Here is a 144,179-nt window from a genome sequence, read left to right as displayed (position 1 = left end):
GAATGCCCATTGGTCATGTCCTATCTTACTGGCCTATTGGTTGACTGTGTGTCATGTCTCTGGTGCTCCCTCAAGTGTCTAGCTAGGTGTAGTGTGTTCACATTAACCCCTTGTGTATTTACAGTGTCCTAGTGTATCTACATTACCCTTTGTATATTTACTAGTGATGCATATCACCACAAAACTAATTGGCCATCATGAGTTATCCCTTAACAGTGTCAGCTGTCTGCATTCTTAAAGTCAAGGATACGTGAAAACTGAGGCGGGATTCATGCCCCCCCCCGGGCCGGAGAATCGCCGGCAGTCGTTGTCAGATGGTGTCTGACGCAATCCCCGTTACGAACGCATCGCGCATGGACGAGTGGGATTAGGGCCCGCCAGAAGTCTTCAATAGACTCACCAGGGAGTTGAGAGTGGAGTGGCGAGTACGTGCCTGGCGAAGATCGTGTTCGCTTTCTGCTCATAGTTTTCTTTTAGGAGTACCATCACCTCCGCGGAACTCGGGGCATCCTGGATCAACGGGAACATGTTGGAGCTCAACCTGGAATACAGGACCTGTATCTTCTGAGCCTCCGTCGGCGTGGTGGTCGCAGCATTGATGTAAGCCTCAAAACAAGCTAGCCAGTGATTAAAGTCCTTTCTGGCATCGGGCAAGTATGGATCCAGCTGCAGGCGATCTGGTTTGATTCTGATATCCATTTCGTTGAAAATCTGACTGCAATAAATTGATGCACGATCAATTGCACAAAGACTCAGATTGGGTACAACTGTAGCTTTATTGCAGTCAGATGCGTGGCCTCCTACTGCAGCTGGCAAAATGGCAGAGCAATGGAGGACATGCATATTTATATAGCTCCTAGTGGGCGGAGCCAGCCGGCAGGGGCTACCGGCGAACCTGTAGTACAGGTCCTACCTTACATCCCCTAATACAGGTGCACACAGTGGTTCACCGCACCCCTGAAATACTCCAGTCTTAGGAAGGGGGGGGGGGGGTTCAGAAGGGCTGGTCACTCCCAGGGCCTCCTGGGTTGAAGGCTGCGGGGCTTTCTCAGCACTTCTTTATCATTCCCAGTGCTCTTGGGCCCCTAGGTTACTCCATGGGATGAATGGGTAGCTGGAGTGAGTGACAGAAGCCACCATGTCATCGGACGCTTCCAGTCCTGGAGGCCCGCCAGTGTCCACACCATGGTGTTTAACCCCTCAGGTATGGTCCTCCGGAACAGAGCCATGCTTCAAAGTTCTCCAGTCATGGCTCTGACGTCTTGCCCAATGTGAATGCCACCCTTGCAGAGTGGCCTGGGTGCCACGCAAGCCGCATCAGAGGTTGGGGACAATTGACCAGGGGCTGGTTTAGCACAGGGCTAAATCGCTGGCCTTTAAACAGACCAAGGTAGGCCAGCAGCACGGTTCAATTCCTGTACCAGCCTCCCGGACAGGCGCCGGAATGTGGCGACTAGGGGCTTTTCACAGTAACTTCATTTGTAGCCTACTTGTGACAATAAGCGATTTTCATTTAATTTCATTTCATTTTTCTGATGAGTGCTGGGGAGGAGGGGGGCGTGGTTTGAGGATGAGCTTGGGAGGTTGAGTGCTGAGAACCTGTGAGGTGGCGACATGTGGATTCAAGATGACATCTGGGGTTTGATAGATGAGTGCCAAGGGGAGACTCGGGCACTTACCCTTGCAGATCATGGTAGGTCATTCATTTTTTTCCTACACTGAACCCCATCCTCTTGGTCAGGTTGCTGGCACTAATCAGTGCTGCCACCAGCTCTCAGGCAGGATTTGTGATGTTGCTGGAGGGCCTCCTGCCAACCTGTGGGTAAATTGTTGCCCACCTCTCCTCCACGGCATCCCACAATCGAGGGAGGGCCCTCTCTGAAAATCTGGCTGCCATCCTCCTGGCTTGAATGCAGTCCATTTCTGTAGTGAAATACCTGTCCATTGCAGTGCCTTCTTGATTGAAGTGCTCAGATGACCCCCAGGGTGGAAGAAATCAAACACTTCATGCTTCAGGTGTGGCACTTTCACTATGGGGGGATAAAAGTCATATTTTGTAAGTGTCTAAAGATTGCGATCCGGATCGTACCAGCGGGTCAAGGGTTTGCACCGATTTTCATGCCAAAAATGACATTTGGCCATTTTGTTTTGGGAAAATTCCCCCCATCTTCTGGAAGTGAAGAACACTTCTTTACAATGCTTTGGAACTGATAGATGTGGTTTGAGAATGATCCTTTGAGGTGGCTTGTGGTTCAACACTCACCTCTGTCTGCTCCCAAACAGGTATTGATTAAATGCTCACAAGCAAAGACAGGCACTCTTTTTCAATCTGGACGTGGAGCTCTTCTATTTGTGTCAATGCTCTGTATTCAACGCAGCTGGTTGTCCTTGCTGCACATTCTGTATCTCTGGCATCAGACCACGGTGACCTTGTCATTGACATCACAGTGCCTCAGCAATAGATGTGTCATCACTAGCTGTTTGATGTGAGTGAAAGCTGCTTCTTATTTTGAGCCCCCACACGACTGAGCATCCTTTACACAGAGCTTGTGTAGAGATTCACACTCTGATGGTAAAGGGGTTAAGAACTTTGCTAGGTATTTCACAAATCCAAAATTGGTTGCACTGCCTTTACCATCTATTGGTTGCTGAATCTCTGCTGCAGCAAGCACATTATCAGGATCAGGACAAAGTCAGTTCACTGTCAGTACATGACCCATGTACTTGATTTCAGTCATTTCAGTTTAAATATTTTCGTGTTCAGCTTCAACTGGCCAGGCCTCTCTGGCAATCCCTCTACTAGAGGGATACATAGAACATACAGTGCAGAAGGAGGCCATTCGGCCCATCGAGTCTGCACCGACCCACTTAAGCCCTCACTTCCAGCCTATCCCCATAACCCATAACCCCTCCTAACCTTTTTGGTCATTCAGGGCAATTTATCATGGCCTAATCCACCTAACCTGTACATCTTTGGAGCTGGATACCCCAGCAACATTTTTGGAATGCACCCCCTCCCTCCCACCAGTCTAATACTGGTGCCATACTGGAGGTTATGATCCTTGTCTCAAGTGGGCTTGCACAAAGGCTTATTTCCCAAGGTCACCTCAGCAATCACAAGACTTTGGAAAGCCCAGTATACAAAGGCATTCTCTCCAAAAAGATTGGGAGAATGAAAAATGCAAAAATTATCCACAAAACTAATTAGTGCACAGGAAAATGTAATTTAAATAAATCCTCTAGCTTGCAAGCAAATAAGTCTATTGTCTACCTTAAAGAAGTCCACTTCTCAGTGAGCATGATCCTTTGACATCCAGGCACGTATTTTACCTGAATTCCAGGTGAAGCCTTACCCGACGTTACAAGATTTTGCAAGGGACTCGTTTCATGTATTAAATATTTTAATGTTACCCTTGCATTCCTGCAATGTTGTTTTTGTTATTCTAAATTGACCATCACAAAATGCAGTACACTACAAATCGGGCACAATATTTCCTGACCCCACTTGCCACAAACAAGGCCCTGCAAAACGTGGTATGGCCTCACAAAATTGGCAGTGACATGATTTCTGAAATCATCCATGAGGTCATTCATCAATTGAGGGATGCATGGAATGAAGCGCAGTTCCAGAGGAATCTGTGTGCCTGCGCGGCAATGCAGAACTAAATATACCAAACTGAAGCATCTGACATGTCACTTCTAAATGACATTAGGCTGTCAGTGGTTATGAGATGAAATGAGCTACCTTCCTGAAACTTATCAGCAAAACAAGGGGAATCAGTTGCCACTTGTTACTGTTAATAATAATGGATAAACGATCAGCAATTCATCAAGCGAGCAAAATGATAAAAGGTAAATTTTCCAGTTGCTATGGCCAGTTGCACAGGAACAGAATAGGCAATGAGGAAGCAGAAAATCTGGCTTAGTTATGTATGTAGCTGGATTATTGCACCCCAGCGATGCACACAGGTCTTTCAGATCTGCTTAAAGTGGTTATGAATGAAAAGGAAAACGGAAGGTGCTAGAAAAATTCAGCATTTGGCAGCATCTCAGGATAGAGAAACAAAGGTAATGTTTTGATTGTAATAATACTCTTTTTCTGAAGAAAAGTAATGGTAGAATGGGAAACCTAACTCTATTAAAGTTATTTAGGGCAGGAACAAGCAGTGACCACATGTGCAGAAGGAATAGAAGAAAAGAAGTGAAATGTTGTGAAAGTGCAGGTCGAGTAACCTGAACCAATGTGCGATTTGAGAGAAGGTGTCCCAGGGAGCAAGACAGGGAGAAGGTCCCAAACCAAGAGTAAGGTCTGAAACCAGGGATGGGGACAGAAAGAGGTCTCAGGAGAAATTCCCAGTTAAGGGACAAGGACAGAGATCAGAAACAGATACCTTTAAGTAAATTTGAGAGAAAGGAGCAGAGAAATAGACTCTGAATTTAACAGAGAGTTGCAGGGAACAGATTTGAAGCAATGTGTGCTCAAGAGAAGCCCAAAAGATCTGAGGGCAGCAAAAGGTTGGTGACTCTGTGCAGTTGGTAGTAGGGGCAAGGATTCTCCTCTAGAGCAATGATATTCTTCTTGGTATGGCCAAAGATCTGAAAGTGTGCTTGGAAGGTGAATCTTCAGTGAACATCGAGATCCAGGAGAAAGGAATCTAAGACGGCAAGGTTGAAACCCTGGAGGTGGATCATTGTTTTAGCACTCCAAGTGGGAACAGCGTGTGGAAAGAATTCTAAAACTAGATTGCTGAATGTGGAGATTGGAATCCCTCGCGAGAAAGACAGAGTATCAGTGAGACTGGATGGCTTGGCAATGTGACAAGCATCTGGGTGGGTTGCTGAGAAACCCATGGAATCTGTTTTGGTCTCATATGTCATTTACTTTGGATTGTGGCCTGTCTGACCACTGTTTCCAGTTGGTTCACATGAACTGCATACTTGCCTTGAATTTTAGAGTATAAAATAGAAATTGGTATTTCGTTTTTTTTTTCAAATTTGTATGTGTCTGTAAAGATAAAGGAATAGTGAATATTTTAATAAGTTTTTGTGCTTGTATTTAGATATTTCCAACCTTTGTGTCTGGTGTAATATTGTTCATTTTTAATTTTTAATACATGTTTAATTCCTTGTGTTACAAGGTCATCAACAGACTCCTGTGAATATGTTCAGTAACTTTCCTCCACAGCTTCAAAGAAAATTAGGATCTATCAATCCATGTTCCCATGTAGGACCTGACTTGTCTAGTAGTAATATCAACTGGAATTGTAACAGTTTCACTTAAATGTTATAATCCATTTAAAAAAAGAAAGCAAAAAATAACCTTTCAGCAACTTCGGCTATGACTTCACTCCACTTCACTCAAAAGATTGGGCCAACTGTGGGCAGTGCAGCTTTCAGGCCTTTTACCTTTCTTTTACCTTCAGAATGTTTTTTAAGTAATTGTTGCCATGTTTTATAAAAAAGGACATTAACCTTTGTTGTTTAAATTTATTTTTAGATATTTTTCCCAGCAGTACCTAATATTTATGAAGAATCTAAAATAACTAAACTGCCTGTTCCTTCCCAAATTTTCTGAGTGAATTCACAATATTTCCTACATTACAGAAGTGGCTACATTTTCAAATGTAGCAAATTGACTGTAAAGCATTTTGGGATGACCTGAGGTTCTAAAAGATTTTTATATAAATGCAAGGTTTTCTTTTTCAAAATTATTTTTTGAAAGCTACTTATTACTTTTATTGAATCTGTCTTTCACAGAACACAGTATGTTTTCCTTTCATTTTCACGATATTACTAATATTATGTAATTAATTCAACCAAGTTGGATATTGTCTTCTTCATTTAAAAATAACCTGCATCTCACTATCACTTCAACACTTTAATAACCATATTTTACTAATTCCCATTTATTTGAATTACATTATGTACACGTCTAGGCTGTAACAATTTTACTCTAGTCTAATAAATGCTCATTATAATGAGAGGTTTATTCAATTTCTTTATCGGTGTACAGTACAGTGAACTTGATTGGTCTAAAAAAGCCAATTCAAAAGACTTAATATTATGATCTCAATAATAGGATAATTGAAATTGCAGCACAAAAAGGGGCCAGCTAGCACTAACTGTTTGTCCCAGAATTGAGCAGCCTAAACTGCAGTCCTTAAAGACACTTATGAAGGAGTTTCAGAAACTAGGCTTCTTTCTGACTTTTATTTCTGTGGGACGAGGAAGAGCATAAATACTCATCTTGGGAATCCAAAAATTTCTGATCTGCAGCTGACCCAGGTGAATACCTGTTCCTCCTCCCCTCCCTGCCACCCGCGCAACATACTTAGCCCTCTACTATACTCCCTGTACACACACGACTGCGTGGCAAAATTTGGCTCCAGCTCCATCTACAAGTTTGCTGTCGACCCGATCGTATGGGACGGATCTTGAACACCAATCAATCAGTATGCATGAGGGAGATAGAGTGGAGTGATGTAATGACATCAATCTCTCCCTTAATGTCAGCAAAACTAAAGAGCTGATAATTTACTTCAGGAAGCAAAGTATTGTACGCAACCCTGTCTGCATCAACGGTGCCGAGGTGGAGATGATTGACAATTTCAAATTCCCAGGTGTCCACATCACCAACAATCTGGGGCTGGTTTAGCTCACTTGGCTAAATCACTGGCTTTTACAGCAGACCAAGCAGGCCAGCAGCACGGTTCGATTCCCGTACCAGCCTCCCCGGACAGGCGCCGGAATGTGGCGACTAGGGGCTTTTCACAGTAACTTCATTGAAGCCTACTCGTGACAATAAGCGATTTTCATTTCATTTCATTTCATTTCATTCATCTGCCCTGGTCCACCCATGTCGATGCTATGACTAAGGACATTCTGCAGATCCACATTGACTCTTACTAACTTCTACAGGTGCATGCTAAAAGCATGCTATCTGGCTGCATCACATCCTGGTACGGCAACTGCTCGGCCCAACACTAAGAAACTACAGAGAGCTGTGAACAATGCCCAGTCCAACACACGAACGCGCCTCCCATCTATTGACTCTGTCTACACCTCCCACTGCCTTGGGAAAGCGGGCAGCATAATCAAAGACTCCTCCCAACCGGCTTGCTCAGTCTTCCAACTTCTTTCATCGGGCAGAAGATGCAAAAGTCTGAGGACACGCACAAACAGATTCAAAAACAGCTTCTTCCTCACTGTTACCAGACTCCTAAATTACCCTCTTTTGGACTTCCCTGATCTCTTCACACATCTCTAGCATGTGCTAGTACACTCCTCTATGCTTCACCCGATGTCTGTGCCTTTGTATTTACATTGAATATTTCATGTTTGCCCTATTATCATAGAATCATAAAATCATAGAATTTACAGTGCAGAAGGAGGCCATTCGACCTATTGAGTCTGCACCGGTGCTTGGAAAGAGTACCCTACCTAAGCCCACACCTCCACCCTATCCCAGTCACCCAGTAACCCCACCTAAACGTTTCTGGACTCTAAGGGCAATTTAGCGTAGCCAATCCACCTAACCTGCACATCTTTGGACTGTGGAAGGAAACCGGAGCGCCCGGAGGAAACCTACGCAGACATGTTATGTATTTTCTTTTCATGTACGGAATGATCTGTCTGAGCTGCAGGTAGAACAATACTTTTCACTGTACCTCGGTACAGGTAACGATAAACAAATCTAATCCAATCCAACATCCTGGTTCTCATTGTTGGTTTCCACAAAGGATATAGCTGCATTTTTGTTCTCTTAAATGTGAACTGCTTAGGAATGCCGATTTGTAAGTAGGCTTCATTGCAGTGAATGGTGATCACTAATTTTCTGGATTTACGCCTATATTTGTGACACAGCCACTTAGACTGGAAAACTGTGGTTTGAGTGACCTGATCCTCCCTGAATTGCAACCCGGGAGGCCATAAAAGGGACAATTAAAACTGCAGGGCTTCAGTCCAGCAGTCTGGAAATTGCTCTCCAAGACTTATTTTTTTAAATCTCTCAGTTTTGGCAATCTTGTGTTGTTGGTTTTGCTGCTCAGGATTCTGTTAGTATCTGAAGGCAATTCATTTTCTACATATAAAGAAGGTGAGAGCATTATCGTATGAGGAACGGTTGATGACTCTGGGTCTGTACTCGTTGGAGTTCAGAAGGATAAGGGGGGATCTTATTGAAACTTGTAGGATACTGCAAGGCCTGGATAGAGTGGACATGGAGACGATGTTTTTACGAGTAGGAAAAACTAGAACCAAAAGGCATAATCTCAGACTAAAGGAACGATCCTTTAAAAAAGAAATGAGGAGGAATTTCTTCAGCCAGAGGGTGGTGAATCTGTGGAACTTTTTGCCGCAGAAGGCTGTGGAGGTCAAATCACTGAGTGTTTTAAGACAGACATAGATAAGTTCTTGATCATAGATTTCATAGAATTTACAGTGCAGAAGGAGACCATTCGGCCCATCGTGTCTGCACCGGCTCTTGGAAAGAGCACCCTACCCAAGCCCACACCTCCACCCTATCCCCATAACCCAGTAACCCCACCTAACACAAAGGGCAATTTTGGACACTAAGGGCAATTTAGCATGGTCAATCCACCTAACCTGCACATCTAGGACTGTGGGAGGAAACCGGAGCACCGGAGGAAACCCACGCACACACGGGGAGAACATGCAGACTCTGCACAGACAGTGACCCAAGCCGGGAATCGAACCTGGGATCTGGAGCTGTGAAGCAATTGTGCTAACCACTATGCTACCCTCAATAAGGGGACCAGGGGTTAAGGGGAGAAGGCAGGAGAATGGGGATGAAAAAAGTATTAGCCATGATTGAATGGCGGAGCAGACTCGATGGGCCAAGTGGCCTAATTCTGCTCCTATGTCTTATGGTATATTCATTGACCATTCTCCTGAACATGATTGCAATGGGTGACCTGGAGGAGGAGAGGTTGTGTCATGTGAGTGAGGGCCCATGGTTTGAAACTGAATTGAACTTGCGACTCTCTTCACTCCACCCTGTGAGTGTACAAGGAACATTTGGGGCACTTTTGGAGAAGCTGTGCATGCTTGGACTGTGCTTCACCAAAGAGCCAAATGGTCACCTCTATGATATTCTCCATAAAAACCTGAAACTGTGGCCTACCTCCAACAAGACTTTGTAAATATAAGTAATGACAGCCGTCAATTTTGATGATTCCAGTTCCTTTTATTCAGATGCTGAAGCTTTCTGTACCATCAACCAAGAGACTGTGAAGGCCTGCATGCTATAGGTGCTACATCCCCTCCTCTGAACAGAATCCTAGTTCATAAAATATGATTCATCGCCTCTGCAACAAAGTGATAGTTTTATCACTTTTGGGATGATCAATGGAACCTGTGAGCTGCTGGAGGCTGTACTTCAGGAACCTGCACTTTCAACAGCAAGGAGGGTTATCACTCATTAAATGTGCTAATTGACTGCAATGAGCAACTCGGATCCAGAATATTAACATCACCATTCTGCAACATCTTTGTCCCACCGCCATCCCCCATTTCCCCACATCCCTTCAATTTTTTTCCCCCTCAAGTATTTACCCAATTCACTTTTGAAATCTATCCAACGTGCCAACTTGTTATTTCTGATCCTGATGTCAATCATCAATTGAAATGTTACTGGACTGGGAGCCAGTGTAAATCAGTGAGTACAAGTAACTTAATGGCAACTATATATAGTAGAGTAAACATAATTGAGAAATGTATGTGCAGATAGTAGAGCTAATCAAATATGTTGCAGTTGATTATGCAGGATGACCCTTTGGAATTAACATGACCTTTGGCAATACCTTTTTAAAAGACAGCTGTAGTTTTTGGAAAAAATAGACATACCGTTGGAACTTTTTGTCTTGCACTCGTTAGGTCAGATGCAAGAACGCCAAATTTGAAACAATTTATACTACTTGCAGGAACAGTGGCCCAGTGGTTAGCACTGTTGCCTCAAAGTGCCAAGAAACCGGGTTCAATTCCAGTCTTGGTGACTGGCTGTGTGGAGTTTGTTTAATCTCCCCGTGTCCGTGTGGGTTTCCTCCGGATACTCCAGTTTCCTCCAATAGTTCAAAGATGTACAGGTTAGTTCGGTTGACAATGCTAAATTGCCCCTTAGTGTTCAAAAGGTTAGGTGGGGTTACGGGGATAGGGTGAGGCATAGACCTAGGTAGGGTGCTCTTTGGAGGGCCAGTTCAGACTCGATGGGCTGAATGGCCTCCTTCTGCACTGTAGGGAATCTGTGATTCTATGTTGTTTGATATGACCTGCCAGATGCTGGCACATATGGCCTCAGTCTCGGCCATCCCACCAACACTGAAAGTTATATACCACATTACTCATTTGTAGAGAGTGTTATTTCGGCTTGATGGCAGCATCCAAAATACCAACCATGTTGCTACTGTATAGTGGCAGCATTAAATAGTATTCTTCAGTTGCTGCTCAAATTTTTAAGATACTTTACATTTCCAGATTAATTTGAGGTAGACTGGGTACTTTTCAGGTCCGAAAATGGTGACCTTAGACCCATTCATGAGTATGTTTGATACAGAGTGAGTAATTACCCTGGGAGGGTAAAATACCTGAAAAATGTGTTTGGATAAAACAGCCCACCAATTCAGTTGTTCAGAGCAGGCAAAACACTGACTGTACTCAACTAATCAATGCCTCCAAAACTCGAAACATATTATTTAACATTAGATGTAATTCTGTGGACTTCCGGTTGCGGCTATGCCTGGGTAGGTCGCACGGTCGGCAGCTCCCGCCGATAGCAGACTTTCGGGTCCTTTTAAGGAGCTCCAGCGGCATTTGGACGACGATTCCCGATGTGGGAAGGAAGCAGTAAGGGTCCCCCAGCGCTGTATGGAGTGGACCAGGGAGCAGAGCGGTCAAAAAAGTGGCTTTAGAGAAGAGAGGAGAATGGGCGTGAAAAAACAAGATGGCGGCAGGTGGTGATCAGGCAGCGTGGGCCCAGTGGTCTCGGGAGCAGCAGGAGTTTTTAAGAAGCTGCTTTGCTGACTTGAAGGCGGAGATGTTGGCCCCTATGAAGGCGCGATTGAAAGGTTGGTGGAGACCCAGAAGATGCAGGGGACGGCGATCAAGGAGGTGCAGCAGAAGGCCTCTGACAATGAGGACGAGATTCTAGGCCTGGCGGTCAGAGTGGAAGCGCACGAGTCGCTGCACAAAAAATGGCAGGAGAAGCTGGAGGACCTGGAGAATAAGTTGAGGAGGCAGAACCTGCAGGATCTGGGTTCCTGCTGTGCTGACTGAGGGGGAGTTGATGGTAAGAGGGAGAGTCGGGGTGGGGAGCCTCAGTCTGGGGGGCTGGAGAGTGCGGGAGGTGCGGGCACGTGGCTGGCCTAAAAAAGGAGATGGCTAGTCGGGGGGGGGGGAGAGTTGGGGGGGATGGAAGGGGGGATGGAAGGGGGGGGGGAGGGTAGCCCCCGATCCGGCTGATCACTTGGAACGCGAGAGGCTTGAATAGGCCTATCAAGAGGGCCCGGGTGTTTTCGCACTTAAAGGGGCTGAAGGCAGATGTAGCCATGCTACAGGAAACACACCTGAGGATCGCGGATCAAACCAAGCTGAGGAAGGGATGGGTGGGACCGGTTTTTCACTCAGGGCTGGATGCGGGTCGCAATCCTGGTGAGTAAGCGGGTGGCATTTGAGGCAGTGAGTATTGTGGCGGATAGGGGGGTCGATATGTTATGGTGAGTGGCAGGTTGCAAGGGGCCCGGGTGGTGCTGGTGAATGTGAATGCCCCAAACTGGGATGATGCAGGGTTCATGAAGCGGATGTTGAGTCGGATCTGGGATCTGGAGGCAGGTAGTTTGATAATGGGGGGGGGGAAACTTCAATACGGTTCTGGACCCGGCACTGGATCGGCCTAGATTGAGGTCGGGTAAGAGGCCGGCAGCGGCTAAGGTCCTGAGGGGGTTCATGGACCAGATGGGGGGAGTGGATCCGTGGAGATTTGCCAGGCCAAAGGCGAGGGAGTTTTCCTTCTTCTCCCATGTGCACAAGGCATACTCGCGGATTGATTTTTTCGTGGTAAGCAGGGTGCTAATCCCGAGAGTGGAGGGGGCAGAGTATTCGGCCATTGCGATCTCGGACCAGGCCCCGCACTGGGTGGAGCTGGAGATGGAGGAGGAGCGAATGGACGTGGGACTACTGGCGGACGAGGAGGTTGGTGAGCAGGTCCGGGGGTGCATCTAAAGATATGTGGAGGCCAATGATAATGGGGAGGTGTCGGTGAGTGTGGTCTGGGAGGCGCTGAAGGCAGTGATCAGGGGGGAGTTAATCTCAATCAGGGCCCACAGGGAGAACAGGGAGAAGAGGGAGAGGATGGAGAGAAAGAGATTGGTGGGGGAGATTCTGCGGGTGGATAGGAGATATGCGGAATTCCCTGAGGAGGGTTGCTGAAGGAGCGCTGGAGCCTACAAACGGAGTTTGACATGCTAACCACAGGGAAGGCTGAGGCCCAGTTGAGGAAGGTACAGGGGGCAGTGTATGAGTATGGGGAGAAGGCAAGTCGGATGTTGGCGCAGCAGCTGCGGAAGAGGGAGGCGGCTAGGGAGATTGGGGGAATTAGGGATGGGGGGGGAACACGGTGCGGAGTCCAGCTAAAATAAATGAGGTCTTTAAGGATTTTTATGGTAAGTTGCACGAGTCAGAACTCCCGGGGGGGGGGGGGGGGGGGATGCGACAGTTCCTAGACTAACTGAGGTTTTCAAAAGTGGAGGAAGGGCGATTAGAGGGATTGGGGACCCCGATTGAGATTGAGATGGAGGAGCTAGTTAAGGGGTTGGGGAGTATGCAGGCAGGCAAGGCCCCGGGGCCAGACGGGTACCCCGTTGAGTTCTATAGGAAGTTCTCGGAGCTGTTGGGCCCGCTGTTTCTGAGAACCTTTAACGAGGCTAAGGAAAAGAGAATCCTTCCCCTGACGATGTCGCAGGCTTTGATCTCGCTTATCCTCAAGCGTGATAAGGACCCGTTGCAATGCGGCTCCTATAGGCCGATTCTGCTTCTCAATGTGGATGCCAAGCTGTTGACCAAGATCTTGGCCACTAGGATTGAGGATTGTGTTCCGGGAGTGATGCATGAGGATCAGACGGAGTTTGTGAAGGGCAGGCAGCTGAATACGAATGTGCAGAGGCTCCTGAATGTGATCATGATGCCCTCGGAGGGGGGGGGGGGGGGGCGCAGAAGTGGCAGCGGCAATGGACGCGGAGAAGGCCTTTGATCGAATGGAGTGGGAGTACCTGTGAGGGGTGTTAGGCAGATTTGGGTTCGGGAAGGAATTCATAGGGTGGGTCAAATTGTTGTACCAGGCCCCGGTAGCGAGTGTTTCGACAAACCGGCTGCGGCCAGAGTATTTTAAGTTATATCGTGGAACGAGGCAGGGGTTCCCTTTGTCCACCCTGCTGTTTGCCCTGGCGATTGAGCTGCTGGCCATAGCGTTGAGGGAGCCCGGAAACTGGAGGGGATTGGTTCGGGCCGGGGGGGGGGGGGGGGGGGGGGGGATGAGCATCGTGTCTCACTATATCTGGATGACCTGCTTCTGTACATTGCGGATCTAGTGGAGGGGATGGAGGACGTCATGCAGATTCTTAGGGGTTTTGGAGACTTCTCAGGATACAAGGTAAATGTGGGGAAAAGCGAGCTTTTTGTGGTGCATGCGAGGGGCCAGGAAAAGAGGTTTGGGGAGCATCCGCTCAAGATGGTGGAGAGGAGCTTTCGGTATTTGGGTATCCAGGAGGCCAAGAGTTGGGGAGGGGGGGGTCTTGCACAAGCTCAATTTAGCGCGGCTGGTGGATCAGATGGAGGAGGACTTTAGGAGGTGGGACATGTTGCCACTCTCCCTGGCGGGCGGGTGCAGTCCGTAAAGATGACAGTCCTCCCTAGGTTCCTGTTCGTCTTCCAGTGCCTGCCCATTCTCATCCCCAGGTCCTTCTTTAAGCGGATAAACATGAGTATTACGGGATTTGTGTGGGCAAATAAGACCCCGCGGGTTAAGAGACTGTTTTTGGAGCGCAATCGGGGGGTGTGGGGGGGGTTGGGGTGGGGGGGGGGGGGGGGGGGGGGGGTTGGGTGGGGGGGGGTTAGCGCTGCCAAATTTGTGCAGCTATTACTGGGCAGCGAATGTGTCTATGATTCGGAAATGGGTAATGGAGGGAGAGGGGGCGGCATGGAAACGAATGGAAGCAGCGTCCTGCATAGATACTAGCCTGGGGGCACTGTTGACGGCACTGTTGCCACTTCTGCCGGCACGGTATACTACGAGCCCGGTGGTCGCACACAACACTGAGGATTTGGAGGCAGTGGAGAAGGCATGGGGGGAGGTAGGGGTCTCAGTCTGGACCCCGATATGGAATATCCAGAGGTTCCTAAGCTGTCATAGGGCGGGAATCAAAAGTATGGGGGACTTGTTTATCTATCGGTCCTTTGTCAGTCTGAGGGCGCTGGAGGAGAAATTTGGGTTCCCCGGGGTACCTTTAGGTACATGCAGGTTCGGACGTTCGTGAAAAAGCAGGTGGGGGAATTCCCACTGCTGTCTGCCTGGAGGATACAGGACAGGGTGGTCTCGGGCGTGTGGGTTGGGGATCGCAAGATATCAGAAATATACCAGGAGCTGCAGGAGGTGGAGAAGGCCTTGGTGGAAGAGCTGAAGGGCAAATGGGAGGAGGAGCTGGGCGAGGAGCTGAATGAGGGCCTGTGGGCTGACCCCCTGGGCTGGGTCAATTCCTCCTCATCTTGCGCCAGGCTAAGCCTGATTCAGTTTAAAGTGGTGCGCCGGGCGCATATGACAGGGACGAGAATGAGTACGTTTTTTGGAGTAGAGGACATGTGTGAGAGCTGTTCAGGGAGCCCAGCAAACCATGCCTATATATTCTGGACATGCCCAGCACTTAGGGAATTTTGGAAGGGCTTTGCAAAGGCTATGTCCAAGGTCTTGGATACTCGGGTAAAACCGAGCTGGGGGATAGCGATATTTGGGGTATCGGATGATCCGGGAGTGCAGGAGTCGAAAGAGGCCGAAGATCTAGCCTTTGCCTCCTTGGTGGCCCAGAGAAGGCTCTTGTTAATGTGGAGGGATGCGAATCTTCCAAGCGTGGAGGCTTGGGTCAGTGACAGGGTGGGATTTCTCAGGTTGGAGAAGATAAAGTTTGCCTTGCGAGGGTCTCTGCAGGGGTTCTCCAGGCGGTGGCAACCGTTCCTTGACTTTCTCGCAGAATGTTAGGTGGAGGTCAGCAGCAGTGGCAACCCGGGGGGGGTGGGGTTTCATGTTATTTGTCAGGGGCGGATGCCCCATTTTTGCTTTGTTTTGTTTGTTAAATTTTTAGTTGGTTAGAGGGTTAAGTTGTTTTTGTTGGCATATTACTTTGTTTTCATTGCATTATTTTCTCTTTTGTAATGTTTTGTAAAAATTATTGAAAAATCTGAAATAAAAATATTTTTTAAAAAAGATGTAATTCTGTGATGGGCAGAATTTGCTAAAAGATCCGGAGACCAACAATCACCTTAAGGTTATTGGTGGGGCTCGCAATGTAGCTCACTTATGCTTGCTAGAGCTCTGTATATAGTGACTATACATAGTGACTATACATAGTCCACTGCAGGCAAAAGGAAAATATCCAGACATTGCACTTTTTTTTGAATTAAGGCTGGGGGACAATAACTCCCTGGGGCATTCACCATGGCTATGTCTTGGGCAATCAGAGCTGACTTTCTAACTAATCAGCAACCCTTTTCTCTTGCAGCATAAATTGTGCTTTCCTTTGAAATTTGGCATTCTTGCATTTGTTCTGATAAGTGCAAGATGAAAAGCTTCAACAGCATATCTCTTTTTTCAGCAATATTCAAGTTCTGTGCTACCAAGTGATGGTTGTAGTTGTTTTAGTTTAATGATTCATTTACTCTATTAGTGAGCACAGGATTTACAATGAGTTGGCAATACGTCTCTAGGTATCTGCTGGCTGCTTCCTGATTGCCTTTTCTAATTGGATGCTTCCAGTGCTTTGCAGATCTTCAATCATCCCGCTCTCTTTCATCACTTATACTTTTAACATTTAACTTTGGGTAAAAATAATTAATTTAATACAACTTGGTATTTTAGCTAGAGTTTACAGCACCTTAGCTTTTTCTCTATTAGTGCTCAGAGATCTATACATTGATCCACATTGATCCACCGATGCCACTTTGGAATCACCTCTGGCTTCATGGCGGCCCATTCTAATGACTTTGAACTGCAAGTTGTGGTGTAAGTTCAGCACTGGGGTGCATAATGGCCTCACCTATGACTATTATGGCAAATTTACTGACTGTCCCATTAAATTTCGAGCCAATGACAATAAATTAGATTTTACAAAGCCTTTAACATAAAGAATTTCCCATGGCATTTTGCATATATATTTGCGGAAAATAGATAATCTAGCCAGGAAAGATTTCGAAGAAATGCTAACATTTTGTTCAAAGGGAAAGATGGTGGCACAGTAGCAAACGGTAGTACGACTGGTAGCTAAAGGTTTTGATAACGGGAAATTAAGCAATGTAAAAAGTCAGAGTTTGAAGGAAGGGGTTCAGATGGACATATGGGGGAGGGTGGTGGTTGAAAATTACAGACTCTCGTTATGTGGATCTTTAGGACCAAGAAGATTGAGGTATAAAACTAGGCACCAATAAATTAAGGGTCATGGCCCATCACGTAGTTTAGCTATATTTCCCCAGCTATTTGTGCCATCTTAGTTGAATTCCATGACACCTAGGTAGGTCCATTGAACATTGACTTTCAGTCTTTGTCAGAACAGATACAAAGTCAGAAGGCATTTCAGGAAAAGAAACGCTGAAATTAGTTTTGGACATTTTTATCCACAATAAAAGCACGGTAGTATAATGGTAGCACAGTGGTTAGCACAGTTGCTTCACAGCTCCAGGGTCCCAGGTTTGATTCCCAGCTTGGGTCACTGTCTATGCGGAGTCTGCACGTTCTCCCCGTGTCTGCATGGGTTTCCTCCGGATGCTCCGGTTTCCTCCCACAGTCCAAAGATGTGCAGGTTAGGTGGATTAGCCATGATAAATTGCCCTGAGTGTCCAAAAAGTTTAGGTGGGGTTATTGGGTTACGGGCATAGGGTGGAGGCACGGACTTAAGTACGGTGCTCTTTCCAAGAGCTTGCGCAGACTCGATGGTCCGAATGCCTTCCTTCGGCACTGTAAATTATATGATTCTAAATAGTTAGACTTGAAGGTGACAAAGGTGGAAAGTTGATTTTGAAAGGAAAGGAAGAATTACAGGAATATATAGATCTCTCGAAAGAAACAATAGTTCAACTCTAAGAGAAAAAAGCACGAAGGAGAAAATAATTCCAGCGTCAAGTTTTAGTACTGGCCTTTATACAATAACAACATGAAATGTTGCCACAATTAGAAGGCAACTGCAAGGATCACTCAAGTTCGCACAATAATATTTTTTCCTTGCCGAGGGATGTTAAGGATGGACATGTCAAGTCCTGTGGCTGCAGTCATTCTAGCTGGGGGATTCCAGGCTCTTCATTCTCATTACACTTCAGACTCACCTGAAGACAGGCGTTGCGAATTCCGTAAGGACAAATCATACCAATCCGCCCTGCACAATACGGGCCAGGGTTGCAAACAGCCCCCTGATTCGAAAACTTGCTCTGAAATTCGAATAAATACTTTAGATTTGGCAATCGTGTGCTGAATGTAAGGTCGGATATCAAGGCGCAATTGCCACTACAAAAAGGTGGATAGTATGGAAAAGCTACATTGAATTGCAGCTAAATCGTGTAATGTTTAAAAAAATACTTTCCTTCAGATGTGTGATTAACTCACACGGAATCTCAAGCAATTCTAATAGTTTAATATAGACAATATATTGGCAGGAATACCGGGGGGTTATTCTACCAGTGGCACTGCATAACGACCCAGAGAACTAAACAGCGGGAATCTCCCGCTCCCCGTTTGTTGTGGATATTTCAGCTCTTACTTGTAAGAGTTGAATCACTGCGCATTTTATGTATGCAATACCCACCAGTAAATGGGAAGCAAAATGGATTATTTCAATATTTTAGACATTAGAATTGGACCAGGTAGATCTCCTTCTGTTCTGAGACATGGCCTTGAGCAGGGAGCTGGGATAAATCCCTTATTTCCTCCGTACATTACATGGTGGTTGATTATTAATATTTTAATGATACCTGATATGCTTTCAAATACACTGTGCGATAATTGCAACCGCCGCCCCCCCCCACCCCCGTCAGAGGGTCAACCCTTGAAATCGCTAAAGTAGTTAATGAATAACTTTTTAAAAACCCAACCTCTACAAACGGCACGGAAATGTTAATTGGACTGAATTTCAATTAGTAATAGTGGCAATGAAGTGCCGTGTTATAGCTGGATGTCACCGAAAGTGTGTTTGACAAGGAACTGAGCCTTCGGTGAAATCGGTGCTCCCCTCCCGCCCCCCGCTCCCCGTTTGTTGTGGATATTTCAGCTCTTACTTGTAAGAGTTGGTTTATCTGAATGGATGCAAATGATGCAGTTACTGATGCATGCAGAACTACACCTGACACAGACAGTGATTTTAGTATTAGCCCAGGGCACTGTGCAGGACCGCAACAATCCGAGCAGCTGAGATCGTTCGGCACATGGAAGGAAGGCACTCACGCACAATGACCCAAATGTGCATGAACATAATTAGCAGTTCATGACTGTATGCTAATTAGCGTGGTAGATATGTGGTTTTATGCTAAAATAAAAACCTGGCGCTCTCCAGTGTCTTCCCGTTTCGGCAATGCCATTTCAAAATTGCACGCATTATTACTTTTTTATTCCTATGCTCGACAATTGAAAAGGTTTATACTGTATAGTGCGTTAAATTAATCGTTGGATGTTTAAATATTTCATATTGCAGAAACGGTTTGCCGTCATTTGAATTTGAAACAATCGGTTGCAACGTTCAATAGAAATTTTCTTGAAATGAAGCTCGAACGAACGAATGCCAATCCACTCGTTGCATCATTTTACAGAGGAATCCGCAAGTGCGAGGGTAACATCCAGCTGTGTACAATGGGCTTTGTGCGATCAATGCAGCGAGCAAGCAAAACATTGCAGACTGGGTTTCAATGTCCCCTGTGTTGCCAATTCCTCCACCAGCACCAGCAAACATTCTGAATTTGTCACGTCCGCTTCAAATACTCTTCTAACAAATATTTCGATGCTGCGCTAATCGTAGAAAGTTAATCTTGAAGTCGCAGAGGAACACAAAGAATAGAATAATTCTAAACTTCATCGTTGAGCTCCGTATAGACCCCCCCCCCCCCCCCCCCCCACCACCACCATACACATAATGGCATGAAGCGAGAAAAATTAACGCGATGTGGTCTACAACTTTATAAACTCCATGATTTCTGATACGCCTCACATCTACAACTGGCAAATATACAAGCGCACGCGGGTATATTGTCATATGCACACACGTACGGGTGTATATGGCTGCATACATCAGGTATATGTAAATTTCGGTCCACTTTGTGTATTAGCTATATCCTTTCATGTAAAATATAATGCAGCATAAAACATATTACTTGGTGCACAATACCTACTGCAGATTTTCTTACAGTGCACGCGAGACCCAGATTACCTGAACCTCCATTCACCATCTCGATTTTTTTTTGTGCATTAAAATCTTTGTCCACAATGTTTTACACTGAAATATTTAGCGTAGATTCTACATATGTAAATTCCTTCTAAACGTCCGCACTGCAAACGAAGCAACAACAACAAAAAAAAAAATCGCCACTGCAGAACAGAAAATCTAACGAGATTTTAATGGAATGGAATGCCCTGTGTAGTAAATTATTTGTTAGCTGGCGATGCAATCAGCATGCTGATTAAGGTTGCTTGGTTTTGCTAACATTAAGTGAATCCAGGCGGTTAGTCCTTGTTTAATGCACTGGGATTTCTGTACAGCAAAGTGGACTTTTAGAACAGAAAGGTTATCAAACAGAGGTGAGTACACCCAGGTGTCAGTGTCCGCAGATTTAATGTATCATAAGCATATTACAGAGTTTTTAAATGCTCAGTGGAACGTTCGTCTATGCCAGGCGCATATTTTTCATTTTGGAAGACATCTTTTTTTTAAAGACTGTCTTCAAAAGTTTCCTTTTAAACAAAATACTTTCCAAAAAAAAAATATTTTTAATAGCATATCCTGTGAACATTAGGCCTGTGAAGAGCTTTAGTCAGTGGAGTAACAGGAGCCCAAGCTTACAGGAAGAAGAAAAATGTAACCCTGCAGATCTCTGCAAAATGTGGTAGAAGTAATTAATGTGTTTTACAGTATGTCAAAACTCTATAAACTGCAGGCATATTTATGCCATGCGTTTCACCAACCCGTAAAAGAAATCCAATTTTCCTCGCAATAAAATCTATTTGGGTTGATCACCCTCTCACCGAGAAAATAACCCATTTATATCGGATGTTGCAAGTGTCGAGTGGAGGCAAACAGACTAAATCAAACAGCCGACTGCAACACATTGAGTGAGCAGATATAAAATACGTAGAAATGTTATTGTTCTTTTTTAATGTAAAATGGTTCATTGCAAAGCAAATTGACAAGAAAAGAAACACAAATATTTATAAATTCAACCTGTAGTATGTTATTACAGTTAACAATGTGTCATTTATGGCTGACTGAAACGTAATACAAGTCTGCAAAGTGGAGAGAATGGTACACAAGGTAAGGGGTAGGTTTTCCCCAGTCCAGAGGTTGTGTAGATATGTGGAGAGCTTCTTCACCGTTACAAAAATGGGGAAAAAAACATCTCTGATTGCAGCTACGAGGTGATAAGAATGCAAGTTTGAGCATTCGTCTGTCTGAATAACATTTAGAATCACGCCATTCTTAAACACATAAGCATGTCCTAGTGTAAGGGTCAGCTAAAGGCAAGCATTATTACAACATTCACAATGTGTATATTATCTGCTGAGTCCATTACCTATCGATGATACACACAGACTGGTTACCAAATTAGGGTATTGGCGACGGAAAGCCAACATGTATTGTTCAAAATGTTGTATTTCAGTGGCGAAATGAAACTGCATTGATTAGATTTCTCATTTAAAGAACAATTGCCTATATCAATGCATACACATAGAAAATATTTGCTGTTCTGTGTTCAACTGTTCTCAAACTATTCAGTAAGTTTAAGGGTGGCCATTTTAGAAGGTGCTCCCTAGTCATGAACTTGCCAGTTATTGCTGTGCTAAAGTGGTCACCAGCACAAAATGGGCACAAAGTGAATACCCCCGACGTGTATTATTTAAAAAGATATCACAACTTCTGAAAAAATAATAAAGTTGCAGCGTGTTTGTCAGGTTACATTTCGCAAGCTAGGAAATTGTCTCTCTTTTTATTGAAATAATTTATGTCGCCCATCTCCAAAAGAAACACACCTATTATAGAATTACTGCGGGGGAGGAGGGAGAGAGGGGTTAACAACGTAATATTGAGCCATCGGCACACGTGTCAGGTTTCTGTAAACACTTCAAGGTAGGAATTGTGTGGGTATCTTTTCTAATTACGCGTGGCAACTTCCTTTATTGTCTTGTTTTGGTGAGTCCCTAAGTTAAGCTTGATCACACGCACAGAACACGGACCTGGTATAGATACATCACGTGTTTTGCCAACCCTTCTTCTAATGCATCAAAAAGTAAATTTGCAAAATGTGTTTCATGCAGCCAAGGGTTCTCATATCCTTCATGCAAGGAAGTTGCTTCCTTGCTCTAAAATTGAAAATGGTTATGAGAACCTTGAGATTTACAGCTGTCATCAATGCACATATTTCTACTGTCACTTTCCCCCTTCCCTGTTACAAATGATCCCACTCCACTCAATCGATAAACAAAGGAATAGTGCAGGGTTATCTTTCCGGCAAGTTTCATGGATAGTATTGAGCAAACAATCCACCGTTTCAAAAATTCTCGCTCTACTGCTCTGCACACAAGTGAATTGTGGACTGATCACACCAATTAAACATTTGTAGTGAAGGAGTTAACTTATAAGAAATTATCATTATACAGATCTGTAGTTGTCAAAAGTAGGGTATAACGGACCAGTTCTCCCCGAAATACTTCTGCCTTAATTTAATTTGACCATGCTTATTCTTGGATAAAGACGCGTTTTAATCTAATTAAACCCGAAACTCTGAAATGGAAGGGAAGACAATTTTCTAAAACACTAATGGTCCTGACAGTGGAGATATCCAATGTCAAGGTGAAATGCGCCCCTGGAGTAAGAGCCTATGCTAAAAAGCAGCTAATAGCCAGCGGTCTGAATCCTAAATACAGAGTCGCTTAATTAAACATATCGCAAACTTAAAGCAAATTATCCTGAAAAGAGTAATCTGGTTTATACGTAAAAGGAATATTATGTCAAGTAATCAATGTTAAAACTATGATAATCTGTGAAATCCCGACTCTAAATTTTATTGTACTTGTCTTGAAAATTAGTGAGATAAACAAGAGCTGTTTTTCAACAAGCACGACTGTTTATTTTCAAACTTACTTTTGACTCCCCTGACATATTTAAATAGGCAGTACATAAAAAGAAATACTGTCTGCAATATACACCGTGAGAAAATAGCACTATTCCAATATAAGACCTTTGCAATAATGAGTGGTTGACTTGTTTATAGAAGCAAAACGTTACAATTGTTTATGTTTTCAGGGAATAGTTTTCAATATAAAATAGGTAATAGCTACTAAATGATTAGGTTTTGCGCATTTGATTAAGGTTTTCCTGTGCTCTAATTGTGCGATTTGCTACTGAACTTAAACTCCCAAATAAACATAAAAAACAGCGATACAAGTTTTAAAAATAAAATTCACAATGCTAACAAAGCAAAATATGTGAAATATACTGAAAACCAACCGTGTTTTGTCCATATTTCCATTTCGATTTTTTTCCTTTTAAATATGATAAAAGTATATTTCCCCCTAACTGTAGTGTTGTTTAAGGCCAAGGCAAAATAATGTCAAATTGTTGGTGTTTCTATTTTTAGAATAAAACATAGAAAAAAATGCTGGAACTAATAGCCATGCAATAACCACGATATGAGGCATATTATATAAACTTTGGCAACCATAGCAATACTTATTTTAAAATAATTGGACATATACAATAGCTTCTGTATATGATAAACACTATAATTTAAATAATCGAATGAAAACCTCTTCAGCCGCAAATAGAATGGGCATTTTTTGGTGGGGGAGTGGGGGTGGTCACTTTTTTGCTGCCATTGCGTTAATTGATCGATTCTTATAATCAACAACAATGTTACTATTTGTGACTAACTTTCAAATCAAAAGTCCCTTGCTAGAAAACTAACTTAGTTTGAGACATATTTTACTGTTGATCGCAACATCTTCAAATCTGCTGTCTCCAAATGTTAAATGCATAATTCTCCACCCAAGGACATGGATTTGAGAATCAGACTGTATAACGTAGTCGACAGCATTGGTGGATTTTTTGTGCCGTGCGAAGTACAAACTGTAAAGAAACTATTTCTACAGTTATATGTGGGTACATGAAACAACATTCAGTCAACCGGACAAGATATTTTTCAATTCAGTCATTATTTCAGACGGGAAAATCCATAATCCAAACAGGCTGGACCAGATAGGCCACTTGCCATCAACCTGTGTGACCCCCCCCCCCCCACCCCCCGCTCAACCCCGCCAAAAAAAGGTTCTCTTGTTTTTTTTCCGTCAAGTTAAATTTATTTACTGCTCCGTCATCATCACAGGTTTTTGTGATTTCTAGACTTTTTTTTGCCCTTTTTGTTCTTGATTATCCACAAAAATTGCCCCACCGTGAAATGCACCGAGCAGTGATCTTATTAACATGCATAAAACTGCATTGTCCTGTGCGTAACTCAGAAAGTTTCCTACATGTGGCAATCTGCTACATACGGATTTCACCATGCTTGTGCAGTTTCTGCGTTATGATGGCGCTTTGTTTGAGGGGAGAGCGGTTGTATTTGAAAAGGAAATATTTAGAACAAGGTTTTTTTTCTTTAGCTTGTAAACTTTAGAGATTCCGTTACAGATGGAAACGGCCATATGCGCGCTTGTACCCCACAATGTAAATCTTGGCATTGAAGTTTTGCGTGTGACTAACATTTTGCAGTAAATCAATTGGGTGGTTCGTTATAGATGCCTCAGCACCCTGCAGTTGTTGTTAATAGTTTATGATGAGAAACCTGACACCGTCTCCAAATCATCGGCCAGCCTTTGAAAAACTTCCAACTGACCAAGACTTGGCTTTGTGTGGTGATTTGAAAAAAGAAATTCCTATTAAGCAAATCAAGACACATTTTGCCTCGGATTTAGCATCTTCTTCTTAAATAATTATTGGACTACAAAATGGCCTTTTATTAGGTCTTATAAGACACTGCATCTACAAGAGTCTGACAGAAACGAGAGGACAACACTGGTATTTGAGGACAGACTGACATGTTATTCGAAGTTCTCAAGGAATCATTTATATTTCACGGTCCACTAAGCAGCTGATTCTATATTGTCTGTTAGCATAACAAAAGAGCGAGCCTGTGAACTTCAGAAACCTTTCGACCTCTGAGCTGCTTGCATGAATAGTCCCTAGTCCTGTGTATAAAGAGCGCAAACCTCCCATGTTCGTGGCTAAATTGTTAATCAGGGTAATTTAATATAGTTTTCAATATGCCTCATCTCTCATTTGAAAGCATTCACAGCCCGTGCTTCATCCTCCACCACCCCCCCCCCCCCCCCTAAAAAAAACACATTCAATTTGAATGAGGCAGCTGCAAGTCCACCGCTCAAAACTATGCTTTTTAACAATGTCCCTGTTCCAAAAGTTATCCCACACTGGATTTAATGTTCATACAGTGTGAAACAAAGAGTTTCAAACACATAGCCCGGAGGTTAGCCTCATCCTTATGGGAAATTTATACAGTAGTCTTTCAACTAGTAGCAACAAAACATTTTAAACTTGTACTCCGAGTTTGTTTTGCGGCAATATATTTTTTAAAGTGGGGAGAACATTTGAAGCGTTTCCTACAATATACTGATAAAAAGGAGGGAAGATTGAAAACAAGGGAAATAGTCTGTGGGAAGACGCAAAGCCGCTGCTTTAGCCACCTTCACACATTCAACAGTTGCCATGTGCATCGATTTCCCACTCACAAGTTTGTCCTTTCATTTACTGACCGTTGCTGAATGTTAGGAGTAACTATGGCTAAAACTTCGTGCAAGGCACCATTGCAATGAATGCTGCACCGCCCGCAAACTCCATTTGAAAAACTATCATATGCGCGTATATTGAATCGACAAAACTGATGTGGGCGCAGTGAAAGGTTTTGACGGATTAGTGCAGGGAGAGTTTTTCAAGTCTCAGTTATTTATCAAACACGCGCAAGTTGCATACGGTTTTTTTTGCACTGGCTTCACTTAAAAATAAATAAACCTACCAACATCAAACTGACATTTAGTCTTCTTTATTTACTGCATTCTGTGTATTGCAAACCAGGCATCTGAATCTTAATTAAACAAATAAGATGGCTGTGTTGTTTCTTTAGATATCACCCGTCACGTGGTTCAAAAATTAATATGTGAAGCAATGAATGGTTTTAAATACACATAGCAACCCTCGGAAATGCATTCTGAAATGTTAATATATAATTTTACCAAATCCAGAGAAAAGAACCTTTAAGCCCGCTTTGAGTAGTTCTATTTTTTTTGTCAGTTTTTTTTGGTCAGGTTTTTACTATCAGTGATCCATTCCGATCAAGCTCCTGAATTGTTGTAGTCGGTGTTTTTGTCACCATGTGATGCCTGCATTCCGAATGGTGTTTAGCTCAGGGAATGAAGACAGACATCAGAACAATTATATTACAGTCCCTGTGGGAATGACAACAAAAAAATTGGCGAGACTGATGGGGCTTCGTCTAGACGGACCCTTTGTGGATCAGCTGTTTTTCTCTGCTTTATTGTGATCTATCAAGGTCTTTGGGTGGCTAGCACATTGACACCAGTTCTTCTATTTGATTGATCGATGTGAGTGGAAAATAAGTTAGTCCTTTTTTTCCCGACAAGATATTGAACAAGGAAAAGTTATTCCTAAATGCGCGAATCTTTCCATTTGCATGTGCTAAATCAGCGAAGACATTTGCTGTTTATTTCCAGGGGAACCCATGAGTTCAAGTCGAATTTGCGCATAGTGTAGTTTGGAATAAATATAATGAAAAGCCGATGTAGACAGAAATACAGTGTGTGGGTGAAGCCAGTTGAAGCAGTAATGAAGGCAGGCACGGGTCACAGTGTGTTTGGTTGATGTTAAATGGTTCTTGGGAAAAACTACTTAATCAAAACCAAAAGTAAATTATTAATAACCCATATCTATGTTACGTTAAGAGATCAAACGGGGAGGGCTTACAAAACAGAAAATCTTTGAAAAATATAACGAACACATCGACAGCTGCAATGAGAACGTCTGCAACTAAATTATAAAATAACTGCTTAATATAGATTGGAGAGTTTTGAAATAAATTTGATCACATTTATTTATGTTCCATTTGCTTTCGGCGGATTAAACCACTTCTGATGCAATGCATGACACATCAACAGCACCTCAGGTATCTGTTCAGTTTCTGGGCACACTCAGTGGTTTATTGAATAGCAGAAAAATCATAATTCTGGCACAGGCATTTATTTAAGGCCTAGATTCAGTATAATAAATTAGTGGGCGCTGGATTTTAATAAGGCGCCTTAACCGAAGCGTTATGCTGTTCGACGAAGACTTCATTTTAAGCTCTGATAGAACAAGATTTTTCCCTATTTCACTGGAGATATTTTGATGAAAGACTGCTCCCGCAGACCTTCCACAGCTTTTATTTTTAGACCAAAATTAGCTGTATTTCTGTTCAACGCGAATAGGGGAACAGTTACAGCTTGGCTGATTCAAATAAGTCTTATACTTTGTATCCACTTGATGGATAGACAAACATGTGTACTGTACCTACATTTTCATTTGTGCTATTCTGCAGAGAGTAATCTGTGTTTTCATCTAAGACTTTTGCACCTTTTGATGTTACTCCGTAATAAATAAGTTAAGATATGGACGAATTAATTGGTTTTATTTTAATTTGTTTTAATAAAAAAAATTAATGCGATTTGCAAAAGATTCATGAAATACACATGAAACTGAGCTCCATAGTCACGTGACAATGCGTTGTCTCAAAAAGTACGAACACTGCAGCATTAAAAAAGGTTCCACATTAATTTGGAAAAGGTTCTTTGTCAACAATATTTTCAATATAAAACATGATAAGCATAAACGCGCGTTTTCCTAACTCAAATGTCTACAGTACAGAAATTATAAAGTTGCCACATAGTTCAACCTGATTTCAAAAAGGTACAGGTGATTTTTTTTGGGGGGGGGGGGTGGGAAATTGCGTTCTACTATATACACCCTTTGTTTACTTGGGAACAGGAACAATTTACAGCAAGTTTCAATGTAGCACTGAATTTGCAGAAAGTAAGTCAGCTGGATGTTTTCTATATTTGGATGCGGTTGTGTCCAAAACGTATTTCATTAGGGTATACCGAATGGGCCTTAAAATACTGCGAAGATGTTAGTTTCTTAATGTGCTTCCGTCTTCAGCTGTCACGTTGATCGTGTTGGCCTTCATAGCGTGAGAGGCTGCAGAGTGGTTAGTACTTTACTTATGTGAGTGGGTGGTGGGATGGGACGGAGTGGATCAAACCTTTTTTTCTCAATACTGCGCCCTCAACGGAGAAAACGAGGTATATGTAATATTGCCACCTTTACAAAAAAATGGTCACATAGAGGAATCAACACCAGGCTATAGTGTTCATTAACGCTCGCACTCGCTTCGTTTTGAATTGAAATAATTTACATATTAATTCCCATGTTGCTTCCTACAGGGAACCGCAATGTTATGTGACTGCACTACTCAGAGATTGACGGGAGGAGCGTCATCTTATTACTGGCAGAATAAAACATCAGCAGGACTCTTTGATTTCAATTTCAGAATCACTGTATAAGAGAACATTGTGTAGAAAGGGCGAAACGTAAATCAAATATATAAAAATCGGATGTATTATATGTATAATATGTATAGATTATCTAGCTATATACATATATATATATACTTGCACACAAACACACACAATTGGTTACTCGTAAAAGGCGGTACGTAAATGGCAGCATCCACTTTAATTTCATACACTTGCACTTGGCAAATGCCATTTTGTCAGCAGGGAGGAAATTATGACCCTTGTGGGGAATTTATATAGACGAGAAAGAGTGATATTTCCCCATAAGATAACCGACTTCACATTCTGCCACTTCTTTTGGAAAATTATTGAAAATGATATAAATTTCTAAAAACATCCCCTACTGTCAAATAATATTTACACTTTCAACATTTGTATTCTAAATTGTACTTGGTGTTATTGAAATCGAACAACTCCTTATGGTGTGCTTCTGGCTGTGTGATTTGGAAGTTTATATAAACGTGTTTTTTCCCCTCGAGAACATTCTTAAAGCCTCTCCAAAATCCTACTTTGACGTTAACGTAAATAATAATCTAAAATGTTGGGTCTGTTTATTACGTGGCTTTGAAAAGCCGCATATACATAGCACCAGAGTTACAATTATTGCAGTGCCACCATGGGAAGAGGTCCAAAATATGTTCCTGTCTGGAACTTGGCCTTCCTGGATAATGAGGCATACAGGAGTATAGCCCTAAATTGGCCAGTGGAGAAGGATATTCAGGATTGATATTTCCTGCCTTGTGTCTGTCTCATATGTCCATCCCATCTACCAAAGTCTTATGAACCCCTTCTTTGTCACGGGGTGCATTCATATTGCAAATAAAGTCTGAAACCCTCCTTTATATGCCTCTCCCCGACCTTCAAGTACCATGGTTTAAGGGGATTGGTAACGGACTTCCATTGCATTGCTCCATAATTATGCTTGACAAAGTGCTGCACTCCTGTCTGCAGTATGGTTGGTCAGGAAACTCTTCTGCTCTTATCTGGGAATGGAATGATTTACAGGCTGATAATCAACCTGGTTACCCATGTTCTGAATGCACCTTCCACAGTCATCAAGTCCTAAAGTGACACATGAACCCAGAACCTCCAGTTCGAAGATAGGGGTGGTACCACTGCACCACAATACTTCACAGGCCCCTGCACATATGGTATTCATTCTTAGAACATTGATGGGAAGAGGATTCTAAAATAATAAATAGATAGTGCTGGAAAAACTTAGCAGGTCTGGCAGCATCTGTGGAGAGAAAAATAGAGTTAACATTTTGAGTCCAATATGAATCTTCAGAAGAACTCAATGGAGTGGTGAGCCCTGCTCATGTTCAGATAGACAAGGGCAGAGCTCTCTCCTATAAGTTAAAGCAAGCAAGGAAGAGGGAAGGCATCTCAATCTTTGAATATTAAAAGCATTCCTGAAGTGCCTTGGATACGCAATGGATTTAAACTTCAATTGGTGTCAAGCGATAATGGTGCATGGTTTGCCCCTGTAGGGAGCACTCTACATTACACAGAGGCCAGTTTGGTTCTGACTACAAATTTACACTGCCTGTTTAACATTGTTGTGGAACCAAAATTCTTTCACATCAGTGAAAAAGCTTGCATTAGAAGCCTACAGCTAGACTGAAACACACAGTTAACAGAAAGTACATCAATTAAAGTAATGGGCACATTGAATTTTTAAATTCTCAGTTGTTTCAGGTAATCACAATATTTTTATCCAATTCAGTAAGGACCAACATCAACAAAAGAAAGACTTTTAATTTTTTGATGGTAGTAGCTCCAAGAATATAAGATTCAACAGATTGAACCTCATCTAAATGTCAAATGTATCCATATTTATCTATTCAAACATTAATCCAAATAAGTCTGTGGACCATGGATACAAATGAGCACCTGCCCAACATACACATATTGCCAACAAAGATGTTTAGTACAGCTCTACCAAAGAAACCACATAATGAAATGTTGGTTGTTAGAATCTATGCTTATTTGCCGCCACTCTGACTCCTGACACATGTAGCTCAATTTCAAACATGAACAACAACAGCAACTTGTATTCATACAGCATCTTTGACATGATAGAACATCCCAAGGTGCTTCATGGGAGCATTATAAAACAAAATTTGACACTGAGCCAGATTTTAAAGAGCATTTAAAGGACGATACATGATGCAGAGAGGAGGGTGAGAAGTTTCAGGGGGGAAATTCAGAGTTTAGGGCTTCGGGTAACTGACAAAATGACCAGTAATGGCGGAACAATAAAAATTGGAGTTTTCAAGAGACCGGAATTAGAGGAGGGTTGGAGGGTTGTGGAGCTGAACAATATTACAATGATAGGAAAGTGTGAGGTGATGCAGGAACCTGGAAACACGCATGAGGATTTAAAAATTCAGAGCATTGCTTAACTGGGAGCCAATGCAGATCAGCAAGCAAAGGGGCAGTGGGTGAAAGGACCTTGGTGCGAATTAGGACAGGAGCAGCAGAGTTTTGGGTGACCTCAGGTTTATGGAGGATAGAACATGGGAGGCTGGCCAGGAGTATGTTGGAATATTCAATTCTCAAAGTAGCAAAGACATTGTTCAGAGTTTCAGCAGCAGATGTGTAGAACAGGGGTAGAGTTGGGTAATGTTACAAAGGTGGAACTTGGCTGTTTTAGTGATGGCATGGGTATTTGGTTGAAAACTCATCATCAGTATAGAATACAAGTCACAAACTGTCGTCGTTATTTGAGTCAGAAGATATTTGGAAATTTGAAGAAATGTTCTGATGCTTAGACTTCTTGGAGTGATTTTAATAAACCCACTATGTATTTTCAACACAACAGTATGCTGTACCATCTTGCAATCAACAGAGACTCAATCATTGGATTTTTGAAGAGCAATGTCAAAGGCCAGTACCAAAGAGGAAGAAGATGAAAATGCAGATAAACCACTTCTATTACTGATGCCAGGGTTGGAAGAGTAGGTAAATGATTAATTTATCAGTCTCTGATTGATGGCATATTTGATTGATATATGGGCATGGCCCTTTCAGCAGTGCACCACTCTGCAATCATCAATTCCATAGAATAGCAGTTGTTACTGGTCATTCCTATATACCTTATTATTTCTTTATTTGACTGTTTGCACATTATAACAGAAGTAATTGATTATCAGCTATTGCTAAAGATAGGTTGAATACTCAGCAAATATGTATGGGATGAATCTGAGTATTGTTCCTTGTGTTAGTTCAATACCATCTCCTTGTACTCTATTTATACGTGAAAATGGAAAGAAGAGCTGGGACTGCCTTCAGGGTTTGGTAAATAACTTCTTGCATCATTATGGCACTGGTATGTAGACTAGATCCCGGTCATTGTAATTATGTACTTATAATGTTGTTTGGTTGAAATTCTACAGGGGGACTGTGCTTTATACGAGCATAGAATGACTGCAACATTTTTGTATTGCTCCGAAGCATTTATTTGCAATCTAGTTGCAATCAAAGCAGCTAACTGTAATTTTCCACTGCAATTATGGACAAAGGTTGTGAGCAACTATGAGAGACGGTTCTTTTGCAAATTTTTTGCATGGTCTTTTGCATGTAATTTCTATTGCAGATGCCACTGATGTCATTACAATTGCTAATGATAGTATGCTCGTCAAACACAATGGGTTGGTTTCTCCGTTTCAGCGGCTAAGTGGCGGCTGAAACGGAGAATTCCCAGGCGTTTTACGACACCGAAATCGGCACCGAACCTTCACTGATTCCGGTGAAGCTCCCAGTTCCCATGCCAAAAAAGGCCAGAAAATGGCCTGGTCCGTGGCCGCGCATGCGCACGGTGATGACCTGCAGTGGTCACGTCGTACATGGCGTCGGCCATGCGCGGACCAAACCTGCCAAATAAGGCCCCACAGGCCACCCGCTGGCCACCCCCCATCAGTCCCGCAGCCCTTGCGGAAGTCCCCCCCCCCGCCCCCCCCCCCCCCCCCCCCCCCCGCCCCGCCCCCGGCCAGCAGCACAGCTCCCAGCCGACTGTGGCAGCGTTGGACACAGTCCATGGCCATTGCGCCTGGTTCCCAACCGCTCAGACCACATGTGAACCGCATGGTCGGGAACTTGAGCATCTGGGGAGGGCCTTCTAACAGCGTGCGGCGCACGGCAACGCTACTTTCGATGGGACGGAGACTCAAAAGCCGGTGTCAAACCAGCGCTGCCCCCGATTTAGGCGTCGGAAAGGATTCTCCGCCCAATCGCCAATTATGATATCAGCGTCGGGCAATGGAGAATTCTGATGATAAACTTTGATAGCACTATAATGTTAATTATGTGCCAACACCTAATGGCAGTGACATGGTAGTATTGTTGTTGGACTTGTGATCAAGAGACCCAGCGTCATACTCTGGGGACCTGGGTTCGAATCCTGCCATGGCAGATGGTGAAATTTGAATTTAATAAAAAATATGGAATTAAAGTTTAAAGATGACCATGAAACCACTGCCGATTGTCGTAAAATCCAACTGGTTCACTAATATCCTTTAGGGAAGGAAATCTGTTGTCCTTACCTGATCTGGCCTCCATGTAACTCCAGATCCACAGCAATGTGGTTGATTCTTAAATGCCCTCAGGGATTGACAATAAATACTGGCCTGGCCAGCGACGGCCCATATCCCATGAACGAATAAAAAAATACCAAGTAGACTCAGTCTTTAATTATTGGAACCTAATAGATGAAGAAGAATTAAACAGTATGTTTTACTTAGTCCTCACTCAACGTTCCCTTCTCACATTCACCGGATTATTCTCTGACCAAATCTAAAGCAGACGGAAGAGTGCCACACTGGAACAGAATGAGTCGAGGCCTATCATCTGAAATTGCCACATGAAAGGTGGCTAGTCTATAGATCAAACTGGGAGAGGGTTGGGTGCTTTATTAAATGCCAGATTATCTTGTAAAGCAGGAGAACATGTCGGCGCAATATTCCTATATGGAAGGAAGGCTCGGTTGGTCCTGGCCTGATCCCTACTGTACTAGACAAATGGGCTAGGGTTTTTGACCTAATATAATCGTGTTCTGACCACATTTAAGCTTCCATACTCAATCTTGACCAACATGCAGTAGAAATATATAGCTGCATTGAAAAGTTACAAGAGATGTGTCACAACTATTGATCCCACTCCAAAGTGTAAAGTATGAGGAGAACGCAGCTCCAAAACCTTGAAAGTGGAAATCTGTGTAATCATTAAGCGGCATTAGGAAGGTTACCCCAGGTCAATACTTCAAAGTCAAGAAGACAGGGCCAAAGGGCATGATGGGAATGAGTGAAAGGAAATTCTCAAACAGGTTTGCCAAAAATAAATTCTTCACTCAAAGTGCCCTAAATGTTTGGAGCAACAGTGAGGAAAATAAAGGTAAAAATATTGGGTAAAAGCAAATTACTGCGGATGCTGGAATCTGAAACCAAAGAGAAAATGCTGGAAAATCTCAGAGCTTTGACAAAGGATCATCTGGACTCAAAACATTAGCTCTTTTGTCTCCCTGCAGATGCTGCCTGACCTGCTGAGATTTTCCAGCATTTTCTCTTTGGTTAAAAATACTGGGGGTGCTTTAAAAATTGGGACAATTAGTGTGTTTGAGATACAAAACTTTATGGCTCAGAAACATTGTCCTTATTTTTTAAATATAATATAAAGAAATACAGAAACTAATTCCTGAACAGGGCTTCCCTCATAATTGAGTAATTCATGAGTAAACTTACCACCATTCAAAATTGCGTTCTATGTGCAACTATGATCCCTGTTGAAATTGCTACTTTTCCGTTTTCTTCAGATCATTTTTTTTTCTATTTCATTTCAGGTTCAAGAAGGGCGGGTCAGCACATTCACTGTCAGTGATCTCTTGTCATAGCTGTATTCTACACCGGGTTGCCGTGGGTTGCTTTGGCTCGCTGAAAATATTCCAAAGCTCCAAAAGCACATTGTGGATACCATCCACCAGCCTTCCACTGGGTTGCTTTTGTTGCCATCCTTCATTTCCAGTGCAAATGCAACACCCCAGGATAAAACATTCCTAAATTTCAACCGTTCAAAAATGGCCATGGGTAATAATTGAGAAAGGCATGCGATTTTCGAAAGTAACATTTGTTGCATTGAAAACCTCTTTAGAACAAACAAACGAACAAACTATACACAGCAGAGGGGTCCACACTAATTGTTTAGTTCATTTCATCCCACTGTTAATAGTATTAATTCAGCATGTTCTTCAACCCATCAGAGAAATTTCAAGTTTGTTATAAATAATGGATCAGTTTACACGGACATTTTAATGATTTTCATAATAAAGTAGAATCCTTACAATGCAGAACTTCGGTACATCTAGTCCACACTGACCCCCCAAAAGACCACCCTACTTAAGCCCATGCCTCCACCCTGTCCCTTTAATCCACTTAACATTTTGGACACTAGTGGTAATTTAGCATGGCCAATCCACCTAGCCTGCACATCTTTGGACTGTGGTAGGAAACTAGAGGACCCAGAGGAACCCACGCGGACACAAGGAGAAAGTGCAAACACCACACAGTCACCTAAGGCCGGAATTGGAACCGGGTCTTGGGCGGTGTGAGGCAGCAGTGTTAACCACTTTGCCACCCTAGTAATGGCAGGTAAACTTTATTGTGATTGCCCTTATTGCATTTCTGCTATTCCATTCGATAAATCCGTGTTTTGCAAAACATGGCAGAGGAATGGGCCCACCAGCAAGTTTCTGTTTCTTTGCGAGATGATTCAGTCATTGCAAACATTTATAGTGCCCCTTCATTATGTTTCCTTAAAGAGCTTGATAGGGGCAACAAAATCCAGCCCTGTTAAAGGTGTTAAAAGTCCTCTGATACATAGAAGATAGGAGCAGAAGGAGGCTTTTCTGCCCTTCGCGGCTGATCTGCCATTTATCACAATCATGGCTGATCATCCAACTCAATAGCCTAATCCTGCTTTCTCCCCATAACCTTTGATCTCATTCGCCTCAAGTGTTATATCTAGCTGCCTCTTGAATACATTGAATGTTTTAACATTAGCTACATTCTGTGGTGATGAATCCCACAGGCTCACCACTCTTTGGATGAAGAAACGTCTCCTTATCTCTGTCCGAAATGGTTTACCCTGAATCCTCAGACTGTGGCCCATAGTTCTAGACACACGCACCATCTGGAACATCCTCCCTGCATCTATCCTGTCTAGTCCTGTTAGAATTTTATAAGTCTCTATGAGATCCCCCCTCATTCTTCTGAATGCCAGTGAGAACAATCCTAACCGAATCAATCTCTCCTCATATGATAGTCCTGCCTTCCCTGGAATCAGTCTGGTAAATCTTCGCTGCATTTCCTTGAGAGCAAGAACATTCTTCCTCAGGATAGGAGTCCAAACCTGCACACAATATTCTAGGTGTGGCTTTACCAAGGCCCTGTATAATTGCAACAACACATCCATGCTCCTGTATCGAAACTTCTCGCAATGAAGGCCACCATACCATTAGCCTTCTTTACCGCCTGTTGCACCTGCATGCTTAACTTCGGTGATTTGTGCACAGGGACACCCAGGTCTCGGTGCACATTCCCCTCTCCCAATTCACAACTGTTCAGGTAGTAATCTGCTTTCCTGTTTTTGCTTCCAAAGTATATTTATCCAAATTATACTGCATCTGCCATTCATTTGTCTACTCGCCCAACCTGTCCAGATTATGCTGTAGGATCTCTGCATTCTCGTCACAATTCACCCTCCCACCCACTTGGTATCATCTGCAAACTTTGAGATGGTTTATTTCCTTCCCTCATCCAAGACATTAATATATATTGTGAATAGTTGGGGTCCCAGCACTGATCCCTGTGGCACCTACTTGTTACTGCCTGTCAATTTGAAAAGGACCCAATAATTCCTACTCTTTTTGTCTTTTCTGCAAACCAGTTTTCTATCCACCTCAATACACCCCCCAATCCCATGCGCTTTAATCTTGAACAATAATCTTTTATGCGGGACTTTGTGAAACACCTTAGGAAAGTAAAATATACCACATTGACTGTCTCCCCCTTGTCAACTGTGCTAGTTACATCTTCAAAGAATTCCAATAGATTTGTGAAGCATGATTTCCCCTTCATAAATCCATGATGACTCTGACTGATCCTGCCACTAGTTTCTAAATGTTCCGCCATAAAGTCCTTGATAATGGATTCAAGAAATTTTCCCACTACCGATGTTAGGCTTACTGGTCTATAATTCCCTGTTTTCTCTCTACCTCCCTTTTTGAATATTGGAGTGCCGTTAGTTATCCTCCAATCTGCAGGGATGATTCCGGAGTCTATAGAATCCTGCCAATGCGTCTATTATTTCCAGAGCCACCTCCTTAAGCACTCTGGGATGCAAATTCTCAGGCATTGATGATTTATCGCCTTCAATCCCATCAATTTTCCCCACACCATTTCTCTACTAATATTGATCTCCCTCAGTTCTTCCCCTCACTAAACTTTTCATTCTCCAACATTTCTGGTATCTGATTTCTGTTTCTTTTGTGAAGACAGAACCAAAGTATGTATTCACTTACTCAGCTATTTCTTTGTCCCTTGTTATACATTCCCCTGTTTCTGTCTATAGGGGGCCTACATTTGTCTTTACCAATTTCTTTCTCTTCACATATATATAGAAACTCTTAGTGTCAGTCTTTATGTTCCATGCAAGCTTACTTTTGTACTGTATTTTCCCTCTCTTAATTAATCCCTTGGTCCTTCTTTGCTGAATTCTAAACTGCTCCCAATCCTTAGACCTATTTTTTTTGGCCAATCTATATGCCTCTTCCTTGGATCGGATACTATTTCTAATTTCCATTGTAAGCTATGGATTGGCCCTCTTACCCATTTTGATTTTGTGCCAGACCCAGACAGGAATGAACAGTTGCTGCAGTTCCCCATGTGTTCCTTGCATGTTTGCCATTGCCTATCCATTGTTATTCCTTTAAGTAACTCTCCCCAATCTATTAAGGCCAACTCACGCCTCATATCTTCATAGTTTCTTTTATTGCGATTCAGCACCATAGTTTCTGAATCAACTACTTCACTTTCCATCTTGATAAAAAATTCTAACATGTTATGGTCGCTCATCCCCAATCACAGCCAAATTGGCAATTACTCCCTTCTCATACAGGGCAATATGCTAAATTCTAAAATATGATATCCTTGAGAAACATTTGTGAACCCAATTTCCTGTTGCAGCCTTTCAACTTCAAAGGCTATTTCCCCACTGTTGTGAGGAATGTTGTCCCATTCCCTTCTGTCTCATTATTTCTGCACCTGAGACTTACTCGCATGTGAGTAGAACAATAAAGATAGCCTTTTGATGGCAGAGAGAACAGCAGTACACCTGCTTGGTCTGGCTTCAGCTCCAACACTGAAAACGAAATTAAAACACACCCTGCAGCCTGCTCAAAAACGAAAGTAGAAAGCTGACAGACAGCCCAGCTCCACCCAATCTCTGACATCACTACAGTAGTAAATACCCATTTCTTAAAGGTACTCTAACTATGGATATTTACATACACACCCATTTATAAACACCCATTTCTGAAGGGTACTCACTACAGATATTTATATACAGACCCATTTATAAATACTCATTTCTTAAAGGTACTCTCACATGACTCCTCCCCCCCCAAGAAAAAATAAATAAACCTCAACTTCAAGATGGTTTCATTTTTCACCTTTTCACTATCCTTTAAGAAATGCACACTGTAAATATACATTTTCGTTTCAGAATACAGAATTTACAGTGCAGAAGGAGGCCATTCGGCCCATCGAGTCGGCACCGGCTCCTGGAAAGAGCACCCTACCCAAGGTTAACACCTCCACCATATCCCCATAACCCAGTAACTCCACCCAACACTAAGGGCAATTTTGGACACTAAGGGCAATTTATCATGGCCAATCCACCTAACCTGCACATCTTTTTGGACTGTGGGAGGAAACCGGAGCACCCGGAGGAAACCCACGCACACACGGGGAGGATGTGCAGACTCCGCACAGACAGTGACCCAAGCCGGAATCGAACCTGGGACCCTGGAGCTGTGAAGCAATTGTGCTATCCACAATGCTACCATGCTACCGTGCAACACACGCAAACAGATATAATAATATAGTCAATTTTATTTTTCTTCTTCCTCCAACTGGAATCCTTCTCACTTGACAGAACAAGAAGGTCTTTGCACGATCTGTCCATTTCTCTACGCCTCGGCATTTCTCTTTAAAGTCAGGTACTTTAGTTCAATCTGATCACAGAGTCCCTTATAATTCTCCAACATAGGAGCATTGATTATCACAGCTTTCAGGCAGTCAAATGCCTGTTGAAAGTCCACTGTCCATTGAAATGTTTGATGTTTCTTCAGCAGGTCCATCAGTGGAGCAATCACGCTACGAAACGTTTGCACAAAGGTTCGATCAAATCCACTAATGCCAAGAAATTGCATTATTTCCCTTCATCTTGAGGGTATCGGAAACTCCTCAATAACTGTTGGTTTCACATCCCGTGTGACCAATCGACCCTGTCCGATTGTATGGCCAAGGAAAGTGACTACGGCTTTTCCAAATTCACTTTTGGCTAAGTTTATAACCCGCCTCCTGCAGTAGATCAAATAACTCCATCAGATGTTTCAAATGTTCTGTCCATGTCTGGCTGAAAATTATCAGATCGTCGATGTATACCGCACAGTTGGGTAATCCTGAAACAACTTTGTCAGTGAACTGTTGAAATGTGGCTGGGGCGTTTTTCATGCCAAATGGCATAACTTTGCATTGGTACATACCATCTGGAGTCACAAAAGCTGAAATCTCCTCCGCCCTTTCGGATAAAGGTACCTGCCCGTAACCCCTAGGTAAATGCAGTTTGGAAATTAAAACTGATAGTCCCACTTTCCCAATGCAATCATCCAAATGTGGGATAGGATAAGAGTCCGTTCTTGTAACTGCATTAAGCTTTCTGTAGTCCAGACACAACCGTTGGATACCATCTGGTTTAGGTACCATCACTATGGGTGAGCTCCATTGGCTGCAACCCACTTCAATTGTGCCATTTTTGAGCATATACTCAATCTCTTTGTTAACCTGTGTCAATTTTAAAGGGTTAATCCTGAAATTACTTTGTTAGTTAACCGCTGAAATGTGGCTGGGATGTTTACATGCCAAATGGTATAACTTTGAATTCGTATATACCATTTGGAGTCATAAAAACTGGAATATCCTTCGCCCTTTCGGATAAAGTTACCTGACAGTAACCTTTTAAATAAATCTAGTTTGGAGATAAGAGCTGATTGTCCCACCTTCTCAATGCAGTCCTTCAACTGTGGGATAGGATAAGAGTCTGTTCTTGTAACTGCGTTAACCTTTATATCGTCTACACACAATCGTTGGGTACCGTCTGGTTTCAGTACCATCACTATGGGTGAGCTCCATTGGCTGCAACCCACTTCAATTATGCCATTTTGAAGGATACTTTCAATTTCTTTTTGAACCTGTGCCAATTTTAGAGGGTTAAGCCTATATGGATGTTGTTTGATTGGAAGAGCATTTCCCACATCTACATCATGTATAGCCATTTTAGTACTTCCCAATTTATCTCTACAAACTTGCCCACGTGATATCAATAGCTCTTTCAGGTCAGTCCGTTTTTCCTCTGGAAGGTAACTCAACAATTTATCCCAATTGTTAAGAACATCCTCGATTTCCAATTTAATTTGAGGTATGTCAAATTCACATCATCTGGATTTGGTTTGTCACTTTGAGTTAGAATCATTAAAACCTCCTCCTTTTGCTCTCCTTCCCTTTCAAAGTACCTTTTCAGCATATTCACATGACACACTCGGCGAGTCTTCATTCTAAATGTGTTTTCACCATATAATTCACCTCACTTAATTTCCTTTCAATCTGATAAGTTCCACAAAACCTTGACTTTTAAAAGCTCGCCTACCACTGGTAACAACACTAAAACTTTATCTCCACTGGCAAAACTACGAACTTTGGATTTCTTGTCCGCTACCCATTTCATCACATTTTGTGCAACTTTTAAATGTTGTCTAACCAATTGACCTGCTCTATTTAATCATTCCCTAAAATTTGACACGTAATCCAATAATGTAAGTTCTAATTTCTCATTCACCAATTTTTTCTTCATCAATTTAAGTGGTCCTCTTACCTCATGACCAAAAATTAGTTCAAAAGGACTGAATTTGGTTGATTCATTAGGTGCATCCCTAATTGCAAACAGTAGGAATGGAATTCCCTTATCCCAATCCTCTGGATAATCTTGACAATAAGCCCTCAACATTGTCTTTAATGTCTGATGTCACCTTTCTAATGCTCCCTACGATTCTGGACGGTACGCAGTCGATTTAAATTGTTTTATTCCTAAGCTATCCGTAACTTCTTTGAATAACCTCGAGGTAAAATTCGATCCTTGATCCGATTGTGTTTCTGCGGGTAGTCCATATTGAGTAAAGAATTTATGTAAATCCTCCACAATCTTTTTAGCTGTAATATTACGTACTGGAATGGCCTCTGGAAACCTAGTAGACACATCTATTATAGTCAAAAGATATTGATTATCACTTTTTGTTTTAGGAAGCAGTCCTACGCAATCAATTAGGACCCGTGTAAAAGGTTCCTCAAATGATGGATTTGGTATTAAGGGCGCTGGTTTTATCACTATTTGAGGTTTGCCTATCACTTGACATGTGTGACATGATTGACAAAATGTAACTACATCTTTATGAAGTCCAGGCCAATAAAAATATTTCTGGATTTTAGCTTGAGTTTTCCTTATTCCCAAATGACCTCCCACTGGTACCTCATACGCAACTCACAAAACCTCCTTTTTATCCCCTACCGGCAATATTACTTGATGAACTTCTGCCCACTTTTCATCCGCATGCATATGTAAAGGTCTCCATTTTCTCATCAAGACATCACTTTTATGGTAATAACACTCTGGTATACAGGCAGATTCCTCTCCTGTGTATGCTTTCTGATACATCCAGTTTATTTCTACATGTTTCTGTTGTAACTACGCCAATTTTCCTGAACTAAAAATATCCGCCTCATCCTCAACCTATTCTTTTTCTTTTTCAACAATCTGATCAAAATTTGTTTCTGATAATTGCACTTCAATGTCATCTTCACTCTTTTATTTCTCCTCTTGTCTTAACCTGTAATGTAGCAACCTTGTTACTACACAATCTGAAATAAATACCAGGATATTCCTCCTTCAACACTTCAGTTGTCTAATTTTCCACTGGCTTATCAACCACAGTAGGCATCACTCCCACCTGCGATCCAGCTATATTATTACCCAAGGTAAACTATATTCCTGGACAACACGGTTTCTCTATTACTCCTACTACCACTTCACCACTCTTCACTCGACTTTCCAACCTTACCTTATATAATGGAACACTACTCCTCTCACCCTGAATTCCACATATTACCACCTTTTCTGGCAACATTCTTCACAAACTACAGACTCCTCATCTCTTACCGTTAAATATGGAACAGCTCCCATATCTCTTAAAATTGTGACTTCTTTACCTGCTCCTCCTGATACAAATCAGTAACCTTTACCCACACAAGTAAATTCTTTAAAGAGATCTGGCACCTTCTTATCAATCACCTCTTGATCAGGCTGTAAAATCTTCTGCACCTCCTTCGCTTCACTTGGGCTTTCCTTTACCACTTCAACAAACCCTACTGTCTTATCCTTTTTCACCACATCAGCCTTCCCAGTGCTTTTCTTCAACCAACAACACTGTGACTTTGCATGGCCTAGTTTATTACAGTGAAAACATTTGAAACTTTTCATTTCTTTTTCATCCTCCTGGATTTTTTAAAAATCTGAGGTACACTCTATTGTCTCCCATCAGATCACCTTTACCTTTACCATTTGAGTATTTCTCATGTCCCCAGTTTCTATCCCTCACAGGCTGAAACTGATGTCAGAAACCAAACTTTGATTGACGAACTAATTCATAATCATCTGCCATTTCGGCTTCTAATCCCGCAGTTTTAACTCTGTTCTTCCACATGAATTCTCACTCCATCAGGAATTGAAGTTTTAAAATCCTCCAAAAGTATAATTTCTCTGAGAATTTCATACGTTTGGTCTATCTTCAAAGCCCTTATCCACCTATCAAAATTACTCTGTTTGATCCTTTCAAACTCCATGGGCGCAATTCTCCGCACTCACGACGGTGCGGAGAATAGCGGGGTTCGTAAAATTTTACGGCCACGCTAGTCTGACGCCATCCCGCTATTCTCCCCCCCCCATGCCCAACTCCCGATACGAATCGCTGCCGCCGTTTTTTTACGGCCAGCAGCGATTCTCAGCTGGCCGATGGGCCGAGTTCCAAGCCCTTTACGGCTGTTTTTACGAATGGCAAACACACCTGGTCTGGCCGTTCGTAAAAACGGCCGTAAAGTGCCGATTTTTAAAACCATGGCACCGATTGGCACGGTAGTACCACGGTCGTGCCAAGGGTGCCATGGGCCCGCGATCGGTGGGCAGCGGGTCCGATACCTGCACACTCTTTGTCCTTCCGCCGCCCCGCTGTATCACTTCGCGGGGCGGCTGAGGGGCATCCCGGCCCGCGCATGCGCGGGTTTCGCGCAAATGCGCGATGACGTCATCCGCGCATGCGCGGGTTGGAGTCTTCCAATCCGCGCATGCGCGGCTGACGTCATGTGACGCATCAGCCGTCGCAAACTCTGGCAAGCGGGCTTAACGAAATTCGTTAAGCCCGCGATGCCGGAGTTTACGGCGGCGGCATGCTAGCCCCGACCGGGGACCAGAATCGGTTCCCGGTCGGGGAGGGGGAGGCTGGCGTCAAACCCGCCCGGATTTGACGCCAGCCTTACGATTTTTCCCTCTCTGGGAGAATCGCGCCCCATGTACGTTTGACCAAATTCTTTCCTTAAATTTCTAAACCTTTGTCTGTCGGCTTCAGGCACTAGTTCATATGCACCTAAGATGGATTTTTTCACCTCCTCATATGACTCCGATACCTCCTCCGGTAGTGATGCAATACTTCACCAGCCCTACCTATCAGCTTTGTTTGAACCAGTAATACCCACATGTCCTGTGGCCATTTCATTTGTTTATCTACCTTCTCAAATGAAATGAAAAAGGCTTCCATTTCCTTCTCGTCAAACCTGGCAATGCTTGGACATATTTAAATAGATTCCCACCAAACCTTCGACTTTGACGCTCTTTCTCACTATCTTCATCACTATCATCCAACTGTATGTTTCCCTTTATGCCTGCCAACTTTAACTGACTGTCATGTTTCATAGCCATTTTCTGAAGTTCAAACTCTCTCTCTTTATCTTTTTCCCTGATCTGTCTCTCCCTTTCTCTTTCTCTTCCTTCTCTATCTCTTTTGTATTCAAGCTTCTTTAATTCTTTCTCATGTTCCATTTGTTTAATTTGCAACTGAATTTTTGCCATTTCCAATGAGTCAAACTGTATCTCAGGCAACTTTAAATGATTAACCACCGCCATAATTACCTCAACTTTTCGCTTTTTGTCAGGTAATGTTAACTGTAATGTTTTTGCCAAATCTAACAGTCTGCTTTTAGTCTCTGTCCGTAAGGTACTGTGTGTGACCATCTCCACCTCCAAAAACTACAGAGCCTCTGAAAGAGCCATTGTCCACAACACACTTCCCACTTAAACTAGAATACCACACCTGAAAAGCAATCACAATATGCTCACCCCTCACTGTCTAAGTTCACTAAGCCAATCAAATAGATAGACTTTTATCCACCTCAAGCTCCCAATTTGTTATGGGCCAGGGTTTAGAGAACCCCAAAGTGTATCATGGAGTTCACCTGACTCACAACTTTTAATAGATTGTGATATAGGGAGCACACGGCCCACTCTACAGGTGTGGTACAGCAGAAATGGAAATGTATCTTTTAAAAGCAAAACATTGTTTATTCTATGAACTCAAGTTAAGCTTTTTGAAACATACAGTGAAAATCTTAGCAACCATTAATTCAAATACAACCCCCAAAGAATACAACACTAAGTAATGATTAATAACTTCCCAAACAACATCCAGAAGACAGAAGAGACACCTTTCAACAGAAGCACATTAAGTTTACATTCACTACTGAGAAAATTTATAATTCTGAATTCACCAAATGATCAAGAGATAGTCTTTTGATGGCAGAGATAACAGCAGTACACCTGCTTGGTTGGCTTCAGCTCCAACACTGAAAACGAAACTAAAACACACCCTGCAGCCTGCTTAAAAATGAAAGTAGAAAGCTGACAGACTGCCCAGCTCCACCCACTCTCTGATATCACTGCAGTAATAAACACCCACTTCTTAAAGGTACTCTACAGATATTTATATACACACCCATTTATAAACACCCATTTCTTAAAGGTACTCTCACTACAGATATTTATATACACGCCCATTTATAAACACCCATTTATTAAAGGTACTCTCACATGACAACTGCAATTAGGAAAGTAAATTAATTTCAACCCTCAAAATGGACCAGTCATAAGTCATCCTCAGTGTCACATGGCTAAATCATGTCTGAGACTGTAATTATTTGATCTCCAGACTTACAGAAAAACAAAACTGACTGGGAGAGAAGGATTGACAGCCAGGCACTAATGGTTAAAATATTAATCAGGCAAGGGTGCCCTTCCTTCAGAATGCTAACTTGAATTATCAATTCCGAAAACAAAATAAAACAGCAACAACAGGTAAAAAAAAAATCCATTTGATTCAGTTTTTATTGATCAGATTTTTGCAGAATTTTACATTTTGATCATTTTTTTTGTTTGTTTGGGATTCTGCATTGAAGCAAATCGGCAAATACCCTGATCTTTATGGTTAGGATATCGAATGTGGTACAAAGAGCTTTATTCTGCAGCCCTCACTTTTAACTATGCGCCTTTATATATGACCACAAGGCATTTCAAAGCATCTTACAGCCGGTGAAGAATTTTTGAAGTGTAGTCCCTGTTACTGTTGGAAGTGCAGCAGCCAATTTGTGTCCAGTGCACTCTCACAAGCAGCAATGTGACAGTGACCAATTTGTATTGGGGTAGACAATTCAGCCCATCAAGCCATTCAACTCCCCTTTCCAGCAGACTTTACTTGCCCCTTGACACCCCTGCAGTTTAAAAATCTACCAAAAGCAGCCTTGAATATGACTCAGTCTCCTCCGAAGAGAAGGCTCATATCCCTTTGAGTGAAGAATTTCCTCCTTCTCGCCTTCCACAGGATCCCCACAGTGTAGAAGGAGACCATCGGATCCTAAAGTCTGCCGTGACCCTCTGAAAGAACCACTTCAGCCCACTCCCCTGCCCTATCCCTATATCCCTGTGCATTGATCATGGCCAATCTATCTAACTCGCACATCTTTGGACTGTGGGAAGAAATCGGACTACCCAGAGGAAACCCACCCAGACATGAGAAGAACTTAAAAACTCCACACAGTAACCCAAGGCCGGAATCAAACTCAGGTCCCTGGTGCTGCGAGGCAGCAGTGCCAATTATTGTGCCACCAGGCTGCTCTTAGAGCCTTCTTGGCGGATGATATATATTCCAATGTGCATAGATCTAAACTGTTCAATCGTTTGTCAAATGGAAATCCCTTTATCCCAGGAATCAACTTAGTGGACCGTCTCTGAACTGCCTCCAATGAAATTATATGCTTCATTCAATCGGAAAACCTAAGAGTATGGAGTGTTTTAGGTGAAGTCTCCCAATGTCTTGTACGGCTGTAGCAAGATAGACCTACTTTTATATTCCATTTCCATTGGACTAAAACCCAACATTCCATTTGCTTTCCTAGTTACTTTTTATAATTGCATGATCAACTTCTTGGCCGGAATTCTCCGTTTCTGAGACGTAAGTGTTAACGCCAGCACAGAATTCATGGACTCTCACAAGAACAAAACTGACGCGTACCTGGAACGATTCCCCAACTGTTAAGGGGCTAGCACCAGTGCACAAGGGACACAATCGATTCTAACATGAAATGGTGCTGGACTGACCCCCCCAAAGGCTGACAAGCTGCAGCCGCGTATAAACAGTTCTCCACCCCACACACCATCCCAGCCAATCTGATGGCAGCGAGCAGCCCCGAGATTCACAGACGTCGAGCTGGAGACTCTGTTGGACATGGTGTAGGTGAGGCGGACAACCCTGTACCCTGGCCCGCGAAGGAGGCTGTTAGCTGTTGCTTTTCGTTGTGGCTGGGCACAGGTGGCAGAGGCCATGAGCGCTGTGGGCAAAACCATGCGGGCCAACAGTGCCACAGACAACTGCACAGCCTCCTTAGGGCGGCCAGAGTGAGTAGGGCAGCCGATGTGCACCCCATGTGGGTACACATACCAGCCATCATAGCCGGGTGCCCTGGCCACTGAAGCCATCACCTACCCACACCCTGGGCTGCATGCGTTGGATTGTCTAACACTGTCGTTTTATGTGTTCTATCCCCCACTGCACCGCAGGAGAACGCAGCACACGACCGGTGGGAGTGGGAGACCTGCGGCCCCTCCCCGTGGTAGAGCAGAAGGCCCTGGAGATGGTTGGCGACCCAGACGAAAGGGTGTTCGCCGAGGTGGAGCCAGGCCGTGGGCGAGGAAGTGAGACTCTGCTAAGTTGCGGTTCCCTGTGACACGTGTGTCAACCACCAGCCCTCCCCACAACACCACTCTCACACCACCCTCACCCCCACACCATCCTCATCCCCACATCATCCTGACCCACACATCACCGTCATGCCAACCCCCCACCCCCACCCCTCACCCCCACGGAGGACGGCCGAACGCCCATCTGCACCACACGTGGGTCCCCATACCGGCCGCCGTGGATGGATGACCTGGCCACTGAGGGCATCACCTACCCACACCCTGGGCTGCATGCGTTGGATAGTCCAACACTGTTGTTTCATGTGTTCTCCCCATGCCCCCCCACAGAGGGAGGTGGCCAAGTCCCAGAGGGAGATGGCGCAATCACTGGCTGATGTGACACAAACCCAGAAGTTGGTGGCACAGTTGCAGCGTGATGTGCTGCAATCTCAGATGGCCCACACCCTGTGCCCAACGACCACGAGCATGCAGACCCTGGTTGAGACCAGGGCGGGCCTCCGGAACTGGCAGTGCAGGTGTTGGGGGAGCATCAGGGGATAGCTCCGCTCGCACCCCGTCTCATGGAGTAGCCCGGGGGCCATTGGGCACCCCGAGGAAGGAGGAGGTGATTGGGCCCTTGCCAGTGACTCCTGCAGGGGACGTGTTGGAACACCGTAGCACCTCGGACTCATGCCCTCCTGTCCCTGCTGCTGTTGCATCTGGTGGGCAGCGAGCAAAACGGTGCAACAACATGCCACCTGGGACACCCGAGCAGTAGCCAGGCCCATCCAGGCCCAGTCACCCCAGAAGAAGCATGCCAACGGGGACCCATGTTGTAGGTCTGGATATCCACCCACATGTATCATTAGGGCCCGTAAGATCAGAAGAGTAGACACCAGTTATGTTGGCACGGGTGTCTGGCACAGTTTTGTTCTAGGGGTTAGGGCACAAACCTGTATATGTTCACATTAAACACCTGTTCGCACTGTTACAACCTGTCTCGGAGCTCTGTCTGATGGGTGTGAGGTGTGGCTGGTCTGGGCTGGCCGGGGGCGAGGAATGGGTGGACGTTGGGGCGGGGGGTGGAGAATAGGCGGACCCAGTGGGTGGCCCATCCCAGGGATTCAATGGCACCGTGTGAAGGAATTGCCAGCTCGCATGCAGGGATCACCCAGGTATATGGTGGAAAGTGTCACCATAGGCATGAGTCAGATGTTGTTGTCTGATGGGAAGCATGAGAGCTCATGGCAGAGCGGGCTGTCATCATCCTCCGTCCCAAGGACCAGACCCGCTGTTACTGCCAACCCTGAGCCCCCGCTCCGTAGTGGGAGTGGGGGAGTGTGGGGTTGGGATTCAGCATCTGTGGCCCTGGCCAGTCCCCCACCTCTACCCCAGTCCTAGTCAATGAACCTGGAGGCGATCAGAGTGTCCCTTCTTTGTTGGCCCAGACGTGTGTTGGCCCAGGCCTCGTTGACTGAGGCCTGGCTTTTCTCCTCCTCCAGCACATTGCCCCTCTGCTGCGCGATGTTGTGGAGAACGTAGCAGGCCGCCACGATGCGGGAAACCCTCTCAGAATCATACTGGAGGGCCCCTCCAGAGCAGTCCCGGCACCTGAGCTGCATCGTCAGGATGTTGAAGCACTGCTTGATTACACCCTTGGCCACTGCATGAGCGTCGTTGTAGCAGGCCTCCCTGTCGGTCAGTGGCCTCGGTCAGCAGCCACGAGCTCAGTGGATAACCCCTGCCACCCAGGAGCCAACCTCTCAGCCGGGGGGGGGGGGGGGGGGGGGGGGGGGTCTCGAACATGTCAGGAATTGTCGAGTGTGCCAGGATGAAGGCGTTGTGTACACTGCCCGGATATCAGGTGCAGACGTGTATGATGCACAGCTGAGAGTCACATATCAGCTGCACATTCATCAAGTGGAACCCCTTTCGGTTGATGCAGAGCGGCCTGTCACCTGCAGGTGCTTGTAGGGGGACATGCATCCCACCGATCACCCCCTGGACCCAGGGCATCCTGTCGATGGCGGCGAACCCTGCTGCCCAGGTATCCTGGTGGGCTTGGTCCACATGAAACATAGAAGATAGGAGGAGGCCATTCGGCCCTTCGCGCATGCTCCACCATTCGTCACGATAATAGCTGATCGTCCAACTCAATAGCCTAATCCTTCTTTCTCCGCAAAACGCTTGATCCCATTCGCCTCACGTGCCATAAATAGCCACCGCTTGAATGTATTCAATATCTTAGCCTCAACTACTTCCTGTGATAATGAATTCTAAAGGCTCTCCTCATCTCTGTCCTGAATGAGCTGCCCCAAATGGTCTACTTCCTCAGGCTATGACCCCAGGTTCTGGACTCACCTATCATTGGTAACATCTTCCTTGCATCCACCTCATTCATCCGAACTCCAGCAAAAACAATCTCTCCTCATACTTCAGTCCCGCCATCCCCGGAATCAGCCTGGTAAACCTTCGCTGCATACCCTTGAGAGCAAAATCATCCTTCCTCAGAAAAGGAGACAAAGTTGAACACAATATCCGCCTGGGCATAGAGGGCCTCTGTGATGGCACGGATACACCTGTGCACCGTGATCTGTGATATTGCGGACAGGTCCCCGCTCAATGCCTGGAAGGACCCCTCACATAAATGTTCAGGGCGACCATCACCTTGACGGCCACTGGGAGCTGGTGTCCTCCCCTATACCCCTGCAGTGCCAGGTGTGCCATCATCTGGCAGATATGTCACAGAGTCTTTCTGCTCAGCTGGAGTCTTTGATGGCATCCCTGGTCCGGCAGGTCCTTGAATTTCAGGCGGCGCCAGTGCACACGAGGCCTGAAGCGCATCTTCTTGGCACCTCCTCCTCCTCGGCCTGTTGGGCAGCCAGCCCTCCAGCCCTCCAACCGGAGCGTCTGCCACCTGCCCCTCTGCTGCATGCACTGCTGCTGCAGTTTCCTCTTCCTCCTCGAGCAGCGTCTGCATAGACAACTGCAGGGCATCCCCCAGGGCTATGGTGACTAGTAGGAAGGCCACCATTGCTGGTTGTATTCCAATATCCATTGTCTGCAGGGGGTGAAAGGTCAACATGTTAGTGTGGTGGATATCCCTGTGCCCAACCAGGTTTACCAGGCTACATGGTGGCCCCAGTTAGCACTGCAGACTCTGCCCCCGCATGTCCTTTCCCCTCTCTCATCCCTGCACCCCTGGCCCCATCAGTGACCGGCATTGTGGGGCCCTCTGCCTCTGGCACCGTCCCTGATGCTAGAAGTAGCGTTGTCGGGCATTGCCCTCACCAGGGGCTACAGTGGGTGTTTCCCTGGGTGGGCCACCAGTAGGTGGCGGTCGGTTGGGGGGGGGGGCGGTTTTGGACGGCGAGGTGGAGTGCATGGATGGGCAGATGGGGGCACCCATACGGCCGGTGTCACTCTGCAGAACCAGGGGCCAAGATGGGTGGTCAGTGGGTGTGGAACAAGATGGCTGCCTTAATGGCGGTCTGTGCCTAGGCACCGCACCTGTCCCGTGGGAAGGTCATCCCAGCCACTCAGCCTGTCTCCCCACCGTTTCCCCATCCCCCCCCCTGGCCCTGGCAGTCCCACCCCCCCCCCCCCCCCCCCCATCCCCCCCCCCCCCCCCCCCCCCCCTAGCCAGCCGGGCCAGTGTCCGGCCCTGCAGCCCGCAGTCTCTCCTCTCCGGGTCCTAACTCCTAGCTCTCTCTCTTTCTCAGCAGCCACCACACCGGTTTCACGATATTTAAAAGCACAAGTGAACTGCGCTGTTGAGAACTTGACCCATTGGAGGCAGAGAATCACGGACGCTCCGGAGAATACCGGGTTGGGCCCCCTAATGACATGCAAATGGTGACCACTGTACGTGCATTCCGGTACGCCGTTGTCGAGGTGATGGAGCATTGCGATTTGCGTAAAATCGCCGCCCACCGTGTTTTTGGCATCGGAACCGATTCTCCGCCCAATTGCCTTTCCTGAGAATCCTGCCCCATGTCTTTCAGGTACCAGGACATCCAGATCCCTCTTTCCTGCAGAACCCAGTAGTCTCTCTCGATTTAAATAATATTCTGCTTTTCTGTTCTTCCCACCCATCTCACATTTTCATCCTCAAATATTTGCCGACTCACTTAACCTATCCCATGAGTGTGTGTTATAGATCACTCTTGGAGTCTAAGTTGCCATGGCAACACACACAGTTATATGAATGTTGTAGTCTGGAGTTATGGTAATGGTAGAGACTCCATCTTTCTATCACATGACTGACCAGGAATTTCTCTCAATCTTACCGCCTCCCATTGTCATGTTTTTGAAGGATTTTCGGATCAATAATTAACCGATTCCGCCATGTTCTGCACACACTTTCTCAGCCATTAAGTCCTGGGTGAGACTTGAACCCACAGCTTCTTACTCAGAGGCAGGGGTGTTACCCACAGAACCACAATACCTCCTTAATTGATGTATATCCCTTTGCTGAATCTTTGTATTCTCCCCACAACTTGTAAGAAACCTGCCTCGAACATCTCCTCTAAACTTTCCCCCGTGCACCTTAAACCTATGTCCCCTACGAATTGGCTTTCCCAGCCCGGGAAAAAGCGTCTGACTATCCACTCTGTTCATCCAACTCATAATTTTGTAAACCTCTATCAGTTCGCCCCTCATCCTCTGTTGTTTCAGTGAAAACAATCTGAAGTTATCTAACTTCTCCTCATAGCTAATACCCACCAGACCAGGCAACATCCTGGTAAACCTCTTCTGTACCCTGTCCAAAGCATCCACATCCTTCTGGTTGTGTGGCAACCAGAATACACAATATTTCAAATGTGGCCTAACTAAGGTTCTTACAGCTGCAGCGTGACTTGCCAATTTTTGTACTCAATGCTCCGGCTGATGAAGGCAAGCATGTTGTATGCCTTCTTGATACCTTATCCACCTGCCACTTTCAGTGATCTGTGGATTTGTACGCTCAGATCTCTCTGCCTGTCAATACTCCTAAGGGAGTATTAACTGTATAATTCCCACCTGTAATAGATCTTCCAAATTGCATTACCTCACATTTGTCTGGATTAACTCTATCTGCCATTTCTCCGCCGAAGTCTCCAACCGATCTATACCCTGACGTATCCTGCGATAATCCTCTTCACGATCTGCAACTCCACCAATCTTTGTGTCATTCGCAGACTCACTCATCAGACCAGCTACAATTTGCTCCAAATCATTTTTTATACGCCAAACACCAAAGGTCACAGCACTGATCCCTGCGGAACACCACGAGTCACAACCTTCCATTCAGACAAACACCCTTCGATCGCTACCTTCTGCCTTCTATGATTGAGCCAGTTCTGTATCCATCTTGCCAGCTCATCTCTGATCCTGTGTAACTTCATCTTTTTCACCTTTTGTACCAGTCTTCCATAAGGGACCTTGTCAAAGGTCATGAAATCCATGACGCGGGTGCGCTATTGGCAGGACCACAAGACCCCACAAATGTAAACTGCCAGGAAATCCCACCGATAGATAGTAAATAAATGAGGTTGCAGCACTGATTTCTGTGGCATGGCTAATCACAGTTTGCCCATGTGAAAATTTATCCTGACTCTCTATGTGTAGCATAGTGGTTAGCACAGTTGCTTCACAGTTGCAGGGATCCAGGTTCGATTCCCGGCTTGGGTCACTGTGCGGAGTCTACGCATTCTCCCCGTGTCTGCGTGGGTTTCCTTCGGGTGCTCTGCTCCAAAGATGTGCAGGTTAGATGGATTGGTCATGCTAAAGTGCCCTTAGAGTTCAGGAAGGTTAGGTGAGGTTACTGGGTTACGGGGATAGGGTGGAGGTGTGTGCTTGGGTAGGGTGCTCTTTTCAAGGGCCCGTGCAGACTCAATGGGCGGAATGGCCTCCTTCAGCACTGTAAATTCTATGATTCTATGATTCTCTGTATCCTGTTCATTAGCAAAGCCACTATCCTTTATAATATATCACCTCCAATATTATGAGCTTTTTTCCTGTCTAGTAACCTTTAATGTGGCACCTTAGCAAATGTCTTTTTGAAATCCAAATATGCTACATATACTAGTTCAGCTTTATTGACACTGCTGATTACATCCTCAAAGCTCTCTAACAAATGAGTCAAATATGATTTTTCTTTCATAAAACCATGTTGACTCTGCTTGATTGTGTTAATAATATGCTATTACTACTTCCTTAATAATGGATTCCAACATTTTCCCAATGGCAGGTGTTGCCTAACTGATCTATATTTCCTACTTTCTGTCTTCTCCATTCTTGGATGGGAGCATTACATTTGTGTTTTTACAATTAACTAGGACCGAGGAATGGGATTAGAGATATTGCATTGAGGATAGTAAACTGATTGGCAGACAGGGAACAAAAGGTTCCTCTGCCATTTCTTTGTTTCCTATTACTACTTCTCAAGCCTAATTTTCCAGTGGTCCAATGTCTATTCTTGCCTCTCTCTTACCTTTTATACATTGAAATAAACTCTTCCTATCTTCTTTTATATTATTAGATATCTTACACTTACATTTCACCTAATTCCCCTCCACCCGGCTTATTGCATTTTTAGTTGTCCTTTGCACATTTTTGAAGGCTTCCCAACCCTCTGGCTTCCCCACTAATCCTTGCCGCTTTGTATGCTTTCTTTTGCTTTTATGCTGTCCTTGATTTCCTTCTCAGCTATGGATGCCTTGTCCTCCTCTTAGCATATTTCCTCCTCCTTGGGATAAATTTCTGTTGTTCCTCCTGAATAATCCCCAAAAATCCCTGCCATTGCTGTTCCACTGTCTTCCCTGCTGGGCTCCCCTTCCAATCAACTCTGGCCAGCTCCTCCCTCATGTCTTTGTAATTATCTTTATTTAATTGTAATACCATTACATCTGATTCCAGCTTCTTCCTCTCAAACTATAGGGTAAATGCAATCATATTGTGGTCACTGCCTCCTAAGGGTTCCTTCACCTTAAGTTCATTAATCATGTCTGCCTCAATGGGCAGCACGTTAGCACAGTGGTTAGCACAGTTACTTCAAAGCTCCGGGGTTCCAGGTTTGATTCGCAGCTTGGGTCACTGTCTGTGCAAAGTCTGCACGTTCTCCCCATTTCTGCGTGGGTTTCCTCCGGGTGCTCCGGTTTTCTCCCACAGTACCAAGATGTGCAGGTTAAGTGGATTGGCCATGCTAAATTGCCCTTAGTGTCCAAAAAAAATAGGTTAGGTGGGGTTACTGGGTGTCAGGGATAGGGTGGAGACATGGGCTTGAGTGGGGTGCTCTTTCCAAGAGCCGGTGCAGACTCGATGGGCTGAATGGCCTTCTTCTGCACTGTAAATTCTATGATTACACATCACCAAATCCAGAATTGCCAGTTCCCAAGTACGCTCTGTTAAAAGCTTCTCGAAAAAAAATCTTTTAGACATTCCACAAATTTGTTTTCCTGGGATCCACTACCAACCTGATTTTCCTAGTCCACCTGCATATTGAAGTCCGCCATGATTATTGTAATATTGCCGCTCTTATGTAGCACAGTGGTTAGCACTGTTGCTTCACAGCTCCAGGGACCTGGGTTCAATTCCCGGCTTGGGTCACTGTCTGTGCGGAGTCTGAATGTTCTCCCCGTGTCTGCGTGGGTTTCCTCCGGGTGTTCTGGTTTCCTCCCACAAGTCCCAAAAGATGTGCATGTTAGGTGAATTGGACATTCTGAATTCTCACTCAGTGTACCAGAACAGGTGCCGGCGTGTGGCGACTAGGGGATTTTCACAGTAACTTCATTGCAGTGTTAATGTAAGCCTACTTGTGACACTAATAAAGATTAATATTATTATTATGCATTTTCTATCTCTTGATTTATTCTTTGCCCCACATCGTGACTACTGCTAGGTGGCCTGTACATAACTCCCATCAGAGTCTTTTTACCTTTGCAATTCCTCAACCCTACCCGCGCAGATTCTATGCCGTCTGATCCGATATCGCTCCTTGCTATCGATTTAACTTTATTCCTTACTCACAATGCAACCTCGCTCCATTTGCCCATCTGCCAGATCTTTCGATAGGACACATATCCTTGGATATTTAGATCCGAGCCCAGATCCCCTTGCAGCCACGTCTCTGTAATGCCCATAACATCGTACCGGCCAATTTTAATGTGTGCAACAAGCTCATTTACCTTGTTCTGTATACTGTGTGCATTTAGGTATAACACCCTCAGTCCTGCATTTACCACATTCCTGCACTTACCAGTCCCTTCTCACATATGTCACCTTTTTTGCTCTGACTAAAGTTAGATTCCTGCCACCTTCTATACTCTGTTCTATTACATGGTCTGGAAACTTTACTAACCTCTCCTGAGCCCTTGGCTCCTTTAACTAGTTCTACAGCCCTAGTTATGCGATTTGCCAGCATGATTCAGGTGAAGACCGTCCAATTGGAACAGGTTCCATCTTCCCCAGTACTGGTGCCATTATCGCATGAATTCAAACCTAACCCTCCCACACCAATCTTTGAGCCACACATTTACCTCCTTAATCTTGTTGACCCTAAACCAATTAGTTTGTGGCTCAAGTAGTAATACATAAATTATTACCTTTTTGGTTCTGCTTTTAAATTTAGCTCCTAGCTGTTCATACCCCCTTAGCAGAACCTCTGCCCGTGTTCTACCTATGTCGTTGGTACTTACGTGGACCATAACAATTGGATCTTTACCCTCCCACTCCAAGTTCCTCTGCAGCCCAGATGAGATATCCTGAACCCGAGCACAATGCAGGCAATACAACCTTCGGGATTCTCGATCCAAGTCACAGAGAACAGTGTCAATGCCCCTAACTATACTATCCCTGATGTGGAGATGCTGGCGTTGGACTGGGTGAGCACAGTAAGAGGTCTTACAACAGGGGTACAACAGGGGTTACTCTGGAGAACAACAGGGGTTACAACAGGGGTTACCCTGGGGTTACCCCTATCTCTGGATCTGTAAAGACTTAATTACCTGCAAATGCTCACATTCAAAGCATTGCCTTCCATGTTTGACTTTGTCCATATATATGTTTCTGGAACATACCTCTTCATTCACCTGAGGAAGGAGCAGTGCCCCAAAAGCTAGTGATTTGAAACAAACCTGTTGGACTTTAACCTGGTGTTATAAGACTTCTTACTATACTGTCCCCAATCCTGACTACATTTTGTTTCTCTCCTCCCCACTTGAATGGCTCCGTACCACGGTGCTGTGGTCAATTTGCTCATCATCCCTGCATTGCTGTGCTGCTGGATGGTCCTCAAGAAGCTTCTCATCGTCTGATGGGGCAGAATGACTTTCCTCCATGTCCACCCTCTGAAGAGCCATGTAACAGCAGAACTTTGAGAGTCAGATTGTGCACTTGATTCCTACCTGATTGTTGTCCTTGTGCTGAGTTGGCATCGGTGATGTCACTCCTGCGTCTCCATTGTGGGGCTCTGTATATGTCATCAGTGGTCTCTCTACCGGGTTCTCTTTGCCGCTTAGGAGCCATTCACAGAGGTTATGTGCTGGAATGAAGAACTGTGGCATCTGCATCTGCTGGATGACTGCATCAAGGCAGCCTCCAGGAAACTAATCCTCACTTGATGGAATCACTTGCATTGGTCATACACCATTTGCAAGTTATATATCTGGAACAAATTCCCATTGACAAAATCACCAGGCTCAGGTGATGGGTCCCTGATGGGTACAATCATATGCTGATAACATTCTACCCCTGAGACCACCTCCCTCACACTCTGGGGCCTTAGTGGCTGCATCTGTGTTGAGGACTGATGCCATCTCTTACCAAGCATCCTTTGCCTGAGTTATGCTGCTTTGAACTCTGATCTCATAGAGGTAACTATTGAACGCCTGCTGCTTAACTTAATGGCCTGCTACTGTGCAGCCACCTCATCTGCTTTTATGAGGTTCTGACAAAGCATGGTGTCCATGTACCATTGAAAACATTTCACACATATCGCAAAACACCCCTCACATGACTGCCTAATGAAGTTAATTGGTGTTTCTCCACCTCCCGGTGTATAAACATCCTCCTGGAATACTTGCATGGAAGCAACAACTAGCATACTGTGCTCCTACGCCAATTTGCTTGCATGCCCACATCCAAACCCGTCTCCGTCTCCCTGGCAACATCAAGCCAGTGACTCCCTGTTTCTATCGGAGTCCAGCCATTACAAAAAATCTGAAAGCTCTTGGGCGGGATTCACCATCCCGCCATACCCATTATCTGGTGCGGTGCAACCCTGCTGGCAGCAAGATCCTCCACCCCACCTGCCGGCCAATGGGGTTTGCCATTGTGGGTACCCCCACCCAATCGGGAAATCTGCGGGTGTGAGTGTGCTGCCAGTGAAGTGGAGGATCCCGCCAACGGAGAATCCAGTCCTTTATCATCTGGTGGTCTTCATCAATGTCCAAATTGTCATAAGTGGTGGCATTGGTCACCTAGGAGATACATTTGCGGGCAGCAGATTATGAAATCCTGCAGATATACAAACATACAAATATATTAAGAAGTCTTACAACACCAGGTTAAAGTCCAACAGGTTTGTTTCAAACACGAGCTTTCGGAGCACGGCTCCTTCTTCAGGTGAATGGAAAGGCTTGTTCCAGAAATGTTTATATAGACACAGTCAGAGATGCCCCGGAATGCGAGCACCTGCAGGCAATCAAATCATCAAAGATGCAGAGAGAGAGGTAACTCCAGGTTAAAGAGGTGTGAATTGTCCCAAGCCAGTTCAGTCGGTAGGCCTCTGCAAGTCCAGGCTTGTTGGTGGGGGCCGAATGTAATGCGACATGAATCCCAGATCCCGGTTGAGTCCGCATTCATGCGTGCGGAACTTAGCTATAAGTTTTTGCTCAGCAATTTTGCGTTGTCGCGTCTCCTGAAGGCCTCCTTGTAGAATGCTGACCCGGAGATCAGAGGCTGAATGTCCTTGACTGCTGAAGTGTTCCCCAACTGGAAGGGAACAGTCCTGCCTGTTGATAGTCGCACGATGCCCGTTTATTCATTGTCGCAGTGTCTGCATGGTCTCGCCAATGTACCACGCTTCGGGACATCCTTTCCTGCAGCGTATGAGGTAGACTACATTGGTCGAGTCGCACGAGTATGCGCCGCGTACCTGGTGGGTGGTGTTTCCACGTGTAATGGTGGTGTCCATGTCGATGATCTGGCATGTCTTGCAGAGATTACCCTGGCAGGGTTTTGTGGTGTTGTGGTTGCTGTTCTGAAGGCTGGGTAATTTGCTGCAAACAATGGTTTGTTTGAGGTTGCGCGGTTGTTTGAAGGCCAGTAGTGGGGGTGTGGGGATGACCTTGGCAAGATGTCCATCCTCGCTGATGATGTGTTGGAGGCTGCGAAGAAGATGTCGTAGTTTCTCCGCCCCAGGAAAGTACTGGACGACGAAGGGTACTCTGTCAGTGGTGTCCCGTGTTTGTCTTCTGAGGAGGTCGGTGCGGTTTTTTGCTGTGGCGCGGTGGAACTGTCGATCAATGAGTCGAGCGCCATATCCCGTTCGTACGAGGGCATCTTTCAGCATCTGTAGGTGTCTGTTGCGCTCCTCCTTGTCTGAGCAGGGCGCATACTCGTGCGACTCGACCAATGTAGTCTACCTCATACGCTGCAGGAAAGGATGTCCCGAAGCGTGGTACATTGGCGAGACCATGCAGACACTGCGACAACGAATAAACGGGCATCGTGCGACTATCAACAGGCAGGACTGTTCCCTTCCAGTTGGGGAACACTTCAGCAGTCAAGGACATTCAGCCTCTGATCTCCGGGTCAGCATTCTACAAGGAGGCCTTCAGGAGACGCGACAACGCAAAATTGCTGAGCAAAAACTTATAGCTAAGTTCCGCACGCATGAATGCGGACTCAACCGGGATCTGGGATTCATGTCGCATTACATTCGGCCCCCACCAACAAGCCTGGACTTGCAGAGGCCTACCGACTGAACTGGCTTGGGACAATTCACACCTCTTTAACCTGGAGTTACCTCTCTCTCTGCATCTTTGATGATTTGATTGCCTGCAGGTGCTCGCATTCCGGGGCATCTCTGACTGTGTCTATATAAACATTTCTGGAACAAGCCTTTCCATTCACCTGAAGAAGGAGCCGTGCTCCGAAAGCTCGTGTTTGAAACAAACCTGTTGGACTTTAACCTGGTGTTGTAAGACTTCTTACTGTGCTCACCCCAGTCCAACGCCGGCATCTCCACATCATACAAATATATGAAATAGGAGAAGAAGTAAGCTATTTGGCTTCTCTAACCTGCTCCGTAATTCAATAAGATCATGTCTGATCAGTTTGTGTTTCAAATTCCACATTCCCATCTACCCACGATAACTTGTGATTCCCTTGCCCAACAAGAATCTATCTACCTCCACATAAAAACATTCAATGGCCCCACACACGCCCACTGTCTGCTGAGGCAAAGAATTCCACATTTGCACAACTGCCTGTAAGAATGACATTTTACTCATATCTGTCCTAAAGGGGCAGCCTGTAATTTTAAAACAGTGCTCCTGGTTCTGGACTCACCTATAAGAGGAATCATCCTGTCCCTGTCCACTTTGTTGAGACTGTGCAGGATCTTATATACTTCAATCAAGTCACTCTTCACTCTTCTAAACTCCAGTGGAAACAGAGCCCAGTGTGTCCAACACTTTTCTCATAAGACAACCTGCTCATTCCAGGTGTCAATCTAGTAAACATCCTCTGAACCACCGTTGCATCCTTCCTTAAATAAGGACACCAACACTGCACATTCTCACCAATGCCCTGTATAACTGAAGAATATCATCTTTACTTTGATAAAAGCAAAAAACCACAGATGCTGGAAATCTGAAATAAAAGCAGGAAATGCTGCAAAAACTCAGCTTGTCTGGCAGCATGTGCGCACAGCGTTTTGAGTCTCTATGCCCAGCAGAGCAGCGGCACTGATTGGCTGTACGGAGAAGATTTGCATTGGGCGGTCAGAAAGTGAACCTCAGCAAGACACTCCCCGTGTGCAGTGAAGGTAAGTGTCCAGCAGAGCGGTTATGCGGATTGGCTGTTGTGGGGAAGCTACAACACAGGTCCATTTGTGTGCTAAACAGTATAAGCCACAAGTAATAGACAGAGCTAAGCGAATTCCACAATGAATGCATCAGATCTAAGCTCTGAAGTGCTGCCACATCCAGCTGTGGATGGTGGTGGACAGTTAAACAACTCACTGGGAGAGAAGGCTCCACAAATATCCCAATCCTCACTGATGGAGAAGCCCAGCATATTTGTGCAAAAGACAAGGCTGAGGCATCCGCAACAATCTTCAGCCAGAAATGCTGAGTGGATGATCCATCTCGGTTTCCTCCAGAGGTCCCCAGCATCACAGATGCCAGTCCTTAGCCAATACTATTCACTCCACATGATATCAAAGAAATGGCTGAAGGCACTGCATACTGCAAAGGCTTTGGGCCCTGACAATATCCTGGCAATAGTACTGAAGACTTGTGATCCAGAACTTGCTGCACCCCTAGCCAAGCTGTTCCAGTAGAGCTACAACACTGGCACCTACCCGGCAATGTGGAAAATTGCCCAGGTGTGTCCTGTACACAAGAAACAGGACAAATACAACCCAGCCAATTACCCCCTATCAGTCTACTCTCCGTCATCAGCAAAGTGATGGAAGCAGTGCTATCAAGCGGCACTTACTCAGCAATAACCTGCTCACGGACTCTCAGTTTGGGTTTTGCCAGCGTCATTCAGCTCCTGACCTCATTACAGCTTTGATTCAAACATGGACAAAAGAGCTGAATGCCAGAGGTGAGATGAGAGTGACTGCCCTTGATATCATGGCAGCATTTACCAAGTATGGCATCAAGGAGCATCAGCTAAACTGGAGTGAATGGGAATCAGGGGGGAAAGTCTCTGCTGGTTGGAGTTATACCTGGCACAAAGGAAGATGGTTGTGGTGGTTAGAAGTCAATCATCTCAACTTCAGGACATCAATACAGGAGTTCCTCAGGGTAGTGTCCTAGGCCCAACCATCTTCAGCTGCTTAATCAATGACCTCCCTTCCATCATAAGGTTCGAGGTGGGGATGTTTGCAGATGACTGGACAATGTTCAGCCCCATTCACGAGTCCTCAATGAAGCAGTCCATGTCCAAATGCAGGCTTGGGCTGACAAGTGGCAAGTTGGCATGCATGCCACACAAGTGCCAGGCAATGACCATCTCCTACAAGAGAGGATCTAACCTCCGCCGTTTAACATTCAATGGCATCACTATCGCTGAATCCCCCACCTTCAATATCCTGTGGGTTACCATTGATTAGAAACTGAACTAGGCTAACCACATTAATACTGTGGCTACCAGGGCATGTCAAAGGCTAGGAATCCTACAACGAGTAACTCACCTCCAAAGCCTGTCCACCATCGACAAGGCACAAGTCAGGAGTGTAATGGAATATTCTCCACTTGCCTGGATGAGTGCAGCTCCAACAACACTCAAGAAGCATCCAGTACAAAGCAGCCCGCTTTATTGCGCCCCCTTCGACAAACATTCAAACCCTCCACCACTGATGAACAGTGGCAGCCATGTATGCCGTCTAGAAGGTACACTGCAATAACTCAACAAGGTTCCTTCGACAACATCTTCCAAACCGACGACCACTGCCATCTAGAAGGACAAGAGCAGCAGATACCTGGGAACCCCACCACCTGGAGGTTCCCCTCCAACTAACTCACCACCCTGACTTAGAAATATATCCCCGTTCCTTCGCTGCCACTGGCCAAAATCCTTGAACTTTCTCCCTCACAGCATAGTGGGTGTACATACATCTCAAGACTGCAGAAGTTCAAGAAAGCAACTCACCACCACCTTCTGAAAGGCAACTAGGGATGGGAAATAAATGCTGCCCTAACCAGCTACGTCCCCATCCCGTATATGAATTTAAAAGAAGAATTTGCATCGGGCGGCCAGTGATTCCAGAAAGTGGACCTCAGCAAGACACCCTCCGTGTTCAAGTGAAGGCAAGCATCCAGCAGAGCGGCGATGCTGATTGGGTGTTGTGGGGAAGATTTGCATCGCGTGGTCAGTGCTTCAAGAAGTGGTTTGTGGAGGAGCTGTTGTCAAGGGACAGTTAAACCAAACACTACTTCAGTATTTGCCTCCTTCCCTCCTCCTCTGACCAAAAAAGCCCAGTCACTGTGAGGACCACCAGCAAGAGAAATAAAAAAAAAACAAGGGAGAGAGAGAGGGAGAGGTGGTCTATGAGCAAATTTGCAGCAGAGTGCTTCAGCGGTGAGGATGTGGCTCGAGAGGTTTCGGCGAGTGGAGACTCAGCAGAGTACATGTAATCTTGGGTAACGTCTGTCATAATATACACACAAGTATATGATGGTGCACAGACAGGCAGTGATTGACACACAGGATGACCAATGAACACACAGAACACAACAGCCAATCACCAAACAGGGCACGACCACCATAAAGCCAGAGGGCACTAGTTTTCCCGCTCTCTTCGGATCCAGCCTCTGAGACAGTCAGAGCCCGTGAGCAACAACTAGAACATACACCATGTGGTAGTAAGATAGTCTGGTCAGGTTAGCCTCAGGTCTCCAGTCAACTCAGCATAGTGTCAACCCACAGTTAAAGTATGTATGATAGTTAAGAGTTCAATAAAATCGAGTTGCATTTCTTCAAGTGTTGGAAGCCTGTCTCTCTCACTGCTGCAGTAAACGCAGTCGTCGCAGACCCAGCTTACCCAACACATCAACGTCCTCTTAACTTTCCTCTTTAGTCTTGGTGCAGTTGGGATGGCAATGAGGGCAGTGATATGCTGCTCCTCCAGGATGTGGGAGCTCAGGGAGAATTTCAGTGTCCCTGATGACTACACCTGTGGGAAGTGCACCCAACTGCAGCTTCTGGGAGTCCGAGTTAGGGAGGTGGATGCACTCAGGATCATCCAGAATGCTGAGCAATTTAGAGATAAGAGTTTTTGTGAGGCAGTCGCACCTAAGGTGCAGGCAGAGAGTAGTGGGGTGACCACCAGGAAATGCAAAGGGAGTAGGCAAAGAGTGCAAGTGTCCCCTGTGGCTATTCCCCTCATAAACAAGTCTACCGTTTTGGATATTGATGGGGGGGGGGGGACCGTTCTGGTGAAAGAAGCAGTAGCTAAATCTGCGGCACTACAGCTAGTTCTGGGGCGCAACGGGAAAGGGGAAACGTAAACAGGGCCGTAGTGATAGGAGTCTTGATAGTTAGGGGGACAAACAGGAGATTCTGTGGCTGCAAAAGGGAGTCCAGGATGGTATGTTGCCTTCTAGGTGCCAGGGTTAACGATATCTCGGAGCGGTTGCAGACATTCTCAAGGGGGAGGCAGAGCAGCCAGAAGTCATTAGTACAAATGACATGAATAGAAACAGAGGTCCTGAGGAGTGATTATAGAGAACTAGGAAAAAGGTTAACAAGCAGGACCTCGAGGATGGTGATCTCTAGATTACTTCCAGTGACAAGGGTCAGAACAGGAGAATATGGCAAATGAGTGCGTGGCTAAAGGATTGGTACAGGGCCAGAGATTCAGATTCTTAGATTGATGCCACCATCAATTCACTCAAGACACGAGTAGAAGTAAACTGTGGCTTTAATCGACTTACAACTGAGCCTGCCTGTGACCATATGAACTGAGGGCAGGCTCGCAAGACTGCAGCACTTTATACTTCCGGTTGTGGGAGGAGCCATGGGCGGAGCCATGGGCAGAGCCAAGGGAGGAGCCCTGTACATGCTCCTCATCTCCCACTGTGGGCAGAGCCGCGCAACGGCTCACAGATGGAGCCCACAGGGACACAGTGTTACACAGTGTGAATTATACATATTATACATTCACCAAAGTCACTCCCTGTTACAAAATCAAGTCTGGCGGGGGTGACGGGTCTATAAGTTGAGTCGGTCCGGTGCTCGAATCGTCCGCTGGGATTGGCGGTTTAAGCCGCTTCGGATGGCCGTGTGCTGATGTCCGGTATGAATCTGAGGGTGGACTCCGGGGGTGGTTCGTTCCGAGCTTCGTTCCTGACTGGTGTGATGGGTGAAAGGGGGTGCAGGAAACCTGTAGGCGCGGGGGCGCACGGCGTGGGGGGTCGGGTGGGGTGTGGTGTGAGGGGTACCTCGGCGGTAGTGGTGGTGGTGGATCCTGCAGGCACCAGGTCCCGGAGGGAAACGGTGTCCTGACGGCCGTCGGGGTGTTCGATAAATGTGTAGTGGGGATTTGAATGTAGTAGTAGGACCCTCTCTACCAGCGGGTCCGTTTTATGTGTCCGGACATGCTTCCGGAGGAGAACCGGGCCCGGTGTCCTCAACCAGGATGGAAGTGAGGCCCCCATGGTAGTGCCCCTAGGGAAAACAAATAATCGCTGGTGAGGAGTCTGATTAGTGGCCGTACACAGGAGGGACCTAATTGCATGGAACGCATCGGGGAGGACCTCCTGCCAGTGGGAGGTCGGGAGATTCCTGGACCGTAGGGTCAGTAGGACGGTCTTCCAGACCGTCAAGTTCTCCCTCTCCACCTGCCCGTTCCCCCTGGGGTTATAGCTGGTAGTCCTGCTTGAGGCGATGCCCTTGTCGAGCAGGTACTGATGCAGCTGGTCACTCATGAAGGACAAACCCCTGTCGCTGTGGACATAGTTGTGGAAACCGAACAGGGTGAAGACACTGTGCAGGGCTCTATTGACTGTATGGGAGGTCATATCGGGGCACGGGATGGCAAACGGAAAGCGAGAGAATTTGTCTATGATGTTAGGGAAGTACACATTACGGTTGGTCGAGGGAAGGGGCCCTTTGAAATCGATACTCAGACGTTCAAAGGGCCGGGATGCCTTTACCAGGTGGGCCCTGTCTGGTCTATAGAAGTGCGGTTTACACTCCACGCCGAGCGGGCAATTCCTGGTGACAGCTTTTACCTCCTCGGTGGAGAAAGGCAGATTGCGGGCCTTGATGGAGTGGGCGAGCCGGGTGACCCCCGGGCAGCAGAGGTCATTGTGGATAGCCTGTAATCGGTCATCTTGCGCGCTGGCGCATGTGTCGCGGGACAGGGCATCTGGGGGCTCATTGAGCTTCCCCGAACGGTATATGATATCATAATTATAGGTGGAGAGTTCGATCCTCCACATCGAGATTTTGTCATTTTAAATTTTGCCCCATTGCGAGTTGTCGAACATAAAGGCAACCGATCTCTGTTCGGTGATGAGGGTTATCCTCCTACCTGCGAGGTAGTGTCTCCAGTGCCGTACAGCTTCCACAATGGCTTGAGCTTCTTTTTCGACTGAGGAGTGTCGAAGTTCCGAAGCGGAGAGGGTTCGGGAGAAGAAAGCTACTGGCCTACCTGCCTGGTTCAGAGTGGCTGCGAGAGCGACCTCTGAGGCGTCGCTCTCCACTTGAAAGGGGACGGATTCATCCACCACCCGCATGGTGGCTTTGGCGATGTCCTCCTTAATTCAGTTGAAGGCCTGGCGGGCCTCCTGACAGTGGAAAGAGTGTGGTCTTAAATAGTGGGCGGGCTTTGTCCGCATATTGGGGGATCCACTGGGCGTAGTAGGAGAAAAATCCAAGGCACCTCTTGCGGGCCCTGGAACAGTGAGGGAGGGGGAGTTGTAAGAGGCATACGGTCAGGGTCAGGCCCTCGGACCCCGTTTTCCACGACATAGCCGAGGATGGCTAGTCTGGTTGTGCGGAAAACGCATTTCTCTTTATTGTATGTGAGGTTGAGTTTTTGTGCGGTTTGGAGAAATCGGTGGAGGTTGGCGTCGTGGTCCTGCTGGTCATGGCCGCAGATGGTGACGTTATCCAAGTACGGAAACGTGGCCCGCAGCCCGTACTGGTCCACCATTCGGTCCATTGCTCGTTAGAACACCGAGACCCCATTCGTGACGCCAAAGGGGACCCGGAGGAAATGGAAGAGGCGGCCGTCTGCCTCGAACGGTGTGTAGTGGCGGTCCTCCGGGCGGATTGGGAGCTGGTGGTATGCAAACCAGATCCACCCTGGAGAAGATGCGATACTGGGCGATCTGATTTACCATGTCTGCAATCCGGGGGAGGGGATAAGCATCGAGGTGCGTGAAACGGTTAATGGTCTGGCTGTAATCAACCACCATCCGGAACTTTTCCCGGTCTTGATGGCACCACCTGAGCTCTCAGGGGCTATTACTGGCCTCTGTGACTCCCTCACGTAAGAGTCGGTGGACTTCGGCTCTAATAAATACCCTGTCCTGCAGGCTATACCTCCTGCTCCGAGTGGCTAAGGGTTTGCAGTTAGCGGTGAGATTAGCGAGAGTGGAGGGGGTTCGATTTTTAGAGTTGCCTAAGCTGCATATAGTGAGTGGGGGCAGGGGTCCGCTGAAGCTGAGTGGTAGGCTCTGAGGTTACATTGAAAATCGAGTCCGAGTAGGAGGAGGGGCGCAGAGGTCTGGGACGTACATATAATTGGAAGTTGGGAGTAGTTGGTGCCCTGTATCGGTAGTGTTGCAACAGTCCGCCCTTGTATCTGGACGAATGTGCGACCCCGAGGCGAGGGAGATTGTTTGCCGTGCTGGAAAGATAGGGAGCGAACAGCGTCTTACCAGGTCAGGATGAACAAAGCTCTCGGTCCTCCCGGAGTCAAAGAGGCACGGTGTCCTGTGTCCGTTGACTTGAACGGACATCATAGAGCTTCTGAGGTGCTTTGGCCGTGGCTAGTACAGAGTGACTGCGTTGAGTTGCGGGTAGTCGGTGGCTTGGTCAGCAGTGCTGGAGCGGCCCCATGATGACTGTCTGCGGAGGTCGTAGTCGTCGATTTGCATATCGGGTGATGGCCAAGATCGCACGTGGCGGGCGGCGAGGAAGATGGTGTCCAAGATGGCCGCCCCGTGGATCGCACATGGCGGGCGGCAAGGAAGATGGCGCCCAGGATTGCGGCCCCCATGACTCGCACATGGCTGGCTGCGTGGGGGAGAATTGCCAAGATGACGGCCCCCATGAGTCGCACATGGCCGGCCGCGTGGGGGAGGATTGCCAAGATGGCGGCCCCATGAGTCGCACATGTCATGCGGAGGCGGAGGCGGCAGACAAGCTGCCACATTGCAGGGTCTGCGGGCCTGTGAGTTGGAGGGGCGATTGTTCTGGATAGCGTTAAAGTTTGAGGATTTGGTTTTAGCCAAGGCATACCTTTGCAAAGTGTCCTTTCCGTCTGCAGCTACTGCAGGTTGCGTTGCGGGCCGGGCAGTGCAGCCGTGGGTGTTGGGGCTGGCCGCAAAAGTGTAAAGATGGCGCTCCGTTGGTGGGCGGGTGACCGCGCGGCGCAAGGCCTGGGGTAGTCTCTGGTCGGGGGTCCACGATGGCGTCTCGTGTCGGCTGGGAATTAGTTTCAAACTTTGAAAAGTGACCTCCAGTGAGGTTGCTAGCATTACTGTGTCCCTAGGTTCTGGCCCCTTTTTAGAGGAGACGCTGGCTCACATAATTGGACCGGACCCCTGAAAACATACACATCTCGGACGGCGAGTTCCATGTGCTGGAGGCAGTCACAGCCTGGAAGATACATTCCCGTGCTAGAGCAGTGCAGGTAGTCTTCTAGCAACTCTGCGGGGCGCTGGTGGCGTGTAATAAAAATATGCCGCGCGTAGACTTCATTTACGGGTCGCACGTACAGGCGGTCGAGTATTGCGAGGGCTTCGGTGTACGAGTCGGTACTATCGAGTGAGTAGAAATGCGATGGCTCACCCGTGCGTGTAGAAGACTGAGTTTCTGCTCTTCAGTAACAGCGGAGGTAGTCGACGCAGCCAGGTAGGCTTTGAAGCACCGAAGCCAATGCAGAAATATTTCCTTCGCTTCTGCGGCCTTTGGATTGAGTTCCAGTTGATCAGGTTTGAGGGCTGATTCCATGGTGGTTTTTTTAAGTCGATTAAATTGATGTGACCATCAATTCACTCAAGACACGAGTAGAAGTAAACTGTGGTTTTAATCGACTTACAACTGAGCCTGCCTGCGACCAGATGAACTGAGGGCGGGCTCGCAAGACCGCAGCACTTTATACTTCGGTTGTGGCAGAGCCATGGGTGGAGCCATGGGCGGAGCCATGGGTGGAGCCATGGCGGAGCCAAGGGAGGAGCCCTGTTCATGTTCCTCATCTCCCCCTGTGGGCAGAGCCGCGCACACGGCTCACAGATGGAGCCCCACAGGGACACAGTGATACACAGTGTGAGTATACATATTATACATTCACCACATAGATCATTGGGATCTTTTCTGGGGCAAAGGTGCCTGTTAAGAGGTATGGGTTGCATCTGAACTGGAGGGGGACCAATATCCTGGGGGGACAGATTTGCTAGTGCTGCAAGGGACGGTTTAAATAGGATTACAGTAAGAAGTCTTACAACATCAGGTAAAGTCCAACAGGTTGTTTCAAATCACTAGCATTCGGAGCACTTCTCCTTCCTCAGGTGAATGGAGAGGTATGTTCCAGAAACATTTATACAGACAAAGTCAAAGATGCAAGATAACGCTTTGAATGCGAGTCTTTGCAGGTAATTAAGTGTTTACAGAGCCAGAGAGAGGGGTAACCCAGGTTAAAGAGGTGTGAATTGTCTCAAGCCAGGACAGTTGGTAGGGATTTCACAAACCCAGGCCAGGATGTGGGGGGTGATGTAATGCAACATGGTCCAAGGTCCCAGTTGAGGTGCACTCATGTGTGCGGAACTTGGCTATAAGGTTCTGCTCTGCGATTCTGCGTTGTCGCGCGGTCATGAAGGCCGCCTTGGAGAACGCTTACCCAAAGATTAGAGGCTGATGCCCTGGACTGTTGAAGTGTTTCCCCGACTGGAAGGGAACATTCCTGCTGGCGATTGTCCGCGCGATATCGTTCACTAATATTAAACCTAGAATGGCAGAGGGGTGGCAGAGGCAGTAGGGAAGCAAATGAGGGCCTGAAAGGAGATACAGTACTCAGTAACGGCAAGCTAAATGGACATTGATAGGCAGGAGCACAGCAGGTAGAAGGGGAAACCTGTTGGATAAATTGCATCTATTTAAGATCAATGCAAGAGGGCTGACAGGTAAGGGTGATGAACTCACGGCATGGATAGGTATCGTGGGTCTGGGATATCATAACCATAACTAGAAACATGGCACAGGGAGGGACAGGATTGGCAGCTTAATGATTCAGGGTACAGGTTGCTTTAGGGGACAGAGGAGGAGGGAAAGAGAGGAGGAGGAGGAGTTGCATTTTGATTAAGGGGAGCATCACGGCGGTAGTCAGAAATGAAATAACAGAGGGATATCCAGTGAGGCTTTGTCGGTGGAACTAAGAAATAAGAAGGGGATGGTGACCTTATTGGGGTTGTACTATAGGCCCCCAAATAGTCAGCAGAATTAGAAGAACATATATGCAGGGAGATTGGGGGAGACTTGCAGCAGTAATAGGGTTGTCATGGTTCGGAATTTTAATTTTCCTAACATAGACTGGGACTGCCATAGTTTTAAGGGCTTTGATGGGATGGAATTTGTTAAGTGTGTTCAGGAAAGTTTCCTGAGGCAGTATGTGGAAGGTTCTACTCGGGAAAGAGCAAAACCTGACCTACTCTTGGGAAATATGGCAGGGCAAATGACTGAGGTGACATTGGGGAACCACTTTGGGACCGGTTCTATTCATTTTAAAATAGTTATGGAAAGGGACAAAACTGGTCCACAGGTGAAATTTCTAAATTGGAGCAAGGCAAATTTTGATGGAATTAGACAGGAGCTTGCAAGGGTTGATTGAAATAGCTTGTTTGAGGGCAAAGGGAAGCCTTTAAAAGTGAAATAGGTAGAGTTTAGGGTCTATATCTTCCTTTTAGGGTGAAGGGCAAGGCTAGCAGGAGTAAGGAACTCTGGATGACAAAATATATTGAAGTTTTGGCCAGGAAAAAGAAGGAGGCATGGCTCAGGCACAAGAACTGGAACCAAGGTATTCCCTGGAGGTTTACAGAGGATACAGAGTATACTCAAGAAGGAAATCAGGAGGGCAAAAAGGGGGCATGAAGTAGCTTTGGCTGAGAGGATTAAGGTGAATCCAAGGATTCTTTAAGTATACTAAAGGAAATGAATAACTGGAGAGAGAATAGGACCCCTCAAGGACCAAAGTGGACACATATGTGTGGAACCGCAGGAGATGGGCAAGATTCTCAATGATATTTCCTCTGTGTTTACCGTGGAGAAAGACATGAAGACTTGGGAACCTGGGAAGGTTAGTGGCGATATATTGGGGACGGTTCACATTACAGTAGAGGAGATGATGGCTGTATTAAAATGTATGAAGATGGATAAATCTCCTGGCCCTGATCAGGTTTATCTAAGAACACTCCATGAGGCTCGAGAAGAAATTGCAGGAGCCCTGGCTGAGATGTTTGCATCATCATTAGCCATGGGTGAGGTACCAGAAGACTGGAATGTAGCAAATGTTGTACCCTTATTTCAGAAGGGCTGCAAAGAAAAACTGGGAATTATAGACCGGTAAGTCTAACATCTGTGGTGGGCAAGTTACTAGACAGGATTCTGAGGGATATGATACACAGGCGTTTGGAAAGACAGAGTTTGATTAGGAGTAGTCAGCGTGGCTTTGGGCATGGATTATCATGCCTTAGAAATTTGTTGAAGTTCTTTGTTCACGTAACCAGGAAGTTTGATTGAGGGCAGGGGTGGTTAGGCCGTAGTCTACATGGACGTCAATAAGGCCTTATTAAGGTTTCAGCACATGGTAGGCTGCCTATGGAAGGTTAGACCACATGGAATCCGATGGAGGAGCTCTGGCCAAATTGGATATACAATTGGCTTGATGGTTGAGTGGCATTGTAACACAGTGGTTAGCACAGTGTGCTTCACAGCTCCGGGTCCCCAGGGTCGCTTCCCAGCTTGAGGTCACTGTCTGTGCGGAGGTAGTCTCCCCTGATGTCTGCATGGGTTCCATCCGGGTGGCTCCGGTTTTCTCCCAAAGATGTGCAGGTTGGTGGATATGTCCATGCTAAATTGCCCATTAGGTTAGGTGGCGTTACTGGGCTACGGAGATGTGTGGGGTTAAGTGGGGTGCTCTTTCCAAGAGCCGGTGCAGACTTGATGGGCCAAATGGCCTCCTTCTGCACTGTAAATTCTCTGAAAAAAAGTAGAGGTGGAAGGATGCTTCTCGGACTGGAGGCCTGTGACTCGTGGTGTGCCTCACGAGTCAAGTGCTGGGCCCATTGCTACTTATTATCTATAGGAACAATTTGAATGAGAACATGCAAGGCATGATCAGTAATTTTGCAGATGACACTAAAATAGGTGGTATTGTATACAGTGAGGAAGGTTATCAAAAATTGTAGCAGGATCTTGATCAGCTGGGAAAGTGGGCTGGAAATATAGTAAATGGAGTTCAATACAGATAAGTGGGAGGTGTTGCATTTTAGAAAGTCAAATCAAGGTAGAATTTTCACAGTGAATGGTCGGACCTTAGAGAGTATCGTGGAACAGAGGGACCTTGGAGTTCAGGTGCATGGTTCCCTAAAGGTGGAGTAACAGGTAGATAGGGCAGTGAATAAGGCTTTTGGCATGCTGGCCTTCATCAGTCAGGGCATTGAGTATAGAAGTTGGGAAGTTATGTTGCAATTGTAAAGGATTTTGGTGAGGCTGCATCTGGAGATTGTGTTCAGTTTTGGTCACCTTGCTATCGGAAAGATGTTATTAAACTGGAGGTAGTGCAGAAGATTTATAAGGATGTTGCCAGGACTCAAGGGGCTGAGTTATAGGAAGATATTGGACAGGCTAGGACTTCTTTCTTTGGAGTATAGGAGACTGAGGGGTGAACTTATAGAGGTGTATAAGAAATTGAGAGGCATGGATAGGGTGAATGCACTCAGTCTCTTTCCCAGAGATGGGGAATCGAGAACTCGAGGGCATAGGTTTAGGTTAAATGAGGAAAGAATTAATGGGAACCCAAAGAACAACATTTTTACACAGAGGGTGGTAAGTATGTGGAATAAGGTTCCGGAGGAAGTCGTTGAGGCAGGGGCATTGACAACATTTAAAAGGCATTTGGACAGACACACGGTTAGGAAAGGTTTAGAGGGATATAAGACAAATGCAGGCAAATGAGGTTAGCTTAGATGGGCTTTTCGGTTGGCATGGATCAGTTTGGGCTGAAGGGCCTGTCTCCATGTCTTAGATTCTATGATTCTATGAAGAGGAGTTATATAGACCTGAAACGTCAATTCTGTTTCTCTCTCCACAGATGCTGCCAGTTCTGCTGAGATTTTCCAGCATTTTCGACATTAACCTTTATATTCTATTCCTCTCATAATAAAGGATAGCATTCAATTAGCATTTCTAGAGATGTTTGATTCATGTCCAGTGGGCGTTTCGCAGAGCCATGTGGCGAGCTGGAGGGTGTGTGTATGTGTGTGTGTGTGTGTGTGTGTGTGGGGGGGGGGGGGGGGGGGGTTGTCTTGAATGTCTATATGGAAGGGGAAGTTCGCTGTTCGGAGTTATTTCTCTGTTGCTGCAGCCCATCAAATGGCGAAAGGGAGGATATTTGAGAGGGAGGATATTTGAGAGGACTGGCGGCCACTGAACTGGAGTTGATCTCAGAGTTCCAGCATTTATCCTCATTAGTTCAGTTCCAGATAACTCAACATATAACCAATACTGTACATTTTTACAATGTCAAACTATCTAGATTCTGGAAAGTTAATTTTCGTGCTGCAGCTGAGTTGCTTAATGAATCGACCATTTTAAGTTACAGTCAGTTGCACAAGTCTCATGGGTGGCCACAATGCACAGGTTCCACTGTACTAAAAGGACAAGGATATAGGGCAACACGGTGGCACAGTGGTTAGCACTGCTGCCTCACAGCGCCAAGGACCAGGTTCGATTCCGGCCTTGGGTGACTGTGTGGAGTGTGTACATTCTCCCTGTGCCTGCATGTGTTTTCTCCGGGTGTTCCAGTTTCCTCCCACAGTCCAAAGATTGTGCTAGTTAGGTGGATTGGCTATGCTAAATTGCCTGTAGGTGGGGTTACAGGCATAGGGTGTGGGGGATTGTACCTGGGTACGGTGCTCTTTTAGAGGGTCGATGCAGACTTGATGGGCCGAATAGCCTCCTTCTGCACTGTAGGAATTCTATGATTCTAACTACTTGCTGAACCTGCATATTAACTTTTTGTGACTCATGAACTGCAACACCAAGATCCGTCTGCAACTTAGAATTCTGCAATCATTCCCCAGTTAAGTAATACTCTACTTTTTTTATTCTTCCTGCCAAAGTGAACAACTACACATTTTCCGACATTGTACTTCACCTGCCAGATATTTTCTGGCTCATTCAGCCTATCTATATCCGTCCTTATGAGCACTTCACAACATATTTTCCTACCTATTTTTGTGTGATCTGGAAATTTCACTACCATGCCATCCTTCCCCTTGTCTAAGGCATTGATATAAATTGTAAAAAGTTGATGCTTCAGCACAAAACCCTGTGGGACTCCACTCTACACTTACAGCCAATCAGAAAAATAACAATTTATAAATATTCTGTTTTTTTAAATTAACCTTTGATGTTGCACCTTATCAAATGCCTTCTGGAAATCCAAGTACATCACATCTGCAGGCTGCCGTTTATCCACAGTGCATGTCACTCCTTCAAAGAACTACAATAAATTGGTTAAACATGATTTCCTTTTCATAAAACTATGCTCCCTCTTACCGTATAACTTGATTTTTTTTCTAAATGCCCAGCTATAACCTCCTTAATAACTGATTCTAACACCTGCATACATCAAGCTAACTGGCCTATAGTGTCCTGTTTTCTGCCTCCCTCTCCTCTTGAATAGAGGGCTTATATTTGCTACTTTTCAGTCTGATGGATCACCAAAAGGTCTCTGGAAGAAGTTGGAGGGAAATAAATTCAGGGCTGTGGTGTTCTTGATGACTATTAACAATTTACGCCCACCTGTTCTGCTTGGGATGAATTTGTTGTCCAGGTGGCTGCAGATATTAGCAGCAACCATTCATGAAAACCTGAGCCTCCTGAGGCCCTGAGATGTTGAGGAAGCAGATCCCCTGCCTATGCTGGAGGTAACACCTCCATTGGTTGGAGCTCGGTCCTGTGGAGCAACATATGGCTGGAAGAGAAGGCAGCTGCTGTTGTCGTTGCTGCTACTCCTGCTCCTGTTGGTGTGATCATGCTGCTATTGATGTGGGCGTGACTGCTTCTATTGTTCCTCATCAGAGGTCCATAGTAAAGCTATATAAGTTCCAGTGAGGGCTGATAACCGAGAAGATTGGATCAAAGTGAGCAAAGGTCCATGAAATCATGTTGTCAGAACAAGCAAGCGCAAACATCTCCAATACGCAGGGCAACATTAATCCAAGTTCCGATGAAGAGTCATATTGGACTCAAAACATTCGGTGGGATTTTCCAGTTTTGCCCATCTTGGGACTGGAAGTTCCCACTCAAGGGCAATAAACCTTTCCTTAGTCTGACAAATTACCATCTCAGCCATGATGATTCCCACGGTGGGTGGGACTGGAAGGTTTAGGTGAATATTAACTCTGTTTCTCTCTCCACAGATGCTGCCAGGCTAGCTGAACTTTTCCAGCATTTTCTGTTTTTATTTCACTCTTTGCTCACCCAGCATCAGTTCAATTGTTCAATTATTCCATGCTCTCCTCTTAACTTGTTGACCATGGCAACTCCACACAGCTTAGCAAACGAGTGCACTGACTGTTAAAGCCAGAATCCTGGGTTATGGCCACAATTAATTGGTTGTTTAAATGTTTAAAGCAGTGACCTGACAATCTCCATGCGACTCTGAAACCATCCCAGTGATCCAGATGTGGGCTGGATATTCTCGGGTTTCCAACATTTCTCAGGGTTGAAAACTCCCCAGTTATACCTGAACCCATTCCCACTTGGTGGTTAAAATTCCGCGCAGTGTGTCAGATGTCTCTGCTTCACTCAGGATGTCCTCACTAAAATCTGCCGTTCGTTGGATTGGATTGCTTTATCGTCAAGTGTATTATAGGTCCAGTGAAAAGTATTTTTCTGCGAGCAGCTCAACAGATCATTAAGTATATGCAAATAAAAGAAAAGAAAATACATAATAGGGCAACACAAGGTACACAATGTAACTGCATAAACACCAGCATCGGATGAAGCATACAGGGGTGTCATGTTAATCAGGTCAGTCCATAAGATGGTCCTTTAGGAGTCTGGTAACAACGGGGAAGAACCAGTTTTTTGAGTTGGTTTGTGCGTGTTCTCAGACTTTTGTATCTCCTGCCCGATGGAAGAAGTTGGAAGAGTGAGTAAGCCGAGTGGGAGGGGTCTTTCATTATATTACCCGCTTTCCCCATGCAGTGGGAGGTGTAGATGGACTCAAATAATGGGAGGCAGGTTTGTGTGACGGACTGGGCTGTGTTCACGACTCTTTGAAGTTTCTTGTGGTCTTGGGCCAAGCAGCTGCCTTACCAGGTTGTGATGCAGCCAGATAGGATGCTTTCTACGGTGCATCTGTAAATGTTGGTAAGAGTTAATGTGGACATGCCGAATTTCCTTAGTTTTCTGAGGAAGTATAGGCGTTGTTGTGCTTTCTTGGTGCTAGTGTCAATGTGGATGGACCAGGAGAGATGTTTGGAGATGTGTACCCCTAGGGATTTGAAACTGTTAACCACCTCGGCCCATTGATGCTGACAGGGGTGTGTACAGTACTTTGCTTCCTTGGTCAATGACCAGCTCTTTAGTTTTGCTGGCATTGAGGGATAGATTATTGTCGCTGAACCACTCCACTAGGTTCTCTAACTCTCTCCTGTATTCTGACTCGTCGTTATTCGTGATCCGGTCCACTATGGTCGTGTCGTCAGCAAATTTGTAGATGGAGTTGGAACCAAATTTTGCCACGCAGTCGTGTGTGTACAGGAAGTATAGTAGGGGGCTAACTATGCAGCCTTGCAGGGCCCCAGTATTGAGGACTATTGTGGAGGAGGTGTTGTCGTTTATTCTTACTGATTGTTTCAGTCACCACTGCTGCCTCAGAGCAGGGCAAGGACTGCATTATTAGCTGCTGGCTATCACCATGAACTTTTATGCATGTGGCTCCTTCAGGCCAGAGCAGGTAACATTATTCAAACTGCCATTCACTGTTGCAGGGAAGTCACAGAGTCTCTGTGTTCAAAGAGAGTTTAATACATTTTGTTCTGCCTTGCCCGATAAGCAGGTGATGTGAGCATGCGGCCGCATGAAAATTGCAGGCTTCTGGATGCTTCGGGGTGTAATTGACTCCATGCGCATCACTTTGGAGGTGATCATATTGACTCGGAAGTGCACGAAAAGCAAAAGAGATTCCACCCCCTCATTCAGCTGCTATGTGACCATATTCAAAGTATCATGCAGGTCAGTATTCTTGCTGCAGTCATGATGCCTTCTGTGGCATCTGCATTTGAACCACCAGAGGGTGGTTGTTGAGCAAAAGGAACCATTTTCTGATGGCATGGTTCATGTCTCCAGTGAACAAGCCACACACATGTGTGCAGAAGGAATATAATGAAAGTCTTAATGCCACATAGAATGTGAAAGAACAAACCATCAAAGTGCTTTAGCAGCATTTCTGCTGCCTGTACTGCTCTGGAGGAAGTACTCAGCAGAACATGTCAAGATTCATGGTTATTTGCTGCATTCTGCACAACAACACCATCAAGAGGACACAGCCCTTACACACCAGCTGCACAGTGACTAGTTGAGGAAGAGGAGGAAGAAATGGAGGAAGAGCAGGACAAAGGGAAAATATAGCCAACACAGCCCTTTTGTGATTTGACTGTCTGTAATTGGCTCATTCAACTGCAATACTAGTAAATGCAACCCCATTCACAACCACCCCTTTACATTCCCTCTGCGAATGATTCAATGCCAAATGCAGGCAAATGGAGTTAGCTTAGATGGGCTTTATGTTTGGCTTGGACCAGTTTGGGCCGATGGGCCCATCTCCGTGCCGTAGATTCTATGACTGACCATTACGGTGCCCACTTGGACACAATGCAACAATTAAAGAAACCACAAAACACGCTTTCATAACCGAATGTTTAAATCAAAACATGCCATATTACAGGCAAACGTCAACATATCATACTTGTGCAATCCCTTAATTCCATTTTCCTCTCCTAGTGCTGCTGTGCAGTGCTATCCAGTGGCTGCATCAAAGCTGGTGGAAGACTGCGGACTTTTAGTGAAGGAGATTGCAGATAACCTTGTAGGATGACCTTGACCAACCCTTGGCCTATGGCTCAGTTTCAGACTCCATTATTTTGTCTGGGCAGCAGCCATGGAAGGATGAATGCTCTCTCCTGAGAGAACAGTAGATTTGTACTCCATAAATACGCTGCCATTCTGCTGGGGAAGAACCTCTGCAATCCTAATACTATGCTGAAGCACAAATTACTGGACTATAAACTTCTGCAAATCTCTTTGGTAAATGGCATCTACAGCTATGAAGGCAGCAGTCTGAGTTTACATGTCAGCCATCTAGGTTTTTATCGTTGTGATTTGACCTTCCATGACTTCAGCCGTGCCTCTGTCTCGCCAATTATGCGCTGCTGGGTCCTGTAATGATACAACTTGTCCTGAAAGTATGAGTGAACTATGTCAGTAAGTGTGGTGCAATGCACTTGGGTGGTGGGTTGTTGGGTGATAGTTAAATGTGAGCTGTGGGTGTGAGAATTGCTGCAGGTGTGAGAATTACAGCAGTGTTAAGTGTGTGGGGATGGGGTGAAGTTCTGAATGTTAAATATGGGCTATGATCGATAGAGATTATTGGATGATGAGTGATCGGCATGTGGTGCATTGGAAAAAAAAGACTTGAATTTATATAGCATCTGTCATGACCACAGGATATCCCAAAGCACCTTATGACCAATGAAGAACTTTTAAAATGTAGTCAATGTTGGAATGTTGGAAACACAGCAGAAATTATCTGTTTTTGTACTGTTGTCTGAGGGATACATATTGACCAGGACACCAGGGATAGCTCTACGACTCTTCTTCAAAAAGCACAAAGGGACCTTTTACTGAGAGTAAAGGCAGACTTAATGCCTCACCAAAGAGAGGACACTTCAGGTAGAGCAGCACTCCCTTAGCTCTTACACTGGAGCGACAGCCTAGACATTTATGTCTTGGGAATGCGCCTTGAATCTTCTGGTGTGCTGATGGTATGCTCAGCTACCACCGAGGTTAAATAATAATAATCTTTATTGTCACAAGTAGGCTTACATTAACACTGCTATTAAGTTACTGTGAAAAGCCGTGAGTCGCCACATTATGGCGCCTGTTCGGGTACAAGGAGGGAGAATTCAGAATGTTCAATTCACCTGACAAGCACGTCTTTTGGGACTTGTGGGAGGAAACCGGAGCACCCGGAGAAACCCATGCAGATACAGGGAGAACGTGCAGACTCCAAACAGACAGTGACCCAAGCCGGGAAACGAACCTGGGACCCTGGTGCTGTGAAGCAACAGTGCTAACCACTGTTCTACTGTGCCCTATGGGTAGTCTGTGAGGCGAATGATGTAGTTGGTTGGGTGCAGCATTATCGATCGTGACGTTGTGAAACTTCTTGCAGCAATGCATTCAAGTGCTGAGCATTTAACTCCTGACATTGACTGCAATCTGGTCCCACTGCCTTCACAAAGTTTGCTTGGAGGGCCTCTTGGCATCCTTTGGATAGATTAGTCCTCTGCTTCTTTCCCCCTCCTGTAGCAAAGCTTCGAGTTCAGTAATTGAAAATCTTGGAACCACTCTTTCGCATGTGCTATTTTTGTGTCTTTCCCTATGTCAGAATCAGCTGAAGAATGCCTTCCAGCATGTGCACCAACCAGATTGCATCTCCCCTTTAAGAGATGCAGGGTGGTTTTAGGCAGTGCAAACTAGCTTTAACTCTTATTAGCCTCTCATGATTCTCTTTACTCACACATGCAGCCACTCAACTGCAGGCTTTGCACTTGGCTGCACATGGCAATTATTTCAATTGAGGAGGCAGCACCAAGTTTGCGTCACTCAAAATGATCCCTGCGCCCAATTTTAGACTTAGACCCTCTCCAATTTCACGGCCATGCCATTCAAGAATTACGTGCTGGAGCAGCTGGTTTTCACCCAAGCTTCAGTTTGTGATAACTTGTAGTCAGGCACAAATGACTGCAGGTGCAACATTTAAAAGTATTGAGCACATAGTAATTCCAGCAAGAGACAATGATATCTCAGAGCTCACATATGTTTGAATCTCATATGTCTGGCTATTAGCCTGAGTGGACATACCATTTCCACTCTCTTAGCTGAGGAAGCACTTAGAATGAAGCCATCTGTAGATCCAGGAAGAATAATTCTGTGTGCAGAAGTGAGGAATGCTTCAGAAAAAAAACATTTAAAATTCTTCAAACACATACACAGAAATATGACATTCACGTAAATAGTATGTGCACTTATACCACATGTGTACCAGCAACCTCTGCACTGAGAAACATTAAAATTGTGCTCCTCTGAATATATGCGGCAGTGTATTTATTGTCCACTTAACTTAAGGGTCTGCTAAAATAAAGCAATTGAATATATTGAATTCGAAGAAGGAGAAAAAAGCAACTGCCAGTTTCTGCTTCCTGTCATTAAGTACATCCACTTATGCATTCAAATGCATAGTTTACTGAGACGAGAACTATAATCAAATCCTCTTGCGCCAATTTCCTGGATCCAGTGGCTGCCTTGCTGCTGGTGTCTGTTGTGCACCTGCATTGTCTCAATCTTCTGTGGATTCCTGTTTATTCTGATTATCTATACTGGGGGTTTATCAAGATCACTATTGACCTTCACATTATGCCATTGTGGACAATGAAGGATGAAGACAATTATTTGATGACTGTGTTATATTATTTTATTGTTCATAAAGAGTTAGGAATTATATGATTATGCACATACGCAAGCATCCAGCATGCCATATCGCTCTCAACTGCATTACAATGTGTATACTGGATCTCCCACCTGGAGAGATGTAAAAATATAAACTCGATGAAAGGTCCACTACCTATGCCTACAAGTGTGATTACGTCAGATTTTAGGGACTACAAAACATAACAGGTTGTATTAGTGCCACTTCCTGCTCTGATCCCAAACTGGAAAATTTAATCAGCTTTCCTTCCAATTTCCATCCCTCCCTCAACTTCACATGGTCCATCTCCTACTCTGCCCTTCTTATCCTTAACACCTCTCTCCATTTCGGAACTGATTACACTTCCTTTGGGCCTATTTTGTGCAAGGACTCTATTCCATTTTGGCATTTATCCAACTCAGTTGCATCTGTTCTGACCACCCCAGCTTCCATATCAGTTCTTCTGGTAAATCTTTCACTTTCTTCAACAGAAGATTTCCTTCCCATGTGGTTGACAGGGTCCTTGAACATGTCCGTTAAATTTCCTACACTTGTGCCCTCTGTCCTTCAGCTGTTTTCGAGAATCGTGACAGGGATCCCCTTGTGCTCAACCTCCACCCAGACCGCTTCCACATTCAATGGATCATCTGGCATCATTTCCACCAACCCTGCACAATGTCACTTCCTTCACCATTTAGCATTCTGAAGGGACCATTTCCTCCACAACACCATTATATTTAAACCAGCTTCTTCCCTTCCTATGACACCCTCATATGCAAGCACAAGAGACGCAACACCTGCACTTTTGCCTCCCCCCTTTCCACCACGCGGGGCTGCAAACATTCATTCCAGGTGAAACAGTGATTTACTTGTTCTTCTTTCAATTTAACATGTTATATTCATTACTCACGATAGTCTCCCATATATTGGGGAAAGCAAATGCAGACTGATTGGTTGTTTTGCTGAATTCTCCATTCAGTCCACAAGCATGACCTTAAAATTCCAGCCACTTGTCATTTTCTCTTCATCCTACTCCACTCTGCTCCTCTGTACTTAACCTCCAACAATGTTCCAATGAAGTTCAATGGAAGTTCAAGGAATGACCTCATCTTTCAATTCACCATCTGACAACCTCCCAGTCTCAACATTAGGTTTAATAATTTTGAATCATAACCATGGCGCCCAATTTTTCAGACATCAGCAGCTGGGAATGGTTAGGCTATGGTTATTTAAAAAAACCTTTTAGCGCCAAGCATTGTTTCTTTATTTGTCACATCACCACCCATTTGTGCTTGTGCCATCATCCCATTTGCCATTTAATCCATCCTGCATTCCCGTCCTATCATGGATCTCCACTAATCTACTTTTGCCCCCTCTTTCCTTTTCCTCCCTCTATATTTGCTAGAAATCTATAATTTTACCAGTTCTGATGAAAGGTCATTGGCCAAAAATATTATAATGGGCCAAATCTTTTTTACCAAAGTGGGTAGCTTGATGAGAAAATTCTCAACTTGACATACCTGCCTCAATTTGAAGTGTCCCATTGGCCCAAGTTCTGTTCCGGGAAGGTGGGTGTAAGATAGCTTTGGGCCCACTGACTCTCTGAAGCAAATTCTAGGTGGCCGTGGGCTAGGCAGGTTGTTTCGAAAGCCTGTATAGAAGCATTACTGGTGATCATATAAAAGCTACATATTAATAAAGTAGAAGCTCTTGTGATTCATGAAGACGAAGTATTTTCTGACACTGTCACCTGCATAACATTGGAATGAGCTGTAGACTTCTTGATAATAATTCCCCTGTGACAGCCTGGGATGAGTCTGAAATTAGAGGATTTTAGAGCTGTAGTAACGTTTGACTGCAACAGGCAATGTAGTGTCAGTTGTGGGATTGTGTTGCAGGTCTTTTTGCAGCAGGTAACATTCTGTGATAGGAGGAAATTAATCTGTGAGCAGTCTTCCGGCCATAAGTGGCAGCAATGAGCGGGTCACGGGTCCTACACATACACTTGACGTCAAGCACCCTATATGTACCCGCTTTTGGTGCAAATTATGGAGGAGGGCGTCTTCTAATTTCCAGCTGCTAGCAAGCAAGGCAAGAGGACTGTGAAGATTAATTGTTTTGTTACAAGAAAGAGATGGCCAGAGACACAAATAGGCAGTGTACCTCCTGGCCAAGATCTCACAACTGAATATGCTGGAGAGAGCTGCTCAGAAGAGTCCAAGGCAGGACAGAGCAGTGCTAGTGTTGGCTCTGTACAGAAGTACAGGGCATATGGTTAACAGCCGAGAAAGAAAAAAACTTAACTTGGGAACAAAGCAGCATAAAGGTGATTTCTTGAGGTATGGTTTTGTCAATTGTGCCAGTAAAAAAATTTTTTTTTAAATTTAGAGTACTGTCATGGGAGTGTATCTTTAAGAAATGGGAGTTTATCAAATAGCTGCAGTGATGTCATTGTGTGGGTGGAGCTGGGTTGGGTCTCTGACTTTTACTTGCGTTTTCAGCTGGAAGCTGTTTGTGGCTTTGTGTTTTGTTTTCGCTTTAGGCAGTTGAAAGCTGAATTCAGAAAAGGAAGGTTCATTTTGTCTCTCTCTCTGTATGTTAAAAGGTGTCCAGATCATTTGATAATTTAAAAGTGATGTTGTTAGGAAAGTTATGAAGAGTTACATATAGAGTACTGTATCTGTGGGGGGTATTTGTGTTGGTAGTTGATAAAATGTTTACTGTGTGTTTATAAAATGACAACTGAATTCATAGAATAAACATTGTTTTGTTTAAAAATACTTAAGACCTCTGTTGCATAACACCTGGAAAGTAGGCCCTTGTTCTCCTCATAAACGAAATCTATTATAATTTGTAGGTCAGGTAAACTCCATGATATACTTTGGAGTTTTCTAAACCTTGGCCCATAACACTACCCAGTTCATTTTTCCAATTAAAGGGCAATTTATCATAGCCAATGCACTTACCCTGAACATTTTTGGGTTGTGGGGGTAACGCAATTTAATTGTTAATATAGGGGAGATGAGAACCCACGCAAACACGGTAAGAATGTGAAAGATAAGTGGCGAGTGAAAAATTCCTTTTGAGATTGAGACCCCAGAGTCAGTTATTAACTTACAGGTGACTCCAAATGAAAAGATTACACAGCTGTATATGGCCTGTGACAGCACATTTAAAACATGCCAAAAGCCCATGAGGCTATCAGCATTCTGGAGTAGCATTTCCCAGGAGTAACAGTGCAGAGTAAAACAAGCATTTTGTTACTATTGCCCTTGATGACGACCTATGTATGCAAGGTTGAATTTTCTGTTCTCACAAAGGTGAAGATGGCACCAAGGAACTGGCTGACGGCTGCAGCTAATATGCGAATTGCCCTCTACTCTTGTGAGCCTGATTGGAGTGAGATCATGAGGACCAAGCAGGGTCCCCTTTCACATTAAAGGTAAGTGAACGTGGTGTGGGTTACGAAGGTTGGCTGGGGTGGGTTGCGAAGGTTCGACCAGCATGGGTCCCGAAAGTCGTCAAAAGTGGGTCCTGGGGAAAAAAGTTTGGAAAACACTGTTTTAAGGAGTACCAGGAATGTCTGTCCCATGATCTACCCTCCATGTTTTAAAGGTGGGTTCAAGAAAACTGAGATTGCAGCACTAATTGCCATGAAAATTGCTTTGGGGCTCTAAATGTCATCACCTGATCCCTATTTCATTATTTCAATTAAGCCACTGGTACATTGAAGCCAAGTGCCTGGTCACCATAAGCAAGGCCTGGCAAACAACTTTGCATGGACAGAGCTCCAGTAGCAATTTTCATCCATTTACCCCATTTTCCAGGTGTGACTAGAAAGACATCGTGATGAAAATCTTCCTCTGAATTTCTAAGAACCGACTGCATATTAAATTTTGATCACGCAACAATGAGTACATGTGGGACAGAACTGTGATTGGGATTGCTGATAAACATCTCTCACAGAAGCTGCAAATAAAATCATAGTGCATGCTTCACAAAGATAAGTACCAATAAGAGAGATTGTTCCATCCACCCAATTCAACTTTCCATAGAAACCTATGCTTCCTCTATTACACTTTTGAGCTTTTTATTCGTGAAGAATAAACTGTCTGTGGTACTGTCCACGGCCAGCTGGCTTTTTATATGCAAGACAGTGAGAAAGGACTAACTTTAGAAATTCATTCTACAATGACAACTAATAGCCAGAGCTGTCAATTCATTGTGACATTTTGCATTATTAAATTGGATGCAAAATGTTGCCATTGTAATTTACAATAATAATTTGATAGAAAATTCTGATCAAAGTCCTGTAAACAGGAAGAAAGATATGGAGTCAGGAAGCCCGATCAGTTAGCTCTAGGATCAAACGCCCGTGCCTGGGAGACACGCAGTGGCGCCATTTAGCATTGGTTTCCATAAATGCGGACCAGGCATAACGACACTTGGGGAGGTCACCCAGGTGACTGGAAGCCCCCACGTGGTTGGACTCTGGGCAGGGTGGTACCCTTATACCCCCTATGCCACCCAGCCACTAATGAGTCTGGTACCTTGGCAGGTCACCAGGTGGCACTACCAGACTGGCAGGAGCATTACCAGAGTGCCAGACTGGCAATGCCAAGGTGCCAGGTGCCAAGTTGCCCGTTCTGGGGATTGGGCCTGGGGATGTCCTGCCCTTATGAGGGGGGTGAGAGGGATTTGTGGAACCTCTAATTGGTAAGTTGGGGCATCGAAGGGCAGCACGGTGGCCTAGTGGTTAGCACAACCGCCTCACGGCACTGAGGTCCCAGGTTCGATCCCGGCTCTGGGTCACTGTCCGTGTGGAGTTTGCACGTTCTCCCCGTGTCTGCGTGGGTTTCGCCCCCACAACCCAAAAATGTGCAGAGTAGGTGGAATGGCCACGCTAAATTGCCTCTTAATTGGAAAAAATAATTGGCTAATCTAAATTTTAAAAAAGTATATAAAAAAAAAAAGTTGGGGCATCGAAAGGGGCCTTGAGGCAATGGTGGGGGATTGAGAGATTGGGGTGGCATTTTAAAATGGCTCGGTGCTGCAGGCACTTATAATCACCTTGCCATTTGCACTCAAAATGGGATTATTTTTTCCTTAAATTGCACCCAGGAAATGCAAACTCCCCACACCACGTTTAATAATATATGGATAGTGCTCAGTGCCTTAGACCAGTTAGGGAAACTAGACAGCCTGGTGGCACACTGCTGTCTCACAGCGCCAAGGACCTGGTTTCAATTCAGTCTGGAGTTTGTACATTCTCCCCGTTTCTGTGTGTGTTTCCTCCGGGTGCTCTGGTTTCCTGGTGGGGATGGGGCAGTAGAGTGGGTTTGGGTAGGGTACACTTCCAGAGGGTTGGTGCGGACTCAGTGGGCCAAATGGCTTCCTTCTGCACTGTAGGGATTCTATTATTCTATGAAACTGGTCCTCATTTCCTAGTGCTCAGCGTGTGCCTTCCTGCTCTATATCAGGTAAATTGTCGTGAGACCTGGGATTGAACAGAAAATAATTGTTTTCTATTGAATTAGTTTACTTTTCACATGACATCATTGATTAAACACATGATTGTCTTAGTTCTTAAACAGGTTATTTACAAGAAAACAGTATCAGCGTTTTACTTGCTTACGGTATCCAGGAGTAGTCTTAAAATGGCTGCTGTATCTGCAGCTGCATAATGAATTCCTCAGAAGAGTCTGACCCATAAAGATGAAGATATCATTTCAAAAAAGAACAAAACCATTGAGAATAAACCTGAGGCCATTAAAACCAGATGGAAAATGTTAGTGTGGATGAATGACTCATTGGTATGAAGCGACCTCGACATCCCAACTAGGGCCAACCTCCTCAGTCGGTCTGCTTTCCACAGGCTGAACACACAGCCGGAAGTCGTGGATCGACCGGGACTGCCAGTATGCTACAGTATGAAAAAGATGGAGATGTTCGGTGAATGTGAACTTGAGCTGTGCGTGCACGACACAATGTACATATTACTGGTTTACATTGTGGACATGAAAATCGAGTCCATCATAGGAGCGGATGCATGTGAATCCCTGAACCTAGTTGAGTGACTCTACGTTCCAGAAGAACATAGAACGATACAGCGCAGTACAGGCCCTTCGGCCCTCGATGTTGCACCGACATGGAAAAAAAAACAAAAGGCCATCTAACCTACACTATGCCCTTATCATCCATATGCTTATCCAATAAATTTTTAAATGCCCTCAATGTTGCCGAGTTCACTACTGTTGCAGGTAGGGCATTCCACGGCCTCACCACTCTTTGCGTAAAAAACCCACCTCTGACCTCTGTCCTATATCTATTACCCCTCAATTTAAGGCTATGTCCCCTCGTGCTAGCCACCTCCATCCGCGGGAGAAGGCTCTCGCTGTCCACCCTATCTAACCCTCTGATCATTTTGTATGCCTCTATTAAGTCACCTCTTAACCTTCTTCTCTCTAACGAAAACAACCTCAAGTCCATCAGCCTTTCCTCATAAGATTTTCCCTCCATACCAGGCAACATCCTGGTAAATCTCCTCTGCACCCGTTCCAAAGCTTCCACGTCCTTCCTATAATGAGGCGACCAGAACTGTACGCAATACTCCAAATGCGGCCGTACTAGAGTTTTGTACAACTGCAACATGACCTCATGGCTCCGGAACTCAATCCCTCTACCAATAAAGGCCAACACACCATAGGCCTTCTTCACAACCCTATCAACCTGGGTGGCAACTTTCAGGGATCTATGTACATGGACACCGAGATCTCTCTGCTCATCCACACTACCAAGAATTTTACCATTAGCCAAATATTCCGCATTCCTGTTATTCTTTCCAAAGTGAATCACCTCACACTTCTCCACATTAAACTCCATTTGCCACCTCTCAGCCCAGCTCTGCAGCTTATCTATGTCCCTCTGTAACCTGCAACATCCTTCCGCACTGTCTACAACTCCACCGACTTTAGTGTCGTCTGCAAATTTACTCACCCATCCTTCTGCGCCCTCCTCTAGGTCATTTATAAAAATGACAAACAGCAACGGCCCCAGAACAGATCCTTGTGGTACGCCACTCGTAACTGAACTCCATTCTGAACATTTCCCATCAACTACCACTCTCTGTCTTCTTTCAACTAGCCAATTTCTGATCCACATCTCTAAATCACCCTCAATCCCCAGCCTCCGTATTTTCTGCATTAGCCGACCGTGGGGAACCTTATCAAACGCTTTACTGAAATCCATATACACCGCATCAACTGCTCTACCCTCGTCTACCTGTTCAGTCACCTTCTCAAAGAACTCGATAAGGTTTGTGAGGCATGACCTACCCTTCACAAAACCATGCTGACTATCCCTAATCATATTATTCCTATCTAGATGATTATAAATCATATCTTTTATAATCCTCTCCAAGACCTTACCCACCACAGACGTTAGGCTCACCGGCCTATAGTTACCGGGGTTATCTCTACTCCCCTTCTTGAACAAAGGGACCACATTTGCTATCCTCCAGTCCTCTGGCACTATTCCTGTAGCCAATGATGACCTAAAAATCAAAGCCAAAGGCTCAGCAATCTCTTCCCTGGCTTCCCAGAGAATCCTAGGATAAATCCCATCCGGCCCCGGGGACTTATCTATTTTCACCTTGTCCAGAATTGCCAACACTTCTTCCCTACGCACCTGAATGCCATCTATTCTAATAGCCTGGGTCTCAGCATTCTCCTCCACAATATTATCTTTTTCTTGAGTGAATACTGACGAAAAGTATTCATTTAGTATCTCGCTTATCTCCTCAGCCTCCACACACAACTTCCCACCACTGTCCTTGACTGGCCCTACTCTTACCCTAGTCATTCTTTTATTCCTGACATACCTATAGAAAGCTTTTGGGTTTTCCTTGATCCTACCTGCCAAAGACTTCTCATGTCCCCTCCTTGCTCGTCTCAACTCTCTCTTTAGATCCTTCCTCGCTTCCTTGTAACTATCAAGCGCCCCAACTGAAACTTCATGCCTCATCTTCACATAGGCCTCCTTCTTCCTCTTAACAAGAGATTCCACTTCTTTGGTAAACCACGGTTCCCTCGCTCGACCCCTTCCTCCCTGCCTGACTGGTACGTACTTATCAAGAACATGCAATAGCTGTTCCTTGAACAAGCTCCACATATCCAGTGTGCCCAACCCTTGCAGCCTACTTCTCCAACCAATACATCCTAAGTCATGTCTAATGGCATCATAATTGCCCTTCCCCCAGCTATAACTGGTGGCTCGCCGTGAATGTTAAATGTTCAGAACATGAAATATCGAGGGGCTTCACTCTAGACTTTAAGCTCGAGCCTAATGAGTACTTTACAAATGAGGTGATTACGAAAGTAAACCAGATGGATCGTGGCCTGCCAAGCTTAGGTCTTCATTCCTTGATGAACCAGAAATCAGGAGGTGCCAGATCGACTGGAAAAAAGGAAAAAATGTCACGTTGAAAAAAATTTAAACGAAGCCGTAGAACAAGAGTCGGAGTACTCACAAAACATACGAAAACTGTCCCAAATGACTGATCCTTTAATTTCTACAGTCCTCCTGAAGTTCCACAGCATGGAATGTTAAATAAACGTTCTGCAGCAAAACCCAAGACTTTGAAATGGGCCCTCCTGCGCAAGAACATAATTCCGTGTGTAATGCATTTTACAGAAGAAATTATTGCAGAAGATACTGACTCCGATGATGAATACTACACAGACATATTTGACGAATATGGAGTTGATGCGGAAAGTAAAAACGTGGAAGGTGAGCCAGATGAAGATGACTATGAAATGTTCGTAAACCTGTTTAGCAGGAGTAATGGCGGGCTCGATGAAGGGGCCCGAGAAGCGCTGCTCTGGTGGTTTAGCAGAAATGACGAGGTGGTCACAAGGGATGCCCAGACGGCGCAGCACACTGGGAAGTGCGAGAGCTCTGAGATGACACACTCAGAAATGAAAAGTGAGATTGTCGTGGCCAACACATCGGAGGAACAGCTCCAATAAGCTAGTAACAGAAGACAGCCTAACGATCTTGGAGAAGCTTGCTCCAGAGGCACATAGTGAATCGTCACAGGCCTCTGAAATGGTTCTGGTAGTCAACTCCCTGATCCTCGAGGCTACTCCACTGGAAGATGTGTTTGAGGAGCTGATGACTACATTGCTGAGTAGCTCCATGGATCATACATATATCCTAGTGCAAGATCAGGGTCAGAAAACATTTGTATCATAATTTCCAGTGACGAGGAGCCATTAATCATTGTTCCAACAAGCCAAGAAAGGACAGCACCTGATGTTATAGATATGACTTCCACCCAGTTACCAGAGAACGAGGCTCTCCAACCTCCAGTTGAATGTACAGAATTGGGCGTGGCTATGCAATCCCTCAATAGCACCCTGGCACCACAGGTCCCAACTGAGGATCCGCACATTTCTATGTGCAGGGAGTAGACCGGCACTAAAACAGGGGTTGACAGACGCAAATGTAAAATGAAAAGTACTCGCCAGATGATCATTAAAACAAAAAAGAGGAAGAGAAGAGTGGGATGGCTAGCAGATCCCACTATGAAAATAAAAGAGAAGATGTCAATGTTGTGACTGACAAGCCAGAGACAGAGAACCCACAACGAAGCAGCAAACTGCGTCGTGAGAACAAATGGAAATAGAAAAAGCTGGTGTCACACGTGTGGCCATCAAGGATAGATGCCTTTAAAAGGCATTGTGTCAAAAAGATATGAAGCAAGAGACTGCCACGCAAATCAGTCTTCATGAAGGCTGGCAACAGCCCAAGTGATCAGAGGAGCAATCCTGTGAAGGAGGCACAATGACCTGTGCGAAAGGGACACACGTTGGGCACGTATATCATGTCTATGGGCACACTATTTAAATTTGCTTGTATTGTTTATACATATACCAAATGTGCAAATTAAAGACATTAATCATATTTGCACAAAAGCATCAATATCTCTTAAGGAAGGGGGATGTGGTGGTATGCCTGTAGATAATATTACATGTACTCAGCAATGTGACCTTCCACCTGTAGGTGGCATCAGGCATCAGTCAGGTGACTTCCGGCTGCCAGCAAAAGGTTGTAAGGTGTACACGAGGTCATTCGGACATAAGGGTAGTTCCAGGAGAGTCTGATGTAACTCTATGATAACTTGGACTGTATAAGATTCTGATCATTACCTTACCATGTGCACATCAATAAATTATCATTCGGACTAAGTCACCAGCAGTTCTGTAGATTCATTGCAAGACAAGATTACGGAACACAACAAACTTCAGCACATTTGTCCTCCATATCTTCCACCATGCTAAATATGAATCTTGAACCATTATGTTCTGATCAGAATAAAATCAAATCTTGATAGACTGGTTGAGTTGAAATTGAAACCTATTCCCCAACATCTATTCCATTACTAAGAATCTGTCAATTACAAAAGCTTCTCTTTGTTTACCTGTTGCTACTTGTAGAATGTAATGTTGGGTTGAAGTATCTTTTTGAGAAAAACATTAGTGAATTTAGAATTAACTTTGGAGGTTATTAATAGCCTTAATAAATTGTTTCTCCAGCAAGAAAGCTTGTGGTAGTAGTCGTCTCATTCGCACTCACAAGCAGGATCTGAAATTACTTTTTGTTTGAGAATTTAATTGTCACTTTACTCCACCAGTTGTGTGATCTTTTTGCACCATACATTAAAAGGAGTGCACCCCTCAACCTCTGAGATAAGCATCATTCACAATAGCTGCCAAGACTCACAAAGACTTTTCCCCGACCAGCAGTTTAGTTCCAATCTGATAAATTGGTCTCTATCCTGATCCTCTGCTCTTTATCTGTTGTTTGTATATTCCATCTTAATGTATGAAAAACCACATTCTTCCCTCCTTTGATCATGAGTCACTCCTTGTTCTATGCTCTTTCTGTTCGAACATGGTGACAGCTCTTTCGACCAATACTTTTTGGCATTCTTTCTGCTTTCTGAACCTTCCAAAAACCTTTCTCTTTAGCTGTCCATTCATCACCCCCACACTTTTTCCAGTTTCTCTTTATTCCTTTTGCTCAGCATCTACTGATTTTTCTTTTCTTTGCCAACCACTTTGAGACATATTTCTAAACAGAAAGATCACTGTCGAAATGTCAGCTATTTTTCATGGATTATGTAACCAGTAAGAACTACTGAAATTTTAAATCATCGAGTTTTACAGCACAGAAGCAGGCTATTTGGTAGAATATTTCTTAGTGGTTACCAAACGGTTGTTAGTCCAGTGACAACAACTCCACTTATTATTCGTGTGTAAGTATTTTTTATAATAACAAGCTGTATTACAATGACTGATTTGTGTTCCATGTGTTGGGTAAAATGGCTCTGCCTCTGTCCTTTACTCACAAAGGAATGACATCAGAGGTCACAAGACACAGAGATCAACTGGCTACGGCAAGCCACAGTACACATGAGGCAACCATCCACTCTGAAATTTCTACAAATGCCACCCTTTTCATAAAAAGGAACAAAAAACGCATTATACGCCTGATTATTTGCAGGTGCAAGTTACCTACATAATAGTCTATCAAGGACGTCATCACGCAGAAACCAAAATAGTTTCACCTGTCTCTGGACACATAATGCACATATAGGGGGAGCGGAATTTGCGTCCACGTTTGCCATGAGCGCAAATGGTGATGCGGGTGCAAAATCCCGTGATAGCTGGAAAATGAGAATCTCGACAGCCTCCACGCGCCCCCCCCCCCCCCCCCCCCCCCCCCCCACCCCCCGCCCCCTCAACACACACAAACACACTTCCTCCAGTGAAGTAAGGAGGTTCCTTCCGAGTAAGACCAGGAAACTAATTTCAATCCATTTAAATATAAGTAATGGTCTTCCTCACTTCATCGTACCCCCAAATCAGGAATCCCCCCTCACAGCCCCCCATCAACGAGACGTGACGTCAGCGAGGTTCACAACCTATTTTTTAAAACATGAACCAGACAAAGGTAACCTGCCAAGTGTGCACAGTTAAGTATAGCCCCTGGGAGGAGGTGAACATTGCCAGGCTGTACCCTGGCACTGTCCTGGCACCCTAGCCCTTCCCCAGCACTGCCCTCTGGCACTCAGCATCCTGGCACATCACTCTGGCATCATCCCAGCACTCTTTGGCAGTGCCTGGGGCAGTGCCAGGAGCAGTGACAAGGTACTAGGCAGCAATGCCAGTGATTGGGGTGGGGGTGTTCAATTTTTATATTGGCGGTTTTAAAAAAGACCCCCCTCCCTTGGGACTCCGACATTGCCGGCTTTTTCCAATCCTGCCCCTCCAACATGCTGGCGTGGGCCATGCCTCCCTTTTTGTTTGCACAGGGTGTTGCACAAGGTGGCAAGAAAAGCCAGCTCTACAGTCAGTGAGTTGCAGGCTGGCTTTCTCACCTCAGCCAACATTCTACGCAGAAATGGGAAAATTCCACCCATAATCTTCAAAATATTCGTATGGTGCATGTGTGGGTTGTTGTTGGTTTCTGCTGGCTCCTTGGGTGACTTTGCCTCTCTATGAATGTTGTTCCCTTGGTGTGTTTTGCGGCTAATCCGTTGTATTTGTTGAGAGAATTTGATATTGATGGTCATTCCTTACCAGCTGTTCCTCATCAGCTGTTTGCTATTGAAGGAGCAACTTCTCCAGTTACATGTATGTGTCTTCAGTTACAACAATATATTTGGTTGTTCATATACAATCAAGGTGACTGCTGCTTCACAGAAGCTCCAAGCTGCAAAGTGGGCTGAGTTTTGTTGATTGTGTCGATTGATTGTGCTCTCTGGAAAACAAAGTGTTAACATCAGGAGCTCCTGATACTTGTGCAATTACTGGTGTAACTGTGATGCAATGTCACGTGACTAAGATATTGAAGTCTGGTAGGAAGCAGAAGTACAACCTCATGTAGAATACTGAAATGTATCTATAGATCTGTATATAAATCCAAATAGTCTTTTACCGATAGCGATCCAAGGCAATGTTGTGAGGTTTGTGGGCAGCTCGGTAGCAAGCGTGGCTAGCACTGTGGCTTCACAGCTCCAGGATCCCAGGTTCGATTCCCCATTGGGTCACTGTCTGTGTGGAGCCTGAACATTCTCCCCGTGTCTGCGTGGGTTTCCTCCGGGTGCTACAGTTTCCTCCCACAGTCCAAAGACGTGCAGGTTAGGTGGATTGGTCATGATAAATTGCCCTTAGTGTCCAAAAAAAAGGTTATAGGGATAGGGTGGAAGTGAGGGCTTCAGTGGGTCAGTGCAGACTCGATGGCCCGAATGGCCTCCTTCTGCACTGTGTGTTCTATGTATCTATGTATATTTGTCTGTAACAGGGAAAATCCGAAAGAAACTTCATCTAGATCCGAAGCCAAGATGAAACATGGTGGCAGCTGGTGGTTCCCGTCAACTGTTCATATCCACCATCTGAAAAGTGATGGCAGTAGACGCTGCGTAAAGACTCAAGAAAACCTTAAACTACAGACTACAGCCAACATGAAGGTCTGGAAAATCCCAGTCCCTGTGTGGGATAAAAAAAACATGCGCATCATTATTAAGCAGCAAAACATGCTTGCAATTGAGACTCATTTACAAGGGTGATGAAATTGCTGATAAGCAGCCTAGTGAAGTATTCAGGAATGGATTTGCAACTCTATTGTCAGGCTTAAGAAGGCTGTAAGGGCAGCACGGTAGCATAGTGGTTAGCACAATTGCTTCACAGTTCCAGGGTCCCAGGTTCGATTCCCGGCTTGGGTCACTGTCTGTGCGGAGTCTGCACGTTCTCCCCGTGTGTGCGTAGGTTTACTCCGGGTGCTCCGGTTTTCTCCCACAGTCCAAAGCAGGTTAGGTGGATTGGCCATGCTAAATTGCCCTTAGTGTCAAAAATTGCCTTTAATGTTGGGTGGGGTTACTGGGTTATGGGGACATGGAGAGGTGTGGGGTTGGGTAGGGTGCTCTTTCCAAGAGCCGGTGCAGACTCGATGGGCCGAATGGCCTCCTTCTGCACTGTAAAATCTATGAAATCTATGTAAACAGACTATCACAGAACCCTAAGGGCAGATGCTAAGCCAATATGTTTCTTCACAGTGAGAATGGTCCCTCAGCGCAGACAAAGTCAAGAGTGAGATTGGATGCATGTTTTTCAATATTCATTCATAGGATGTGGGTGTCACTGGCTAGGCCAGCATTGATTGCCTATCCCTAATTGCCCTTGAGAAGTTAGTGGTTTGCTGCCCTCTTGAACTGCTGCAGTCCATGTGGTGCAGGTACACTCACAGTGTGCTCAGGAAGGGAGTTCCAGGAATTTGATCCAGTGACAGTGAAGGAACAGTGATATATTTCCAAGTCAGGATGTTGAGTGACTTGGAGAGGAGTTTGCAGGTGATGGCATTCCCATGCATCTGCTGACCTTGACCTTCTAGGTGGTGGAATTCACGGGTTTGTAAGGTGCTGTCGAAGGAGCCTTGGTGAGTTGCTGCAGTGCATGTTGTAGGTGGGACACACTGTTTGTAAGGTGCTGTCACTGTGCATCGGTGGCGGAGGGAGTGAATGTTTATTATGGTGGATGAGGTTCCAACCAAGTGGGCTGCTTTGTTCTAGATGGTGTCAAGTTTCTTGAGTGTTGTCGGAACAGCATTCATCCAGGCAAGTAGAGTGTATTCCATCATACTCCTGACTTGTGCCATGCAGATGATGACAAGATTTGGGGAGTCAGTAGGTGAGTTCATCTGCAGAGCATTCTCAGCCTCTGATCTGCTGTTGTAGCCACAGATTTTATATGGCTAGTCCAGTTCAGTTTTGGTGAGTGATAACCCCCCCGGGATGTTGATAATAAGGTTTCAGCAATCGCAATGGAGATGGTTAGATTCTCTCTTGTAGGAGATGGTCATTGCCTGATGTTTGTGTAGTTTGAATGTTCCTTGCCATTCATCAGCCAAAGCCTGAATGTTTGCCAGGTCTTGCTGCATATGGACACAGACTACGTTAATGTCTGAGAAGGTGTGACTGGTACTGAACATTATCCAATCATAAGTCGACATCCCCACATCTGACATTATGGTGCTATGTCTTTTCGTCCGACGTCATTTCGTCCAACGACACTTCGTCCACGTCTTTTGGTCCAACGTCTTTTTGTCCGCCCGTCTTTTGGTCCAACGTCACTTCGTCCAATTATCCAATTACAAATAGTTTAATTTAGTTTTTCAATGTTACTGCTCAAGGATCCTCTCCACCTATTTCGCCTCTTGAGGTTGAGTTCTGCATTTGTGCTGCTTGATCTCCAGACATTATTAAGATAAGCTGCAGGATATTCACCCATGTATGCTCCAGCGTGATGAGAGCCATTGTATCTGATGGAATATTTGATCATTTCAGACCTGTAATGTCAGAACCCACTGCCAACCAGAGGTTTTAATCACTCGACGAAAATCGAGTTTAAACCTGCTTCTTTCAGAACTGCACTCATTGTCTAAATCCAATTAGACTCCCTGTCTGTCGGAATTGTAGAATATCAAATCATCTTGTCCTCTCCCCATTATTCTCTCTCGGGTACAGTTCTGGAAATCTAACTTTTAGGGAATTTCGGGAATTTACAATTTACATCAATTTTAAGTAATTTCGGGAATTTTAAGTAATTAGTAAACTTTTAGATTTTTTAACTGCATTTTTAGATTTTTTAACTTTTTAACTGCATTTTTCAACTTGCATTTTACTTGCATTTTATCAATTACTTGCATTTTAGCAATTAAATTCACTTGCTGTATTGTACTTGCATTTTATCAATTAAATGGTTTTATACGGAGTTAATTTGTAATTGGATAATTGGACGAAGTGACGTTGGACCAAAAGACGGGCGGACAAAAAGACGTTGGACCAAAAGACGTGGACGAAGTGTCGTTGGACGAAGTGACGTCGGACGAAAAGACGCGACACGGACATTATGATGGGAGAATGTTCATTGATGAAGCAGCTGAAGTTAGTTGGGCCTGGGGCACTACCCTGAGGAACTCCTGCAGTAATGCTCTGGGACGGAGATGGTTGACCTCGAACAGGTACAATAATATTGCTTGCGACACAGTAGCACAGTGGTTAGCATTGTTGTTTCACAGCGCCTGGATCCCTGGTTTGATTCCCGGCTTGGGTCACTGTCTGTGCAGAGTGTGCACTTTCTCCCTGTGTCTGCGTGGGCTTTCTCCGAGTGCTGCAGTTTCCTCCCACAAGTCCCAAAAGATGTGCTGTTAGATAAAATGGACATTCTGAATTCTCCCTCAGTGTACCCGAACAGGAGCCAGAGTGTGGCGATGAGGGGATTTTCACAGTAACTTCATTGCAATGTTAATGTAAGTCTACTTGTGGCAATAATAAAACAATTATCTTGTGCCAAGTATGACTCCAACCAGCGGAGAGTTTCCCCACTGATTCCCATTGACCTTTACTTTGCTAGGGCTTCTTGATGCCACACTCTGTCAAATTCTGCCTTGATGTCAAGGACAGTCACTCTCACCTCACCTCTTAAATTCAGCTCTTTTTTCCATGTTTAAACCAAGAGATCAGAAGCTGAGTGGCCCTGGCAGACTCCAAACTAAGCATCACTGAGATACTGATTAGTTAAGTAAGTGGGTAAAATGTTGGCAAATGGAATATAAAGTGGGAAAATGTGAAGTTGTTCTCATTCTCAGGAAGAAAATGTCCATCATGTAGAAACAGCTTTAAAATCCAACAAGTAGCAGGGTTGACATTAAATGACAAATGTGAATTTGCAAAGCCTGTTTCAAATTCTTAGGCCACACCCACAGAAAACCAAGATCATTAGAAAGTTCCCATAGCCTGAAAAAAATTAGAGAATTACAAAGATTCCTTGGCACAGTAAAGTGAGCAGGTTAGTTCCTACTAAACTTGGCAGAAATTAATCAGTCGTTACAACAGCTATTGTGACAAGGTCAACCGTGGGGCTGGAACATGGATCAGCAAAACACTTTTGACAGAGTCAAGAATCATTTAATTTCATCAAAGAATTTAGTGCACTACAATGTAGAGTTGTCAAGAATTTTTGATGCATATGTTCCATCTATAGCTATGTTGTGATGCTCTTTAAGTTTAATAAAATGGTCAAAGAAGGCTAGTTATTACATCTCAAAATCTCTCATGGACAGAGAAGAGGTATGCAATTATTGAGAAAGAAATATTAGCAGCTACATAGACCTGCAAGCAATTCTCTGAATATGCCATGGGATTAAGCTTTAAAATTGAAACCGATCACAAAGCTTTGGTTACTCTTCTTAACATAAAGGAATGTGCAAAAATGTTGCCTAGAATTCAATGTTATAGACTGAGATTCATTAGTCCGATTCAGTTACTAAGTATGTTCAAGGGAAGTACCAGATGACAGCAGATGCATTATCAAGAATACCTGTGGATGGAGTTAAACCAAACACCAGCCACAAGAAGGATTTACAAGAAATTAAGCAAGCACAATGGCAGGATGGAAAATGTGTCAAAATAAAATAATAATACTCCCATCAATCCAATACTTTGTCACTACTTTGAACAGAAAAAATATTAATGTTGATTTCTTAGTTTTTGATGACAGACTAACTAACCATCACTAAAATATTTCAACTCAACGTTCCTTGGAAAAACATCAAGTGTGCAGTGGATAGCCAGCAGTGAACAATTTGCACCATTTACCTTTCCTACGAGGCCATGGGAACATCTTGGATTGGATTTGTTCAAGTTTAAAAGCAAAGTTTCCCTCATCGTCATTGACTTGCACGTCAGATGGGTTGAAGTGAGTAAACTGCAAAGTACCACGGTGGAGACAGTCATTACATCACTTCACGACACATGGCATCCTGGCCATTGTGGTGTCAGACAAAGGTTCTCAGTTTGCTAACAAACTACTCCATTTTTTGCAGGAGCATGGTTTCATGCATATGACTAGTTCACCTAAATATCCTCAGTTAAACAGAGAAGCAGAAAGAACACCCAAAGAATTGATGAACAACAATGTTAACTTAGCCCTTCTTAGCTGCAGAAGCTCACCATGATAAAATGGATTCTCGCCATTAGAACTATTGATGGGAAGACAACTGCAAACACAACTTCCAGCTTGATGGCAATCATTAACATTACCTCTGATGATCATGAAAAAGTTATGAAGTATAAGAAGCAGCAAAGAGGCAGCAAAGCTCATAATTTCAACTTCAGGCACAGGGCATAAGAGTGGAAAGTTCTACAGCCTGGGGAGAGAGTGTGGATACAAGATCAACAGAAAGAAGGCATTGTAATAGAAAGAGCTCCAGAGCCGAGATCTTAGAATTGAGACGGACCAGGGAAATATCAGGAGGATCAGAAGCATCTTGGCATCATTGGGAAGGAAACAAATGGAACCTTGGATATAATATTCAGGACCGGATGGAGACAAGGGACTAAAACCAAGAGGAAACTCTGCAACCACCCAGGTAGAAGACATTCATATTGAATGACAAGACAGTTCAATTCAACCTCAACCTCTGAAGTCTGAGTCGCTGGGGGTAGATGTAGGAGTATGTCCATAATTGGGATAAAGACTTGAGGAAAAATATAAAGGGTTGACATCAGGAATACCTGATACCGATATAACTACTGATGTAATTGTGATGCAATGTCACATGATCAAGCGACAGCTATCTGGTGGGAAGCAGAAGTATATTGTGTAATTTAATGAGATATGTATATAGATCTGTAAATAAACAAGAATGTTTTAAAATGAATAACAAACTACGGCAGCATCCTTAGGGTAAGAGGCACACCATAAAGAAACCCCATCTGGACCAGAAATCAACAAGAACCACTCTCAATTTTTCAAGGAATTTTTCACTGCTGCCATGTTGCTAATCCAGCTGGTCAGAGTTGTCACATTCTTGATTACTCCCATATACCAAGCTCCTCCATCTTGTCTTACAGGTCGGACTTGTGAGCAGGTGGAACTCTCCTCGGAAAATGCTGAGTTGGTCACCAGCTCTCATCTACTTCAAGATGATATTCACCAGGACACATTCCAAGACCTGTGAAAACATCCCTGTAATTTGTCAGGATCGGTTCAGCAATCAATGGCTGCTCTCATGCAAATCACCGCAAATCTCTTTTGGAACACAGAGGATTACCGTCGGCTTTTGACTTGTTTCAGCTGAGGTGAGGGAATTTTCCTTAATGTTTATGACTATAAATATTCTTTCCTCTCATTGCTTTGGGCTCTTGCTAAGTTAGCCCTCTTGGGGTGAGCATTGTTCCATCATAAAGCCTGAATTTTACCATTGACGGCTTCATTTTCAGGTCACCACCTTGAGCAACATCTCACAAGTCTGCGAAGCTCATGATGTTGCAGGTACCACGAGTACCTATTGACACTTAGCATTAACTTGATGCTCTCCTTCTGCAGTCAGCATTCTAGTAGTCACAAACCATATTTTACCTTGATGTTTGATGGTGCCAGGGTGTGGAGTGATTCATCAGAATCATCGCCTTACACCTCTTAGCAACTATCATCAGGCTTGCTTTTCTTTTTTCCAGCAGAACATTTGCGTGCAAAGTAAGTCAGATTCTTGCAGTTAGGCACATCTCTCCCAACCATGACATGCTGTTTTTCTTTGCTGCAGTATTGACATCCAGTGCTCTGTGCTTGATGTCTCTGCTGGACCTTCCTTTCCTCCATTGGTTCTTCCTTTCCTCTATTGTCTTGTGTTTGGAAGGCATGAAGTTCTTCTCAGCATTGCACAGATACTCATCGGTTTTCCCATCAAACTCTTCAATTGATGATTAATCCCTTCAGAATCTCTATACATGTCAATAGCTTTCTGAAGAGTAAGTTACTCTTCTCTCAACAGATGTGCTCTGATGCCAGAGTCTCTTGCTCCTAAAACAATTCGGTCTCTGTTCAGATCATCCCCCCGACACCCACCCATGGTGGGCCAAGACCTTGGGTTTGAAAATGACTGAACTAAAGGATGGCCGGTTGGGAAAAAGGGGTCCCGGGCAAGAAAGTTTGAAAAACACTGCTTTAGTTGCTCAAACTCACACAATTCTGATAGGCATCTCAGTGTGGTCACACACTGATCAATATTCTCCCCCATCTTCGTGATCACTGGTTATGAACATTTAGTATTCATAAAGAAAATTAGTAGAGCATTCAAAATAGGTCTTCAAAGCTTCAGAAATTTCACAAGATTGCTTTTCTGTTCCTCAGTGAGTTCTAGAGTGCAATAAATTTTGTGACACTCGTTCTTCAGCACTAAGAGGATAACATGGATACTTTTATGTGTCCATGTTCCTTGCCTCATTCATTAGCAATTTCATAGTTCTACCATTGAGACAGGAAAAATTTCCAATTCATCCTTAAATCTATCTTCATCTCCAAAGGAGCTGGTGCAGGAATATTCATAGCCATGCTGACTCACCCAGCAGATTGAAGTTTTAATTATTCTCTGTTGTTTATTACAGCAGCTGGCTCACTTTTAGCTGTCAAAACCTATTCAATTTCAGCTGCACGCTCCTCACACCGTGCTCCATGTTTTTGTTCTTCATTCTTGGGATGTTGACGTCTCTGGTTAGGCCAGTAATTGTTGCCCACCCCTAATTGTCCCTGAGAAGGTGATGGTGAGTTGCCTTCTTGAACCGCTGCAGTCCATGTGGTGTAGTTACACCTACAGTAATGTTAGGGAGGGTTTTACAAGATTTTGAACGAGCAACAGTGAAAGAATGGCGATATATTTCCAAGTCAGGATGGTGATGACTTGGAACGGAAACTCCAGGTGACAGTGTTCCCAAGTGTCTGCTGCTCTTGTCCTTCTAGATGGCAGTGAAACTGGGTTTGGATGGTGCTGTTTAAGGAGACTTGGTGAGTTCCTACGATGCATCTTGTAGCTATTACGCACTGTGCACTGGTTGCTGAGGGAGCGAATGTTTGTGGATGGGGAGGGGGCCAAGCAGGCAGGCTGCTTTGCCCTGGATGGTGCAAAGCATTGTAGGAGCTGCACCCATCCAGGCAAGTGGAGGGTATTCCATCACACTCCTGAATCATGCCTGACGGTCAGGTTTTGAGGAGTCAGGAGGTGAGTTACTCACTGCAGTATTTGTCCCCTCTGACCTGATCTTGTAGCCACAGTATTAATATGACCAGTTCAGTTTAGTTCCTGGTCAATGGTAACCCCTAGGATGTTGATGGTGGGGAATTCAGCAATGTAATGCCATTGAATGTCAAGGGAAGATAGTTAGATTCTCTCTTGTTGGAGATCATTATTTCCTTGGCACTTGTGTGGTACAAATGCTCCTTATCAGCCCAAGCACAGATATTGTCCAGATCCTGCTGCATTTGGATATGGACTGCTTTAGTATCTGAGACATTGGGAATGGTGCTGAACATTGAACAATCATCAGCGAACATCCCCACTTTTGGCCTAATAATGGAAGGAAGATCATTAATGAAGTAGCTGAAATGTTTGGGATGAGGATACTCTCCTGAGGAACTCCTGCAGTGATGTCCTGAACTGAGATGACAACCACAGCCAGCTTCCTTTGTGCCAGGCATGACACCAACCAGCAGAGAACTTTCCCCTAATTCCCATTGAATCCAGTTATGCTGGGTGGTAAAACCGATTCTGTCCTTATCCTTTACTGACAAAGGAATGATATCGGAAGTCACATCTTGCAAGGCCACAGTATACAACAGACAACCGTGTACAAAGGCATTTCTCCAAATAAAATGTTTTTTACAAAATAAAGCTTGATAACAAGCTTTGTATGATTTGGCATACGAATAAAGCAACTTGCTTCCCAGGCTCCAACAGCTTCTGAGAATACTCCCTCATGTCAGAGTGACCAGCTTCTGCCTTTGAAGCCCTTCGTAAAGCTGCATTGCTCGAGACCCTCGAGAATGATCTGAAATTAAACACAATCTGGTTGTATTCTTAAAAAAACCTTGGTCTGTGGTTGCGTAGTGCATAGTTTGAACATTTAGGTGAGCCGGTACCTTATAATCTTTTCAGTGTTTGCCTCTGATCTACACGCTTTGCTTATTCTGCAGTAAGCGCTTAGGTCAAATGTTTATCCCATTTCCTGGACCTATTGTTCATGCGTAGAGACAAGATTAATTCCCTTTCTCTCACATTTGTTCTACCACAAAAAATAGTGAAAGAAAGAAATGCAGGAGTGGATTATTAAATAAAATCAAGTTAGAACACTGCTAACACCATTCTACCCATCCTGTCTGTACTGCTGGTCTGACAGCATTGGCCAATGTAATATCACGTGTTACGCAATGACATGTTTGGAGCAGTTCGCGGGACTTTGTGTGTTCACCACTGCACCCTGTTTGAGCAGCATCTTGTAAATAAATCCCTTGCACTATGTTCTACTAGCTCGATATGTGCCACTTCTGATTCTTGCAGCTACCACAAAGAACAAAAGAGAAACTAGTGACGAGATCTGGTCAATGACCAATAAACGGGAGAAAAACAACTTTTGACAATGATTTTGAGAGCTAGAAGAAGGAATCATCGACGGAGATGCAGACCCATATACCATTTGGAATGAAACCAGAAGGAATATTGTCGACTTCCAAGGTGAAATAATTGTTGTGGCAAGTAAAAACAACACTCAAGTAAATACGTGGACACCATATAGTTTGTACCAAGGCATCAGCACATCATATGGTCGATTGTGACAGCCGCTAGTGCAAGTAAAAGTTTTTTAAAAAAACTATCGGGCAACTGAGGATTATTGGGGGCTGTCTTCAAACGGAGGATGGAAATTTTTCGTATGTTTACCAATGTAGTGGTTAGGGCTCTGGAGACAAAGCACGAGGCACTGAAACGGGCCACGGCGGCAGGACAAATGTATGGGGCTGCCGACTCTGCAACCTACTACCCGGAATCGATAATGAGGCACAGAAACAGCTAGTCTGCTTGTGTGCTATCAGTTTGTCTGCTTTAAGCAGAGAGAAAATAAATGGCAGGGAAGACAGGCTGAAGGCAGAGTAGCCCAAATCAGGGAGCTGCAATCCAAAAATGGCAGGAAAAAAGGTGCCATGAACAGTGGCGGACTGGGTCTAAAATATTGGTTGCCAGGAGACAAAGGGGGCCCACCCACAATTACAATGCTATTATTTAATTTTCATAACAAATAAATAAAATTTGCAAAAAATACATATGGAAAAAAGGGTACAATTAAAATTTTTGTGGAAAAAATGTGTATTTCTTAGTAATTACAGTGTACATGTACTGTACATATTACACAATTTACACATTAACAGATAGTTCAAAAGCACAATAGAGCATTGCATGCAGTCCACTATATTAAGAGCAATCGTTTGTGTTCGCTAGATGATTGTGCGAATCTGCCAATAATTGCTTCTGCATCCAATTCATCTAACAATTCCTTTTCAATGGATAGCAACATGTATGATTCCAAATTCTCCTCAGACAGCGAATTTCTTAACCTTGTCTTTATGATCTTTAGCTTTGAAAATGTCCTCTCACATTGGACTTGAGTAACTGATAGTGTGCAGATGACTTTATAAAGTTCATAAAGGTTATCATATGCCTTGTCATTAAGTCTGTTGGGTGCCAGAATTTTTAGTACACACGATGGGCAAGTGCTGCAAATTTTACATATGTTGCAACTGGAATCCATATTCTCACCATCATTAAGCAATAGCTTTAATACATCAAAGTTTGAAGCAAAAGAAAACAATTCCAATATTACTTGATCTTTGCTGATTTGTGGAAACAGCTTAATAATACCTTCCAATGCTTTGCAATAATTTTAAACTTTGCTGGGTCCAAGCAGGACAAATCTTTATACAACTGTTTGTGTTGTACAAAGCGTGATTCTAGTGACTGGACAATGCGATCCATTATTAGGTTAAACACATTTACTTGAAAATAAGCTAGAGAATCTGAGGAATTTCTTTCATCATCAATTAGCTCATCTGCCATTCTTTTCTTCTTCCTCTGCCTCTTAACTGGCAATGCTGTTTCCAACGCATCAATTTCCAATGTTTGATTTTCATCCAAATTCATCTGTGAAATCCTGTCATTACATTTATTTACAAATTCCAAAGCCTTGCTGTGAACATTATCAAATGTTCTTGTCTGTTCCTTCAACTTTGTTGTAGCTGAATCTACCAAACTCCATGCAGTAAACATATCTAAACCACTTGTCTGTAGATAACTTGACAACGGGGTTGTAGTTTCAAATATATACAAGTAAGTAAATGCTGTCAATATGGTTTCAAACTTTAGAAGACTTTGAAGTAAAACATTTGCTTCATGTTTTGTTTTTGCATCAAACGTTTCTGAATCTTGTATCGTTGATAAGCATGTCAATAGATTTACGAAAGTATTGGCAGCGGCATCATCAAAACGTCCAAATATAGTTGTTGCTGCATTGGATTTTCCTGACCATCTGGTCTCACCAATTAGCTTTAATCATTTCATTTTTTTTTGTCCTAGATGTTTTCCAACAACTTCTATCCATACAGCCATTCTCTTGTATGATGCTTTCACAAAAGTTGCTATATTCTGGAGCAAATTGAAAAAAGAAACTGCAGGCACACAACATTTTGTTGTTTCAGTTATCACCAAATTCAAGACATGGGCATAGCACCATATATAAACATGTTGATCAGCCACATCAGCAATTTTACTTTGTAAACTATTATACTGGCTATGGTAGCTTGCAGCACCATCTGTGCTATCAGATAAACATTTTTGGGGGTCAATTTTAAGATGCTGTAATGTTTCAATCAATAGATCAAAAAGTCCCTGTCCTGTACCATCATTACTTGGCACAACTGAAAGTAGTCGCTCACAGATAATACCTTTAAGCACATACCGAATAATAATGCTAAACTGATCGATGGATGAATTACCTTGTGTTGAATCAACCTGAATAGAATAATATTTTGCTTGAGAAACTTCATGACTAATTCTTTCTTGTATCATATTCTTCATAATTTTGATTAACATGTTTATAGTTGTTTTACTCAGTTATGTAACAAGTACACCACAGCCTTTACTTTGAGCCTTTCCTTGTTGCTCTAATCATTTGATTCTTGGTTTAGACTTGTTTTGCACTGCAGAAATGTGAGCTGCCACAATGGGGTCATATTTTGCCATCAACTGCACTGTAGCTAAAAAATTGCCATGATTCAGAACCTCATTATCTAGAGTGTAGGCCGATTCATTTCTGTGACCTCGAAAAGGAAGTGCTAGCTTGCCTAACATCTTTATGATGTCTATAATCCTCATGACAATACTTCTCTGCTTCAAAACTTCTTCTTTCCTTTTAATTAGTGATGCTGCAAAACATTTATCTAAGGTGCAATCATTAACCACACTGATATATTGCTGAGCATTTCTGACATGTGTTGTTGTCGATTCATGTAAAGTCAAGCTCTGGCTAATACGCCTGTAGTCACTAAAGCCACGTACAAAGGGTGATGGATCACAAGTGTTGGGAAACTCAAAGGCTAAGCAGTATGAACAATATAAGCATCTATTTTCTTTGTTATATGTTAGCCATTTTCTTAGGACTGAGCCATTCATAATTTTCCTCTCATACAAACGAGCATCAAATGGCAGATCATCAAGTGGCTGAATTGGATGTTCAGCAAAAAACTGTTTTAGCTTTGCTCGTGATGGATATTGGAAGATTCCAGTAATTGATCTTTCATTTTCTTGTGTAGGTTCATTTACAGGATGTGCTTCAGAAACCAAGTCATTTATGCTTGAAGGAATATCTGATTCCCTGTCACTAGTTGAAGCTATGTGTTCAGATGTTGCAACTACAAGCAGTACAGATACCGGAACAAGGAAGCCAGAAGAAATATTGGGCCTGGGTTGATTAGTAATGGATGCACTTGTATTTGTCTCTACATTCAAAGTAGCTCTTCGCTGTTCTTGTAACTCGCATGCCATTGCATCATCACCATGAGCATTATTTCTTGCTTCTTGATTATTTGTTGCAGAACTGGATATTGATGTGGATTGTGCTTGTGGTATTATAAACTCTGTAATAGGCCTGCATCGCTTGGCTGATTCCTTCCTTTCTGTTTTTTGCTCTTGGTGTTTTAGTGACCCAGATTTATGCTTTTTCTTTTCCATACTGGTAGGGGTAATATTCCTGAAATAAAAACTTACCGGGTAATTAAAAATAGCCCACATTGGGAAAAATGAATATTGATGATTACAAGAATAACTTGAAGGAACAGCAGATAAACCCCTACTTGATAAAAAAATATAAAATAACTTACTTACACTTCAATAGGCTATGTTCATTCGTCAATACTACTGTGGCCTATGCAGCTTCAGAAGAGGAGACAATCCACTATCCAGTGTTCACACCAGCAAGCAACTGAGACAACTGTTGAAACTTAGAAGTTTGGTCCGACTATAGTAAGACATTAAGAATGGTCCCACGACCAAAGTTAACATGTCCAGTTTTATACCAGTGTAGTGTAACAAGTCGAAACCCTTTGAGTTTACCAATCATGGCTTATCACTTCAATATCTTTGACCTCATGATTCACGGTCAAAGGTACCGCTTCTCCTTTTCGGTGACCTCATGACCCTATTACTGCTTGATATCCTTTCAAGTTGCCGACCATCTCAAATCACGAATTGTAACTTTATCTTTAAATTCACACACTCTTGCTGAAAACGTGGATTTCCAACTATGTCCGACCCGGGTGAACCAGCCCCCCCCACCCCCCACTCCTTTTCACATCCATTTAACACTGCTTCGTTCCTTCATACACTGAGTGATTATTTGTTTGTTTCTTTATTGCATTTTTATTTTGTATTACTCTTTTTAAAAACAATTATATTTTATTAAGTTAGAATACAAATCTCAGGAAAGAAGTTGGAGATTTATTTATCTAATTAATTATAATTTTTAAGGGCCCTTCAGAGATTCACGGGCCCCTTCTTGGCTCTCCGGGTCCCGGACCGATGTACCGGCTGAACCAAGACTACTGCTTGATATCCTTTGAAGTTGCCGACCATCTCAAATCACGAATTGTAACTTTATCTTTAAATTCACACACTCTTGCTGAGAACATGGAATTTCCTTAATTATGCCCGACCCGGGCCCCCCTATTCCACATCCTTCCACTACCTCCCCTGCTTCGTTCCTTTTTATGCACTGCTTATTTGTGTCCTGTTCTCTTTTTTTTCTTATTCCTTTTTATTACTAAAACAGTTGTCTGTGTTTGTTTCTTTATTGCATTTTTATTTGATATAGGGGGCCCACTTCATCAGGGTCCCACTTGCCATCGGGCAAGCTGACACCCTGGCCCGTCCGCCACTGGCCATGAATGCATTTGATGAGGAGGAGGAGACATAGAACTCTTTTGAGGAAAGGTTCCAGTCATTCCTTAAAGCCATTCAAACACCAGGAAAACTGCATATTGTGACGTTTCACAGCTCAATTGGGAGGAAAACATTCATGTTGCTACAGAATTTAGTACACCCAGTTAAACCTGGAGACACATTATATGATGAGTTAATGATTATCATGAGAGAACAATTCACTCCCTGCCCACTATTAATAGCTGAAAGATTCCGCTTTCAATGTCATGCACAGGATGGAGGGGAAAACATTTCATAATTTATTGTGTCACTGCAAAAGCTAGCAAAGCACTGTGGATTTGGCCAGACTTTGGATGGTACAGTTCCCGAGTCCCGACTAAATAATACGTGGCTTTAGGAATGAAGGCATGCAAAGGAAATAGTTGACTGAAGGTGCATTAACCCTATAATCAACTATAGAAATCCCAGCATCAATGCAACTTGTTGCGAAAGAATGGAGTTCGAGCTAAAGTCCAGAAGATGGAGTTTGTCAGAAGCAACTCCACCAAGAACCAAAATATCATCATTGCAACCAAGTGGGACATATGGTTGGAAATTGTTGGAGCAAGGAGAACAAATTCAAAATTTATGGTAACGTTGGTCACATTGTCAAGGCATGTTGGTCATACCAACCTGCATCAACACAAAAAAAGTGTACCAAGAAATATACTGCAAAGTCTACAGGGCGAGTTTACCAGTTAAGTGATCCAACTGAAAACTTATCGAGTACCATAGTGTCAAGTCAGCTTTAGGAATGTAAGCTCGGTGTTCTAGCAGTACAAGAAGACCAGCAAGGATTTTGGGTCCATTCAAAATTAAATGGGAGCGCTATTAATATGGAAGTAGATACGGGTGCTGCAGTGACATGTATACCTGAATTGATATATCTTCGTAAATTAAAGTATTGCGAGTACAGCCATCTGATGTGGTCTTGAGGAAATACAGCAAGGAGGCTGTGCAACTGAAGGGCTTCATCTAGGTGACTGTGGAATTTAAGAGCAGAAACTGGAGTTGCTTCTTTGCATTGTTCAAGGAAACATTCCAGCATTGTTTGGGAGATCTTGGTTAAGGAAGATAAAGCTAAACTGGGCTGTCGTAAATCAACTTATTAATTCTACAAACAATCTTCTCCCACTTCTGAGAAAGGTTCAGTACGAATATGCGGGGATTTTAAAAAATGACTATCGATTCTGTATTATGTGCTGCTCAGTACCCTCCACCACTTATCGAAGATCCTTTTGCAGGCCTCTCCGATGGCCTAAAAGGTAACAAAATTGATCTCTCCCAAGCCTATCTGCAAATGAACGCAGCTATTGAGTCTCAACCATTACTGACCAGATTAACACACAAGAGTCTGTTTTGATATTGAGGCTTCTATTTGGGATAACATCATCACCAGCTCACTTCTAACGATCTATGGATCAGATCTTGAATGGGCTATCGTGTGTGCCATGCTACCTGGACAACATTTTGATTACAGATTCGAACGATAAAGAGCATGTAAAAAACCTAGAAGTCACTCTTGCAAGGCTGCCGCTACATAATCTCAGGGTCAAGCAAGAGAACTGCGAATTTTTTAAATCTTCGATTCACTATCTTGGACACATCAAGACGGTCTTCAGAAATAATTTTAAAAGGTGGCAGAGATCCAAGATGCGCCACGACCACAGAAAGTGAGTCAGTTAAGGTCGTTTCTAAGATTATTAAATTAATACGGAAAGTTCATACCATACTTAGAAACAAGGCTTTACACAAGCCTTTACACATCTTCCTTTGTAACAAGCAAGATTGGATCTGGACAAAAGATTGTGAGAATGCTTACCAAAATGTCAAAACAAATGAAAGGAATCGGAGTTATTGGTCCATTAACACCCAAAAGGAAGTTGCAGCTTGCTTGTGATGCATCGCCCTATGGGATTGGAGCAGTTTTCTCATATATAATGCCTTTAAGCGAAGAGCGACTAATGGCATTGCTTCCAGGATGTTGATTTGCGATGAGTCCAACAATGCTCAACATGAGAAAGAAGCTCTCAGCATTATTTTTCGTATTCGAAAGTTCCACCATTATTTATTTGGCCATCAATTTACTCAATTGACTTGACATCACCCCTTAACAACCATTTTTGGGCTGCATAGGGAATCTCTTCGCTCACTGCTGGTCTATTACAATGTTGGACATTAATCTTGCCATCACATGATTATGTCATTGAATATCGAACGTCAAAACAGTATGCGAATGTGGACACTTTGTCCACAGCCGCAGCAACATCAACAAGACAAAAACAGATAAACACGAATCTGATGAACACTTTCAACAGCATATTCTATTTCTCTTGTGTAGAAACTTTTCTGGTAAAGTCTTCTCAGGTGCGGAAATTTACCCCCTGAACAGATCCGGTGATGGAGAAGGTGTTGGACATGATTCAAAAGGGCACAGAAAGAATCCAGACCTTAAACCCTATCTTACCAGGCATCTTGTGTTGACAATACAGAATGAAGTATTGTTGTGGACTATAAGAGTAATCATTCCACTGTATCTACGAAGTAGAATCCTGGAACAGCTGCACAAGGGGCATCCCAGTGTGGTTAAAATGAAGCCGTTGGCAAGAAGCTACTTCTGGTAACACAGGTTGGATGCCCAAATAGAAGAGAAAGTGGGGTTATACCAATCCTGCGCTGCATTGAAAAATGTATCTCCACTAGAACCTTTGGAATGGCCTGCCGTGCCGTTGCAAAACCTCCATGTCGATTATGCAGGAGCAGTCGAAGGATACATGTTTTGATCATGGTTGAATGTCGTGTTCTGCCAAAATGGGACAGACGTCCACCCACTAATGTGCATATGTATCTGTAACATAAAAATGTTTGCTATAGTATTATGTGTTTAATCTGTGTTAAAGTGTTTAATTAAGAAAAAATGCTGGGGAAACTAAAGGGTTAAAGAGGGAGGAGTGTTATGTTTCAGAGTAATATCAAAGGCTGGTATAATATCATGTGTTAGACAATGATGTAATCGGACCATTTTGCAGGCTTTTGTGGCGTTCACCATTGTACACTGTTTGCGCAGCATCTTATAAATAAACCCCTTGCACTATATTATACAAACTCAACGTGTGCCACCTCTGATTCTTTCTATTTGTGGCTACAACAAAGAACATAACAATTGCTCACAGTTCTTCATGAAAAAAAATATTTTCCTAAGGTCACCTTTTATTTTAGCAATGGTCTCAAATTTATGCCTCTAATTGCGAATTCATTGCTGTTACAAATTGAGATGCCTGGAATGAGAGAAATTAAAGGAGAGTAAAATAGAAAGAGGAAAAGTTAAAGGACAATTGCATATTGGTGATAATGGTTTCTCTCCCCTATTTTAATGCAGATGTTAATCCATCTTTTTTAAACAGATTAACCCATTGGTTAAAATAACAAACAAAGGAAATCCTTCATAGTTATGTTGTGCTCATGTTCTCAAATGTTCTGTATCAATTTCTAGAAGCAAAAACAAAAAATGCACAGCAGGTGAATCAACACCTGTAAAAAGAACAGTCAAGACATATGTTTCAATGGTGTACCCATCAGAACTGAATAATTTCCGCATTTATGACAAATTGTGATCTGTAAAGTCAAGAGGTCAAAATAGAATCTTAGAAGAGAGTAAACCAAAGGTAAAAAGTATTATTGCAAAATGATTATATAGCCTGCACATGCAACTGAGAAGAGGTAGAGAAAATATAGAAGCAACTTAATTGTCTGCATATTATTTCCTGGTACTTTCATACATATGTAGATATGACATACGTAGATATGAAAGACGAAGCAGAATGAGGACACAGGGAAAAGAATATGATTGCTCTTCCAAATGTTGAGATTACACTCTGAATTGAGAAACACAGCTCCACGGAATTGATGTACAAATAATCAAATTAAATAGTCGTTACAATGCTGACATATTGCTGAGATGAAGATCGATGTATTTGTCTGACCTTTTTTGTATAATTTTGAGAATTCTGGAGGTGTCCTCTGATTTGTCTCCTTCAGTATGGAACTATAATAAGAAATATGTTGCCATGAGAGAATGGATTTAGTTATAATTCTGGTGAATAAAAGATTCAAGGAATGGTTGATTACTGATTATGGTCAGTTATTGTGTTATGTATTTCTTTATGTTTATTACAATGGTGGCAAATATGCCAGAAATTACTGTTACTGATATTAGCAGATGAACAAAGAACACATTTGTATGACTTTCCATCGTGTGATTTTGTAACAGAGGTTGTAATAGAGTCTGAATTTAAACTCTCTGGTTAATTTGCACTGTGTCTATGTTTGCTATCCAATAATTTGCCATCCATTATTTATTGAACAGGATATTGTGGGCTGTCAAGAGTGAAAATGGAAAGGCCATTTTTCGATCATGTGAACATAGAGAATAAGCCATGCAACACCTGGAACCTCTTTCGCCACTCATTAGATGATTTTAGATCTATACCCTCGGAACAAAAGTTTGCTCCAATTGTATGTTGATGATTTATTGCCTCATTTCTACCCTTCAAAAGCAACTTCTAAGTCGGTGTCCAGAATATCTGTCTCTTTCATGTGGAAAGATGTACAGATAGAGGTTGTTGCCAGCAATAGGTGCTCAATGCAATTTGAGTGATCAGTGGAGGACGCGTGTTCTGCCATTTGGTGCAGATTACTCAAAAAGTGCTCAAGGTAAGTATTTTAAAGATATTATAGGGCCAGCAGGGCTGTCAATCAATTCCCGAGTGCCAGAAAAATCTTCCTACTTGCTGCCTACCCTTTCAACCACTGCCCCTCCACACAGTCTCCTCCCCTTACTTTTCAATTCTTACTTCCAGCTTGGGACCATATCTTAGCTGCCAGATTTTGAAAACAGCAAGCTGCCTATGAATGTGAACAGTTTTCACAGTTTGAAATGAGACTCAACCATCATAGTAGATAAGAATTTTCACCACTAATGCCAAGTGATCCTCTCACCACAAACTCAAAGTCCATTCAAGGTAAAAAAAATACTGTCTTTTTCTTGTGACTTGAACTAAAATAATTAACAAAGTAACACCCAGTGGGTGCATTAAACATGTTTCAACAAATATTGCATACAGTGCTTCTGAACTGTGCAGCAATATCATAGAAATGCATTTTTTGATTCCAGAATACAATAATGAAATGTTTTTGAAATTTGTACAATTAATATAGGAATCTCAAAATGTAGATTAAAATGACAGAACACAAATTGTGTGCCGATGTTATTGAAGTTAACATGCTTATGTAAGTATCTGTATATATAAGTATCTGTATATATATTTATAGACATAAACAATAATGGTTGGACATAACCTTTTAGAGAGGAACAAGGCAATGTATATCTTATATTCTATTGTAAGGCTCCTAATACAAAAAACATGTCATTTTAGTTTTCACTTTATCTTCTTCCTTCTTCATATTTTTGTTTTATTGTCAGAAAGTGAAATCTGCCTTCAAGCAATCTATTTTTTAACTCAAAAGCATGTGGTGTAAAATGTTTTATGCCTTACAGTCAAGGTTAAAACAATATGAGTGCTACAGGAGCTACCACCAATGTTTCCTCAAAGCTGCATGCTGCTCCACATTTCTTGTGCAGGCCATGCAAAAGTCAGTGCCTTTAATTTAACACATGTGAATGCGCAAAAAGAAATGGTCAGTGCACTTAAATAAATTGGCTGCATGCTGCAAAAAAATTAGAGACTACCAGTTTCAACTGCAAGTAGGTCACGTGCGGTTAACATGATGTACATAAGCAGAAATGTAGCTGTGCAACATCCATGCCTTAAGAGAACAAGAGGGATCTATGTTGAATTAGAAGCATGATGTGAACTCTCTGTACTGTGATAACTCTAATTATTGCTGCCTGAATGTTAAGGCTCATAAAGGAATTTGTTACTTGTAAAATCTATGTTGTATGGATTGTTGCTAGACTGACAGCTAATAATAATGATGTGACAGATTCTGTGCTTGGTGAAGCTCCTTGTACCAATGTGAAGAAAAACCCCAGGGGACCAGCAATATGCCCACTCCAGCTTTGTAATAATGATGTAATCTGAATTAGAAATAGCCCTAAACATTTTAAAACATTATTTGTCAGATACGTATTCTAAAATATATATGCTAAATTCTTCATTTTTTTATCATAAAAAAGTAAAAGTGATCTTTGTCTGTTTACTGCAAGAAAGATTATGGTGACTAGATACTATTAGTGAGCAATTTAACAATAGAAATTGTTGCTGTCTATTTCTTTTCTATGTGGGCCTTGTCTTCAATAATAAATAAGAACTCTGCAAGCTGCAACTCAACACATTTCTGTTTTATGTGACACTTAAAAATAGTTGAATAAACAGTGAGAACTGTGGAGATAGCAAAACATCTGATCATTTACAGATAAGCTGTAGGGTAGTGAACTGACAGTAAAAACATATTGGAGAAAGATGAGGAACTGATGATGATACAGGGTGAACAGTCAAAAAAAAAATCCAGTATTTATTGACTGCATACTGATGCTGGTAAGGAATTCAAGATGTTTAAAACAGTTAAAAACCTTTCCAAATGGATAATCACAGGGCAGTAGCATAGTGCTGATGCCACTAGATCAGTAAACCAAATGCTTGAACTATTGCTACAGAGACATGACTAATGCCATCACAACATTTAGGACACAAGGAATGAGAGCAGAAATAGACCACATGGCTCGTTGCGCCAGTTCCGCCATTCAATACGATCATGACTGATTTTGGACAAAGCTGATCTGGCAAGGTGGGATGGTCTCCCTCTGTCACTGGTGGGTCGGATACAGGCGATTAAAATGAATGTGCTGCCGCGATTCCTGTTTATTTTTCAATGCCTGCTGATTTTCCTGCCAAAGGCATTTTTTAGACAGATTGAAGGGATGATTACCTTATTCATATGGGGAGGGAAGGTGGCCATAATTAGAAAGGTGCTACTACAGAGAGGAAGGCAGGCAGGGGGGTGGGTCTCCTGAACCTGATGTATCATTACTGGGTGGCAAATGTGGAGAAAGTACGGAGCTGGGTCAGAGGGGTTGACTTCCAATGGCTCAGAATAGAGGAGAGTTTGGGTCGGGGATCGGGATTGAAGGTGCTAGCGACAGTGCTGTGCCAGACGTCCTCAGTGAGATACTCAGGGAGTCTGGTAATAATAGCTTCGTTGAGAATTTGGAGGCAGTTTCGCCAACACTTCGGGGTTGAGGGCAGGGTCAAGGGAAATGTCGATCGGGGGAAACATAGATTTGAGCCAGGGAGATGGGATGGAAATTTTCGGAGATGGGAGGAGAAAGGAATTAGGACACTAAAAGATTTATTTCTTGGAAGTCGGTTTGCGGGATTGAAGGAGCTGGAAGCGAAGTATGGGCTGGAGCAGGGGTAAATATATAGATACATGGAGGTTCGAGACTTTGCCAGAAAGGAAATACAGAACTTCCCAGTAGAACCGGCTTCCACATTGCTGGAGGAGATGCTGGCGACAGGGGGACTGGAGAAGGGGGTAGGATCAGCGGTTTACGAGGCTATTTTGGTGAAGGAGAAGGCACTGCTGGAAGGGATCAAGGCAAAGTGGGAGGAAGAGTTGGGAGAGGTTATGGAGGACGGGTTCTGGTGTGAGGTGCTCCGGGGGGTGAATGCCTCCACCTCGCGTGCGAGGTTCGGGTTGATACAGCTGAAGGTGGTGTATAGAGCGCACCTTACAAGGGCAAGGATGAGCCAGCTCTTTGAGGGGGTAGAAGATGTGTGTGAACGTTGCGGGGTGGTGGACGGGGGATCGGGGGGGGGGGGGGGGGGGGGACAGTGGGGGGGGGGGTGCAAATCACGTTCATATGTTTTGGTCCTGTCCAAAGCTGGAGGATTTCTGGAAGAAGGTTTTTAGGATAATCTCTAAAGTGGTGCACGTGAAACTGGAACCCGGGCCGTCGGGAGGCCATATTCGGTGTGTCGGACCAGCCGGGGTTGGAAACGGGCACGGAGGCAGATGTTGTAGCCTTCGCCTCGATGATCGCACGAAGGCGGATCCTGTTAGGGTGTAGATCAACCTCTCCACCCTGTGCCCTGGCGTGGCGGGGGGTCCTGCTGGAATTATTGACGCTTAGAAAGGTCAAATTTGAACTGAGGGGAAGGATGGAGGGGTTCTACAATTCATGGGCGTTATTCATTATGCACTTTTGAGAATTGGATTACATCAAACATTAGGTGGGGAGGGGGGCTGGGTGTGTTGTGGGGAGAGGGACTGTATGTGTTAATGGTGACTATGGGTGATTCCTGATTCCTTTTAGTCATTTGTTTATGTTAACATGCGGGCTAATATTTGGGGCTTGGTGGGAAGATGGGATCGTTGTTATTGATATGGGAATTAACATTACATTTGTTACTGATTATTGTTTATTGTTGGGTGTAAATTTGGGTGAAAATGTGAAAAAGGAGAATAAAAATATTTGGAAAAAAAAATGACTGCTCTTGGGCTTTAACTCTACCTTCCCACCCACTCCTCCATATCCTTTGATTTTCCTGGAGACCAAAAATCTGTCCATCCCACCCTTAAATGTATTCAATTATGGTGCATCCAAATCTTTCTGGGGTAGAAAATTCCAAAGATTCACAACCCTTTGAATGAAGTAGTCCTTCCTCATTTCAGTCCAAAATGATTAGTCCCTCACTGTGTCCCCCACGTTTTTGACTCCCTGACTGGAAACAATGTGGCAGCATTCACCTTATAAAGCCTCTTCAGAATCTTGTATTTTTCAATGCGATTGTCTCTCGTTCTTCTAAACTTCAGAGAATATAAGCTCAATTTACTCAGCCTCCCAACATAGCACAACCCCCTCATCCCTGTCATCAATTCAGTGAACCTTTGCTGTATAACCTTCAATACATTATGTCCTTTCTTAAATGTGGACACCGAAACGGCCCACAATATTCCAGATGTGGTCTCACCAAAACACTATGGGCGCGATTCTCCGCACCCGTGGAAAATCGCGAAGTCGCCTGTGAAAACGGCCGACCTTGCCGACTGCCCGACACGGCCCCGTTCCCGAGCTATTCACGCCCGGGAAATGGGCTAGGAACGGGGCCGCGGCAATTACGTGCCAGATGACGTCGGAACGCGGCAACGCCACGAACACGCCCACGTGATGCCGCCCGACGTCGTAAAAAGGCGCAGGCGAGCACAGCAACGGGAGGCCAGAGATGTCGGAGCCACGGAGGGCAGACCCGAGGTTCACAGAGGCTGACGTCGAGATGCTGCTCGATGAAGTTGAGCAGAGGAGAGGCATCATCCGCCCGAGAAGAGGGCATCGCCACCCTGCCAGCGCGGTGCGCCAGGCCTGGCGAGAGGTGGCTGCTGCCGTGAGTGCTGTGGGGCAGACCCCTCGCTCTGGGGAGCAGTGCCGCAAAAAGCTGCACAACCTCACCAGGGCTGCCAGGGTAAGTGCTAAGAGGATGCCCCCGGGTCACAACCACCCCTCCCCCCCCTTTATTTAATCACCAACCTCCCCCCCTGGCACGGGGGGTGGAGCGGGATTGGGGCAGAGTGAGTGGAGGGTGGTTCACTAAGTAGTCACAGACACAACGCTCTGGCCCCCGTGGAGAGATGCAATGGTCTTGTTACAACTTGACCCCCAACCTGTGCCAGTATATGAACGGCCTGCTGATACCTGCCGTATTGTAATGATCTACCTATGCCCCCTCCCCCCCCCCCCCTCCCCCCTCCCCAAACAGGACAAGACCGCTCACAACAACCGTGAGCGGAACAAGACTGGAGGGGGTTCGCCCAATCTACACCCCCTCACCACGTTTGAGCAGAGGGCACTGGACCTTGTTGGGGGATCTGCCACCCGGGAGGTCGCGCAATGCGAGGTTGGCGGAGCTGCACCAAGTGAGACAACCCTGCATGACAAACACCCCCCCTCCCCCATCCTCTGTCCCTTCACACCCTGCCCACTGGGACACCTCCCCCATCCTCTGTCCCTTCACACTCTGCCCACTGGGACAACTCCCCCATCCTCTGTCCCTTCACACTCTGCCCACTGGGACCGTCCAGCGCCCGGCCGAGCATCTCTAAATAACCCGTTTCATTCTATTCCCTAGAACGTGATGCCGTACGACCAGGGCCGTCTGCCCCCACCGCACCCAGGGCCGCACGACAGAGGGTGCCCGATCAGCGGGGAGCCCCATCCTCGCCCACCGAATCTGTGGAGCAGGACACCCAGAGGGCGGCGATAGAAGGAAAAAGACAAATGGCCCGCGAACGCCCTGCGGCCTCTCAGCGGGCCGATGACATAGAGGAGGCGTGCACCGAAGACGACCTCGAGCTTGCGGCACAGCTATCTCCCACACCATCCACCATCCCAGAGACACTCACCCCGGTTGGCGTATTTAGTGATGAGGCTCCTGGGTCACAGTCTGGGTCGCACATCACAGCTGAGCAGGTACAGCAGGTGGAGGTCGGAGCAGCCGAGGGCCCGGACTGGCGGAGGGCAGGCCAGGCCCAGCATCCAGCTGGCTCCCAGACGTTTTCCGAGTTCCTGGAGTTACTCAACCCACCCGCACAGCCGATGCATCAAGAAACCCAGGGACACAATGACGGGATGAGGGCTGTCTTCCAGACTCTGCAGACGCTGTTAGACGAGTCTAACCAGGAGCAGGGAGTGGTGCCGCTCATGGCAGCAACCCAGGCCAACACCGCACGGGTGGCATCCGCGGTGGAGGCAATGGGTCAGGTTCTGCAAGGTGTTGGGCTTAATGTGCACGCGTCATCCTCGGCCCTGGAGAGGGTTGCCCTCTCACAGGCAGCAATGCGCCAGAGCCAACACGACATTGCCGAGTCTCAGCAGGTCATGGCCCAGTCGCAACATGCCATGGCCCAGTCGCAGCACGCCATGGCACAGTCACAGCAGTCGATGGCACAGTCCCAGCAGTCAGTCGCGGATTGCATCAACCGCCTGACGCACATGCTGGATGGTGTCGTGCACTCACAGGTTGAGATCGCATAGTCCCTGGCGGGAATGTCTAACTCCCTGGACTCCGTCTCTGCAAACCTTCGGATCCTGGTGGAGACCGTTGCAGGCCTCCAGGACTGGCAGCGCCAGGTGTCAGTGGCGCGACGGGGCACCTCCCCGCTCACACCTCATCCCACAGTAAGGCCCGGGGCCCGCCGGGCTCCCCAAGGGAGGAGGAGGTTTTGGGGCCCGTCCCATTAACTCCATCACGGGACGTCCCGGAATGCTCGGCCTCCCCCCGTCCCATCCCTGGTACATCGGGTGGGCAGCGAGCAGAGCAGGGTGGCACAACGTCACCCGAGACGCCCGCAAAGCAGCCTGGCCCATCAAGGCCGGGTCGCCCCAGGAAACGCTTGCCGAAGGAGAAACGAGTCGAGGGGGGCGATTCGCAGCAGTCCTCCTCCACTCCTGCTGTATCATCTGGGGAATCACTTAGAAGTAGTGGTAGGGCCCATAAGGCAACAACTTGAAAAGCAGGTGTGTTGGCCGGCGTGAAAACATTGCTTGATGATGTCGGGACTTCGGCCCAATCGGGCCGGAGAATAGCGGGGGGGCAAAAAGTAGGGCTTCTGGTCGTGTCGGGGGGTCTGTCGAGGCCTTTGCCGGGAATGCCGACGTGAAGTTTGTGCGGGTTCGGAGAATAGCGGGAGGGCGTTGGACCGGCGTTGCCGTAAAAATTGGCATGGCCCGCTATTCTCCGAACCGGCGTGAGAGCAGAGAATCGTGCCCCATACAATTGTAGCGGGACTTCTTTATTCCAGTTCTCCGATCCCCTTGCCATAAATGTCAACATGCAATTTGCCTTCCTAATTGCTTGCTGCACTTGAATGCCAACCTTATGTGTCCCTTGTATGAGCACATTCAAATTGCTTTGAACATCAACATCTATAGGTTTTTCACCTTTTAAAATATATTCTGCTTTTCTATTATGACCAAAGTGAAAAACTTCACACTTCCCTTCATTATATTCTATCTCCCATCTTGTTGCCCACTCACTTAACCTGTTTATATATTTTTCAGCCTCTTCGTGCTTCCCTACAGCTTACCTTTCCACCCAGCTTTGTATCATCAACAAACTTTGATATGTTACTTTCTGCCTCTTCATCTAAGTCATAAATATAGGACGGGATTCTCTGACCCCCCCGCTGGGTCAGAGAATCACCTGGGGTCGACGTCAATCCCGCCCCCGCGTGGCCCGAATTTTCTGCCCCCCGAGATTCAGCGGGGGCGGGAATCGCACCATGCTGGTCAGCGGGTCCCCCGCGCCAGTCGGCGGGCGCCCGCGGCGATTCTCCGGCCCGCAATGGGCCGCAGTCCCGCCGCTGACAGGCCTCTCCCGCCGACATGGATTAAACCACCTACCTGACCGGCAGGGTTGGCGGTGCAGTCGGGCGCCGGGGTCCTGGGGGGGGGGGGGGGGGGGCGCGGGGTGATCTGACCCCGGGGGGTGCCCCCACGGTGGCCTAGCCCGCGGTCAGGGCTCACCGATCGGCGGACAGGCCTGTGCCGTGGGGGCACTCTTTTTCTTCCTCCTTCCCCATGGTCTTCACCATGGTGGAGGCGGAAGAGGCCCCCTCCCCTGCGTATGTGCCGGTATGACGTCAGCAGTTGCTGACGCTCCGGCGCATGCGCGGACTTACGCCGGCCGGCAAAGTCCTTTCGGCCCCGGCTGGCGAGGCGTCAAAGGCCATTCACGCCAGCTGGCAGAGTGGGAACCACTCCGGTGCGGGCCTAGCCCCTCAATGTGAGGGCTTAGCGGTGCGGAGGGGTGGCTCGCCGCCGGAGTGGTTCACGCCACTCCAACATGCCGGGACATCCCGTCCCGCCGGGTAGGGGAGAATCCCAGCCATAAGTTGAAAATAGCAAAGGCCCCAATACTGGTTGCTGCAGCACTCCAGTCCTCACTACTTACAAACTTGAAAATGTTTTATTTATGCCACCATCTGCTTCCTATCCAGCGACCAATTCTCTATTCATACTGATCTATTACCCACAACTCCACAAGCCCTTATTTTGCCTTTCAACATTTGGTATGGCACCTTATCAAATTTATTTGGAAATCCAAGTAGACTACATCTACTGGTTATCCTTAATCTATCCTACAATTGCATCCTAAAACACTCAAATAAATTTGTCAAACAGGATTTCCCTTCAGTAAAACTAGGTTGACTTGTCCTAATCATACTATCATACAATGCACATTTTCTATGTGCATTGTTAAAACTTCCTTAACAATAGATTCCAGTATTTTCTCAACTATTGATGTTCAGCTAACTCGTTTATAGTTCATTGCATTCTCTCCCTGCTTTCTTGAAGATAAATATTTGCTAACTAAGGGGGAGGCCATGGCATAATGGTATTGTCACTGGACTAGCAATCCAGAGTACTGCTCTGGGGCCCCAGGTTGAAATCCTGCCACTGCAGATGGTGAAATTTGAATTTGATGCAAATCTGGAATTAAAAGTCTAGTGATGACCAGGAAACCATTGTAGATTGTCGTAAAAACTCATCTATCTTCAGGGTCTGGCCTATATATGACTCCAGACCTACAGCAATGTGATTGAGCCTTAACTGCCCCTCATGGGCAATTGGGGACGGGCAGTAAATGCTGGCACGGCCTGTGACGTCCACGTCCGTGAACAAATAAAAAACCCTTATTATCAGATTGACCATCCCGGAATCTAAGAAATTTGGAATTTAAGTTTAAATTTGGTTAATTAAATAATTCTGGAATATAAAACTAGTCTTAGCAATGACAACCATGAAACTATTGATTGTTGTAAAAATGCAAGGGGATAAGCAAAAGGAGGGAAAAGTTATCAGGTTAGGCGGGAATATGGAATTGAGGTTACAATCAGAACAGCTATGTTCTTATTGAATGGTGGAGCAGGCTCGATGGGCTAAGTGGCCTACTCCTGCTCCTAATTTATATGCTCATAACCCAGCTAGTCCAAAAACGTCCTTTAGAGAAGAAAATCTGCCAGTCTGAGCTGCAGCATTGTGGTTCACTTTGAATTGTCCTTTGAAATGACAAGCAAACCGTGCAAGACAGTTAACTGCATCAAACCACAACAGAACATAGGAATATGGAAATAGGAACATGAGTCGGCCAGTAGGCCTATCAAGCCTGCTCTGCCATTCAACTACATCATTTTCCTGTACTAACCCCATATACCTTGATGTTTTTAATATTTAGAGATGTATCGATCTCTGCTTCAGACATACTCAATGACTGGACCTGCACAGCCCTCTGGGGTAGAGAATTCCAAAGTTTCATCACATTTTGAGTTAAGAAATTCCTCTTCATCTCAGTACTAAATGACCTACCCCTTATTCCAGCACCATGTCCCCTGGTCTTAGAGCATCCTAGCCATGGGAGACATCCTTCCAGCATCTACCTATCAAGTTCTGAAATAATTTTATATGTTTCAATAAGATCCTCTCTCATTCTTCTAAACTCTAAAGACTGAGTCTCCTCCGTCTCTCCTTATATGAAAGTCCTGTCATCCCAACAGTTAGTCTGGTGAACCATAAGACCATAAGACATAGGAGCAGAATTAGGCCACTCGGCCCACTGAGTCTGCTCCACCATTCAATCATAGCTGATATTTTTTTCATCCCCATTCTCCTGCCTTCTCCCCATAACCCCTGATCCCCTTATTAATCAAGAACTTATCTATCTCTGTCTTAAAGACACTCAGTAATTTGGCCTCCACAGCCTTCTGAGGCAAAGAGTTCCATAGATTCGCCACCCTCTGGCTGAAGAAATTCCCCCTCATCTCTGTTTTAAAGGATCGTCCCTTTAGTCTGAGATTGTGTCCTCTGCTTCTAGTTTTCCCTACAAGTGGAAACATCCTCTCTAAGTCCACTCGCAGTATCCTGTAAGTTTCAATAAGGTCCCCCCTCATCCTTCTAAACTCCAACGAGTACAGATCCAGAGTCCTCAACCGTTCCTCATACTACAAGCTCTTCATTCCAGGGCCAGCACATTTTTCCTTACATAGGGGGCCCAAAACTGCTCAAAATACTCCAAATGGGATCTGACCAGAGCCTTATGTAGCCTCAGAAGTACAGCCCTAGACTTGTATTCTAGCCCTCTCAATATGAATGCTAACATTGCATTTGCCTTCCTAACTGCCAGCTGAACCCGCACGTTAACCTTAAGAGAATTAAGAACAAGGACTCCCAAGTCCCTTTGTGCTCCTGATTTCCTCAGCATTTCCCCATTTATAAAATAGCCTATGCCTCCATTTCTCCTTCCAAAGTGCATAACCTCACACTTTTCCATATTGTATTCCATCTGCCACTTCTTTGCCCACTCTCCTAGCCTGTCCAAGTCCTTTTGCAGCCCACCTGCTTCCTCAATACTACCTGTCCCTCTACAGATCTTTGTATTATCTGCAAACTTAGCAACAATGCCTTCAGTTCCTTCTTCCAAATCATTAATGTATATTATGAAAAGTTGTGGTCCCAGCACATACCCCTGAGGCACACCACTGGTCACCGGCTGCCATCTTGAAAAAGACCCCTTTATCCCCACTCTCTGCCTTCTGCCAGTCAGCCAATCCTCTATCTATGCCAGGATCTTACCCTTAACACCATGGGCTCTTAGCCTATTTAACAGTCTCCTATGCGGCACCTTGTCAAAGGCCTTCTGGAAATCTAAATAAATCACATCCACTGGTTATCCTTTGTCTAACCTCCTTGTTACTTCCTCAAAGAACTCTAACAGATTTGTCAGACATGACCGCGCTTTGATGAAGTCGTGCTGACTCAGTCCTATTTTATCATGCACTTTGAAGTACTCCGCGATCTCATCTTTAATAACAGACTCTAAAATCTTACAAATGACCAAAATCAGGCTAACCGGCCTACCCTTCCTTCTTAAACAGTGGTGTTACATAAGCCACTTTCCAGTCCTCTGGCACCCTTCCTGCCTCCAGTGATTCCTGAAAGATCACCACAAATGCCTCCACACCTCGTCAGCTTACTCTTTTACAACCCTGGGGATAATCCATCCGGTCCAGGGTGATTTATCCACCTTCAGACCTTTCAGTTTGCCCAGAATCTTCTCTTTAGTGATGGTCACTGCGCGCACCTCTGTCCCCTGATTCAGCTGGAGCTCTGGAGTCCTACTGGTGTCTTCCACTGTGAAAACTGATGGAAAGTAACTGTTCAATTCCTCTGCCATTTCTTTGTCTCCAATTATTACTTCTCCAGCCACATTTTCCAGAGGCCTAATGTCTATTTGTGCCTCTCTCTTACCATTTATATATTGAAAAATAAATCTTCCTATCTTCCGTTATATTACCAGCTAACTTGCATTCATATTTCAACTTCTCCCCCTTATTGCTTTTTTAGTTGTCTTCTGCTTGCTTCCAAAGACTTCCCAATCCTCTGGCTTCCCACTCATCCTCACCACACTGTGTGCTTTTTCTTTTGGTTTTATGTTGTCGTTGGCTTTCCTTGTCAGTCATGGATGCCTTGTCCTCCCCTTAGCATGTTTCCTCCTTGTTGGGAGGAATTTCTGTTGTGTCTCCTGAACAACCTTCAAAAACCTCTGCCATTGCTGTTCCACTGTCTTCCCTGCTGGGCTCCCCTTCCAATCAACTCTAGCCAGCTCCTCCCTCATATCTTTGTAGTTACCCTTATTTAATTGTAATACCATTACATCTGATTGCAGCTTCTTCCTCTCAAACTGCAGGGTAAATTCTATCATATTGTGGTCACTGCTCCATAAGGGTTACATAGAACATAGAACAGTACAGCACAGAACAGGCCCTTCGGCCCTCGATGTTGTGCTGAGCAATGATCACCCATGTATCCACCCTATACCCGTAACCCAACAACCCCCCCTTAACCTTACTTTTTAGGACTCTACGGGCAATTTAGCATGGCCAATCCACCTAACCCGCACATCTTTGGACTGTGGGAGGAAACCGGAGCACCCGGAGGAAACCCACGCACACACGGGGAGGACGTGCAGACTCCGCACAGACAGTGACCCAGCCCGGAATCGAACCTGGGACCCTGGAGCTGTGAAGCATTTATGCTAACCACCATGCTACCGTGCTGCCCAAAACATGTTTCTTTACCAACGAAAAACCTCATCAAAGGGCTCGTCCGGGATTTGAACCCGGGACCTCTCGCAAATTTCGACAGCGAGACACCCAAAGTGAGAATCATACCCCTAGACCAACGAGCCCCCTTCACCTTCAGCTTAAGTTCCCTAATCAAGTCTGCCTCATTACACATCACGAAATCCAGAATTGCCTATTCCCTAGCAGGCTCTATCACATGCTGCTCCAAAAAAACATCTCTTTGACATTCCACAGATTTATTTTCTTGGGATCCACCACCAACCTGATTTTCCTAGTCCACCTGCATATTGAAGTCCCCCATGATTATTGTAATATTGCCTTTTTTACATGCCTTTTCTATCTCCTGATTTTTTTTCTGACCCACGTCCTGACTACTGCTATTGTGCGTCAGTGGTGGAGGGAGTAAATGTTGTGGCAGACTGTTTTGTCCTGGATGGTGTCAAGCTTCTTGAGTGTTGTTAGAGCTGCAATCATCCAGGCAGAGGACTTGTGCCTTATAGGTTGCACAGACTTTGAGGAGTCAGGAGTGAGTTATTCACCACAGGAATCCTACCCTCTAACTAGTTATTTCAGCTGCAGTATTTACCGTATATACTCGTGTATCATGCGACTTTTGAAGACCTAAATTGTAACCTAAATTTGGGGGGTCGCATGATACGCGAGATACAAAATTTGCGGGTGTTTTACTTGCTGTTTTTTCTGATGGGAAGATGTTCAGCCACTTGACGTTTCCATTCATAAAAACATGAATGGAAACGTCAAGTGACTGAACATCTTCCCATCAGAATGCTGTGGTCAAAATCTGAAGAGTAGTATTCCTGATCATATGGGTAGTTTATTCAATACATGGCCGTCTTTTTCTGATACAGAATTCGCGGGTGTTTTACCTGCCGCTTTTATGAATGGAAACGTCAAGTGGCAGAATGACGCTAGTAAAGCCAGCTGGAAAGCTGTTCGATTCGCGAACAGCTTTCACAACAGAATCCACTCTGCAGAATCCACAGACAATCAGACAATTATACCATTTGGAAGTTTTAGTTTGGGCATTAATTGCCAAAAAAGTGACTCGCATGATACATGAGATATAGCATAAAATCATGTTTTGGGGACGAAAATTTAGGGGTCGCATGATACGCAAGATCGCATGATACGCGAGTATATAAGGTATATGGCTAGTCCAGTTCAGTTTCTGATCAACAGTGACCCCCAGGATGTTGATAGTGGGGGATTCAGCGATGGTAATGCCATTGAATGTCAAGGGTCAATCGTTAGATACTCTTTTGTTGGAGATTATGATAGCCTGGCAGATGTGAGGCGTGAATGTTACTTGCTATTTGTCTGCACAAGCCTGCATATTGTCCCTGTCTTCTTGAATTTGGACATGAACTTCTTCAATATCTCAGGAGTCATGAATTGTGCTGAACATTGTTCAATCATCAACAATCATCCCCACTTCTGACCTCATGATTAAAGGTAGAACATTGGTGAAGCAGCTAAAGATTTGTGATCGTAGGAAACACTGCATAGTCCTTGTGGGAACAAAGTTCCATCTTCACACTGGGGGACACACTCCATCTATTGTGTGACACCACTAACGTGCTAGTTTCAGAACGGATATTGCAATTCAAAACTATACATCCATGAGGCCCTGCGAACCAACAGCAGCAGAATTGTAATCAACTATAATCTGTAACCTCATGGTCTGGCAAATCCCTCATTTGACTTTACCATCAAGCCATGAGTCCTACCCTGGTCCAATGAAGAATGTGGGCGAGCATATCAGGAGCAGCATTAGGCACAGCTGAAAATTAAGTGCCAACCTAGTAAAGCCACCACACAGGACTACATGCATGTAAAATAGCAAAAGCAACAAGCTGAAGACAGAGTTAAATGATTCCATAGACAATGCATCTGATCAAAGCTCACAGCCCTGTCACACCCAGCCATGAATAGTAGTGGGCAATTACACTAACCAACAGGAATATAAATCTCTCTGAGTATTCACATCCTCAATGATGGGAGAGATCAGCACATCAGAGTAATAGAAAAGGCTAAAGTATATGTGACAATCTCAGCCAAAAGAGCCAACTGGATGATTCACCTTGGCCTCCTCCTGAGTTCCCCGACATCACAGATGTCAGTCTTCAGTTAATTTGATCCACTCCATGTGGATATGCACTAGATACAAGCAGCCTTCGTGCACAGGTTTTCCCATCCAGCAGCCAACCAGCCTGTCATTCCAGCTGTTGGGTAGGTAGAAAACTGTAAAAAATGATAATGAGGTTCTGTTGTTAAATTTGGCAATATCTGTGCCTTTTCAGTATCACACTACAAAACTCTCACCCCTGCTACCACATCAATATTGGGGGTGATGAGCTTGTAGTTTTCGTTTGACAAAGAGTCATCAAGACTCAAAACGTTAGTTCCTTTCGCTCTCCACAGATGGGCAGCATGGTAGCACAAGTGATTAGCACTGTGGCTTCACAGCGCCAGGGTCCCAGGTTCAATTCCCTGCTGGGTCACTGTCTGTGTGGAGTCTGCACGTTCTCCCCATGACTGCGTGGGTTTCCTCCAGGTGCTGTCGTTTCCCCCCACAGTCCAAAGATGTGCAGGTTAGGTGGATTGGCCATGATAAATTGCCCTTAGTGACCAAAAAAGGTTAGGAGGGATTATTGGGTTACGAGGATAGGGTGGAAGTGTGGGCTTAAGTGGGTCGGTGTAGATTCGATGGGCCGAATGGCCCTGTTTGTTGTATGCTGTCAGACCTGCTGAGATTGTCGAGTATTTTCTGCTTTTGTTTCAGATTCCAGCATCCAAAATCATTTGCTTTTATATATTGTAGTTTTCATTGTCCACTCATTTGGAGAAAAAATAGGTGCAACCCAACAGGTGGGAGACAAAGTTTTAGACACTATTTGTGCTCTCATACATCCATCTTAATGGTTGATTCAAGAGCACCATTGACTGACACTTGGGGTAGGTTCCCTGGCTTCCATCTTAGTGATGTACATTACTTAAATATGGTGTTCCCACAATCAATTCAACATTATGTGTGTAGTGTAACAACCAGAAATAACAAATTGAATGGATATCCATGCAAAGTATCTCTTAAATAAAATATTTCAATGTCAACAGAGAGATGGAGTCATAAACTAACGTTCAGAGTTGAGCATATAATCAGATTGCATGAAACTTTAGATAAAAAATTGCGCCTTTTGGTATGGCAGCATTCCAAATCTCTTCAAGGTGTAAATTTTAATTGCAAATCTGTAGTTAAAAATATTGCAATGGCATTGAACCTTACTATTGGTATATACTTTTGCAACTAAATTTTTTTCTCAAATGTCCAATGAAAAACTATAATATCTAAAGGTTTGTTTTCTTGATAAGCATTACAATATCATCAAAAGCTAGGATGCAGAATCATGTCAGTAAACAAGAAGATCTATTATTCTTGCGTACAATTGTTAACCCGGTCTACTCCATTGATCATTAAGATTCACGTTCTTCATATGGTTGTGCTAAATACCTCCTCAAAGCCAGTTTCCATGATAATATCTTGAACATCTTCATTAAACAAGATAACATTTAACAATGTACTAAAATTAGTTATACCTCTTAAACATTTTCAAGGTGTCATCCTGGTGGTGACAATTTTTTTGATTCACGTATTGCAGTCAAAACATTTTACATTTATTCCACTACAAAAAAAATGCCGAAGTATAGGATACTTCATCAGATTTGTTTAGAATGAAGTTGGTTTTAGAAAACAATAGCAGATGACTGCACAATCATAATGCAATTCCAATTAATACCAATAAAATACTTTCACAAGTGACATCTATTTATTCTGGTAAACTCTTAATTAAAAAGGTAAATAATTTTGTGACCAAAACTCACAATAGGATTGAGTACACAAGTCCATACAAAAGAGGAATGTATTCTGTTTCTCTTCATAGCAGTACAAAGTACTGTTTGGGAAGGCAACAATACTTTTTATTGGACAATTAATTCACCTGCCAAATACTTGAGGAGAAAATACAACAATCCTCTCATTGCAATAACATTTAAAGTTTTTCACAAAGTTTTAAAGCACACATTTTGTGGACAATTTGAAATGAATACCGCAGGGTCAAACAACATCACAGTGAAATGAAATGTAGTGTATGATTTATATCGTAAAAACAATGGAACCATGTACCTTGCTGGTGCTACTGAAATATGTACACAGTAGCATCATTTCTGAATTTATTAATAATGGTCATTAGCAATAATCTTTATCCCTGCAAGTCTACGTAAAACTATCACTGAAATTATACTGCTTGCCTGTGGACTATACTTGTACTGCAGTAGAAATTGTCATTACTCACAAGTGATTATATTATTTTATTTAGATTTCAAAAGGAAATAATTAAAATTATAAAAATGCAGACTACTCTTAGTTAGAGTGTTCAATTCTTGTCACCAAGGAGGAGGTATTGGAGGGGGTACAGAAAAGATTCACCAGGATGTTGCCTGGTATTGGCTATGAGGAGTGGTTGGAGAAATTTAATTTATTCTCACGAGAACATCGGAGGTTGAGAGGCGACCTGACAGAAGTCTGCAAGATTATGAGGGGCATGGACAGAGTGGAAAGTCAGAAGCTTTTTCCTAGAGTGGAAGAGGCAATTCCGAGGGGGCATAGGTTTAAGTTGCAAGGGGCAAGATTTAAAAGAAATGTACAAGGCAAATCTTTTACACAGTGGGTGATGGGAGCCTGGAACTCGCTGCTGGGGGAGGTGGTGGAAGCAGATAAATTAGTGACTTTTAAGTGGCGTCTTGACAAATACATGAACAGGATGAGAATAGAGAAATATAGTCTCCGGAAGGGTAGGGAGTTAATCAGATGGGCAGCATGGTCGGTGTAGGCTTGGAGGGCCGAGGGGCCTGTTCCTGTGCTGTAATTTTCTTTGTTCTATAAGAAAGTTGTCATGATCATAATCATTAAAAATATGGTTGACCCATTGTTGATTCAGGAGAAAGAACTGGTTTGACAGATCACAGTAAAATTCATTGGGGAGACAATCTGACATGACCGACTAACTTTGCATTCAATTCAGTCAAAATACAGGCACCCCTTTGGATGTATCATTGATAATTACAATCAAATGATCAATAACTATAAACGATGCAGTGGTTGTTTGAGGGCGAAGGTAGCTGATTGCAAAAATAAGGTTCCATTCTCAAAGGATAAGTATATACATCTTATAGAATTTCTACATCCAATAGTTTGATTGTTTAATATATTTACTTTGGACCAAACTATTAGAAAGCATCATTTAAAGTCTGAAATTAGATGCACCACGCAAAATAATTTTTTTTATTTATATAATACAAAATCATTAAGTACAGTGTTCTAGATCAGGCCTTGCTGAAGTAACTAATAGACTATTTTCAGCATATCTCTTCACGTTGGACACTAATCTTGAGATTTGTTACTTCATTGACCTGAAAAAAACACATTTTACATTAAGCAGTTTACCTCAGATGTAACAGATTCAGAAATCACTGAATAAAGGTGCAGCCCTGCAAAATCTGCTCATATATTAAGAGACTAATCTGAAACTTTCTTAATTAATTGTTGTATTTTCTTTAATTTCAGGAAATGGGGTGTGATTTAGTGACCCCGTTGTGCCCAACACAGATCCGGGCGCAACAGGTGAATTGTATGAGTCCCAAATCGCATGAGAGCCCCAAATCATCACCCAACTCACTCCGCCTGCCAGGATCTGGATCTCGCCCAGTCGATCTAGATCTTGCCCTCACTGGGCGAAATCTAGATCTGAATCTAATGGCTCTTTTAAGTACCTGGACAGCAGATTATCCCGCATCCAAGACTCAAAAGGCCGCACCTCCGAGATCAAACACGGACCAAACATAATGGCAGATCTCGCAAGGTATTGGGGTACTGGGGCACTGCCAGGGTGTGAGGCTGGCAGTGCCAGGATGCCCAGGTGTCAGGTTGGCACTGCCAGTGGTTGGGCCTGTGGGGGGGGTCTTGTAAATTTAAATGGCGTGAGATTGGGTGGTGAGGGTGTGATGAGGTGGGGGGGGGGGGTCTCAGGGGCCTCAACAAGGTTGGGGGGCGGATAAAGTTAGGGGGGGAGATCAGGGTTGCCGATCAAAATGGCTCCGGTCTTCCGCTGCAGTGAATGGGAAATTTGACTGAGCGCCAAATTCTCCATCCTTGCCAGCAGCAGTAGTGGGGCGGACCAGCAATGGAGAATCCCAGCAAGATGTGTATTGAATTAAAATATTGACATTTATCTTTGCTGTTTTGACATTGTTCCGGCAGGTATCTTCTATATATATATTATACACATGTTTCTAATAATTTTCTAATCATTTTAAAAATAAATTTAGAGTACCCAATCATTTTATTTTCCAATTAAGGGGCAATTTTGTGTGGCCAATACCTACCCTGCACATCTTTGGGTTGTGGGGGTGAAGCCCACGCAGACACAGGGAGAATGTGCAAACTCCACACGGACAGTGAAAATAATTTTCGAATCGTAACTGATCTGCTAAGGTATGCATCATGTGTGTCAAAATTAACATAATTGATTTTGCTTATAGGGAATGTAGCTCATTTGCATAACAGACTCTGATCGCAAAACACCCAAACAATAAAGTCAAAAGTCTATTTTATGGTTGGGTCCACCTTTGCTGTAAAGGAAGAATCATTCTACACTTCCTACCATGTCCTGTTTATTCAATAAAAGTGATAAAAATATAAGAATAATCATTACAGCACATAGAACCATAGAATCATAGAATTTACAGTGCAGAAGGAGACCATTCAGCCCATCGAGTCTGCATCGACCCTTGGAAAGACCATCCTACCTAAGCCCATACCTCCACCCTATGACCACACCTCCACCCTATTCCCATAACCCTAATTAACCTTATTTTTTGGACACTAAGGGCAATTTAGCATAGCCAATCCACCTAATTTGCACATCTTTGGTCTGTGGGAGGAAACCGTAGCACCCGGAGGAAACCTATGAAAACACGGGGAGAATGTGCAGACTCCATACAGACAGTGACCCAAGCCAGGAATCGAACCTGGGACCCTGGAGCTGTGAAGCAACTATGCTAACCACTGTGTTACCATGTTAAGTTATACATGTTAGCTTATTAAAAATATTTATTTTAATATGGACACACCTGACCCAGAGGAAGCAATACAGGACTGATTTTAATGAGCATTATTTCATGCATGTTGTTTGCGATAGGCCATTATTGAGGCTCATTATTGGCGTGCTGAAATTAATACCACAAAACTCAGAGCTATTGTAAGGGATATTTACTACATGGAAAGTTCTCTCCCTCTTAATGAAATGCGCCTCTTCCAGAGATTTATTTCTTGTGCATTATGTATACCAAATATTATTCACATTTTCACATTGAAAGTTCCAACCCACGCTCAAGAAGTTTGGAATTTATAAACAACTGCGAAGTTTGCTCATTAACAGTAATAAGTGTGAATTTAGCTCAAGATGTGCCTATGTATAGTAATTAAACTTCACGAAATTAAACGGACAGGCTTGTGAACAGAACTGTAGAACAAGGCTATGTGTTTTGTATATTATAACACACTTTTATAAAACAGCTTACCATCTCATTTATTTTGAGCACTTCCCATTGGAAATCCCAAGAACTTTCGGAAGAATTAAAAATAGCTATCATTAAAATGACACCATGCTCTTTAGAAACATGTTATACTGATTGGGCTGAAGGTAGAATGTCGAGTTCACCTCTGTATTCTATGAAAGAGAAGCATAGCTCTCCATGGCTAACTGGGTGCATCACAGCTCAAATTTGCTGATCATCTTCATTCTCTGGTAGAATTGTGAGTAAAACCTAGCTGTAATTATTGTGTAGTCAAATAGGCTGTTAAGACTCACCTTTCAGAATCACACATGCTTCAAAGTCATCTCCCTGGTGGCCTTGGACCTGTCAGTTGCAAGAAGAGTAAAGTGAGAAAATCAGAAGGAAAACAGGAGAGTAAAAGAATTGGGCAGGATTCTCTGTCAGCCGACGCTGGAATCGGGAAACACGATTCGGTGGAGAATCGATTTTGACTCCGAAATCGCAGCGGGCGCTGATTTCACACCAAAATCGCAATTCTCCATCACCTCGACAGCGGCATCAATGCATACCAGTAAGCATGTACAGTAAACGCCACGGGTCGTATGGGTGTACCCCAGGCCACCCCCCTAGGTGCCCTCTGGCCTCAACCGGCCCTTCAGCCATATGGGGACACTCCAGCGCAACCAGTGCCATCTTGTTGGCTGCGATGGTGTGTGTTGGGAATTAAGTGTTTATTTGCAGCTGCAGTTTGTCGGCCTCCTGAGTGTCAATTGCGAATCCGGCGAATCTGGCATCGTTTCTCATTGGAATGAACTGTGTTCCACGTGGCGCTGGTGCTTGCCCCTTAACAGTCGCTGAATCGGTCCAGGTGCAGCACCAGTTTTGCTGTGTATCCTGCCCCGGCATCAACATGGAGAATGGAGAATCCAGCTGATTTAGTTTTTTGTTTAAAAAGAGTAAAATAGTCTAACTTATGAGGTAGATTTTCATTTTCACCATCTGAATAGTAATCTCATGGTATGGATCCATGATAGAAATAGGGCAGCACAGTAGCACAGTTGTTAGCACAGTTGCACCATAGCTCCAGAGCCCCAGGTGCGATTCCCGGCTTGGGTCACTGTCTGTGCGGAGTCTGCATGTTCTCCCCGTGTCTGCGTGGGTTTCCTCCGGGTGCTCCGGTTTCCTCCTACAGTCCAAAGATGTGCGGGTTAGGTGAATTGGCCGTGCTAAATTGCCCTTAGTGCCCATAAAGGTTAAGTGCGGTTACTGGGTTATGGGGATAGGGTGGAGGCGTGGGCTTGACTAGGGTTGACTTAGGGGCTTGTTTAGCACAGTGGGCTAAACAGCTGGCTTGTAATGCAGACCAAGGCCAGCAGCGTGGGTTCAATTCCCATACCGGCCTCCCCGAACAGGTGTCGGAACGTGGCGACTAGGGGCTTTTCACAGTAACTTCATTGAAGCCTACTTGTAACAATAAGTGATTATTATATTGTTATTAGGGTGCTCTTTCCAAGGGCTGGTGTCGACCCGATGGGCCGAATGGCCTCCTGTAAAATCTATGAAATAAAAATCAAGTGAGTTCTAGACCATGGTGAGTTCATGAGCTGATTACCACCCAGGCTGTAAAGAGAAAAATATACTCTGTGCTGTTCGGGAATTTGAACTATGATGTGATATTCCAAAACGTATTTGCCTCATGAGATGTAAGATTGTACCAACATGAATAACCTGTGATATAACAGCATAATATTATACCCAAATCTAGAGACATAAGAACATACTCACAGAACAGCAATTCAGCAACTCTACAGACGGCAAACGCTTAATTTAACCTGATACAAATTAATATAAAGACAAAAGTTGTTTGATTCAATTTAATGTTTGGAATTATTCCCCAGATATTTCTAATGATGAAGATTCTACCCAAATGAATTTGAGGTTAATAGCCATTTGCATTCTCATAGTGCTCCTCATGTATAAAACTACGGCAAATAATTTATTCAACGATAGACCTGCTCTGTCAATGTAGATATAACACAAGTGCGGCAGAAACTCCATTGCACATGTAAACAGGGCTTCCGGTGAAGTTATGGTAGCGAAGAAGGATGAGAAAACTCTGTCTCAGAGGACTTTGAATATCTGTCATTTATTTTGAATGCCCATTAATTTTCTGCCTTTGATTTAGTAAAGTGTTAACATTTTTGCATTTCTAATTGGTTATTTTATTATTTTATTAATTGCCAATCATAATGCACAAATCCATTCTTCTCCCAAAAGCTTTTAGCTCAATAAGAAAGGACTTGCCCATTTATGTTGCACAAAGAAGAACTGCAGAACACATTGCAACAGCATCAAGAAGAATGATTTGAAATACATTCCCCATCATATTCCTACTGTCAGACTGAAAAGAAAGCTTTTGATAACAGTGTTACTTTGATTGTTTCACATTTTGTGATGAGTGGCAGAGAGATGACCCCAAAAAGCTGCAATTCCATTTACAGCATTTGGATTTAGAGATGTCTTTGCTTTTATGGGCTTTCACTTTCTTTGTTGGCGAATCTGTGTTGTTGTCCGAGGCCAAGCTACCTCCTTTCATAGGCCTACCTGTGATCCATTTTCATTCCACCCCCCCCCCCCCCCCCCCCCTACCCTTGCAGCTCAATTGCTCTTCCAAATCCATCTAATCTCTTATAGGTCTTTCCCAAAGGACTCTGAGAAGATATAGTCCCTTCCTATTTGAGTTCTAGTTCATTCTCATTAGAACTCCCTCTCCCTCTAATTTAGAGTCAAGGATGAGGTATTTGGCTTAAACAGAAGATACACAATACCACTCCTCCTCAAAATTTAAGTAATAAACGGATCCACTAGGATCACCCAACAAAACAGTAAATGTTTCTTAACACTGCAGAGTTAGTAAAAGTTGGGTAGCTCTTAGAGTTAGATATTGTGACACTATATTCATAATCTATGTCTGAATGGTGTTGTGTTCGTCAGATACCCTTTCACTCCCAGAGTACCAACCCTTGACCTCATCAACCTTGCAGCATACCACACCCCCTCCATCCCTCCCTTTTCACTTCAAAGCATTTGAACATGCTGTTACTTGCCAAATTCATCCCCTTTTTCCTGGAATTCCATGTTTGAAGCGCTCCAATCAGATTTCTCTCCCGCTGCAATACTGAAATCGCTCTTAACAAACACAAATTACAAATTCTATGTTACAATGACAAAGATAAAAAAACATAACTCATCATTCTTCCCAACCTGTCTATAGCCTTTGATGCAGTTAATCACACCATCTTCAACATCTGTTACCAGTGTCCAGCTGAGTGGGATTACAATCACCTGATTCCATGCTTATCTATCAAACTGTAGCCATAAAATCACCTGTAATGGCTCCTCTTCCCGTACCAGCCTCCCTGAATAGGCGCCGGAATGTAGCGACTGGGGGCTTTTCACAGTAACTTCATTTGAAGCCTACTTGTGACAATAAGCAATTTTCATTTCATTAATTTCTTCCTGCTTCCACACAGTTACCGATGGTGTCCTCCAAAGAACTATCCTTGGCACTTTTCAACTTCATATCTACAACTGACCCTCACTAACGTCAACCAAAATACATTGGGGGCAATTTTCAGCCCACGTTCACCATCCGAGAGAATGGCAACGCAGAAGGAAAATCTGGAGAGAATTGGGAAATGCAAATACCTCCGGACATAGTTTCCTGGTTTTCCCTACCTCTTGCTGGTGACATCACGGGGCTCACACCCACAAAAGGCAGGAACCTCATTTTAATGGATTTCAATAAATGTTAATATCAGCAGCCACTCCCACATCCACATGAGCCCCCCACCCCCTCATTGAATATTCAAACCTCACCGAAGTGATAACACGGTTTACAACAGGAATTGAAAGACAAGAATCAGTTGGGCGCAAAGGTAAGAATAGCCCGTGGGGGAAGAGGAACGTGCCTAGCACTAGCCCCTGACACAGGTTGGCACTGCCAGGTTAGCGCTATGTCAACCTGGCACTGCCAACCTGGCAGTGTCAACTTGTGCCAAGGCTGTGCCAAGGGGCAGTGCCAGGGAGCAGTGCCAGAGAGCAATGCCAGGGGCAGGCCCATTTGGAAACCTCCATGGGTGGTGGTGGTTTTCAGTTATGTGTGTTGGGGGGAGAGCGAGTTGTGAGAGAGTAACTTGCAAGCACGGGGGGAGCGGGCAGTTGAGGAGGGAACATCAGCAATATTTCTGCAGGGGTGGGAGAGGGGAGACACCAATGATTGTCCAGAGCTGAGGGGTGTCTGCGGTTAGTCCCTGATGATTGTCTGAGATGGGGCGGAGGCCCCAATGGGGAGGGGGTAAATGGGAGAACCATCTGGGGGGTGGGGGGGCATTCCACTTTGGTGCTGAATGGGGAACCTTTTAAAGATGAACTCAATCTTTGTGAAGCTGACCTTGCTGGCTCCATCAGGCCTTCTCCTGCCAGAATGATGGAACTAACCCCGCCCACATATTTATTTTACGCAGAGAGACTTAAAAACTGGAGTGAAAATTGGTCTGTGCAGCGGGAGAACGACACACCCGTTTTCAGTCTGAGCCTGACACTGAAAAAATGTGATAAGGTTCCACCCTTTTTTTGCATATGTATAATGATGGCACCAAGACCAATGTCATTACCACCTCTCTTAACCTCCCCACCATTTCTAAATTGCCAACTTTCTTGTCTATTATCCAGTACTGGATGAGAAGAAATTTCTGCCAATTCAATCTTGGGAAGACTGAAGCCTCTGTCTTCAGTCCCCACCCCAAACTTCAGTCTCTAACCTTCAACTCCATCCATCTCCTTGGGAACTGCCTGAAGCTAAACCTGACTGTTAACAAACTTACTGTCCTATTTGACCCTGAGATGAGCTTCCAACCACATGTCCACTTCATCACTAAGATTGCCCATTTCCACCTCCATGACATCATCCAACTCCACCCCTGCTTCAGTTTATCTGCTGTTGACACATTTATTCATGCCATTGTTCCCTCAAATTTGGTTATTTCATCGCATCCTAACTGGTCTCCCATTTTTTTGCCCTCAGTAAACTTGAGACCATCCTAAATCTGCTGCTCATGTCCTAATTTACATGAAGTCCCATTCACCCATTGCCCCTGTGTTTGTTGGCTTTAGAAACGTGTCCTATTTGACCTTTACCATAGTCATGGAGAGGGATAGGAACAGACAGTATGGGAAGGTATTTAATTTGGGGAGGGGAAAATATACTGCTATTAGACAGGAGCTGAAGAGCATAAATTGGGAACAGATGTTCTCAGAGAAATGCACAACGGTAATGTGGGGGTTGTTTAAGGAGCACTTGCTGCGAGTGCTGGATAGTTTTGTCCCACTGAGACGAGGAAGGAATGGTAAGGTGAAGGACACTTGGATGACGAAAAGTGGAGCTTCTGGTCAAGAGGAAGAAGGAAGCTTACGTAAGGTTGAGGAAGCAAAGATCTGGCATGGCTCTAGAGGGTTACAAGGTAGCTAGGAAGGAACTCAAAAATGGACTGAGGAGAGCTAGAAGGGGGCATGAAAAAGCCCTGGTGGGAAGGATCAGGGAAAACCCCAAATCCACCTACACTTATGTGAGAAATAAAAGGATGATCAAAGTAAGAGTAGGGCCGATCAGAGATAGTGGAAGGAACTTGTGCCTAGAGTCTGAGGACGGAGGGGAGGCCCTGAATTAATATTTTGCTTCAGTATTCACTCGAGGGAGGGACCTTGTTACTCGTGAGAACAGCGTGAACCAGGTTAAAAGACTCGAACAGGTCGATATTAAGAAGGAGGATGTGCTGGAAATTTTGAAAAGCATCAGGATAGATAAGTCCCCTGGGCCAGACAGGATAAACCAAAGGTTACTACAGGAAGCAAGGGAGGAGATTGCTGCGCCGTTGGTGATGATCTTTACGTCCTCACTCTCCACTGGAGTAGTATCGGATGATTGGAGGGAGGCGAATGTTGTTCCCTGTTCAAGAAAGGGAATTGGGAAATCCCTGGGAATTACAGACCACTCAGTCTTACATCTGTGGTGAGCAAAATACAGGAAAGGATTCTGAGAGATAGGATTTATGATTATTTAGAAAAACATAGTTTTATTAAAGATAGTCAGCATGGCTTTGTGAGGGGCAGGTCATGCCTCACAAGCCTCATTGAATTCTTTGAGGATGTGATGAGACACATTGGATTGGATTGGATTGGATTTGTTTATTGTCACGTGTACCGAGGTACAGTGAAAAGTATTTTTCTGCAAGCAGCTCAACAGATCATTAAGTACATGGAAGAAAAGGGAATTAAACAAAATTCAAGAAAATACAAGAAAATACATGAGAATACATAATAGGGCAACACAAGATATACAATGTAACTACATAAGCATTGGCATCGGATGAAGCATACAGGGTGTAGTGTTAATGAGGTCAGTCAATAAGAGGGTCATTTAGGAGTCTGGTGACAGTGGGGAAGAAGCTGTTTTTGAGTCTGTTCGTCCGTGTTCTCATACTTCTGTATCTCCTGCCCGATGGAAGAAGTTGGAAAAGTGAGTAAGCCGGGTGGGAGGGATCCTTGATTATGCTGCCCGCTTTCCCCCGGCAGCGGGAGGTGTAGATGGAGTCCATAGATGGGAGGCAGGTTCGTGTGATGGACTGGGTGGTATTCACAACCCTCTGAAGTTCCTTGCGGTCCTGGGCCGAGCAGTTGCCATACCAGGCTGTGATGCAGCCCGATAGGATGCTTTCTATAGTGCATCCGTAAAAGTTGGTAAGGGTTAATGTGGACATGCCGAATTTTCTTAGTTTCCTGAGGAAGTATAGGCGCTATTGTGCTTTCTTGGTGATAGCGTCGACGTGAGTGGACCAGGACATATTTTTGGTGATGTGCACCCCTAGGAATTTGAAACTGCTAACCATCTCCACCTCGGCTCCGTTGATGCTGACAGGGGTGTGTACAGTACTTTGCTTCCTGAAGTCGATGAGGGTCGGGCAGTGGATGTGGTGTTTATGGATTTCAGTGAGGCATTTGATGGTAGGCTTATTCAGAAAGTATGGGGGCATGGGATACAGGGAAACTTGGCTGTCTGGATACAGAATTGGCTGGTCAAAAGAAGACAGCGAGTGGTAGTGGATGGAAAATATTCCGCCTGGAGGTCGGTGACCAGTGGTGTCCCACAGGGATCTGTTCTGGGACCTCTGCTCTTTGTGGTTTTTATAAATGACTTTGATGAGGAAATGGAAGGGCGGGTTAGTAAGTTTGCCGATGACACGAAAGTTGGCGGAGTTGTGGATAGTGTCGAGGACTGTTGCAGGCTACAACAGGACATTGACAGGATGCAGAGCTGGGCTGCAAAGTGGCATATGGAGTTCAACCTTGATAAATGTGCAGTGATTCATTTTGGAAGATCGAATTTGAATGCTGAATACAGAGTAAAAGGCAGGATTCTTGGAAGTGTGGAGGAACAGAGGGATCTTGGGGTCCACAGACATAGATCCCTCAAAGTTGCCATTCAGGTTGACAGGGTTGTTAAGATGGCGTATGGTGTGTTGGCTTTCATTAACAGGGGGACTGAGTTTAAGAGCCGCGAGGTTTTGCTGCAGCTTGATAAAACCCTGGTTAGACCACACTTGGAATATTATGTCCAGTTCTGATCCCTCATTATAGGAAGGATATGGATGCTTTGGAGAGGGTGCAGAGGAGATTTACCAGGATGCTGCCTGGACTTGAGGGCATATCTTATGAAGAAAGATTGAGGGAGCTAGGGCTTTTCTCACTGGAGATAAGAAGGAAGAGAGGTGACTTGATAGAGGTGTACAAGTTGATGAGAGGCATGGATGGAGTGGATAGCCAGAAACATTTCCCCAGGGCGGAAATGGCTGTCATGAGGGGACATAATTTTAAGGTGATTGGAGGAAGGTGTAGGGGAGATGTCAGAGGTAGATTATTTACACAGAGAGTGGTGGGTGCGTGGAATGCACTGCCAGCGGAGGTGGTGGAATCAGAGTCATTAGGGACATTTAAGCAACTCTTGGACAGGCACATGGACAGCAGTAAATTGAAGGGGTGTAGGTTAGGTTGATCTTAGATCAGGATAAGTGGTCGGCACAACATCGTGGGCCAAAGGGCCTGCACTGTGCTGTACTGTTCTATGTTCTATATTCTATATTTAAGCAACATGTCCAATTTAAAATTCTACCAACCTGTTTGGCCATGTCATGAACATTCTTTCCATGGGCTAGTTTAGCTCAATGGGCTAGACAGCTGTTTTTTGATGCAGAACAAGGCTAGCAGCATGGGTTCAATTCCCATACCAGCTGAAAATTCTGAATTCTCCCTCTGTGTAACTCAACAGGTGGTGGAATGAGGCGACAAGGGCTTTTCAAAGTAACTTCATTGTAGTGTTAATGTAAGCCTACTTGTGACAATAAAAGGTTATTATTATTATTATGGCTATCAAGTCCTAGAATGGAACTTGAACCTGGAGCTGCTATCTCAGTGGTAGGAGCACTGCCCACTAAGTCACAAGGCCTCCACTAAGATAGGAAGATATATTTGACACGTACTTTTCAGAAATGCTTCCTAATTATTTTTAACATTTATAGAAAAGGATCAGATTGGCAGTTTTACTTCTACTTCTCAAAATTAATTCTCTTAGCTGCTTAAATACTCCGTTATATTTGCACAAAATCACAATGGAGAAGTTCTGTGCCACGTTGTCAATGAACAATTTCAAGTCTAACTAAAGATCATCGATCTGGAATGTTAGCTGGGTTTAGGTCTAAAACTTGTAATAGCGTCCCCCCCACCCCTGCAACAAGTTGGAGAATTTGTCGGAGCTTCTGTGGGAGGGGCATGACATATTTTAATTTCACTCAGGCACTTAACTCTCCAGAGCCGGGCTGCCCGTGCAATTTAGGATCCTGGTGGTCAGAATACAGCCCCTCAGAGCTGCCGATCAGTCAGAGGTCAGCAGCTCTCCATTGCTGGCAGCAGCATTGGGAGCCTTCGGCACAGGTGAATAGTGTGGGGTGGGGCTCATCAAGCAGTTTGCCAGAGAGGATGATCAGAAGCTAGGGCAGGGGTGTGGCTTTCAGTGCCCTCTTTCCTGATCCTTTGATCTGACAGTATACAGCTCTCCACAAGAGATCTGTCATAAGAGAATACAGGCAAACCCCACAGAGGCACGGGAAAGCCACATGAGTCCCATTAAATCCAGGCGTCATCACTGAACTCAGGTGAGCTCAGGCATAATTTGTTTCAAGTGGCTCATTAATATGCATAATTAGCATCCTGCTGCCAGTGAGCTGGATTCCCGTTTCATGCCCTCTTGCCCCCAACTTTATTGGGGACTGTTTACCCAATGCTGGGAATTATACACAGGTCTCCCACCCAGTTGTCCCAGGGCCTCTGGCATTATGCCTGCTCGAGTGGGCTTCATGAAATTCCACCAGTTAAACCTGTTTCTCTCACCACAATCCAAAAAGTGTAGCTGGGGTTACTGGGTGACAGGGATGAGGTGGTGGTGTGGGTTTAAGTAGAATGCTCTTTCCAAGGGCTGGTGCAGGCTTTATTGGGTGATTGGCCTCATTCGGCACTGTAAATTCTATGATTCTATAAGAGAAAATCATCTCCATGTACATCAAGTACAAGAGCTTTCCGGTGTTGAAACAAAAGATCCATGTAGAGTTTTCCAAAAATAATTAAGTTCTTTTGAATTGACTGCAGAACAGTTTATTGCATGAGGCAAAATGGGAATTCTGAAAATGTAGAACTTTTTTTTTTAAAAGGCTCAATTTTTGGGTCAACTGTGCTATGCAATGTCCAGGCACCACAACAATTTACCCTCCAATTTCCTGAAGTGGCTACCCCATTCCTTCACTTATTCCTTAATCAACCCCACATGATGTCAGGAACACTGGTGATGTCCTTTCCCATGCTCAGTGGTATAGGGAAACCTTCAACTCTCTCTCTGTATATATTTGTGTGTACATTTGAGAAATATACATTGTATCATGCTTATTTAAATGAAACAAAGCAAAAATGGATTTCCCAACCAGCTATTGATGAAGAGAGCCTCTTAAAGATCATGGGCACGATTTCTGCCCAGTGACACCAGAATCGAGAAGCGTGATTAGGTGGCGAATCGCACGTCGGCTAAAAATCAAGGCAGGCGCCGGGCAGCCAACAGAATGTCATGCTCCATTGCCTGGACAGCCGTTTGGATGCATTCCATGCTGCATGTGGCGTGGGCATGCAAATTCTACAATAAAAATCATTGGCATATCATTAACAAGCCCGACCCAGCAATTTCCGGGCTATCCACAATGGTCCGCCTTTGCCAGGAGGAATTAGCAACCGCGAGGTTCAATTTTGGTATTTAAAATCGGGATTTAAAACAGGCGCCATAGCTGCTGAGGGAGATACAGGGGTTACGGAAAGTGTCCAACATTGCTATAGTGTGCTCACAATTGTGCCACTGACCGGGAAGCTTCTGCCAAGACCAGGAGGCATAGCGTGGGGGTGGACAGGAGATGGGCCATGGGGTTGGAGTGGACAGACATGGACCACCATTGCCGCTGTCTGCAAGGCAGCCATGCTGCTGTGCATGCCACTGACTGCCACTATGAACTTAGCTCCTCTGATCGTATGGGAGCCTCCCCAGGCCATCCCCCTAGGTACCCTCTGGCCCCAGCCAACCAATCAATGGCATGGGCAGCTCCCGCACAACCAGTGCCATGTTCTTGGCTGGGATTAGGGTGTTTGGGGAGTGGAATGCCTTTATGCTTGTCATGCTCTCGAATGCCGACCCCTACCCCGTGGAATCACACTAGTTCCACGTGACACTGCTGCTAGCCCATTAGGAGTCCTGAATCGCTCTGAGACTGGCGCCGCTTTTGGGGCCACAGAAGTCACTCAATTCAGTCCTGTCATCAGCGCTTTGTCTCTGAAATGGAGAATTCTGGCCCATAGATGCTTCTTTGTATAATTAACGTCAGGCACACCTGAAAGTAGTGCAGTCCAATTTGGTGCTGCCCTCACATATTGGCAGTATGTGAAATGAGGACCCATTTCTGTCCTAAAATCAGGTGTTAGGGATGTTACATTTCTAGGGTTAAATATGCCCACTTCAGTTTACATGTCTCAGTCATGGAGTATAGAGCCCAAAGCACTGTTTCCAGAATGAGTTTTGGTGGCATGAGCAGACCGCCCATGACATTTGTAATAAAAACAAAACATGCTGGAAATAATTAGCAAGTCCGGCAGCATCAGCGAAGAGAAGAACAGAATTGATGAAAGGCCATTAGCCTGAAACTTTTGGCTGAATTTTTGCTGAGGTGGGATGACTCCGGAGACCTATAGATGGTCGGCAGAAACCAGATGTAGAAGTCCAATCCCCTTTCTGGTAGATACAATTTTTCCAGTAGGGAAAAGGTTAGTCTGTGAATCACAGACTGGGAAACATTAATCTGTTTGCCATTTGAAAATAGTACCGAATGTATACAGGTACAACTTTAGCTTTTCAAGTGCCTTAAACCTTAATGCAAGAGTCATGGATTTATGGGAGAAATATAAATGTTCTTGAAGAAAAGTTAAGTTCTGTTTATGCATCATGTTCAGAAGTTATTTAAATCCCAAGCTTTTTAACCAAAGAAGAACAAACAAGCTGCAGCTAACAGCTAGCACAGAAAAAGCACTGACTGCTGGATTCCTTTGATTGACAGGCCATCTGATGTAGCTTAGAAAAAACAACAGCTTATTCCCGTGGTTTTAATAGAGTTCATTTTTTACATTTCCCATATTCTGTTACATAGGAACATAGAAATTAAGAGCAGAAGTAGGCAATTCAGCCCTTTGAGTCTGCTCCGCCATTCAATCAGATCATGACTGATTTCTTCCTGGTCTAAATCTACCTCTCCATTTGTTGCCCATATGCCTTTATCATGATTTTTATCAGAAATATACCTACTTCTTGAACCCATTTACTGACTCAGGTTCCACCGCACTATGGGGCAGCGAGTTCCACAAATTCATCACCCTCTGCGAGAAGTGGGTTTCCTCCGGGTGCTCTGGTTTCCTCCCACAGTCCAAAGATGCACACGTTAGGTGGATTGGCTATGCTAAATAGCCCTTAGTGTCCAAAAAAGGATGGGTGGGGTTACTGGGTAACAAATTCAACATCCCCAGCACTTGATTTTAGAA

General features: G+C 44.5%; 1 non-coding gene across 1 annotated transcript; it reads right to left on the bottom strand.

Annotated features, from left to right (window-relative positions):
* Window positions 1–124,330: 124,330 nt before the first annotated feature.
* trnap-ugg lies at window positions 124,331–124,420 on the bottom strand. The gene is given in 2 exon segments: window positions 124,331–124,366; window positions 124,385–124,420. It is a non-coding gene; the product is annotated as a tRNA-Pro (tRNA).
* Window positions 124,421–144,179: the final 19,759 nt, after the last annotated feature.

The sequence above is a fragment of the Scyliorhinus canicula genome, chromosome 8 (genome assembly GCF_902713615.1).
Source record: "Scyliorhinus canicula chromosome 8, sScyCan1.1, whole genome shotgun sequence".
Classification (NCBI taxonomy): domain Eukaryota; kingdom Metazoa; phylum Chordata; class Chondrichthyes; order Carcharhiniformes; family Scyliorhinidae; genus Scyliorhinus; species Scyliorhinus canicula.
The sequence above is the reverse complement of the archived record's forward strand: the minus strand, read 5'-3'. Positions and strand labels throughout refer to the sequence as shown.